This window comes from Capra hircus, chromosome 2 (genome assembly GCF_001704415.2).
Source record: "Capra hircus breed San Clemente chromosome 2, ASM170441v1, whole genome shotgun sequence".
In the NCBI taxonomy this organism is placed as follows: domain Eukaryota; kingdom Metazoa; phylum Chordata; class Mammalia; order Artiodactyla; family Bovidae; genus Capra; species Capra hircus.
Genome location: NC_030809.1, coordinates 109,066,169 through 109,183,281, shown reverse-complemented (window position 1 = coordinate 109,183,281; position 117,113 = coordinate 109,066,169). Strand labels below are relative to the sequence as shown.

Genomic DNA, 117,113 nt, shown 5'->3' with positions numbered 1-117,113 from the left:
TGGCGTGCTGCGATTCATGGGGTCGCAAAGAGTCAGACACGACTGAGTGACTGAACTGAACTGAACTGAACTGAACATGTGCCTGGACAAGTGTCATCGAGAAGCCATGAACTGGTGAATCATGTCTAGATAGCTCATCGTTTTAGAGAAGTGTTTCAAAGCTAAGTTTCCTGTTGTCATAAGGCATTGCCTAGAGTCAGTAAGAATGGAACTGGGGAGCCTTCAACAGTAATTTACAACATAGCAATAAAAATAATGTTCCTGCCTTCACTCTTTCACTGGTAAGAATGCTAGTTTACAACATCCACCTGGATTGAAAAGCTTATATAGAGAACTGTATCTTGGTCATATGAGACTATTGGATTGCTGTCCAAAGGTATGACTGACTGATTTGGTAAGACTGGTTCCTTGTTGCCAAGTTATGCTACCTGAAGAATGAATTTCCTTGCTTTAAGCTAGGAAGTAGTATATAACCACTCACACCTTATTTATAACCACTTGGCATAGATTACTGTGAACTATGACTGATGATTACCCACTGCCCATACCTTACCAACCCCACCCCCTTAGATCCCAGCAAAGGAATGGTTTTCAGGACTGATAGATCACTTTAAGAAGAGAACTGTCCCACGTAAAGTCAAGACAGGAAAAGCCAATTCACCCAAGCTTCAGGCAGTCTTGCCCCTCTCCAGTGAGAAAGGCATTCATTTAACAGTTTAAGTGACTACTTAGCACCAAAGGCACAGCCACTTGTTTAAGATTTTTGTTCTGTAGCAGAAGTCTTTCTGATTTCTTTCTTCTTTATTTTTAAAAAACCCTCTGTTTTCATTTATTTAATGATTATTGAGATTGACCTGCTTGTTTAATGCTTGTTTTTTGTTGTTGTTTTGTTTTTTAAGAATTTTTGGCCACATCTCTTGGCATGTGAGATACTAGTTCCCTAACCAGGGATCAAACTTGTACCTCCTTGGATTGTAAGGCAGAATCTTGACCACTAGACTGCCAGAGAAGTCCCTTTTTCTTTTTTATTAATTTTAGCTATTCTTCTCTCTTTTCAAATTACTGATTTTCCCTTGCAATTTTTATAACTATGTGTGCAATGATGAGCCTTTGGGGAAAGGCAAGAACTACCATACTCAAAAGCATGAAAAAGATGTGCTCATGAATGGAGTCTAAATTTTTTTCTGCCAGCTTTCTTCATTAGAAAGGGAAACAAAAATAGAAATTCTGACCAAGTACTGAGTACTGAAAAGGATAAATATCTGTGGAGTTCAATGAATTTCTTTCAGATAATTGTAAGTTACAACTTGCTTAGACTATGATTAAACAGTCTTGCTTGGTATTGTTGATTCTATAGGGGGAGCATAAAACATCCAGAAATATGTTGAGGTCACTCAACTCACTGCTTTTGGTTCCCATGATCATCTTAAAGGAAGCATGATTTGAAGGCCATCCTGAAGGGTGGTATGTGTCAAGTGTTTTACTCTAGATGACCAAACAGGTAGGGCCTGAAGGAGTTTCAGGAGCCAAGGCCAGATGTGACAGATGGCTGGGACAGGCTGTCCACGGAGCCAAAGGGGATGCCAAGCATTGTTCAGATTAGAGCCAGCTTGTGGGCGAAGTGGGCCCAGGTGAGAGTTCTGGACGGGGTTGGAGCTACCTACAGGTTTAAGACCATTAGGCCATACCACTGAGTAACAGCTTCGGACACCACCACACTGGGCTAGTCTACATAAGGATAAACCAAGATTGTGATGCAGACAAAGACCTAGAATCCACAGAACACTTGCCTGTGATGTCCAGATGAAGGCCCCCATTTTTCTGCAGAGGCTAGAGTCTCTAGGGCAGAGAAGTAAAGACTGAACTGCGACTAGTATCTGGAGAGCACCCAGAGTTTCTGGATATATTTTCAAAACATCATTCTTAGTATACATTTTATTAAACATCCTGTTAGAGATTGCCTCTTGCCATATAGTTTATTCTTTTAATATAATAACTTGCATATTACAAATAGGAAGTTTTTCTCTTATTGTATACAATTCACAAGATACAGAAAAGCACAAGGCAGAATCTAAAACTCACCCATGTTCATATTTTTATAGCTTACAGATAATCACTTTTATATTTTCTTGTATTTTCTTCAGGTCACTTTTATATGTCTATAAATATACTAATTTGAATAGATACAAATTTTACCTCACTGTCTGCCTGGGGGTGAGTCATAGGATAAAAGAAGTGGAAGAGGAAAAATGGATGGATTACTGGTTCACAGTGTTATGCTTTCATGCTGATCTCCAATCATCCCCGCACAGCCATGGATATCTTGACTTCTTGGGAAGGGCTTCTACTTCATGACTATCAATACCATATCCGAGCATCAATCATGGGAACCCTTGACTAGACAAAATAGGATTGAGAAACTTCATTAACATTTTTTCAAACATATATTTTTCACGGCACAGCTAGTTGTAGGATGTGATTAAGGAGGGTGCCTAATTGGTGGCTTGGGGGATGTTGGTGTATACATCCACATGCCAGCCGGATAGATTAACATCTCAGGCTCTACACTAAAATTTCCTAATCTTAAAGTGTAATCTCTAGGAGTCAGATAAACTTGGTGGTACCCATGCTGGAGGAGAAACTGCTCTGCCCCTAGATCCAGAACACTTTCTTTTCAAAGTCCAGCATATTTGCTCAGGATCTATGGCACAGGGAAGTTCAGACAGGCTTTGTCACCTTATGAAGGTGGTATTACCACTCCCATTCTACAGATGAAGAAACTGAGGCTAATAGAGATTAAATAATGTGCACAAAGTCACTCGCCTAGTGTGTGAACTCAAATCATTGTGTTTCTAAAGCCTATGTCTTGAGATTGGTTAGCTTTTAACCAAATCTCCTGTGCCCACAGCTAGACTTCATCTCCCAGTCTCTCTGGCAGGTAGGTATGGTCATGTGATAGGAAGCCCTGGCCAATGAAGTGCGGTGGAAGTGATGGCTGCCTCTTCTAGGCTTGTCCATGGCAACTGCCCACCCATAATGTTCCATATTTTCTCTTCCCTTTGTGTGATGGCTGGATGCCAATGTACAAGGAGACCTTGGAATCCACATGTGGAGGATGGTGGTGCCTTGTCAGCTTGGGACCCTGAATGACTTGTAGAGCAGAGCACCTTCCCCTGCCACCAATTTTCCTTCACTCGAAACCTATTGGACTTCTTATGAGTCCACATATCGTTAGCAGCTGTCATTCAGTTCAGTTCAGTTCAGTTCAGTTCATTCGTTCAGTCGTGTCCGACTCTTTGTGACCCCATGAACCGCAGCATGCCAGGCCTCCCTGTCCATCACCATCTCCCAGAGTCCACCCAAACCCAAGTCCATTGAGTCGGTGATGCCATCCAGCCATCTCATCCTCTGTTGTCCCCTTCTCCTGCCTTCAATCTTTCCCAGCATCAGGGTCTTTTCAAATGAGTCAGCTCTTCATATCAGGGGGCCAAATTTTTGGAGTTTCACCTTCAGCATCAGTCCTTCCAATGAACACCCAGGACTGATTTCCTTTAGGATGGACTGGTTGGATTTCCTTGCAGTCCAAGGGACTCACAAGAGTCTTATCTGGCACCATAGTTCAAAAGCATCAGTTCTTCGGTTCTCAGCTTTCTTTATAACCCAATTCTCACATCCATAGATGACTACTGGAAAAACCATAGCCTTGACTAGATGGACTTTTTTTGACAAAGTAATGTCTCTGCTTTTTAACCTGTCTAGGTTGGTCATAACTTTCCTATCAAGGAGAAGGCATCTTTTAATTTCATGGCTGCAATCACCATCTGCAGTGATTTTGGAGCCCAGAAAAATAGTCAGCCACTGTTTCCACTATTTCACCATCTATTTGCCATCAAGTGATGGGACTGGATGCCATGATCTTAGTTTTCTGAATGTTGAGCTTTAAGCCAACTTTTTCACTCTCCTCTTTCACTTTCATCAAGAGGCTCTTCTTCACTTTCTGCCATAAGGGTGGTGTCATCGGCATATCTGAGGTTATTGAGATTTCTCCCGCCAATCTTGATTCCAGCTTGTGCTTCTTCCAGCCCAGCGTTTCTCATGATGTACTCTGCATATAAGTTAAATAAACAGGGTGACAATATATAGCCTTGACGGACTCCTTTTCCTATTTGGAACCAGTCTGTTGTTCCATGTCCAATTCTAACTGTTGCTTCCTGACCTGCATACAGATTTCTCAAGAGGCAGGTCAGGTGGTCTGGTATTCCCATCTCCTTCAAAATTTTTCACAGTTTATTGTGATCCACCTTAACTAAATCATATAGCAGGTATGTAGCAGAACCAGAACACTAACTTGGGTCTTATGGCTCCAATAACCTGTGCTTTTTTCACAGTACCATTTTGCCTCCTTCTGGAATGAACAAACTACAGAAATTATACCCTTCTGGGGGAATACCCTGGCAGTCCAGTGGTCAGGACTCCATGCTTTCTTTGCAGGCAGCACAGGTTTGATCCCTCGTCAGGGAACCAAGATCATGCAAGCTGCATGATGTGGCCAAAAAAAAAAAAAATAGTATTCTCCCAACAGCTGGCTTTAAGAACACAGAGCTACTCAAGGAAGCTCTAATCTAGCCATTTTTCTCTCTGCTAATCTCTGTGCCACAAAAACACAGCCAATTATGTGTTAACTGATTCAGGTTGTCTTTTTGCAGTTTATATTGGTTTTCAGGGTGGTAATGACCAAGCAAAAGAGTGCGTCATTTGTGTACATGTGCAAGCTCCCCTGGACTGAAATTTCAGTCTTACCTTGGCTGTAACTCAGCCTGTCAGCACTGAAAACCCTTCTTTACCTCTCTTTCCCTACTTAAACTAGATATCACTGTTTGCCAAGAAAACACCATTTTCTAATCTCTTCACTCAGTAGACATCTGGTCCTTCTTAATGCTGCCTGCATGTGCTCTAAGACCTTGAAGAAGTGAAAGTGTTAGTCACTCAATTGTGTTTGACTCTTTGCAACCTCATGGGACTGTAGCCCACCGGGCTCCTCTGTCCGTGTGGATTCTACAGGCAGGAATATGGAGTGGGTTGCCAGGCCCTCCTCCAGAGGATCTTTCTGACCCAGGAATTGAATTCAGGTCTCCCTTGCTCACTCTCTATTTCTGACCTGGTCCTTCCCCTACTTTGAGGCATAACTCGTATTTCCCCTCTTCCAACACTCTTTTTCTGATGATTCCTGTCCTGACTGAGATGTCACATTTTAAATACTTGAGAGATGCACTGAACATTTGACCTTTAACGCTATTTAATTTATATCCCTTAATTGCTTTTTATGTGAAACCTAATCTTCCTTTTAAGATTTAAACATTCTCAGGGACAACTTAATGTTGTCCCTGGATGACCAAGTTAATGTTTACAAGTTGGAAATCAGCAGAACACCCAACATGGTGTCACGTAAATAAATTTTTAAAAATTATTTATTTATTTATTTTTGGCCATGCTGAGTCTTCATTGCTGCGTGCAGACCTTCTCTAGTTGTGGAGGCTGGGGCCCGCCCTTTAGTTGTGGTGGGTTCTCTTGCTGTGGAGCATGGGCTCTAGGCACTCAAGCTTCCATATTTGCTGCCTGTGGGCCCAGTCGTTGTGGCTCGTGGGCTCCAGAGCCCAGGCTCAGTAGTTGTGGTGTACTGGCTTCGTTGCCCTGCAGCATGTGGGATCCTCCTGGACCAGGGATCGAACTGGCGTCTTGCATTGCAAGGCAGATTCTTAACCACTGGACCACCAGGGGATCCCAATAGTTTGTTTTTGAATGGTGTAAGGAAGGAAAGTAATGCAGCTTCTTTTATTTCTTCCATAGTGAGTGCCCATAATGATCTGCAACACAAGTTTTTAAACAATCATTGGCCAAATTCTTCCTTGAGACAGTTTGAGGCATGATTTTGAAATGTCCAAGTTGGTCTACTGTGACTTCTGAGGCTCTGCAATAGGGGTTATCAAGCTTCAGTATGCCAGGGGCCACCCCCAGAATTTCTGACTCAGTAGGCCTGAGTAGAGCCCAGGTTTTCTGTTTCCAACAGATGCTGCTGCTGCTGCTGCTGCTGCTGCTGGTCTAGTCCTCGCAGCTTGAGAAGCTCTGCCGTACTTCCAGCACACTGATGCTGTCTGTTACTGCTTCCCCTGCTCGCTCTACTCCACACGCTCCCCTGCTCCAAGGCTTTTGCGTTTACTGTTTTCCCAGACACTCCTGCCCTTTCTTCCTTATCTCAGGTCATTCCTTATATGTCATCTTTCCATTCACCTGATTTCAAATGACAACACTCTCTGCCCCCTCTCCCACCTGCCACACACACACACATGCACACACACACGTGCACATGCTCACATATACACACTCCTTATCAAATCCCTTTCCTGATGTTTTCCTCCATAGGATTTATCACAACCTGACATATATGTTTTCTTTGTTTACTGTCTATCTCCTGTCCACACCAGACCATAAGATTCCTGAGGACAAGGATTCTCATTCATTCCTGTGTCTCAGAGGAATGAACAGTGTTTGGCACATAGTAAGCACTCAAATAGTAGTTGATGTTTTAACCGGAGGACAGCAGGGACTATAACCCTATTGTCTTCAGACCGTGAACCGTAAAGAAAACACACCTACTGCTGAAACAAAACAGGAATGATTAACATGGCATTCACTCTGCCCGGGCTGACTTAGTCGAGGGGCTAGAGTTGAAAGAGCAAAGGAAGACACCACTAGCCCTCCCAGAGGCCCTGGACAGGTCACTGTCCTGTCCTTACTTCTCATCTGCAGGATGAGCGGGTTGGATGAGGTGTCTGCAATCTTGTTTCCTGCTCTAAAACTCCAGGCTTTATCTTCCTCCAGGTCTACATGCCTCACAAAGGGAAGTTTAGGACAGAGGGACCAGTGAGAAGCTTGCTCAGTTTTCTCCTGAGCATTTTCATCCTTTGGCTTCTGTCAACAATTTCACCAAAACAAAGTTAGCAAAATTCTGCTGAGAATCTTCTCCCAATCAAAAGTATGATCCCACAGCAGTGCTGCCTTACTTTCCTGACTAAGGTCTGTCTAGTCAAGGCTATGGTTTTTCCTGTGGTCATGTATGGATGTGAGAGTTGGACTGTGAAGAAGGCTGAGGGCCGAAGAATTGATGCTTTTGAACTGTGGTGTTGGAGAAGACTCTTGAGAGTCCCTTGGACTGCAAGGAGATCCAACCAGTCCATTCTGAAGGACATCAACCCTGGGATTTCTTTGGAAGGAATGATGCTGAAGCTGAAACTCCAGTACTTTGGCCACCTCATGCGAAGAGTTGACTCATTGGAAAAGACTCTGATGCCGGGAGGGATTGGGGGCAGGAGGAGAAGGGGACGACAGAAGATGAGATGGCTGGATGGCATCACTGACTCGATGGATGTGAATTTGAGTGAACTCTGGGAGTTGGTGATGGACAGGGAGGCCTGGCGTGCTGCAATTCATGGGGTTGCAAAGAGTTGGACATGACTGAGTGACTGAACTAAACTGAATTGATGCCACACCCAACATTATTCTAGCTTCGTTGCCTCAGAAGTCAACCTACTCCTGGGATTCTCAAACCAGTTCAGATAGGGGAACATCAAGAAATCTTTCTCATCTTTGCTGACCTTGATATATTGAGACTTTAACACCTAAATATAATAATCCACAGAATTTGGGGCTAAATCACAAACTGTCTTATATATAAAACCCAGTAGAGACAAACAGTAGTGGAAGCTGAATTACAAAGCAAGCCTTATGGCAGAAAAATTTGTAATGTAAAAATTTTGATATTATTATTTATGTTGACCTTACTTTCTACAAACTGAGAAGCACTGGTTGGCCCACAGCATTTCAGAGGATGGGGTGGAAGAGGGTTAGCTTAGAAGGGTGAGGAACATAGGTTCTGAAGCCACTGGTTATAAGAACTTGTGTGGATTATTCATCCCTCTGAGTTTTAGTTTCCTCCACTATGAAATGGGGATGCCGATGACAGCACCTAACTCCTGTGGTTGTGGAGAAGTCCAAATAAGGTGGTACTCTTCAACTCTTAAACTGAGCCAGGTACTCAGTAAGGGGATGACTAACGTTGGCTGTTACTATTCATTGCTGAGGGTCATAGTGAGACATGTTTAGGAAAGGGTTTGCTCAGGAGAGGGGGAGAGAAGAAATGAGAGCCTTTGAGAAGATGGAAGGACCAACAAGAAGGGAGAGGAACAGATATGGGTGGCCCCACAAAGCTGTTGGAGAAGCTGCATGTATTGATTTGACTTGGTTTTCCATTCGTTTAAAACTTCAAAAAAGAAAGCCTTACGCAGGGCTTCATTTGGCAGGTAGAGCCTGAGGTTATTGACTGTTCAGACCAGGGTGCAAGGGTCATCTGAGCACTCAGAGTTTTGAGCAAAAGTCTGTTTCAGGTGTTCTTTGAGATTATCTGTTTCCATGAAACTCTGGGCTTGGGGGACAGTAATATCAGGGCCCTGCACGGGGATTTTCCAAGGGTGATCTTTCAAATTGAAGAGGAAAAGTTTCAAGGTATTTTTCTTTCTGCCTTGTTACATTTTTAAGTAACTTTTAAAAAATAATGATCTATAAGAGAAGACTTGGACACAGCCAGAATCAGTGCTCTCCCCGGGCACTCCAGCTCCCTTCCTTTGAAGCCAAGTCAACACAGTCCAAAGCCAGTTGACACTGTCAGAGAGCTTCCCAAGAACATTGTGTTTGTGGTTATTATTTTGAATGCATTCAACTTTTCCTCAGGTGTCACTGAACTCTGCTCAGTCTGGCCTTCGGGGCATTGACCCTTAAGCAAATAGATAGTGTTCTCAAAAAAGCTTGAATTCTGTTCAGGGCTTTAAATGAGGGAAACTGGAGCTGAAACAGGTTGGAAAACCTTTTGATTCTCTACAGTGGAGTCCATTGTTTCTTCTGGTTTCTTCAAGTTCATGTTCCCAGGTAAGTGACTTATGCTGTCTAGAGGATTTGAAGATTATGTCTGCAAGTCCATTTCCTTTAAGTCTTACCTTGTGGGGTGTTGTGTTTCTGACTCATAAAGGCTGGCATCTTGTTATACAAGAACAATGCTACAAGGCTTGGATAGGAACTTGCAGAATACATTAATGATTTCATAATATCTATGATATATATGACACAGATGACTATTGTTTTCTATCTCATTTATAGTACTGCTTATAGTAATGCTTTTTATGCATCAATTCTCTTGAGAGAGAGAGAGTGTGTGTGTGTGTGTGTGTGTGTGTGTGTGTGTGTGTGTGTGGTGTTTTGCGGAGTGGTATATAGGAGTATGTGATGGGTGAACAGATAATAATCTGCCCAAAGTATAAATGCTAGCAAACTTTTTAAACTTGGCTTTATGAAAATGCAGTTGTGTTTTTCACTGACCACCACAAAATCTTACCCCAGAAAGCTGCTGCTGCTTTAATACAGAACTATACCAACTCCATTCTCCTAGTTTTCAGTAATTTAGATACTGAGCTCTGGATTCATGGCTAGAAGCAGAAAAGTTGGATTCTAGAATCTAATTTCCATTTTTCAGTTTCCCTAGCCAGTAGAAATCACATGTTGCTGATGATTTGAACACATTGATCAAATATCATTTACTTTAAGACTGAGTATGAAGTGAGGCATTTCTAAACATTTTGAGGGGGGGAACAGCCTTCTAGACATTTTGGGGACAAATTATAGTGATAGTCCTTAGAACTCTTAATATTGGAAACTGATAGTGGTTATTATTAAACTTTTGAAGTAGTGACTTATTTACAGGCTTATGCTTAACAGAAGTTCTTGCTGTGGGCATCCACCCTCATCCCTACCCCCTAAACTCCAGACTTACACTCTGCCCTGTAACACTCCGGTAGTTACCTGTTTTAAGCTTCCATCTCCCTGCCTAGGGGATTACACTCCCCTCCCCACCCCACCCCACTCAGTTATAAGCCCTTGAATAATTAGTGTATCCTACTACTAGAGTGACAGTGACCGATATTTGCTGATGAATGCTGGAAGTGGATTGGAAGCAATTTAGGAAGAAAGCATTGCCCACCTTGTGGTTTTAGAAGACCTTGAAATTGCTAGAAAATGCCAAGCCCCATTTCGGTAACCAAGCATTAGGGTTATGTTGCTTTATGAAGGTGAAAGAACTATGCATGTAGAATGCTGGGAGGAACTCTGGTGTTAAATCCTATTTTCCTCAAGAGCAGTTCATTAGTTCCCCATCTGAACTGTGACTCTGTGAAGCAGGGCTACTGGTATGCACCTCAAGAGTCACTGTGGATTTCTTTCCCTTCTCCATGGGCTGTAGCCTCCAGAGCTGAAGGGCCTCAGTCTCATTATCCCTGGACTGTGTCTTTATTGACACACACGGTCACCCCACAACTTTTTTATCCACAAGGCAGTATTTTTCTATTTTTCTTGATTTTCAGTATAAATCAATATTTCTTTCCTCCTCTGATGATCCTTGGGGAAAGAAATCATTGGCTGGGTTTGATAATAACAAAGGGTGCCCTTCCTACATCACTACGTGTCAGCAGTGAAAGACATTCCAAGGGCTCCTTTAAAAAATGAGAATTTGTGGTTTCTAAAGGGACTTGAAAATTCACCAGGAGCAGGAGCAGCTCTGGTCTCTGAGCAGCTCAGGGCAGGGGAGATCATGGTTCTAGTGGCCTTGAATGGTCTTACAGAAGGGAGGACTTTATAAGAGAAAAGCCAAGGCCCATGTTCATGCTGGGATATGGGGTGAAGGAGGCCACGTCTCACATCTCCTCACTCCCCACCACCCCACGCCTCAGCTCTCCAGTGGCTGCAAGCGTGTTTAGATCTTCCTAACCATTGAAGCCTAAATGTGGAAAAACCTTTGCTTTTTCCTCCTGAGCTCAGTCTAGGCAAAATCAACATGTTTCAAAAATAGTATTCTGAAGAAAATGAACGCAGAACAAATCTCCCTGAAGAAAATTCAAAGCCAAGAATAGTGGCAGAGTTGAGAGGCCATGTCCTAAATTGACAAGAGCCAGGCCCTGTTGGCTCGGCTGTCCCACCACACAGCCTGTTTCCTTTGGCCACCTCAGGCCAGGTTGCCCGGGAGGGAGGTGACCCGTGTATGCTCTTGGCCTGGTAAATGAGGGGGCACCACTGCTGGCTCTGGGGGATTTCTATCCTTCCCAACCTGCTCTCTTACTCTAAGAGTATGGACTTATCAGAGTGTTATGGGTTTTTTTGAAAGTATTAATATGATTATATGCTTTCTTTGCCTAAAAGTCCTTATTAAAGGCCTAAGTCCTCAGCATTACTAAGGAATTTGATGTCCTGAGGAATGAGGCAGCCACGTTCTCCAGAGCTGTTCCATCCACCGTCCTTCAGACTCACTGGACACCCTTGGGTCCTTGTGTATTGTCGCTCAAGTCCGGGCCTTTGCATAAGCCTGGAACTCCTCATCTCCTGTTTCCTTGGCTAACTTGCCCCATTTTCAAGGCCTCATCTTAAAAGCACTGGCTGCAGAGCCTTCCCCAACTCTCCAGGTGGGGACAGGGCCCTGCTTTAGGGTCTTGGAGATGCCTGTACTTCTCCTTTACTCCATGTCATCGGGTTTATTTCTTACATGTCATCTGTCTTCCCTGCACAACGTGAGCTCCATGAGGACAAGTAGGTTGGAGGGCCTGTGCTCCATTAGATTTTTAGGTTGGTTAAATCAGGTTCTCAAAGGTTTCTCCCCAGGCTTCAGGCTATTCTGAACTGACCTAATAATGCAGGGGTCTGCAAATATATCTGTGAAGGGCTAGACAGTGAATATTTTAGGCGTCAGTGGGAAGGTGGGAATCATCTCTGTCACAGTAGCTCTGACCTGCCATTGTAGCCCCAAAGCAGCCAAGGACAAAGCAAAAACAAATGGTCATGACTGAGTTCCAGTAAAACTGTGTGTATAAAAACAGGCAGTGGGTTGAAGGCCTCTATTATTGTCATATCCTTCAGCCTGGAAGGATTCCAGCTCCCAGGAGAACTATTTTTACCTTGACATTTCTTTTCCCTCCCTCCCTCCTTCCTTCCTTGCTCCTTCCCTTTCTTTCTCCCCTTCTCTCTTGCCTTCTTCTCTCCTCCCTCTTCCCTTCTTTCTTTCCCATTTTTCCTACACTGTCAATAGCCAGTTGCTAGTGTTGACCCAGTCTTTGGTGAAGGTCAGCCCACTCATCTGTTGCTCCAGACTGGTGTCTTGAAGTCACACCAGCAGCCTCGTTGGGTACTTAGGATCTTTGATTAGCTCCTGGCATGGCCTGTGGAACCTTGGATCTCCTCCAGTTTTGACAGCCTCAACCCCTGGGTCCACTGCTTCCTTAGCCCTCTCTCTGAGGTCTGTCAATGTCCCAGGTTCCCTCGGGCGACCCATCCAGGTGCTGCTGTCTGCTTACTCTCTCTCCTCCCTGGCAGTGGTCTTCCAGAATGTTGTAAAGTCCTAAGGTAGAAAAATCCTTGATATGTCTACCAAAGGGTTTCCCTTATGGCTCAGGCAGTAGAGAATCCTCCTGCAAGGCAGGAGACCTGGGTTTGATCCCTGGGTTGGGAAGATTCCTTGGAGAAAGGAATGGAAGCCCACTCCAGCACCTTTCCTGGAGAATCCCATGAGCATAGAAGCCAGGCAAGCTATAGTCCATGGGATTGCAAAGAGTCCGACTTGACTGAGCAACTAACACTATGTCTACCAATAAAGATCAGGAGACTGTTCTCTAATGTGGATTTCTGTGTTGATAAGATTACACAGTTTATCAAAGAAAAAGAAACTTCAACCCTGAATAGTTCAACAGAAGCACATTGTAGTATATGAGTCATAGACCATGTGCCATTTGGCAGAGGGGGAAATTTGTGTTGGCATGAGCAATTCAGAATTGTTGGAGGATTCCATGATTAGGTGGCCAAAATCTGCTGACCAGTGCTTAGAAATCTTGCTTTCCCACTTTGAGCATCTAGATTCTCTTATCAGAAGACCATATTTTTTTCTGGAAGACATTAAAAACTCAGTCTGTTTTCAAATAGATTTTTCAGAGATGAGGATAATTTACTACATAAGAAGGTGGAGTAAGGGACCTCCCTGGTGGCCCAGTGGTTAAAACTTTGCCTTCTGGTGCAAGGGGTACTGGTTTGATCCTGTCAGGGAGCTAAGATTCCTCCATATCTTGTGGCCAAAAACCCAAAATTTAAGTAAAAGAAGCTGTATTGTAACAAATTCAATAAAGACTTTTTAAATGGCCCACATCAAAAGAAAAAAAAAATCTTAAAAAAAAAGGTAGTGTGAAAAGGAAATAGCTTGATACCTTTTAACTCTGAGTTCTTTGGTGTGGGTTAAAGTACAATTTTGTTATTACAAACTAAGAAACTCTCATTAAAGCTTCCTGCAATGTATGATACCCAAATACCTTCCCCACACTTCAGGAAGCTCAAGAACCAATTGTTAGCTTAGATGCTATAGATAATAGCTGAGACAGTACAATTAGATTACTTGATATCAGCTTGCACTCTTAAATCATAAATCTTAAATCAGGTGAGGAGGAGGCATATTCTCATTACCCTGTATAAAAAATGTTTGTCACTGAAATCTAGGTTCCTGCTCTTTTCAGGGTTTAGGAGACTGGCAGAGAGGTTCTCCAGCATCAGCTATACGAGTTTCCCAGAATCTAATCTAATAAAAAGGGAATTAATCAGTGGGAAAAAACATGGTCTAATGATACATCAGAGTACACTTACAATGATATGAGGCCATTCATCTAATATCTAATTTTTGAAACATTGTTCCTTTTTTTTCCTGGAAAATACCAGGGGCAAAGCCTTCATTTATTCTTTCTAGTCATTTTGATATCTCCTTGCACTTTCCCAAAAGTAGTGTTAGAAAACTGCCACTGTCTTTGTGGATGCACGCAAGTAATTAATATTTTCAACACAGTGACCTTTAAAAGCCATCATGGCCATTTCAGAGCTGGCTGCAGAGAAGGCAACTAGCTCTCATTTCTGACTGAGCAACTGAGGCTTGTCTTGTAGCACTGGAGAGCGTGTGTCTTTTAAAATACAGGTCCTTAGAGTGGACTACCAAAGTTCAGAGTGATGCACTGAACTCTGAGAAAGAAAACAAACAGAATAGCTCCAGATATTTGGTAGCTGGCCTGGAACTCAGAGCTAAACTGTATTATTCTAGAAATAAATGATCTCTGTATATAATGTATATCAGAATGCTTCTAAAGTTTAACTATATATGTCATACAAGCAAGGTGTACCTTCTTCCTTTTTTCCTCTGTGCCACACAGTATTCTCATTAGCCATCTCTTCCACACAAGCAGTGTATAGACGTCAATCTCAATGTCCCCACTCATCCTTTGGTATGCCCATCCCATGTGCTCCACCTCTGCTTTGCAAGCAGGTTCATCTGTACTATTTCTCTAGATTCCACATATATATATATTAATATACAATATTTGTTTTTCTCTTTCTGACTTATTTCCCTTTGTATGGCAATTCCACCCATGTCTCTGAAAATGGCACACCTTGTTCCTTTTTATGGCTGAATAATATTCTGGCATCACGGACTTGATGGACATGAGTCTGAGTGAACTCCGGGAGATAGTGATGGACAGGGAGGCCTGGCGTGCTGCGATTCATGGGGTCGCGAAGAGTCGGACACGACTGAGCGACTGAACTGAACTGAACTGAACTGAACCACATCTTTATCTGTTCTTTTGTTGAGGTGGAGTTAGTGTTTAATGTGGATAGAGTTTCTGGAGATGGATGATGGTGAGAGTTGCACAAAACTATAAATGTACTTACTGCCTCTGAACTGTACAGTTAATTATGGTTAAAATAGTATGTTTTATATTATGTGACTTTTTACCACACACACACAAAACATTAAAAAACAAAAGCATCAGGACCAAAAAAAGAAATAATTTCGTAGAATACTCACTGTATTACTCAATGTGCTCTAAGGTAACAGAAACAGTAGGATTATATATAGAAAGAGATTCACTGTGTGGAATTGAGTCACATGACTGCAGAGGCTGAGGAATTCCTGATCTGCCGTCTGCAAGATGCAGGCCCAGGGAAGTCGAGGGTATAGTTCCAGTTCAGATCTAAAGGTCTAAGAGCCAAGGGAGCTGTTGGCATAAGTCTCAGTTGGAATCTGAAGGCCCAAGAACCAGGAGAGCGAATATTGGAGCGCAGAAAAAGTCGGATATCCCAGCTAAAGCAAATGGGAAAATTCACCCTTCCTCAGCCTTAAAAGAATTAAGGCTGACATATATTTGTTGGCATATACCATTATGTCAGTTTAAGGCGTATATATAATGACATGTTAATTTGACACATTTATATTTATTATAATATGATTACCACTATACTTTTAGCCAGTAACTTTATCATATCACATAATTATTATTATTTGTTTTGTGGTGAGAACATTTAAAATCTAGGCCCCTAGCAACTTTGAGGTATACAGCAGAGTATTGTTGACTGCCACCACTGTGCTGTACATTAAATCTCCAGATTGTAAAATGGAGATCACAAAAATCACTATATTCAGAAGGAAGTAAAAGGCAAGCAGACCTCATATGAACCCGAATGTATAGAATATCTGGGGAAATAGAGAGGGAGAGGGAGAGACTAGATTGGTTTATTAGCTTCTGCTTAGTAGATGATCTGAGGAGGGCAGGTGGGGCTGGGGTGAGGGAACTTGGTTGCCAAGCCTGAAGGGCAAAGGGAGCTTTCTCTGCCTTCTCCTTTTGGGACAGCTGATGTACAGACTCGGTTTCCTGTCATTTTCATACCTATCCTGCAAGGTGAATTTTACCACCATCACCATCATTGCCTGACTTAAAAGGTGGAGAAGTCAGGGCCCAGAGAAAGGTTAAAAAGCATATCCAACAACACAGAGTGAAGCTGTAGGCAGTAACAGAATCTGAGAAACTCCAAAGTTCACAGGCAAGACACTACACCAATGGCCTCTAAACACTGCCAAATATTTGCACACCATTGGAAAGAAATCTTTCTAAATGAAGCCAGGAAAAACACTGAAGACTGAATTTTTTCATAAAAATCTTATTTTAAAATTAGGAAATGAAATATTATAACCAGTGTTAAAGTTTTGTTATTGTCCCCTTATCAAAGAGTTTCTTAGCCTCTTGAAAAAGTTTTTGGTCAAAATTTCAAAAATGGTGTGACCAGCAAACATTGCAGACTGAATGTATTATTGCTATAGTAAAGAAATTTTGTTGTTGGATAAAAGAATTTTGAATTAGGTATTTTTTTTAGTATTTGTTTTACTGACCTGATAAACTACATAATTAATGTTTTCTCACTCTACTTCTTAATATTGAGTTTATTGAAAATTTTTTTTTAATAAATCATGTTGAAAGGTACTCTTATCTTGATAGTACTTTTGATATGATGTGATGAGAAGCATACTTTACCTCCATGGTCTTCCTCTCCAAAACATACAACTTTTGTCTAATCATGAGAAAAACAGCAGATAAATCCCAATTTAAGGAACATTCTACAAAACAATTCCTCAGTACATTTCAAAACTGTCAAGATCATCAAAAGCAAGATAGCTGTAAGAAATTGTCATGGCTAAGAGAAGCTTACAGAGATTTCACAATTTAATGTAATGTGTTTATAGCTTCCCAATGCTTTGTACTATTGTATATTTAATCTTTGCCAGTATTTCAGTGAGCGTTTTTAGTATTTGTCATCAATCTGTATCCAAATTTATTCATTGGATTACAATACAATGATTTTTTTCTAATTTTATGAGCTTTTAAATTTCAGGAAATTAATTCTGATTAAATATCTTTTTCATCTATCAAAATGATCAAAAATGTTTACATTAGATAATCATTGCATTCCTGGTATCAGCATTTCTCACTATATTTTTTTATAAACTACTAAATTATACTAAATATATTTAGTATTTTAAAATCTATTTTCAAAGTAGTTATAGTTCTGTTTTTTTCCTTATAACATTTTTTTCTTGTTTTGACGTCAAGGTTACACTTGTGTTACAAAATGAATTAGGTAGCAGTTTCCCTGGTCCATGCTGAACTTGCCATATTCTGCATCTACTGGCTGCATTTACAAAGGAGCACTGAACCTACCCACAGTATTTGACAGTATTTGGCTGTCATTGGTCAGCTTCACTGACCCAAGAATGTCACCAGTGGGTTGTGCCTTTCTACTGGTTTTTAGTTTTACTCACTTAAAAAAAATCAATCAAATAAACAAGCAAATGCAGATAAGAAGAAAGAACAAAAAACAGCTGTCCACCTATCAACCAGTGAAACCCATAGTTGATGGTTTGGGATTATTATTTCCTAATAATTAAACTCTTTCATGGGATTATCAACTAACTAAAAAGCCTGCTTTTGTCTGAGATTGTTAGTTAAGGAAATTTCTTGAACCGAATTGTTCTTCTGTTTGGCTACACTGATTAAAGATGAGAAAATAAATAATAGTTGCAATGATTCTTTTTTAAAAAAATTTATTTATTTTTAATTGGAGGATAATTGCTTTACAGTATGGTGTTGGTTTCTGCCGTCTAGCAACATGAATCAGCCATAGGTATACATATGTCCCCTCCCTCTTGAAGTTCCCTCCCATCTTCACCTGATCCCAGCCCTCTAGGTTTTTACAGAGCACTGGTTTGAGCTCCCTGAGTCATACAGCAAATTCACACCAGCTATTTATTTACATATGGCAGTGTATATGTTTCCGTGCTACTCTTTCCATTTGTCCCACCCCCTCCTCCCCCACTGCTATGTCCACAGCTGTTCTCTATGTCTGTGTCTCCATTGCTGCCCTTCAAAGAAGTTCATCAGGACCATCTTTCTAGATTTCGTATACATGCATTAATATATGATATTTGTTTTTCTCTTTCTGACTCACTTCACTCTGTATAATAGACTCTAGGTTCATCTTTTTAGAAATGACTCAAATGCATTCCTTTTCATGGATGAGTAATATTTCATTGTATATATGTACTACAGCTTCTTTATCCCATTCATCTGCTGATGGACACCTAGCTTGCTTCCTTGTTCTAGCTATTGTAAATAGTGCTGCAATGAATATTGGGATACGTGTGTCTTTTTCAGGGTATATTGTGGTTTTCTCAGGGTATATTTCTCAGGGTACTGGTCTTCCAGTGGTGGGACTGTTGGGTCATATGGTAGTTTTATTCCTAGTTTTTTAAAGGAATCTCCATACTGTCCTCCATAGTAGCTGTATCAGTTTACATTCCCTTCAACAGTGTAAGAGAGTTCCCTTTTTTCCATACTCCAGCATTTATTGTTTATAGATTTTTGGATGATGGCCATTCTGACTGGTATGAGGTGATATCTCATTACAGTTTTAATTTGCATTTCTCTAATAATGAGTAATGTTGAGCATCTTTCCATATGTTTGTTAGCCATCTGTATGTCTTCTTCATTGAAATGTATGTTTCGGTCTTCTGCCCCTTTTTTGATTGAGTTGTTTGTTTTTCTGATATTGAGTTGCATGAGCTGCTTGTATATTTTGGAAATTAATCCTTTATCAGTTGTTTCATTTGCTATTATTTTCTCCCATTCTGAGGGTAGTCTTTTCACCTTGTTTATAGTTTCTTTTACTGTACAAAGTTTTAAAGTTTAATTAGGTCCCATTTGTTTATTTTTGTTTTTATTTCCATTACTCTGGAAAGTGGGTCATAGAGGATCTTGCTATGATTTATAGCATAGACTGTTTTCCTCTAAGAGTTTCTGACCTTACATTTAGGTCTGTAATCCGTTTTGAGTTTAGTTTTGTGTCTGGTGTTAGGAAGTGTCTTAATTTCATTCTTTAACATGTAGCTGTCCAGTTTTCCCAGAAGCACTTATTGAAGAGAACATCTTTTCTCCATTGCATATTCTTACCTCCTTTGTCAAAGATAAGGTGTCCATAGATGCATGGGTTTATCTCTGGGCTATCTTATTCCATTGCTCTATATTTCTGCTTTTGTGAAAGTACCATACTGTTTTAATGACTGTAGCTTTGTAGTATAGTCTGAATCAGGCAGGTTGATTCCTCCAGTTTCATTCTTCTTTCTCAAGATTGCTTCAGCTATTCAGGGTCTTTTGTATTTCCATACAAACTGTGAAATTTCTTCTTCTGGTTCTGTGAAAAATGCCATTGGTAATTTGACAGGGATTGCACTGAATCTGTAGATTGCTTTTAGTAGTATAGTCATTTTCACAATACTGATTCTTCCAACACAGGAACATGGACTGTTTCTCCATCTGTTTATGTTGTCTTTGACTTCTTTCATCAGTGCCTTATAGTTTTCTGCACAGTTCTTTTGTCTCCTTAGGTAGGTTTATTCCTAGGTATTTTATTCTTTTTGTTGCAAGAGTAAATGAGATTGATTTCTTAATTTCTCTTACTGATTTTTCATTGTTAGTGTATAGGAATGCAAGTGATTTCTGTATATTGATTTTGTATCCTGCAACTTTACTAAATTGTCTAATTAGCTCTAGTAATTTTCTGATAGTATTTTAAGGGTTTCTATGTATAGTATCATGTCTTCTGCAAACAGTGAGAGTTTCACTTCTTCTTTTCCAATCTGGATTCCTTTTATTTCCTTATAATCTTTCTCTAATTGCCCTGGCTAGGTCTTCAAAAACTATGTTGAATAATAGTGGTGAGGGACGGTAGCCTTGTCTTATTCCTGGTCTTAGAAGAAATGCTTTCAGTTTTTCACTATTGAGAATAATGTTTGCACTGGATTTATCATATACAGCCTTTGTTATGTTGAGGTAGGTTTCTTCTATGCCTATTTTTGGATGAGTTTTTATCATAAATGGGTGCTGAATTTATTCAAAAGCTTTTTCTGCATCTATTGAGATTATCATGATTATAATATAATTTTTATCTTTCAGTTTGTTAATACAGAGTATCACAATGATTCATTTGTGTATATTGAAGAAGCCTTGTATCCCTGGAATAAACCCAACTTGATAATGGTGTATGACCTTTTTAATATGTTGTTGAATTCTGTTTGCTAGAATTTTTTTGAGGATTTTTGCATATATGTTCATCAGTGATATTGGCCTATAATTTTATTTTTTTGTGTGATGTCTTTATCTGGTTTTGGTATCAGGGTAATAGTGGCCTTGTAGAATGAGTTTGGAAGTGTTCTTTCCTCTGCAATTTTTTGGAAGCGTTTGAGAAGGATAGGCATTAGCTCATCTCTAAATGTCTAAGGATTTCACTTGTGGAGCCAATTGGCCCTGTGCTTTTGTTTTTTGAGGGATTTTTTGACCACAGTTTCGATTTCAGTGTTTGCAGTTGGCTTATTCATAGTTTCTATTTCTTCCTGGCTCAGTTTTGGAAGGTTGAACTTTTCTAAGAATCTGTCCATTTCTTCCAGGTTGTCCATTGTATTGGCATATAAAGTTGCTCATAATAGTCTCTTACGATCCTTTGTATGTCTGCATTGTCAATCGTAACTTCTCCTTTTTCATCTCTAATTTTGTTGATTTGATTCTTCTCCCCTTTTTCCTAGCTGAGTCTGGCTAATAGTTTGTCAATTTTGTTTATCTTCTCAAAGAACCAACTTTCAGTTTTATTAGTCTTTACTATTGTTTCATTTATTTCTACTCTGATCTTTATGATTTATTTCCTTCTCTTAACCTTGAGGGTTTTTGTTCTTTTCCAGTTGTTTTAGGTGTAAAATTAGGTTGTCTACTTGATGTTTTTCTTGTTTCTTAAGGTAGGATTGTATTGCTATAAGCTCGCCTCTTAGAACAGCTTTTGCTGTGTCCCATAGATTTTGAGTCATCATGTTTTCATTGCATTTGTTTCTAGGAATTTTTTAATTTCCTTTTTAATTTCTTCAGTAACCTGTTCATTATTTAGAAATGTATTGTTTAATCTCCATGTGTTTATGCTTTTTTACAGTTTTTTTTCCCCTGTAATTGATATCTAGTTTCATAGCATTGTGGTCATAAAAGATGTTTGATACAATTTCATTTTTCTTAAATTTACTGAGGCTTGATTTATGACTCAAGATGTGGTCTATGCTTGAGAATATTCCATGTGCACCTGAGAAGAAAGTGTATTGTTCTGCATTTGGATGAAATGTCCTGAAGATATCAGTTAGGTCCCATCTGGTCTAATGTGTCATTTAACACTGTGTTTCCTTATTAATTTTCTGTTTTGATGATCTCTCCATTGGTGCAAGTGGAATGTCAAGTGCCCTGCTACTAGTGTGTCACTGTCAATTTCCCCTTTTACGTCTGTTAGTGTTTGCTTTATGTATTGTGGTGCTCCTATGTTGGGTGCATAAATACTTACAATTGTTGTGTCTTCTTCTTGGATTGATCCCTTGATCATTATGTAGTGACCTTCATTATTTCTTTTCATTTTCTTTATTTTAAGGTCTATGTTGTCTGATATGAAAATTGCTACTCTGGCTTCTCTTTGATTTCCATTCGCATGGAATATCTTTTTCCATCCTCTCACTTTCAGTCTGTGTGTGCCTCTAGGTCTGAAGTGGGTCTCTTGTAGACAGCATATATGTGGGTCTTGTTTTTGTATCCATTTAGCCTGTCTGTGTGTTTTGGTTGGAGCAGTAATCCCTTTGCATTTAAAGTAATTATTGATTTATACTTTCTTATTGGCATTCTTCAAAATTGTTTTTGTAGGTCTTTTCCTTCTCTTGTGGTTCCTGCCTATAGGTCTCTTTAACATTGTTGTAAACTGGTTTAGGGGGGCTATATTCTCTCATCTTTTGTTTGTCTGTAAAACTTTTGAGTTTTCCATCAACTTTGAATGAGATCCTTGTCAGGTAGAGTAATCTTGGTTGTATATTTTCCCCTTTCAGTACTTTACATACATCCTGCCATTTCCTCTGGTCTTCAGAGTGTCTGCTGAAAGATCAACTGTTAATCTTATGGGGTTCCTTTGGTATGTTACTTGCTGCTTTTCCCTTGCTGTCTTTAATATTCTTTCTCTGTGTTTAATCTTTGTTAGCTTGATTAGTATGTGTCTTGGCATGTTTCTCCTTGGATTTATCCTCTATGGGACTCTGTGCTTCTTGGATCGATTGACTATTGCTTTTCCCATGTTACGGAAGTTTTCAACTATAACCTTTTCAGAAATTTTCTCAGACCCTTTGTTTTTCTCGTCTTCTTCTAGGACTCCTATAATTCAAACGTTAGTACCTTTAATATTATCCCAGAGGTCTCTGAGACTGTCCTCAATTCTTCTCATTCTCCTCTTATCTATTCTTCAGTTATTTCCACTATTCTATCTTCTAGCTCATTTATCTGTTTTTCTGCCTCAGTTATTCTGCTATTGATTTCTTCTAGAATATTTTTAATTTCAGTATTTGTGTTGTTTGTCTCTGTTTATTCTTAATTTCTTCTAGGTCTTTGTTAAATGTGTTAATTGATCCTTGCATTTTCTCCATTCTATTTTTGAGGTTTTGGGTCATCTTTACTGTCATTATTTTGAATTCTTTTTCATGTAGTTTGCATATTTCCCCTTCGTTTATTTGGTCTTGTGAATTTTCACCTTGTTCCTTCATTTGTATAATATTCCTCTGCCTTTTCATTTTTTTCTAACTTACTTTGTCTGAGGTCTTCTTTTCCCAGGCTTTAGGGTCATATACCTTCTTCCTTTTGGACTGCCCTCAGTGGGTGAGGTGGGTCCAGTGGTTTGTGTAGGCTTTGTGTTGGGAGGGACTTGTGTCTGCATTCTGGTAGGAGGAGGTGAGTTTTTTTTTCCTCTGATGGACAGGATTGTGTGAGGTGGTAGGTTTTGGGGTGTCTGTGGCAAGCTTCTCCACTAGTGATTGGTTTTGTATTTTTGTCTTACTTGTTGGCTGGGTGAGGTGTCTTGCACTGGGTGCTGCTGGCAGTTGGGTGATTCCAGGTCCTAGATACAGGTGGAGATCTTCATGGGAGTTCTCAATAATCAATACTCCCTGGAGTCAGTAGGTGTCTGGCAGTCCACTGTCCTGGATTCAGAACTTCCACTCCAAAGGCTCAGGCCAAATCTTTGCCTGGGGAACTGACACTCCACAAGTCATTTGTTATGGCATTAAAGGGGATTAAAACAAAAACACAAAAAATAGCAAAACAAAACAAAATAAGAAACAAAAGAGGAGCCCCAGACAAATGGTAAATACAAAATCAAGCAAATAATAACGAAAACAAAGGAACACACATACACACACACACACAAAACCCTAAATAGTCCAAAGACAAGAAAGTACAAGAGAGTGGCTTGGCAAGCAAAGGAAACCAAAAATGATACCAACCTATTAACAACAGAACTAACTAAAACACAAATTGGTAAACAAGACCAAAGCAGAGTGTCAACTGGAGAATAAGCAAAGAAAACAAACCAAACTAACAAACATGACGAAATAAAGAAAAGGGAGAAAAGAAATAAAAGATTTATATATATTAAAGAATAACTACAGCAGGAAAAGAACAGTAAGAAAACAAACAAACAAAATTTAAAAAAGACAAAAGCCCCACAGAATCACAAAAAAAACAATGAAGCAGTAGAATTATATAAAGGAAATCAAAAGTGTGATTTAAAAAAAGTTCTCAAAAACTTAGAGTTAATAGTAATAATAAAATCAACAACCATAGCAACAAAGAAAAAAAGAAGATAAACTAGGATCAACTGCAGAACAAATTAAAATGTATGAACAATAATTGTTTTTCTTGGATCTCAGCTGCCAGTGTCCTTTCCTTCACTGTGAGTCACCATCCACCTCTGCCTCCCTAGGATGCCCTCCAATACCGGGCTGGTGTCTGGACCTGCTGTGGGAACAGCTCAGACTAATCTGGCCCTATTCCTGTGTGTTCTTGCCTGCAGTGTCCACAGCTACCAGAGCTAGTGTGTTTTCTTTTGTGATAGCTCTCATTGTCCTTTTATATATTCCATAGACACAGTCTTCCTAATTGATCATATGAATTTAATCTGCACCTTGTACAGCTGATGGAAAGGTTTTTGACCCTCTTCCTTAGCCACACTGCCCTTGGAGTTCAGTTGTGGTTTTATCCCCACCTCTGCATGTGGGTCATCCACAGGAGTTTGCTCCTGAGGCTGCCCTGGCAGACTTAGGTCTGCCATAGTGAGGACTGGGAGTGGAGGTGGCACAGTTGCTTGGATCACAGGGACTGTGGTGGTGCCAAGTGTGCAGAGATACTGGTGGCCTCAGGCCCAGGAGCTATGGCACTATCACAGTCTTTTTCTAGCCTCTGGCAGCTGGCATTCAGAAGGCCTCTCTGGCTGGTTGGTGCAGCAGCCACTCAAAGGTCTCCACTGGCTAGAGTCCTTCTCTATTGCTATGTGCATCAGACACTCAAAGGGTAACCCTCTCTGGAGTCTTTCTCTATTGGTCAGTTGCCAGCACTAGCGTGTGTCGGGGGAGAAGCTACAGAGATGGCTCCTCCCCCTGCATCTGACTCAGCAGTATCGCTTTGCTTCAGTGGCTACTCAGCATTGCTCCAAAGGCATTCTCCACCATGATCTCCTCCCTCATGTCCCGCTGGGCTGTCTCCCAGCAGTCAACAGCAACCCTCACCCTGGGATTGCTCTCCAGTCCCTATGCTCCAGCTCCCAGCCGCTGTGTATTTCAGGATACTTGGGTCCCTGACCAGGGTACATACGGCTGCAGCAAGGATTGTCTGGTTCTCACTCCATTCAGACAGTCACAGATCAGCTGCTTCACTCTCCAACAGCCTCAAATACTTTCCCTGTGTCTCAAACGATTACTTCAATCTGGGGATCTGACCCCTGCTTCAGTTCCCCTCACCCCAGGTGCAGGTCCAGTCCTGCTCATTCTCCTCTTTTCCCCTTCCTTCCTTTGTCCTACTGAGTTTTGGATCTATATATTCCTTTCCAGTGGTCAGGGACTCCTGTCTGCTCTCAGGCAGTGTTCTGCGAGATTCTGCATCTGAAGGTGTATTCCTGATGTATCCATGGAGAGAGATGTACTGCACATCTGGCTACTCCGTCGCCATCTTGTCTTCCTCTGCAGTCACTCTTTTGTTTTATTTTCTAGGGTTTTTTTGGTTTTTTTTTGCTGTGAACTGCAACTGTTATGTCTGACTCAGTAATTCTTCGCAGTGTGAAGAAATTTGGAGAGGACAATCATGGTTTTGAGTCAGACAGCTCATGTAAGTGGCCTTTTTATCTTATTGTCTCTTGTACAAAAAAAGGTGAAAACAAAAGTGGAACAAACTAGTGAAGATATTCAAGGAGCAGAGAAAATTCAGCAACAATAAGTAGAACTATTACCTCATATTCTTCTTACACAACCTGGGTATTTCTCCCAAGAATCCATGTAATATAACTGCTGAGAGTGCTAGGTAAGAATGCATAAATCTTGGGAGAGTGAAACATCTCACTATAAATATTTTTTTCCATGGATAGACTGAGGTTGTTTTAGTACTGGCTCAGATGGTAAAGAATCTGCCTGAAATGCAGGAGAGCTGGGTTTGATCCCTGGGTCAAGAAGATCCCCTGGAGAAGGGCATGGCTACCCACTCCAGTATTCTTGCCTGGAGAATTCCATGGACAGAGGAGCCTGTTGGGCTACAGTCCATGGAGGCGCAAAAAGTCAGACATGACTAAGTGACTAACACTTTCAATGCTTTTATTATTATTACCTTTATTTATATATTGCTATAATTGATTATAGTAATATGCATTTAGTGAGCATTGCTCTCTGAGAGGACTGGTACAAAGACACTGCTGGCCAGAGTGAGGTAAAGTGGATGGGGATCCGTAGCACAAGTACCTAGAGTGTGGTAAGGGCAGATGATTTCCAAAAGTCCTATGATTTTACATTTTATAGAAAAGGAAACTGAGACTTAGATACATTGTCTTAAGCTTGACAAAGATTGCGTGACTATTGATTAAAGGAGCGGTAACCCTAACCCAGTTCTGACTCCCAAATATGAGAGGTTAATCTTTATCTACACTATAATGCCTCTTTACTCTGTATGAAATGAAATGAAAATGCCAGGGGAACCAGGATGTGCTGTCCCATGATGATGGCTGACATTAAAATCCTAGGTTCCTTTCACTATGGCTTCCCTATGCCCATGACCCTGAATCCCCGCTTTCATCTCTTCCCTTCCATCTGCTCTGACCTACGCTGGGGAAAGTAATATGTGGCTCAATTCAATGGCTTCTACTGGCACGGGGGTGTCAATGACATCTTATTGTCTGTATTTTATGGTCTGTATTTTAAGTAGATAAATTCTGATGTTTCTAAAAAACCAAACAATAAATAAGTATTCATTTTATTTGGTAGTTCAAAAAAAAAATCAGATTTTTCTGTAACTAATGTACGAATATTGGTCTTTAGTTAGCATTCAGAAGATAAAAAGATTTCATTTTCTGGAGAAAATGTAGTCAAGGCAGCAGTCCTATATGTGAAACAGTGTTTTCTTCTATAATACGGAGGAAGAAAGAGAAAGGTGAAAAAGCAAATAATTATTTTGTGTTGTTCCATGAATAAAATAATCATAGAAATGTTTTTCCAGAGCAAAATTATTAATGATTATGTTTCATTTTGTCATTACGATTAACTGCTTTATGTATTGTTTTTATCCTGACAGATAACAATGATAAAAAATCAAAGTAAGTGACTGCTTCAACAATGCAACACATTTTTAAAATAATTCCCCTAATATTCACATAAAAGGCACAAAGCAGAAGCAATATTTTCATATACATTGCACTGCCTACAAAATGGTATATATAATCCATTCCTTTTCTATTTAAAACAATCCTATAACTTGATTTCAAAAATCTTTGGCAATATTCCTTCCGGATTAGGTTCAAATATCCCCTATATGTCCAGGAACCCCACAGAATTTCTGACTTAAACAAGCAGAGGAAAAGTTGGACATGTAAGGTTTCATGGTTGCAGAGGAGGTTCTTTTTACAGAAGAAAAATCCCAATTCTTCCCAAAAGCAAATTGTAGAAACCTAAAATGTAGTGACTAGATATTTCTCTTTAAGAGTTGAAATTCTCTTATAAACCAAAAATCAGTTTACCCTAATTTGCCATGAGGACAGGATTAATGGATTCTGATTTAGAAGATAAGGAGGTGCCAGCTGCGTTTCTGAAATGGAGGTGGTGGAAGGGTAAAGGCTGAAGACGTGTAAAACGTTTTAAGTGTTAATACTGCACGACAGAGAGAGCTGGTGGTTGCGGCAACACTAGCTTTTCACTTGGAATGGTAGGATCAGTTGAGGACAGAAGAACCACTCTTGTCTCATTGGGTGGGAAACAGATAGAAAAGGGCATGGGTGCAGAGAAATGGAGGATGCAGATAAATGAGCTGCAGTGAGAGGATGAGCAGGAAGGTTGAATGAGTACTCTGGTTTTTAGAGAAAATGAACCTATGTCTGCATAGATGTGGTAATGGGGAGTGAGAAGATCACAGTGAAAGTTTGATAAAGCCACTGAGGGGAGTAGGAACAATCTGTAGAGGAATGAAATATAGTGCCTTGGGTTGAGTTGAGGTTGGAGACCATTTTCATTCATTCATTTCACAAATAATAATTGAGGACTTGCTGGGAATCATCTGCCTGGTAAAGCATCTGCCTGCAATCCAGGAGACCTGGGTTCGATTCCTGGGTTGGGAAGATTCCCTGGAGAAGGAAATGGCAACCCACTACAGTACTCTTGCCTGGAGAATTCCATGAACAGAGGAGCCTGGTGGACTACAGTCCATGGGGTTGCAAAGAGCCAGACACGACTGAGCAACTAACACACATACGCACTGCTGGGTATCAGGTACTGGTTTAGATGCTGAGGATACAGAAAAGAAAAAAAAAATAGGCAGACATCTCTGTCTTGAGGAACTTAACATGCCTTTGAAGAGTTCTCTCCTTTAGTGAGGGAGACATAATAAACACCATAAATAAATAAAATATATAGCATGGTAGATAATGATAGTTTATCATCCCCTTTCTAAGAAAAAACAATAAACATGGAAATGGAGATTTGAAATGATGTGGGGGGAAAGTTGAAATTTTAAAGACTTTGACCATGGATGGCCCCCTTGAAAAGGCAGCTTTTGAGAGAAGGTATAAAGGAGGTGAGGGAGTTCTCCATTTTATTATCTGAAGAAAGAACACTTTGGTGAGAGGAAATAGCAAGTGCAAACACCCAGAGGTGGGAACAGATTTGGTACGAATGAAAGTCAGCAGAGAGGCCAGGCGGCTTGGGTGGAGTGAAGCAGGAGGAAACAGGTAAGAGAGTCAACTGGCCAGATCACAGAGGGCTTTGGACGTATCAGCAAGGGTTTGTGATTCCACCCTGAGCTGGAAGGGAAGCTTAGGGCAGCTGAGCGCTAAGCACAGCAGGTGTCGGTATCTGTTTAGATGGTGGAGAGGTTGTCTTCTGTGGGCCTAACAGCCTGGCTTCAGGAGGAGAAGGAGGAACAGTGGACTGAACGCAGAGATGGAGTTTCCAAAGATGAATCTGCAAGAAAAGGATTGAGGATGATGGTGAGAGCATGGTCCAAATGGCTGGCAATGGGACCTGGAATGGCTGGCAATGGGACCTGGAATGCCTGGAGAAGGAGGAGAATCTTTTTTTTTTTTTTTTAATTTACTTTCTCTTTGGTTGTGGCAGGTCTTTGCTGCTTCACTCTAGCTTTCTCTAGTTGCAGAGAGCGGGGCTTCTCTCCATCTGGGCTTCTCGTTGCAGTGGTTTCCCTTGTTGCAGAGCAAAAGCTCCAGGTGCATGGCCTCAGTAATTGCTGCTTGTGGACTCTCAAGCACGGGCTCAGTGGTTGTGATGCACGGGCTTAGTTGCTCCAAGGCATGCGGAATCTTCCCAGACAGAGATTGAACCCCCCCGCCCCTGCATTGACAGGCAGATGCTTATCCAGTGTATCACCAGGCAAGTCCAAGGAAGGAAAATCTTGATGGTATTTAGTGATTGTAAGTAAATGGAGGGTTTAAAGAACTGGGCTTCCCTGGTGGCTCAGATGATAAAGAATCTGTCTGCAATGCAGGAGACCCAGGTTTGATCCCTGGGTTGAAAAGATCCTCTGGAGGAAGAAATGGCAGCCCACTCCAGTATTCTTGCTGTGGGAAATTCCAGAGATAGAGGAGCCGGGTGGGAGAGTTGGACATGACTGAGCAACTAACACACAAAGAACTGTGGGTCTCAACTGAGATGACAAACTGGTATGGAAGGAGGAAGGAAGTGAGAAAACACGATGCATGGGTATTCCCTAAGAGCCAATGGAGTAGAGCGGTTCCTGGTGGAAATAAGACCTAAGGTGTATTAGTGAATAGATAACTTGGGTGAATTAGACCTCTTTGGCATTAGAAAGTTCAAGAATGGGTTAAGGATAATTTTCTGAGCAGTAAATTGAATAAGAAATAGTAAGTAAATATGGTTTTAAGGGAAGTATGGGAGTTTTTGAATTTTTCATATCAGCACTATTTGATGTAGTTGCAAGCTTTTTAAGAGCTAGACGCAATAAATTAGATAATCCAACCACCTAAATTTACTCACAAGGAAATGAAGGTAGATATGAACTAAGGGTCAATGCTGAGGTTCCACAGTTATTTGTTACTACAACTGGGGGTGCAGAGTACTTTTTGCTTTCTCTCAAAGAGAGAAAAAACCTCTCTGAAAAAACCTCAGTGAATCTCTACTGAACAAGAGACACAGCTATACTGAAATTGCTAGAAGAGGTAAATCTGAAAGTAATAGTTTTTAAGATACCAGTTTTGGAAAGAATTTCACAGCCAGTGGGGACTTTCATTCTTACTAAAGAATGACTCATGAAATCACAATTTAGGGAGAATTTCTCATTGCTTTGGAACGGATGGTCTGTAAATCCTCGTGTTTTTCTCCTCAGGTTACAAGATGAGAAGAAAGGTGGTAGCAGTCAAGTTGGCTTCTTTCGATTGGTAATAAAACTATGCTGATTAATGGCATAGGTTTTGCAACTGTGAGTTGTTCAGATCATGGAGAAAATGTTAATTTTTTAGTCATATTGGCAGGTGCTTAACTATAGTGATCACTTTTTTCAGTCATACACTTTGTCTATGTGACAACATGTGGATTAGTAATTAGAAATATATTGCTGATTAGACACACACATTCTATCTGGTAGATCAGAAAAGTGTTCTAGAAGATAATCTCTAAGTCCTTAATGATCATTTTAGTAAGGAAAATTGTTACAGTAACCATGCTAAGCATATTTATTCTTGTGATGCCTTTAGAAGTTCCATAGTGTAGGTGTTTTCTTCAAATTTGCAAAATGGAGACATTTCTGGGCACAAGCAGATGCTCTTCATTGTCAATATCTGTTCTGGGAGCCGATTTCTACTATTGCTGAATAAGCCATATGGAGAATCTACGTGGCAATAGCATCAGTGTCAGTGATTGTTCCCCTCTAAGTTGGGGATGAAAAGCTAAGAACTAAAGTCAGCTCTTGACATAAGAGAATAAATTAGAGGCTAGGAAGGAAAGAACATGAGTTAACAACGTAAGAGTTTAATGACTTGGATAATTGATGCACCGTTATTTCAGTGTTAGTGAGAACTCTACATTTCAATTAAAACGATTCCCTTAAGACTTGGTGTTGAACACTATTTATCAGACTCTAGTAACTAAAATTAAATAGTCCTCCTACCTCTCCTGCTTTTCACCCATAGATGATCTCTGAATCCTTTGTTTTTCAAGTTTCGATTTTCTTCAAAGACTGACATTTGCCTGATGTGTATGGGGAGTTTATGTGCACTTCTCCATGGAGCAGCCTATCCAGGTGTGCTACTCATTTTTGGCACAATGACAGATGTTTTTATTGAGTATGACATGGAATTACAAGAACTCAGTATCCCCGGAAAAGCATGTGTGAATAACACCATAGTGTGGACCAACGACTCCCTCAACCACAACATGACAAATGGGACACGCTGCGGGTAGGCTGCTATTTGTTTTTACTTTTTTGTTTGCTCATATCTTAGCTTGTAATTCAAAATTTGTAAAGAGAAGCTTACAGGAAGGATCTGGAGTGGTATCTAACATGGAATGAACAGAAACAAATTTACACATATTTCTATAAATTACTCTGCCCTGAAGTTCTTATTCCACTGGGTTTTTTTTTTAATTTTTATTTTTTTTTAAATTTTAAAATCTTTAATTCTTACATGCGTTCCCAAACATGAACCCCCCTCCCACCTCCCTCCCCACAACATCTCTCTGGGTCATCCCCATGCACCAGCCCCAAGCAAGCTGCACCCTACATCAGACATGGACTGGCGATTCAATTCTTACATGACAGTATACATATTAGAATTCCCATTCTCCCAAATCATCCCACCCTCTCCCTCTCCCTCTGAGTCCAAAAGTCTGGTATACACATCTGTGTCTTTTTTCCTGTCTTGCATACAGGGTCGTCATTGCCATCTTCCTAAATTCCATATATATGTGTTAGTATACTGTATTGGTGTTTTTCTTTCTGGCTTACTTCACTCTGTAAAATTCCAACAACAGCAACAAAATACAGAATTGAAAACTACTCATTAAATACGTACCCAAATGTCACACTTTGTAGACTGTAGGCTTGAGAATGACACTATCAATACTTAATATCATTGGAAGGTGACTCATAAATTTTACTTGAGTGCTTGTCATTTCTCATATCTGAGACTCCCTTTTCCCTTCCTTCCTCTTTCTTCTCCCCTTCCCTCTTTCCTTCCTTCCTCTCTTCTCTTTTGTCCCCCAGCTTCTGTGGCTGTGGCTGATGACCCACTTGACCGCCAGTCTTCTCTCTACAACGGGAATTTCATCATTCCTGTGCTCTCGGACTTGGAGTAGGGGTCACTGGCCTCAACTAGCAGTTGAGTTGCTGTGAAAGAATGACGTGGTGCTAGGAACAGAAGATAGCCATGCAGAATTAGCCAGAGCTCACTGTGCTCCTGTTCTGTCTGTGATAAGCCTGACCACGTAATCAGTGAGTCTGCAGTATACGCAGGGTTGACTCACTGTCATAGGACTTTGCAGCCTGCCTCATGCTGCCTCAGGGCCAGAACAAGATCATTTTCACATATAAACTCACTCAGGTTCAAGAATCAAGAGCAGGGCACATCCTGGCTAGAGAGACACTTGGAATGGCTCCCTCAAGTGATTCTCCACCATTTAAAAATTTTTCTATCGGCTTGATTCCAGATTATGACAAATCCTTCTAAATTACTGATGTTCTTCCATAATATTTGTTGTTAGCATCTTTCATTCATCTACCCATTCAACCAAAATTTTTGGAACACCAGTTATATACCAGGAAAATGTGTAAGCATAAAGGCTACACATTTATCTTATGAGTAGTGGTATCTTATGAGTAATGGTCCTTATCTTTATGGAGCTCATGTCTCATTGGTGAGACCATCATGAAATCAATGATCATGAAGATAAGTATGTAGTTACAAACTGGTTAGCACTTGACAGAAAAGTACAGGACAACATACAATATACGGAATTACCCTTAAAAAATAAGCCTACTCATAAGAAATAAATTTCCAACATATAAATGTATATATTTCTCTTCTAAATTTGGAAGTAATATAACAATTTGTATAAAAGAGAGACTGTCTTCAATGACAGTCTTTAAAATATTTTTATGTGTGCTATGTGGCTTGCAAGATCTTAGTTCCCCAACCAGGGATTGAACCTGAGTCCTCTGCAGTGTAGCTGCAGAGTCCTAACCACTGGACACCCAGGGGATTCACAATGACAATCTTTTATTTTCTTTCATTTATGTTGGAGAACAGAAGACTTGAACTGATATTTACAGAGTGATATGACTACAAAATGTGAACTAATCACTTCCCCCTTTGAAAAAAAAATCCATTCAGACTTACATATGTAAAAAGACCCCAGTTGTTAATAACATCAGTCAATCCTAAGGGAAATCAACCCTGAATATTCACTGGAAGGACTGATGTTGAAGCTGAAGCTCCAAAACTTTGGCCATCCTATGAGAAGAGTTGACTCATTGGAAAAGACCCTGATACTAGGAAATATTGAGGGCAGGAAGAGAAGAGGGTGATGAAGGATGAGACAGTTGGATGGCATCATCAACTCAATAGACATGAGTTTGAGCAAGCTCTGGGAGATAGTGAAGGAGAGGGAAGCCTGACATGCTGCAGCCCATGGGGTCGCTAAGAGTCAGACACGACTGAGTGACTGGAAAACAATAAATTAATAACACTCGTGAAAATAAACTCAATAGAAAGATCCTGAAAGTATATCCTATAATGCCTTCAAAATTGGAAATAAATGTTAGAGGGACCAGCATTTGAGACATATTCAAGGTAACAAGTGCTCATAAATATTTATTAGATAAACTGAAGAATGAATGAAGGAAAGGAGGAGCTACCCCACACCCGAGGTCAGTGGTGGCCAAGAGTAGCAAGGAGTGGTGGCTGGAGCCCAATGGATTCCACGGACAGAGGAGCCTGGTGGGCTGCAGTCCATGGGGTCACAAACAGCCGGACATGACTGAGTGACTAACACTTCACATGTGTGAGGGGTCCAGTTTCTTCACACTCACACCAACACTTGTTATTATCTATGTCTTGACTGTAGCTCCATGCATGCATGTGTGCTCACTTGTGTCTGACTCTTTGCCACCCTACGGACCGAGATTTCCAGGCAAGGATGCTGCAGTGGGTTGCCATCTCCTCCTCCAGGGGATCTTCCTGACCTAGGGACTGAATCTGAATCTCCTGTACCTCCTCGCATTGGCAAGTGGCTTCTTTACCACTGAGCCACGTGGGAAGCCCTGACTGTAGCTCCAGTAGGCTGCATAATGGTCCCCAAAGATATCTACGATATTCCTGTGAATGTTACCCTGTATGGGAAGAAGAGTCTATGCAGATATAACTAACTAAAATATCTTGGGGAGATTATACTGGATTACCCAGGTGAGCCCTAACTGCAATCACGAGTAGTTTTACTCGTGATGGTTACTAAAGAGACGGTTACTAAAAAGAGGCAGAAGGAGATCTGACTTTAGAGAGAAAAAGAGACAAAGGTGCCTATAAGGGACTGGAGTGAGGTCCCAAGCTCAGGAACGCCTGTAGCTACCTGAAGCTGGAAGAGGAAGAAACAGATTCTCCTCTAGAGCCTTTGCAGAATGTGCACCCCCCCCCCCCCCAGCACCTTGACTTCAATCCTGTGAAGCTGATCTCAGACTTCTGGTCTCCAGAAATGTGAGAAAGATGGAGATATGTGTAGATATCAAAGAGCGACATAAGGAATCTTTGAATGAAGAAAATATTCTGCTCTTCATTGTATCCAAGTCAACATCCTGGTTGTGATAATGTCCAATAGTTTTACAAGATGTTACCACTGGGGGAAAACTAGATAAAGGGCATGCAGAATCTCTCTGTAATATAGCTCACAATTGCATTAGCCATTCTGGCAATGTGCTAGCGTAGTGTGAGGGTATTCTATAAAGCATCTTCACCTAGTAATAAATCATTTGTCCATAGGTCAATGTCCCACGCATTGAGGAATATGGACCCTTGATATTTTGGAAGTAGGATATGGATGCATTTCTACCAGTTGGGTTGCCGCTGATATTCACTCTAATGCAATGGTCCGCAACCTTCTTGGCACCAGGGACTGATTTTGTGGAAGACGTTTTTTTCCCATGGATAGGGTGTGGGGAGGAAGGTTTCAAGATGATTCAAGTGCATTGCATTTATTATACACTTTGTTTCTAACCTAATGCTGCCACTGAGCTAATGGGAGGTACCCATATGCGACCCAGAGGCTGGGGACCTGCTGTAAGGTGTCAATGCTACTGAGTCCACAGTGCATAAGAACCCCTATGAATTCCTACAGTTCATAAAAACCCTAGTGAAAGGAGAGCTTCTGGTGAGTCAATACATCTTGTCATAAAGACCTCCTAGGTATCTTCAATGCATCTGAAACCTTGGTATACATTGCTGTTGTTCAGTCACTAAGTCGTGTCTGATTTTTTGTGACCCCATGGACTACGTGCACCAGGCTTCCCTATCTTTCACTATTTCCTGGAGTTTGCTCAAACTCATATCATTGAGTGATTCAATTTTATTTATCTTATTTTTCATAAAAAGCAAGGCAAGAATCCTCATATCATCTATTTTACCTTTTCCCTCTAATTGATATTTTTCTCCCCTCTTCTCTCTTTGACAAATGTGTCAGAGCAATCTTAATTCACTCAAGTAGGCATATGTCAGTTTTGCTGTTAAAAAGAAAGACACTCAAATCACCTATAAACTTTATAGAATACTTTCTAAGATTTTATAATCACGATAGTTTTCCACCATGCAGATGATAAAGAGTCTGATGTGCAGTCAAAGGATCCAAGTCAATCTCCTGTTTTCCTTCCAACAGTTTTTCTGATAGGCTTGCCCTGTTGTCCCAGAAATATTCCCAAATAGTCTTTAAAACTCTAATGATTCTTCCCAGAATAAATAAAACTGAGTTAATGATTCATCTCTGGGGTGCCTCGTGAGTGAGAAGAACCACAAACCACACATGTTCCTATCCACACCCCCCAACAGTGATGCAATTTTCCTGAACTTTGCTCCAGTAAATCCCACAGCTAAGTCAATGGGTCCTTCGTCCATGACTGGCAGCTGCATTTTTCATGACAGGCACTCTCTCACCTCTGCTTACATAGTCTATAGAATAAATGCATTCCAAGGAACCTAAGTAAAACTTTTTGACAAATGCTCATAGTTTTCTGTTTCGGGGACACACAAATTTTATTTCACAAACAGAAAACCAAGAGCATGCACTCATTTATACATTAGAAATCTTTACTCATCAGTTCAGTTTAGTTGCTTGGTTGTGTCCGACTCTTTGTGACCCCATGAACTGCAGCACGCCAGGCTTCCCTGTCCATAATCAACACCTGGAGTCCACCCAAACCCATGTCCACTGAGTCAGTGATGCCATCCAACCATCTTATCCTCCGTCATCCCCTTCTCCTCCTGCCCTCAATCTTTCCCAGTGTCAGGGTCTTTTCAAATGAGTCAGCTTTTCACATTAGGTGACCAAAATATTGGAGTTTCAGCTTCAACATCAGTACTTCCAGTGAACACCCAGGACTGATCTCCTTTAGGATGGACTGGTTGGATCTCCTTGCAGTCCAAGGGAGTCTTCTCCAACACCACTGTTCAAAAGCATCAATTCTTTGGCACTCAGTTTTCTTCACAGTCCAACTCTCACATCCATATGTGACCACTGGAAAAACCACAGCCTTGACTAGACGGACCTTTGTTGACAAAGTGATGTCTCTGCTTTTTAATATGTTGTCTGGGTTGGTCATAACTTTCCTTCCCAAGAGTAAATGTCTTTTAATTTCATGACTGTAAGCACCACCTGCAGTGATTTTGGAGCCCGAAAAAATAGAGTCTGACACTGTTCCTACTGTTTCCCCATCTATTTCCCATGAAGTGATGGGACCGGATGCCGTGATCTTCGTTTTCTGAATGTTGACTTTTAACCCAACTTTTTCACTCTCCTCTTTCACTTTCATCAAGAGGCCTTTTAGTTCCTCTTCACTTTCTGTCATAAGGGTGGTGTCATCTGCATATCTGAGGTTATTGATATTTCTCCTGGCAATCTTGATTCCAGCTTGTGCTTCCTTCAGCCCAGCATTTCTCATGATGTACTCTGCATAGAAGTTAAATAAGCAGGGTGACAATATATATAATACTCATAATACTACCGTATACACTCTATCTTTGTAGAAATTTAGGTTTTGAAAAGGCCTCTGATTGCGGATACTTGTATATAAGTTTATGATTTTCTAGATCTTGTTCACTCTAGGGGTCCCCTTAAATCGTCGAGAAAAACTAGGAATGTGGTAAACACAGACATATTAGCTGGTTTGGAGACTGTCAGAAGGGTAGCCTAAGGCAGTTGTTTCCTTCCTCTTTAGTATTTTTCAAGTGAAGGAAAAATCTAGAAACAATTTAGTACCTACTATGTGTAACATATTGTATCAGGCCTCGGCAGTGAAAGCAAGCAGTGTTTGCTCTCAAGTCACTCACAGTTTACTAGCAAGAGAAACAAGAATATACTCGAAATAAATAGATTCAATAAAAATATTGAATAATAGTGCAAAATGGCAATAAAATCTGCCATGGAATAATAGTTTGTTCTGAATTAAATAAATTATAATTAAATACTTGGTCTGAATTCAGTATAGGGAAAGAACAATTCAAACTTGGGTCACAAAAGGAAGGCTGATAGAAGCAGAAAGCTGGTAGAATGAGAACTTCTAGGCTAAAGAGGCTGCTTTCTGATTCTCTAAAGAAATGGATATCTAGCTTGTCTCTGTGACTCAGATGTAACATCAACCAAAGTGTTAATTTTCCAGTGATAAAACTTATTTCCCAAAAGCAATTTCAGAATCATTTTTTTCTTTCCTTCCTGCCCCTGCCAATTCCAAACCCTGTTTCACAATGTGATAGCTTTGATGGAAAAATGCTGTATAGTTTCCTTGCTTCCTCACAAGTTCTTTGACTTCAACCTTAGAGATTGTCCTAGAGAGCAAAGTTTTCTGGGCTGTGGTCAGCAGAAAGACTTGGTGAAGAAATTGTTTTTCTCTCTCTATGGGATGACAGGGGCTTCCCTTGTGGCTCAGCAGTAAAGAATCTGCCTGCCAACGCAGGAGACGTGGGTTCAATCCCTTGGTTAGGAAGATCCCTTGGAGAAGGAAATGGCAACCCATTCCAGTATTCCTGCCTGGAAAATTTCATGGTCAAAGGAACCTGGTGGTCTACAGTCCATGGGGTCACAAAGAGTAGGACACAACTTAACAGCTAAACAACAACAAAACAATGGGAAGGATGACACACACATTTCTCCCACTGTTACTCTGAGAGGAAGGAGTTGAAAAGTTGTTACCTAGAGTAGGTAACATAAGCCTCCTGATTCACAGCACACCTCTCTCTACCAGTGCCTTTGCAGACACTGGTCTGGCTGTTTGAAATCTTTCTCCAGCTGTGACTGTGCTTTCAGTAGTAATGACCACGAGTGAAATGGGCCTCAGTGGACAGAGCTCTTGGCTGCCGTCTAGGGTCCTCTGTCTTCCCTCAACTGCCTATTAATTACTACACAATGCTCACATCTCTACCTGTAAACACGAAGGAGGTAGGCATGTTTGCTATGATGGGTACCGTGAGGTCTGTTTGGGGATTTGGATTGACTGTAATTCTACACAGATAAAATGCTTTATCCATTTTATTTACAATATGTATGTAACATACAATGTGTATATTTTAAATATATAATATGTGTATTTTAAAATCCTCTGTTTGCACAAAGGTAATCTTTGGTACCTGTGAGTCTTACCAGTTTTCCCCCTCTTTTGAAGGTTTCTGGACATTGAATCCGAAATGGTCAACTTTGCCAGTTACTATGCTGGCGTTGCTGTCGGAGTGCTTGTCACGGGATATTTTCAAGTTAGTGACACTTGCATTTTATTTATAGATCAACATCTGGGTTCAAAGACATGACAATGAAATGCCAAATGTGTTCTTTAAAGTTATTCAGAACCCCCAAGGACTACAGTTTTATTTCAGGGGGATGAAGAGGATGGAAAGAATTTTTCCTCTCAGCTGGGGAGGAGGATATGGGCACTTGCATAGCAAGGTAGAGAATAGACATTCTGCTTCAGTGTCTTGTCCTCCCCTGCCCTCCCTGCTTCACTCTCTCTTCTAAACTCATAAATAGTGGTGGATGTTTTCATACGGGAAGACTGGGTCCCTGTGGAAAGCGGATGTGGGGAATTGGAGGAAAGCAAGCTTGACTTTCTTTTTTCTCTTGAATTCCAGCCCAAATTCTGTAAACTGAACCCATATTCTAGATTTCAGTTATGGGAGGGCTTGGTGTTATTTAACTCTTACTAAGGAAGGAAAACATTTTATCTTTTGCCTTCTCATGTAGAGAAAATAATAAATTCCCCCTACTCTCCATTCACTTATGAATTCCAGGAAGTCAGTTTTAGTCATAAAGAGAAATGACTTAATCCTCACGCCCCCCCGCCCCCCCACCATCCTGGCACTAAAGCTTTAATGACAGGCTTCTTTTGCTTGGGAGGGTAACTGTAGGCAAGATTCTCTGCTTACATCATACTTTTTGTCTTACTTTTTTCTGAAAATCATTGTCCAAGAGCTTGAAAGCTGCAGGCATTCATGTTAAGTCATTTCAGGCATGTCTGACTTGTTGTGACCCTTTGGGCCATAGCCCATCAGGCTCCTCTGACCATGGGATTCTCCAGGCAAGAGTACCAGAGTGGATTGCCATGCCCTCCTCCAGGGCTGAAAACTATGTACGCATGCTTATTGGCAGGCCTCTCAGGAGAAAATTTTACTTGGAAGTGGCATGCAAAAGTAGTGATTTAAGAGCAAAAATTTACTTTTGGTGTGATGAGCCTTCTACACATGAGGAGAGTGACAGTTAATAAGGTTAACTCTGGAAGTGGTCAAGCTGGATTCAAACCCAAGTCTCCGGCTTCCCTGTTCACAGGGTTCCACCTGTCTCCACTCTCAGCTGCAGATGTCAGAGCTCACACCTTAGTTCTGAACAAGAGGCATGTTTTGAATTACTTACCTCTTTTTTTCAGTTGTTCTAGTGAAAGTATTTTCTAATGAAAAGAGAAGGAATTAATGCCTGTTCTTATCACAATGCTAAATATTCCTTGCTCCATTTCCAGATATGCTTTTGGGTAATTGCTGCAGCTCGTCAGATACAGAAAATGAGAAAATTTTACTTTAGGAGCATAATGAGGATGGAAATTGGATGGTTTGACTGCAATTCAGTGGGAGAGCTGAATACAAGATTTTCTGAGTAAGTGGCTGGTAGGATTTTTTTTCTTTTTCTTTTTTTGGCCTGCACCACAGGGCATGTGAGCTCCAGTTCCCTGACCAGGGATTGAACCTATGCACCGTGCAGTGGAAGCATGGAGTCTTAACCACTGGACTGCCAGGTAAATCCCTGGTAGGATGTTTTAATGGACGTGTGATTTTTCTCTAATGGAACTTTTGTTTCTACATTAATGACAATTGCAGAAACATTTTCACTTCTTTTTGCTGCATTTTGTCTCTTAAGTTGGGCTTTTATAGGAAGCATGACTTTTTCATAGGTAATGGTTTATCAAATTATTATGTATTATAGAAGACAGTTTTAAAGAAGTAGGGTTATTTGGCCTTGAAAGGAGAAACTGAGGGATGTCACAATCTATGTCCCCATAAGGAAAATGATACAATCAGAATGAATTATTAATATCTTGCTTTGTCTGTTGATGTAATTTCTGCACATAAAAACAAAAGCAAAAAATTCAAAATAATTTGAGACAGATTTAAACTGAAAATTGGATTTAAATCCAGTTTATTTCTAAATACTTTGTTGTAGTTTAGTCACTAAGTCATGTCCGACTCTGTGTAACCCCCATGGACTGCAGCCCGCCAGGCTCCTCTGTCCATGGGATTTCCTAGGTAAAGTACTGGAGTGGGTTACCAAGCCCTTCTCCAGGGGATCTTCCTGATCCAAGGATTGAACCTGTATCTCCTGTATTGGCAGGTGAATTCTTTACCACTAAACTACCCACAAAGCCCATACCTAAATATTAGTTTGAGTCATTAATAGCATCCCCCCCAACCCCATGTAATTTTTGAATGAGCCAAGCCCTGATTAATGAGAACTGTTGAAACTTATTGAAATTTGAGGTCCCATGAAAGACATTTAGCAGTGTAGTGACAATAAAAGAGGACTGAATATTGGGGTCCGTAGTCTCTAGCACTGATTCTGCCTTTACGTATTTTGACTTTGAATAGATACTTATCCTTGTTAGAATACAATTGTCTAATCTCTATGTAATATCTTAGATCCTTTTGCTATTAAGTCCTGACCCTTGTTTGCTCCATCTGGACCTGAGATTATGGAAGGTTTGTAGGAATATGAATTTAATGTAATTATTGTCAACCAATACTCTGGAGCACTTACCCTGTGCAAGGCATTAAGGTATACCACAGAACTCCTGATCTCAAGGAACTTACATAGCAAATAATCAGAGCTAATATATATTGATCGCTTACAATATGCTAGGCACTGTTCTACATACTTGACATATATTAACTAATCCTCATTGCTACCTATTGAGGTAGGTTCTGTTATTTTCCCTATTTTATAGATGAGGAAACTGACACACAGAAAGATTAAGTAACTTGCCTGAGAAGAGCTGTGTTTAAATTCAGAGTCTGGCTCCAGAGTCAGGGCTATTAACCACTCTCCTATACTACCTATAAGCAGGAAGCAATAATTACATGCACATACACGAAGACATGTATATGGATTAATTGGAGGCTTCCCTGATGGCTCATCAGGTAAAGAGTCTGCCTGCAATGCAGGAGACGCAGGAGACACAGGTTAAATCCCTGGGTCAGGAAGATCCCTTGCAGGAGTAAATGGCAACCCAGTCTAGTATTTCTTGCCTGAAAAATCCCATGGACAGAGGAACCTGGCAGGCAATAGTTCAGTGGGTTGCAAAGAGTCAGATATGACTAAACCACTACGCACACACACAGAGATTAATCACATTGCTATGAAAACACCGGGAAGAAGATAATACTTCTCCCTGGAGGATTATATAAATTTTTATGAAATAGGTGGTATGTGAATAGAACTTTGAGACTGAAAAGATTTAGCGTATATAAAGAAAAGAAGGGTTCTTCATGTCAGACTGGGATGTTAGCTTTCAGTTCAGTTCAGTTCAGTCACTCAGTCATGTCCAACTCTTTGCAACCCCATGGACTGTAGCACGCCAGGCTTCCCTGTCCATCACCAACTCCCAGAGCTTGTTCAAACTCATGTCCATTGAGTTGGCGATGCCATCCAACCACCTCATCCTCTGTCGTCCCCTTCTCCTCCTGCCTTCAATCTTTCCCAGTATCAGGGTCTTTTCCAACGAGTCAGTTCTTTGCATGAGGTGCCCAAAATATTGGAGTTTCAGCTTTAGCATCAGTCCTTCCAATGAACATTCAGGACTGATTTCCTTTAGGATTGATTGGTTGGATCTCCTCACACTCCAAGGGACTCTCAAGAGTCTTCTCCAATACCACAGTTCAAAATCATCAATTCTTTGGTGCTCAGCTTTCTTTAAGACTCCAACTCTCACATCCATACATGACTACTGGAAAAACCATAGCTTTGTTGGCAAAGCAATGTCTCTGCTTTTTAATATGCAGTCTAGGTTGGTCATAACTTTTCTTCTAAGGAGCAAGCGTCTTTTAATTTCATGGCTGCAGTCACCATCTGCAGTGATTTTGGAGCTCAAGAAAATAAAGTCTCTCACTGTTTCCATTGTTTCCCCATCTATTTGCCATGAAGTGATAGGACTGGGTGCCATGATCTTAGTGTTTTGAATGTTGAGAAAGAAAAAGAGACAAATAAGATGGTTTCCAAAAGCCTTTGCCTAGGTTGAGTAAACATCAGTTGGTAAAATTGGATTAAAGGCAAACTCCCTTGGCTATGAGGGGAGAGGCTTAATGACCTTCCACACTACAGCAAATTTTCCAAGACATGAGAAGCTACGAAGTTTCCCAAGGGCAATGGGATACAGAAATGGGAGCATTTAGGAAAAAAAAGGTTAAACTTTCTGGGCAAGATATTTGAATTGACCAAATTCAGTTTTAGTGATCACAGCCTCTTTTGTTTCTAGTGATGTTAATAAGGTCAATGATGCCATTGCTGACCAAATGGGTATTTTCATTCAGCGCATGACCACGAGCATCTTTGGGTTCCTGATGGGATTTTACCAGGGTTGGAAACTGACCTTGGTTATTATCTCTGTCAGCCCTCTCATTGGGATTGGAGCAGCCATCATTGGTCTGGTAAGAATGTCTTCTCACTTCTCTCCATGGGAAGACTTTTGCACAGAGAAACAGCCAAAAATGTGAAACTTGTTTCCCTTCTCCTGAGTGTGTTAAGTTAATATCATTATCACTACATTGATTTATTTTGTTTGATTATTACTCAGTATCAAATAACATTCCATTATTAAAGGTGACTGTTTAAATAACACATATATTATTATATTAGTAATATTAAAAATGTGCTTAGTCACTCAGTCATGTCCGACTCTTTGTGACCCCATGGACTGAAGTCTGCCAGGCTCCTCTGTCCATGTGGATTCTCCAGGCAAGAATACTGGAGTAGGTTGCCACGTTCTCCTCCAATAATAACTGTATTAACTGGACATTTACTATTTTGCCAGGCATTATTAGGAGCTTCATGGACATGATCTATAATTTTACAACAAGCTTATAAAGTATTAGTGCCAATTTAAATATAAGAAACGGAGGCTCAGAGAGGTAAAGGGACTTTTACAGAACTGCACAGCCAGCAAGGGACAGAGCGGAAGTCAGATTCAAGGAAGCCTGATTCCAAATCCCCACCCACTGTCTAGTGTACATATGGCTTCCGTGGTCTCCCAAGTTTAGATGCTTCCCTCAGAAAGACCCAGCAAATACACCTGGATCAGTACCAAGCACATACAAGAGATTCCCACAGTCACAGTGTTCTCCATCCCATGTGATCAGTTTCAGAGAGGTATCTGACCCATTCAGAGAAGTATCCTAGTCAGTTTCCATTCCCCAGGTATGCAAATCAGGAAAAAGTGTAGGAGTAGGAACTTGGGGTCATCCCCCCAGAAAACACTTCCAAAGATGGAGAAGTTATTTCATTTTACTTTCAGAGCAATCATATGAGATAACACATCATGGGATCTGGTACACTAATAATTTGCTGTAAATGAGAATAGAGTTTAAGTGAAAAACTGCACACATATTCACATCACTGAGCAACAAGTACCAATCTCCATGACTATATTTTCTAGCAAAATATTCTCTACTCTCCACTGGCTATATTACTCAAACACATCCCAGGTAATACAGAGTGACAATAGCAAAGTGCTCACTCTACTTAAGTAGGTCACCACCTGGCTCTATCACTTGGCTTGAGAATAATATGTTTAACCTGTCAAATGTCAGTTTCCTCCTTGTTAAAATAAAGTTAATACCCCCCAAAGTCATTGTGATGACTCAAGGCATTATCCATGTTATGCACTTAGCACAGCAGTAGGCACAGAATTAAATGCTAAAGAGATATTAGCTTTTATTTTTTTCTCAATCTACTGAATCATGCAAGCTTTACAACAGTTTTTCCTATCAAATGCTTTCCAGTGGCACTCCGGGAAAGCCTCAACTTTTCCAGCGGGTTGTTGGGGACTCTGCAAACATTTGATTCAGCGTTTTTCCCCTCTAAATATATTTAATCTCTTACTTCAAACCTGCCATAGATTAATAATCACCCTTAAATGGCTCATGTGTCACATTTTAACATGTTGGAGACCAATAACATGGCCTGGCTTACTTGGTCTCAAATAGGCTCAAAGCACAGTTTCTCTTGTCATCTCAGTGTCTATATTTCAACTTCTTGTGATGTGTCACCAATTTGGAATGTTGTAGTTCTGCAATGGTTTCTTCTTGGATTCAGGTCTGTGCATGTTTGTGTAAAATGATGTGAGCAATTTTACAAAGCTCAATTCAAAAGCAGAACAGAAAAAGGGGGAGGGGCAATATATGACATATTAGAAATGATTGTGCATCTTGTATGCCTTTTCTGACTTTTATATTTACTGTAGGAAACATGATATTGCCAATATACATCTTTTAAGCTCCTATATCAGTTTAGCTGGGGTATTAAGAGATTCTTTAATGTGATTCCCTGGTGGGTCAGATGGTAAAGAATCTACGTGCAATGCAGGAGACAAGGATTTGATCCCTGGGTTGGGAAGACCTCCTGTAGAAGGGAATGGCCACCCACTCTAGTATTTTTGCCTGGAGAATTCCATGGACAGAGGAACCTGGCAGGCTACAGCCCATGGGGTCGCAAAGAGTTGGACACAACTGAGTGACTAACATTTTCACTTTTCATTTTACAATAAAAACTGATAACATTTGCAACTACTTAATTTTCTCATTACCTATCAGCTTCTCTGGTGGCTCAGTGTTAAAGAATCCACCTACCAATGCAGGAGACACGGGTTCAATACCTGTGTTGGGAAAATCCCCTGGAGAAGGAAATGGAAACCCAATCCATTTTTCTTGCCTGGAAAATCCCATGGCAGGCTACAGTCCATAGGGTCTCAAAAGAGATGGACACAACTTAGCGACTAAACAACAACAACATGCCACCTCTATATATTTCAGAAGCACATTAGAAGAGGATTGTGGTAAAAACTGCAATGGCATCCATACTAACCAAATTCAAATTTTAATGTTGACAAAACGATTCTCACTTTATTGTTGCCTTTTCAATCTTGCGAAATAAATATACTGGAATAAAATACTACTTGTATGCTAAAATTCTAAGATTTTGTTTGATAAGAGTTTTGCTGCTAAAAGTTTGGAAAAACTTGGAATATAAACTCCCTGAGTCTGGGTACTATGTATATTTTTTAGATTTCTGAGTCAGTTAATCTTTCACAACATTTGCTTTCTCCCCTTCCTGTTTCTTAACCTGTGTCAGGGAATTCTTTTGGTGGTTGATTCTAACTAGGACTCAATTCAAGTCCAATTTTAGAAGAAGTAACTTGTGTAATATCAAGTGCAATGTCTTTTTCTTTCCTTTTGTGAAAAGCAAACCTAGTTAGTTGATCCCCTACAGTAGAGTCAAAGTGGTATAATATTCATCTGAAGTTTTCTCCTTTGGAATTGCCTCTGCATATCATATCATGTGTCTGGCTGCTCAGAACCTCTTTCTTATTCTACATTCTAACCAATATGATGCCTGCATAGGCCTTGGTCTTTGTATCTGGTATTTGTAAACTATAACATGGCCTTTGGCCAATAGTAATGAAATGTGACAATTTGACTTGAAAACATCATTAATATGGTGACCAAAGTGCTGTGGTCCCACAAAATGCTCTATCTGGGACTTAATCTGTGAGAGGTTTTTTGATGCTGACTTTTAATGGAATTATTTTGATATGTCAACAAACATCCATGAATGAAGCTTGGTGGTGGCAGTGGTTAGTTGCCAAGCCTTATCTGACTCTTTTGTGATGTGGTGGACTATAGTCTTCCAGGCTTCTCTGTTTCTGGGATTTCCCAGGCAAGAATATGGGGGTGGGTTGCCATTTCCTTCTCCAGAGGATCTTCCCAATACAGGGACTGAACCCCAGTCTCCTACATTCCAAGTGGTCTCTGGCATTGCAGGCGGTCTCTGGCATTGCAGGTGGTCTCTGGCATTGCTGGCGATCTCTGGCATTGCTGGCATTACAGGCGGTCTCTGGCATTGCTGGTGGTCTCTGGCATTACAGGCGGTCTCTGGCATTGCTGGCTATCTCTGGCATTGCAGGCGGAGTCTTTACCGACTAAGCCACCAGGGGAACCCAGATGAAGCTTAACATGGCTCAAACTTGGACCAAATTCTTTCTTTGGTAAACACTGTTCCAGTGGGAATCTAGTTTTGTCTTAAGCCATACCACGTGTTAACTCTGCTAAATGAACCACTGAGTGACAAGGTGACTTACCTAATTATCTGGTCTTCACATTTTATTTTCTTCTTTTGGATTTCAGAGTGTGTCCAGATTTACCGACTATGAATTAAGGGCCTATGCCAAAGCTGGCTCAGTTGCTGATGAAGTTATATCATCTATCCGAACAGTGGCTGCTTTTGGTGGTGAGAAAAAAGAGGTTGAAAGGTTAGTTAATTGAGGGACTTCCTTGGAGAGTCAGTGGTTAAAACTCCGAGCTTCCAATGCTGGGGCTGTGCATTCTATCTATCCCTGGTCAGGGAACTGAGATCCCCCATGACTCGCAGCAAAGCCAAAAAATAAAATAAAAGGGGAGTGAGAAATGAAAGAAAAAAAAAAGTTAGTTAATTGAAATGTCTGACACTTCCTTGGAGTTTGTTGATTTGCACACTACCCTGAATCTTCCCCCGTTTGGTATAAAGTGGCAGATTCACCTTGCTCTGGTACCCAGAGGGAACTTTTGTTCAAGAAATCGCTAAGCAAAATAATGAGATTGGTGAAACGCATACAAAAGACTCCCAAACCTTTAGCTTCATGTTTTTGAAGATGATGTAGTTGGTGGTTTTTAAAAAGCCATTCTAGTTTGGATACTTACATCAAACTCTGATGATGTGTGTGTACACACCCCCCACATACTTCATGCCAGCTTAAACCACTGTCTTCTGCCATTAAGGAAAAGCTTACAAGATTTAAAATGCAATTCTGCACATTTTTATTGAATAGCATTTTATTCAATGTGTTTTCTTAGCTACTGTATGCTCATTTGAAGTCCAAGATTTCCATTCAATCAAACAAAATTTGACATTGATATATTGTAGACCATCATTCTAGGCGATAACTGTTAATGAATATCAAAACCTAAATGGCCAAAACAACACAATTGTTAAAACTTTGATTTTGTTTATTTTTCCATTTTTTTAGTATTTATTGAGTGTTTTTCAGGTTCTAGGTACTGATTCTATAAAATAGCCACCAACTTAATCTCATTTCAAATGTTGTAGATCTGGCATGATCACATTCTCAGTTGCTACCAAATTCACCAAATGAAAAATAAAATAGGATTTACAATATCTAATTATCCTCTTTTCTTTTTTCTCTTTTGCTTCTTCTGGTTGTAGAAAAATAAGTTTACCTTATTTGTCATAAAAAATTTCAATAGCCCATTTCCTCCACTATGAGAGATATTATCTTTCATACCATGTGACTTAATAAAAGAATTCAAACTCAAATAGTGTTGCAGTGAAAAGTAAAGAAAAGGAATGAGTTTTTTTTCTTTTTCTTTCCTGAGGACAAGAAGATAAAGAGAACAGTGAGAAGACCTGAACAATCCTACTTTTTTTTGCTTTAACTGCTCCTACTCTGCTTATCTATAACTAAGTTTGCTTTTCTGCCCCCTTACTCTGCAAGAGTTACATATCACACCTATTACCCTTTGCGTACATTTGCAACAGCTTCTTCCCCTTGTGGTGCAGAGGTTAAAGCGTCTGCATGCAATGTGGGAGACCTGGGTTCCATCCCTGGGTCGGGAAGATCCCCTGGAGAAGGAAATGGCAACCCACTCCAGTACTCTTGCCTGGAGAATCCCATGGACGGAGGAGCTTGGTGGGCTACCGTCCACGGGTCGCAAAGAGTCGGACACGACTGAGCAACTTCACTTTCACTTTCACTTTCACTTCCCCTTGTAGATCTTCTTTCTACATATCAGGAAGAAGGCCACAGAGCCATGGAACTGCCGAACTCAATTACTGGGTTATTGATGCTAGCATATGTTTTTGAATAAGATCCTAACACCTTTGTTTCTCATCACTGGCTCCTGACTGCAAGCCCTCATCTTATATAAGCCGCTAGACTCCTCATGGAGTGGATCACAGTTCTTGAGGCATGAGCCTACTGTGTTTCTCTCTCTGCCGGCTGAGAATTAAAGGCAGCTTTCTATTTCCTCCAAACTCTGTCTCTGTATTTTCTTATTCCGTTCCAGTCAGCAGATAAAGTGACGATTTTGGCCAGCAACAACAGTACTGGACCTCTCACGTCCAAATCTTTTTGTTGAAGGTTTTTTTCTCCTGGGGGCAAAACTCGCCCCATCCTACTCATCCAAGAAGTCATCAACTATGAGACTTTCTTAGGCAACATCTATCGATACATTGTCAATGCCAGCTTGAAACAAATTTTAAGAAACTACACAGATGTGATTGTTGTCTTCTTTCCCTACAGCTGCTCTGTGTTTGGAGTGATTTTATTTTCATTGATTAAAACCACTGCATTGCAGCCTGTTTTAAACATTTTAACTTAAGCTGCTGTTGCTAAAATAGACTCAAATGTTTTCTCTTCACAGGTATGAGAAAAATCTTGTGTTTGCCCAGCGCTGGGGAATTAGGAAAGGGATAGTGATGGGATTCTTTACTGGATTCATGTGGTGTCTCATCTTCTTGTGCTACGCGCTGGCCTTCTGGTATGGCTCCAAACTTGTCCTGGATGACGAAGAATATACACCAGGAGTTCTTGTCCAGGTACTTCCATCTTGATGACCTAGACAGAACATTTCCTGCCTGTATCTAGGAAAAGTCCACAGAGAAGGCATTTTTTTCAATTCCATTAGTGCCTGAGAGAGGACAGCCTCAGTGATCTGATGGAGTCCATCTGCAGATACAAGCAATACTTATGACTTTTATAGTGAAGGGATGTTGAGCATTTGAGTTGATAAGAGTCACAATTCAATGCTTTTCTATCAATGGAAGATTTTATAGCTGTAAAACAATGATTTTTCTAACTAAGTCCAAAAGATTATATGCCATGAAAATGGAAAGACAGGGATCTGTCAGCTAAAAATTAACAGTTTATGTGGTTGAGCTTAATAATAGCATGAGATATGCGCTGGACATAGTTTTGAAATAAAATGAGTTACTAAAATATGAAGCCAATAATACCCTCAACTGAACAGATAATACAGGCATATTTTATTTCTCACTTGAACTGTAGCCAAGCTATAGCCAATGCCTTGGCTACTTTAATTTCTAATATCTTTTCAGTTGTTCTTTCAAGAATTAATTATTGAACATCTACTATATGCCAGATTAATATGAAGTGCAGAGGATTCAATAGTGAGCAAAAGAAGTGTGATCTTTGCCTTGATGGAATTTACAGTTTAGTGGGGGCAGGTGAGCAATAACTAAATAATCACATCACTGTGTAATGAGAATGGTATTATATGCTACAGAGGACAGGGCCCTCAACTGTGAAGAGCAGGGTAACCAGGTGTGGCTGGGGTCAGGGAAAGCTCTTCCTCTTGCTTGCTACCCCCAAATCTGCCCCCGCTGCCACCTTTATAGCTCCTGTCCTTGTTCAAATTCTTAGCTGGATGGCACTTCCCCAGTCGCGTGTCCCATGATCATCCTCTCTTTTTTTTCTCTTCTTGGGGCTTCCATGGTGGCTCCGTGGTAAAGAATCTGCCTGCCAATGCAGGAGACCTGGGTTTGATCCCTGGGTCAGGAAGATCCCCTGGAGAAGGGAATGGCACCCCACTCCAGTACTCTTGCCTGGAAAATCCCACGGATGGAGGAGCCTGGTGGGCTGCAGTCCATGGGGTCGCTAAGAGTCGGACACCACTGAGCGACTTCACTTTCACTTTTCACTTTCATGCATTGGAGAAGGAAATGGCACCCCACTCCAGTGTCCTTGCCTGGAGAATCCCAGGGATGGGGGAGCCTGGTGGGTTGCCATCTCTGGGGTCACACAGAGTCAGACATGACTGAAGCGACTTAGCAGCAGCAGCAGCAGCAGGGAAAGTTGAATAGAAATTTTATTTGCAAATAGAAATGATTATTAGAGGCCAGGCTATAATTATTCTAAGCCACTGGCTTTATTTCATTAAGAACCTGATAATACACTAAGAATGACTTTTAAAAAATGTATTCATGTATTGTCTAGCTGCACTGGGTCTTGGCTGTGGCACAGGGGATCTTTAGTTGTGGTACGTGGACTCTTAGTTGCAGCATGTGGGATCCAGTTCCCTAACCAGGGGTTGAGCCCAGGCCGCCTGCATTGGGAGCTTGGAGGCTTAGCCACTGGACCACCGTGGAAGTGCCATTAAGAATGACTTTATAAATTTTAGTTTTTCTTTTAAAGATAAACAGTTGGCGTCACTTGAACTTTGTTTTAAAAAATTAAATATGATGAATCCTGTTTAAAATGTTTTGTAAACCTGAAAGGGATAGCATAGATGGAAAGTGTTACTATTATTATAATTTAAGCACTTACTTAATAACTTTAATACAGCTTTGCACATTTGAAAAGCCAGTGAAACTACTGCAGGTCTAAAATTTGACTATAAAGTCTTTTTCTTTATTGGCCTAATGACTCTTAAGAACTTCCAACTTTACCAAACCAGAAATACCTGTAGTTGACTTCAGTCTCAGCAGCTTGTATCTTCTCATTCTGCAGAAAGGCATTCATTGAGAAAAGACATTCTTCTTATGATTCCTTGACTTTGAGTAGAGAGAAGTGTTCATAAATAATAGTTTCAGAGGGAATAATGAGAAAATGATAAATTGAAAATACACAATTCTGGTTGGAACCGTTGGATTAAAAAAAAAATCCTTGGTGAATCTCTCTAGGAATGATCCAATTTTATGGTTTTGTTAAAAGGTAAATTCAGGCATATTAAAACTTCTGGGAGTTTATTTGAGCAAAAATAATTCCAGTTGGGCATATCAAACCAGGAGTAGCTAGAGAGGTTCTATTAATAGAAGTTAGAGAAAAGACTTAAACAGAGAAGAGAAGAGGAGGAAGCAAAGCCAGGAAATTATTTGGCTGGCTGTAGCTTAGGTAATTGCCTTATTTTGTTGTTGTTTTAGTTGCTAAGCTATGTCCTACTCTTTGTGACCCCATGGACTGCAGCATACCAGGTGGCTAGATAGCATCACCGGCTCAACGGACGTTAATTTTACCTAACTCCTGGAGGCAGTTGCCTTATTTTGGAAAGCCTCTTTGGCTGTTTGTGATTTAGCTTTGTAGTTAGGTTTTGATTTCTTAGCCTTGAGGCATTCAGGGTTAGGTTTTGGTGGTTTACATAATCTGCTAAGGCATTAAGGCTACCTCAGTCTAATGGCAACCTTGTTTAAATCATTTAACAAGTTTTCACCTTCAAGTTTCCTGCCCAGTGGAATATAGGCTACAGTATACCTTCTATAAAGAATTCCTTCTGTCAAGTGATACTTCTTGAGGACTTACTATGTGCAGACATGATATGTAATATGTCTCTAACTTTCAATCATCAATTACTAACCTCACCTCTTACTCCTTATAAGCCACCATTTATATCTTAAGAAATTTTTCTCTGGGAAGAGGAGAGACATTCTTTACCAGTATAACTGTTGGTAAGCACTCCCTTTCTGGTTCTTTCTCTTTCTTTCTCTTGCGTGTGCATGCACTTTACTGGCCATGCTCTGAGCTGTGAACTATTAAGGCTGAGTTTGCATGAGCTGAGTGTTTTTAATCCACTAAACTAATTAACAATTAGGTTAATCTAACACATTTTGTGATGCACAAAATCATTATTGGCTGCATGGTAATTGGGCCTAAATGGTAAGTAGTTCACATAAATGGCTGTAATTAGTATCACTTGTACATGGACAAAAACCACTCTCTGTGATCTATTAACAAAAAAAGATAAAAGGGAACTAAATGGTGCTGAAGTCTGCTCTTTCATGCCCCTTTCAAGTTTTAGGACTCGGTAATGAAAAAGTAACAGCAGTAATAGAGAGGAGCATCCTTTAGTGTATACAAGGTGTCAAGCACTGAGTAAAGTATTTAATATAATTACCATGTGTAATAGTCACAACTTCATTCTGTAACTGATGCCATTATGCCACCACTTAAAAATGAGATGGAGCCATGAGGTGAGAATTATATGCCAAGTAGCAGAGGGTGGGATTTGAGCCCAGATTTCTGTGATTCTGGGACCCGACTCATTAAGCACTGTTTTCCTGTTCCTGAATCTCTTCCAAAGGGCCACAGATTTCATTTTATTTATTTAATTGAAGTACAGTTGATTTACCATGTGTTAGTTTCAGGTGTATAGGAAAATGATTCAGTTATACATATATATATATTCTTTTTCAGATTCTTTTCCGCTATAGGTTATTATAAGATATTGAATGCATTGATAGTTCCCTGTGTAGGTCCTTGTTGTTTATCATTCTATATATCATAGTTTGCATCTGCTAGTCCCAAACTCCCAATTCATCCCTCCCCTACTCCCCTCTCCTTTGGTAACCACAAGTTTGCTTTCTGTGCACAGATCCCCTCTCCAGCATAGCACACCCACAGGTACACTGTTTCTCAGAGGCTTCCTTCGCCCACCTTCTTCCCACACTGACGTTTACAGGGCTAAAGAGTGTGATATTTGGAATGAGAGATGATGGTCTCCCAGGAGATGTGCTAGCTCCTGCAATGGTATTAGTGCTTGCAATGCAGGAGACCCAGATCAGATCCCTGGGCTGGGAGGATCCCCTGGAGAAGGGAGTGGCAACCCGCTCCAGTATTCTCATCTGGAGAATTCCATGGACAGAGGAGACTGGTGGTGGGCGGAGGGGGCGGGGAGTAAGAGTCAGACACAACTGAGCAACTAACACTTTTTCTTTCTGTCTGTCTCACTCACTCTTCACCTAAGAACCCTAAGAGAGATACTCACTTCAGGTAATGCTTGCAAACACCAGGCTGATCAAGGGTTTGACTTCAAACTTCAGTTTAGGCCACTAGTGAATTGGTCTAGACCAAGGGTCAGCAAACAATGGTCCACAAATCAAATCGAGACTGTGGCCTGTTTTTGTAAATGACATTTTATTGGAAGATAGGCACAGTCACTTTTTTCCTACTGTCTATGATTGCTTTTGTCCTACATAGCTGAGAAATTGAGTTGAATAACTGCTTCAGCCCATATGGCCTGAAAAGCCTAAAATCTTTACTAGGTACCTTATGGAAAATGTTTACCAACTCTTGAACTAGAACATGTGGAAAATTAAACCAAGAACAAGTACTGTTCTGTCTGTTCGTCTTATCACTTCCTATGTGGAATCTCACTTCTTTCATCTCCATCATCACTATTATTTCCATAGCTGTCTTTAATCATCTCTATACACATTATCATTTAATCCCTGTAAAAACTCCTTGATGTATATGCAGTCATTTCCCCCATGTTATCAACAATGAAATTAGGGCTTGAGAGATTAAGTAATCTGCCCATGGGAGGAATACCTGCCATAATTAAGGGAAAGGACAGATGGACAGATGGAGAACAGATGAAGAGAGAATGTTTGTCTCCATGCATAGCCTAGGGGATTCAGGAAGAAGTCAAGAAGCTGGCCCACAGCATCATGATGTATAGAATAGAGAGGATATTGGAGAGAGAGGAGACGGCTGACAGGCTCTGAGAAGCCCCATTGCCTGGCCATAAGGGAAAAAGAGAATGGGGAAGAATTTTGGGGCATTTTGTTCTGATGTGGTATAATCCATGGAAAGAGTCCAGCTATGGAACTACCACAGATTAGGATCACTTTATTACCTGAAAAAGACTACATTCAAGCAGGAGTCAGCCTTTATTTTAGCTCAGGAAATAACTCCAATCCTCAATAGATGGCGACCGAGGAAACAGCCTCCATGTGAGTCACGCGACAAACCATCATTCTTTGGTTGAAAGGGTAGAGAGAAAGAATCCTGTGCTCATCCTAGAGGCCAGCATGAGGAATTGGCTCTTCCTTTACAAAGAGTACTGATGAAAACAGTGCTGTTGGCTAGGAGCAACTGACCGTGATCAGGTAGCCTTCCCCTAACTTAGAGAGATGGCCAGGTTTATGAGTCAAAGGACGTCTTCCCCAGCTCTACGCAGGAAGCTGGCTACTCCACTTGTGTGCAGTAGCAGCAGATGAGCCTGAGAGCTGGACAAAACGTGAATGGAGAAAGTGAAAGTCACTCAGTCATGTCTGACTTTTGTGACCCCATGGACTGTATAGTCCATGGAATTCTCCAGGCCAGAATACTAGAGTCGGTAGCCTTTCCCTTCTCCAGGGAATTTTTCCAACCCAGGAATTGAACTGGGGTCTCCTGCATTGCAGGCAGATTCCTAACCAACTGAACTATCAGGGAAGCCCTTTATTCAAATAGTGCTCTACCACTTAATATACATTGAGACATTAAGAAAGTTAGGCAACCTCTATACACCTCTGTCTTCTTTATTATTTTAAGGATTAAATGAAATATTACAAGTAAAGCACTTAGAAACATACCTTATTATTATTGATATTATTACTGGTGGTAGCGGTATAACTGTGCATGCGTGAGTGCTAAGTAGCTTCAGTCGTGTCCAACCCTTTGCGACCCTATGGACTGCAGTCTGCCAGGATCCTGTGTCCATGGAATTCTCCAGGCAAGAATACTAGAGTCCTCCTCCATGGGATCTTCCCAACCTGGGGATCAAACCCTTGTCTCTTATGTCTACCTGCCTTGGCAGGTGGGTTTTTTACCACTAGTGTTACCTGGGAAACCAGGTATAGCAGTAGTTATCCTAAAAATTAGTTCACTGGTAGCAGGAATATAGCAGTAGCAGGAAGCACACACTGCACGTAACAAACACTAGGATATTCAAGCTAATAATAGTGTCTCTATTGTTTCAGCAACCCTTTCACCAGAAAACCATTGTAAGACTGTTTATATAATGAGTCAAATTCTTGCGCCATGACTCTAACCCACTCAGTGTCTATATGCTGCCTTACTTACACCTCTTCTGACCTAAAAGCATGTTATTCTTTGTAGAATAGTGATGTTCAATAAAAAATAATGTATTCTTTTAAATCATAACAGTAGAAAAATTGGCGATACTTTATAGTACAAAAGATATCCCTAGTGTTTCCAAAGAGTTATTTAGCTTTCAGACTCCCGCAGAAGGAACTTCCCTGGTGGTGAAATGAGTAGGAATCCACCTGCCAATGTAGGGGACATTGTTTCGCTCCCTGGTCCAGAAAGATTCCGCATGTTGAGGAGCAGCTAAGCCCATGCACCACAAATACCAGCCCACGCTCTAGAGCCCAGGAGCTGCAACTACTGAGCCCTCACAGCTAAAGCCTCTGCGCCACAAGAGAAGCCACTGCAACGAGAAGCCTGCATGTCAAATTGAAGAGACGCATCTAGAGAAAGCCTGCATGCAGCAATGAAGACCAAGTGCAACAAGGAACAAATTAATTAAAATAAATAAATTTTTTAAAAAGCTATGTTGTGAGCTGTCCCATGGAGAGGACCAAGTGTTAAGGTCTACATGTCTCTGACCAACAAAGACCTAAGGTGGTCTGTTCACAGCCATAAAAATTAAAAAAAAAAAAAAACTCCCATGAAAGAATATTTCTGAGAAAATTTTGACTTTACATGGATAGCCCAAATGACAATGAACACTATTTACAAACTGATGAAAACTATGTTTCTCTCTTTTTATTTCAGATTTTCCTCAGTGTCATAGTAGGAGCTTTAAATCTTGGCAATGCCTCTTCCTGTTTGGAAGCCTTTGCAGCTGGGCGTGCTGCAGCTGCCAGCATCTTTGAGACAATAGACCGGGTATGTAAAAGCCAAAAGTAGAGGCCTGCCGGGGTGCAGCCCTGGTGGATCCAAGGAATTTGAAGGGGAGATGGCGTCAGTGAGGAGAGATTTATTTATTTAGAAATATAAAGAGAGATTAGGAAAGAATAGTGTAGTAGGAAAATTAGTGGAGAAAAGAGGCTGAATAACTTGGTTTACGTGGAAAACCAATAAAACTCCAAGACAAGGAGTTTGCAACATCTACGTAGGCTACCAACACCCACTTGAATAGCGGAGGGTGTCCTGCCTTGGGCTCCCTCTCGCGTGGGTCTTAGAAGCCAGGGCAAATAAGTAGACACAGTGAGCCTCCACGCTCCAGATGGGAATTCAGCCAGAAAAGGGAGAAAAGAACGACATGGGGGAGCCAAGCATCGGTGCCAGACCCACAACTTTATTTTCAAAAGCAGCTTATATACCCCAAGTTGTACATAAAGAAATAATGGAATATGCAGAGTTATGCAGGGGCAGCAGTCCTGACCCTTATTGAGACCAGGTTTTCTTTTTGCATACCTTCCCATATACAAAAGGTCTTAGGTGGTTTTACATCATCTTCTGACCAGGGGGCCTGTTAGCATTTTTATGGCTCTTTTCCTAGATAAATGTCTATCAACCAGAAAACTCTTTTTCCCTTGAAGTGTTTTTTCTTTAATCTGCATCACCCCCAAAGTCCTAAATAAAGTTATATTCCTGTAGAACAAAGGTGCAGTGGGTTATAACAAAGAAAGTACTTAACTCAAAGATCTAATGTTGCTAATACCAGGGCTACTACCTGTTTTTTCTACATGCCAACTATATCAACAAATGAAAATTTGGCAGCAAGTATTGGCTCAACAAATGAAACCCTTAATCAGTCCTATTCTAATGATTTTGACTCCTCGGAAGCCCCTACATTCCTAGGATGTTTTAAGCTTTCTGTGCCTCTCATGATCAGGAGGCTGCAAACAATCACATGCGCAGCTGTTAAGAGTCTGGCAGGCAGGCTAGAAAGCCATCAGAGGGGTTTTTGGATTGAAACACTCTTATTATGCCCAGGAGACTTATTATCTAAAAGCTCTAAATTAACTTTTTCCAGAAAAAGGTGGTGAGGGGACAGCCCCCTGTTAATGTCAGAAGAGTAGGTGGAAAGCATAATGCAGTAAAGCAGGCAGACTCTGGTTTGGGGGCAGATGCATGAGCAGATCCAGCGAGGCTCCCTTAAGGCCTGACTCGCCTTTGCCTGTTGGGCCCCTTAACCTCATGACCTTTGCTGCAGGCGGGACTCCTCGTGCTGGCTCCCGGCAGAGGCCATTAGCAAGTTGAAGGTGGGGAGAGAAATGAACTCATGAAGAATTTATCCTCAGTGTTAAAAAATATGAGGAACTATCACAACGCCCTTAATTTAGCAATACTTAATAAGTACTGTCATGAGCCAGACCGCAGTATGAGATGGGAGTGCAAGAGTGAAATACAGCAAATAAGGCCCCTCCTCTCATATCATATGGGAAATAGGCATTGGCATATCCAAAGATAGGATAATATTAGACAGTGATAAGTACAATGGTGCCTCAGATGGTAAAGAATCCGCCTGCAATTTGGGAGACCTGGTTCAATCCTGGGTTGGGAAGATCCTCTGTAGGAGGGCATGGCAACCCACTTCAGTATTCTTGCCTGGAGAATTCCATGGATAGAAGAGCCTGGCGGGCAGCAGTCCATGTGGTTGCAAAGAGCTGGACGCAACTGAGCGACTAAGAAGCAGCAGCAAGACAGTAATGGAAATAAAACAGGTCACTGCGATAGCAGTTGGGGTAGGGGAAGGAGACTTTATATTGAGTGACAGTGATGCCACTTATGAACTGAGAACCAAAGCAGGTGAGTCAGCCATGCAAAAAAGTATTTGGGAGAGGAGTGATGCCTGGGAGGTAAGAGCAGGGAGCGTATTCATGGGAGAGACCTCCAGGTTGGAAAAGGGCTTGGTGAGTGCAAGGAACTAAAACAAAGTCAGTGTAACTGAACAGAGTGAGCAAGAAAGAAGATGGAGAGATGGGAAGCAGCCAGATCATACAGGACTTTAAGACCCAGTTCATAAGATCAGATTAACTTCTAAATGTGACAGAAAGTCTGCAGGCTTTGACCCTGGTAGCCTAGCTAAGATTTTCCTGATTAATCTATTGGAGCACAGTGGACGTCAAGATAGAAAGATCAAAATCCAAGCACATCTTCTCTGAGAAGACGCTCAGGACTGAGTCAGAAGCCCTGGAAATCCAGACGTGCATTGTGGGTCCCTACATTGATAGTGTTGGTGAGATTAGAATCTGCTGGAGGAAACTGTCCATCACTTTATCTGTTTTATATTTTGGGGTTTCATTTATTGGGCTATAGAAAGATAGTTGAAAACCTTGTAGAGAGATCCAAATTCTACCTCATTCTTGGCTTTGTTGTATGCTCAAATAAGAGGTGTCTAAAAGCCCCTTGAAAATATTACAAATAATTAAGGCATTTAAAAATTATTAGTTTTACTAGAGAATAAAGAAGGAGAAATAGATGACACTGTAGCCCCAGAAAGAGATAGGATGATGAGTTTGTCTCACGAGGGTAAGAGAAGAAAGAAGTTGACCCTGAGTGTTCTGGTAGCAGGAGATAACCCTCACTCTGGCCTGATTATCCACCATGGTTAAGGTCTGAATTAGGCTCACTACTAGCAGCCATGGAGGTGAAATTCAGCATGTCAGTTAAAAGTTGGTGGCATTTGGAGACACCACTTGAGAACAGTCAGTTAGTGTCAGTCATCATCTACATAGTCAAATGTAGGGTGCTACTGGGTCTTGACCACTTGAGACTCCTCTACTTCCTCAGTGAACAAACGTGTATCATCTGTCAAGTTAGGTAATGGTGACGATCACATAAAAGAAAAAACATTAAAACTCCTGTAGACTGTCTTTTGGGGTATCTCAATATTATAATACTCCATAATAATATCAATATATTACATACCAATATATTAATTAAAGATTAATACCATATATTATATTGTGATATTTTCACTATATAAAATATATCATAGTAATGTAAATACTAATTAAGTTAATGTGATAATGTTTTATACCAATTATATGATCAATGGCAGTTTTAATTATAATTAATTATACGTTATTTATGTAAATTTGGTTATATATAAATCTACATAATATACATAACATATAATATATTTTAATACAGTTATATACGATAGTAATTACACAGTAAACATCTCAACGTTAATTTCCCAATAAGTGTTAGTGAATATTATTACTATTATTAATACAATTTAATGTAGGAGCAGCTTATCTTTGGCAATGTTTAGCCTGATTACTGTTCTGTGTTATGAATAAATTCAAACTGAGATGGACAGTAAATGCATGTTATACATGCTATCGCTCTATCGCTTTTACATTCCACTTCAGAAACCCCTCATTGACTGTATGTCAGAAGATGGTTACAAGCTGGATCGAATTAAGGGTGAAATTGAATTCCATAATGTGACCTTCCACTATCCTTCCAGACCAGAGGTGAAGGTACGTGCCAATCTTTTTCCAGTTTTCTTCTTTGATGATCCATTTCCAGAGCCACAAATTATTTGTTTTTCTGAAGCGTGACTCATTTTCCAGGAAAAAGGCACAGAGGCATGTTTCTCTGGAAGTGTCCTCAGGTCTTGTTCCTTAGGCCACTAACCACATTCCTTGTGCTGATAATAATATACAAATCTCTTTGGTAGGAACAGTTTGGTAGCACATTCAGGTTAAGTCAGCTGAGTGACACTCTGTTGAAATGAGTGGCAGGTCCTGTCACTGTGAGAGCAAGCTAAACAAACTGCAAGGCAATCAGAACAATCCAGGACAGCTGTGCCAAGTATCTCTTTAGAGGCTGCAGAAGGTAGAACCCTGCATGGGTGGGATATGAAGTGGCAAAGGAAAGCTGCTCTCTGAAATATTTTACTTCCTATCCATGTTTACAAGGATCATTAGATCAGCCCTTAGAGGAAAGGTAATTTTGTAATCTTATAATCACTGTCTTGTACTATGCAATTGTTCTGGGCACAAGGTGACAAAAATTTACACTGTTCCCACACCTACTGAGCAAGTGTCTTTAAAGGCAATTTACCCTACAGGAAACTTAGAATCTACTTCTCTAAAAGAACTGGCTTTGGAAGGAAAGGAGACTTATTCCTCATTTTTAACAGAGTATCTTTAGCTAGGCTTTCTTTTCATTTATTTACTTTTAATTGAAAAATAGTTGATGCAAAATATTGTGCTTTCAGCTGTACTACAGAGCAATTAGATATTTGCATACATTATGAAATGATCACTGTGGTAAGTCTAGCTATCATCTGCCCCTATCCAGAATCATTACAATATTATTGACCATATTCCTTATGCTGTATATTATTTATTTACGTGCCTTATTTATTTTATAACTTCAGACTTCTACCTCCTTAACCCCCTCACATATTTCCCCCTCTGGCAATCACTCATTTGTTCTCTGTTTCTCTGAGTCTGTTTTCATTTTGTTTTGCTCGTTTGCTTATTTTATTTTTTAGATTCTACATATAAGTGAGATCATACAGTATTTGTCCTTCTCTGTCTGATATTTCACTTAGCATAATACTTTTTAGATTCATCCATGTTGTCACAAACACCAATATTTAATTTTTTATGTATGAGTAAATTCCTTTGTATGTGAGTATACATATGCATATATATACATGTATATATATTCATCAATAGATAAATGAGTATAGAAGATGTATATATATATATACCACATTTTATTTACTCATTCATCCATTGATCTATTTAGATTGCTTCCATATCTTGGCTATTGTAAATAATACTGCAAGGAACACTGGTATGCATGCATCTCTTCAAATTAATGTTTCTGTTTTTTTTCTGATAAATACACAGAAGTGAAATTTCGAGATCATTTGGCAGTTCCATTTTTAATATTTTGAGGAAACTTTGACTGTTTTCCATAGTTAGCTACCCTTCCTTAATATTTCTATTATCCCCACAGAGGTCATGGAAATGCAACTTAATTTTAATACTACATAGTTGTAACATAAGTAAATTCATATATATACACATGGAAACAAATATACATCATACATACATACTTCAGTTCAGTTCAGTTCAGTCGCTCAGTCGTGTCCGACTCTTTGCGACCCCATGAATCGCAGCACACCAGGCCTCCCTGTCCATCACCAACTCCCGGAGTTCACTCAGACTCACGTCCATCGAGTCCGTGATGCCATCCAGCCATCTCATCCTCTGTCGTCCCCTTCTCCTCCGGCCCCCAATCCCTCCCAGCTTCAGAGTCTTTTCCAATGAGTCAACTCTTCGCATGAGGTGACCAAAGTACTGGAGCTTCAGCTTTAGCATCATTCCTTCTAAAGAACACCCAGGGCTGGTCTCCTTCAGAGTGGACTGGTGGGATCTCCTTACTTATATATGTATATAAGATAGGTACATGTATATTCTGATATTTCTGAAGTATATTCTTGATTACAACACACATACATATATAAACATTAAATGTAAAAGTGCCTAGTGAAATATAAATAACAAGGTAGTACTTACTCAGTAAACATTTTTGAATAAATGGCTAAAAACTTACTTTATAATAATATCTGTTCAAAGACAGCTGTTCAACAAATACCAGTTGAACTGAAATACATTTATTTGATTTCTGTTTTATCCCCTGTTCTCAATGCCAGTAGTTTGCTTTAACAAAGTCTTCTACTGCTAAGTGACTTTCTCTCCTAAGCTAATTGGGACAGTCTCCTTGAGGTAAACTGACATGTCAGAAATGTTTTAAATTGGATTTGGGGACATAGTTTTCGAGGTTGGCCTGGCTTATTTACTTCAACAGTGTTACCACACGTCATTTTATTTGTTGGCTATGGCTATTGGTAGTGTGCTAAATGCTAAAACCACATCCTAGCACTGTTTACTAATTTTTCTGGTTCTTAGTGAAAATCAATGGCTGTTGCTATGAGGGTATAAGTAAACACATACACAGGGTCCTAACAAAGTGTTCTGACTTGTAGCCTAATTGATGATGATCTTTTCTTTTCTCTGCAGATTTTAAATAAACTTAACACAGTCATTAAGTCAGGGGAAGTGACAGCTGTGGTAGGATCCAGCGGAGCTGGGAAAAGCACAGCGCTGCAGCTCATTCAGCGATTCTATGATCCCACTGAAGGCATGGTGTGTATCTTCCAGAAACTTCTTAATACACGGGGATGTGGGCACGGATACTCAGTCGTGTCCAACTCCTTGCAATCTCATGGACTAGCCAGGCTCCTCTGCCCATGGAATTTTCGAGGCAAGAATATTGGAGTGGGGTGCCATTTCCTACTCCAGAGGATCTTTCTGACCCAGGGATGGAACCTGTGTCTTCTGCCTCTCCTGCATTGGCAGACAGATTCTCTATCAGTGAGCCCCCTGGGGATAGGAGATTGAAAATGGTGATATATTGGTCAAATACAAACACCTAGCAAACACTGACAGCACTTTGACATCTGCATAGTTCAGTTAATGATTTGTTTGGTTTGGTTTTTTGGCTGTAACCTGTGGTATGTGGGATCTTCCCAGGGATCAAAATCTGACTTAATAATTTTTTTTTTTTTTTTACTAAACCAAATGGACGATTTCTCTCCATTGTAGTTGTGTTCGATGAATAATCAGTCCATCTGCTCAGTGATGTAACTGAATGTACAGATACATTCAAAATGGTATTGCTGCCTTTTCAGTGAGGGAAAATTTCTATTTCTTTCTTTGTATTATAACAAAGTTGTTATTATTCCCTAAAGTTCTCCAAACACTAAGTATAAGAAAGCTTACATGGCCGGAATTAACAGAGAACAGCTCTTGATTGTTACTCTGAGATGTTAGGTCTAAAAATAATGACATTATTTTTGCAAACTACTTAGTCTCTTTCTCCTTGTGTTTGTCTGATTGTAAATATAGACTGAAATTTAAAAAATATTAATAATTGCTATTTATCACATATTATATGTCAAATACTTTATAGAGATCATTACTTATTTTCACAGCAACTTCCAAAGATAAATATTCCCATTTTACAAATGAGGAAGCAACTCTCAGAGAAATTGAGAGTTGCCCCAGATTTGAACCCAGATCTGTTGAATGTCAAAGACTATGCTCTTTTCACTCTGCCTCGTAATCATTCTTGTTAATATCTCCTTGATGCCTTGAGATAGAATCATTTGACAGTATATTAAATGACTTCTTCCATGCAATGAGCTCTATATAATGCAGGTACTGTCAGAGTGACATGTCAAATGTGATAAGGTTTTCTTCTTTCACAGATGCTTTACTCTCTGATTGGGTATTCTTTGCTACATACCACTATAATTATACTCTGAATATATAGATATCATGTTTTTTATATAAAATGTTTATATTTTTGCTGATAGTAATGTTTATTTACTTATCCCATTTATAGTTTCAATTGCATTTGAACACCTGAGTGTCATTTGATGAATCAGGCCAGAAAGTAAGATTTTGTTTTAAAACATACACATATATGCAAGATAGAGACCACTGGTCATTTTCTTTGTATCTTTTCAAGTTCATTTTGGCTTCAGATCAAAAGATAGAAATATTTAAAATATGATGAATAACTGACTGTACTTTTCATTGAGAAATTAAAACTTTTTTCTATTCTTGGGCCAATCGAGTTAAACTGAGTAACCTTTATATCAATTGTGTTTCTACGATGAATTGTCCTACAGCTATACTTGATTTCAACTTATATTGTCATCCTTATATTAACAAATACATTATCAGAGGAATTGTTTTACACAGTCTTGTGGGTCTCGTTTTTTCTCCTCATAGATCAAGTACAGCACAGTATTAGTATTCAGAATCTTGAAGGATTCCAAGAGGAGTGATGTTGTGGTTTTTGTTCTCTAGGTGACCTTGGATGGCCATGACATTCGCTCTCTTAACATCCAGTGGCTCAGAGCTCAGATTGGGATAGTGGAGCAAGAGCCTGTTCTGTTTTCCACCACCATTGCAGAGAACATTCGCTATGGCAGAAAAGATGCAACGATGGAAGATATAGTCCGAGCAGCCAAGGAAGCCAATGCCTACAACTTCATCATGGACCTACCACAGGTACCCCAGCCTCTCATTCCAGAGGGAAACCCAGAATTCATAGAGGGAAAAAATTACATAGTGATATGCATTGCTTTTCATTCGCATTCTAAATTATCAATGTCACGTTTTCATTTTGTGCCTGGAAATGTACTTTGAATTCCCCTCTTTGTCTGAAAATATGTTGTGGTTAATACATTAAAATCTACCAAATGGCAGCACCTTCTTTTAGAAGCTGGCTTTAACATAGATACAGTTTCCTTATTCCACCTATTTAAACATTTGTCTAAGCAGATGATAAATTTGTCGTGTGGTAGTAACTTTCACAATGCTCTTTTGATGTCTGCAACTGTTACTGTTCTCAAATTTTCTGGTGTTTGGGCTGCTAATACTGTGTCTTCAGTGCTGTGTCTCACATACTCAAAATTTCCTCATTTATCTTCATTTTTTATGATAGCAATGACAAAAACCAACTCAGTATTATACTTGTATGGATTTCTTGGCCAATGGTCTGCTAAATCAAAGAAGAATTATTATTACTATTTACCACATATATAGTGCTCACTACCGGAGAAGGCAATGGCAACCCACTCCAGTACTCTTGCCTGGAAAATCCCATGGAAGGAGGAGCCTGGTGGGCTACAGTCCATGGGGGCACAAAGAGTCGGACACGGCTGAGTGATTTCACTTTCACTTTTTGCGTTCATGCACTGGAGGAGGAAATGGCAACCCACTCCAGTGTTCTTGCCTGGAGAATCCCAGGGACGGAGGAGCCTGGTGGGCTGCCGTCTACGGGGTCGCACAGAGTCGGACACGACTGAAGCGACTTAGCAGCAGCATCAGTGCTTACTACATATCAGGCACTTTTCTAAGCACTTCACATCTATTAGTTCATTTAACTCTCCCAATCATCCTGTCAGGCAGCTATATTATTATCTCCATCTACAGATGGAGAATTGAGGTTCCAAGAGGTCAAATCACTTGCTCAAGGCAAGGTTCTCATCCAAGGTGGTCCTGGTTCCACAGTCTGTGCTCTAGAATATGTCCTTCTCAGCCTTCCAAAATGCTTGCATGAATAGGATTGTAGCTGTGTATATGACATAGTCTAGTGGTTAAACAATATAAAGCTTCAGAATCAGACTGCCTCCGGACAAATCCCACCTTCTGCACTTTTAAGATTTATGAACTTGGACAAGTTACTTTATCCCCTCAGACTACAACATTACTTTATCCATCCATTAAGGAGAATAGCAGTACCTGCCTCATGGCATATTAGTCAGGACTAAATGAGATGATATGTGTAAAGAGTTCAGATCCACGCTTTCTACATGGTAAATTCTCAACTCATTTTGCTAATATAAGTGAGATAAGAGACTGACCACATTGCCCCCTTGTGAGATTTCAGTGTAATACTGGGCATGCAAGATAGTAACTCTTCGCTGTTCATGGTAGTGATTATAAAGCTACTTTGATCTTTCATTCATAATATATAGACAACTTTAGTGTCGTGTTTTTCTGTGTTGTCTGGCTAGAAGAAAGAAGACAAGGAATTGACATATGCTCTAATCCTCTAAGATGGATTTTCAGGATGCTGATTAACTTTTATCGTGGTGGAAACATTTTACTTGAAGTTGAGCTAAAAAGAAACAGTTTTATCATCCAGAATAAAAGAATAAATCAATATCTTTATTTTACACACAAATATTGATTAGATAATAACCTGTTTCAGGAAAGGGTTGTTTTTTTTGTTTTTTTTTTTTAAGTGAAAGATGGATGTGTGAAAACTCCTGCTTGAGGAGGAAGCTAGAAAGGACCTTTGTAATGAATGGATCACTGTCAGGATCCATCAAATTCTTGCTCTTCATCATTGATGTTGCTTTGTAATGAATGGGTCACTGTCAGGATCCATCAAATTCTTGCTCTTCATCACTGATGCTGTTGATGTTGCTTTCTTCCTAGCAATTTGACACTCTTGTTGGAGAAGGAGGAGGCCAGATGAGTGGCGGGCAGAAACAAAGAATAGCCATCGCCAGAGCCCTTGTTCGAAACCCAAAGATCCTGCTTTTGGACATGGCCACCTCGGCTCTGGACAATGAGAGTGAAGCCGTGGTGCAAGAGGCACTGAGTAAGGTTTGTTGAGAGTCTAAGTTCCTTTCATAAGTCTGTGTGGAAATTCTTGTGTTGTAGGAAAGGCCTCTGTGAAGAGAGGAGAAAGAGAGACAGAGAGAGACGGAGAGAAGGACTATATGGGCCATTGTATCTTTTTGGAAAATATTGGCTCACCACAATGTTCCTCAGAGTTGAACAGAAGACATATGATTTGCTTCTAAAGGTGGCACATGTAAAATTTGTTACGTCTAACTCACAATATGTGATTTTAAAAATTTACATTTTGGGTGTAAGATGTCAATTAATAGCAGCACCTGGAGCAACGCGTGATGTGCTTATTAGCCACAAGAAAGTACGCTGATATTTTCTAACGTCTGTTTAGCCTATTTAGGAATCTTCTTAGGGATCGAGCCTCTGCCTTACTTGTGGATTCTGAGACAGTCCAAATGGCACTGTCAGCTTTGTCTTACAGTCTGACTCAGTGCACTGTACATTCTCACAGGTTCAGCATGGGCACACAATCATTTCTGTCGCTCATCGCCTATCTACAATCAGAACTGCCGACGTCATTATCGGTTTTGAACATGGTACAGCAGTGGAAAGAGGCACCCATGAAGAACTGTTGGAAAGGAAAGGCGTTTACTTCACTCTAATAACTCTGCAAAGTCAAGGAGACCAAGCCTTTAATGAAAAAGACATAAAAGGCAAGTGCCCTTTCAGTTATGCTTATACATTATGTTGAATAATTAGCATATATGATGTTTTTGGATTTCTATGCATTTTAATACATAGTGTCTTAGTTGTTCTCCTCAAAGCCCTGGGGGACATTACATAGATGATAAAGGAAAGAACAGACACTCAGGAGGTTTAGTTATTGATAAGTCATAGTGCTAAAACCCAGGTCTCCTGCGGAAGAAACTTCAATTCCATCTCCTTTTTCCCCCTCACACTTTGCAAATAAGAGAGTCTTCCTAGAATGTCCTGCACTCAGCATGAGCTCTCTTCTTATTGGTTGAGTGAATTAAACAATGACTAAAAAGTTTTATGCATATTTTCATTAGTGTAGGTAGATGCTTCAGGTCCTAATGTACTTGCTCCTTTTCAATCTGAATTTTCTTTTTTTTTTTTTGGCCACATCATGTGACATGTAGGATCCAATTATCTGACAAAGGATCAAACCCATGCCCCCTGCAGTGGAAGCATGGAGTCTTAACCTCTGGATTTGGTGGTTTACCTAAACCTATGTTAAGCATCTATTACAAACTTTCTCTCCCATATCAAATCTGGATTTGTTAACACTATTGGGTAAAATGACTGTATACATTGAACATGTGATTTATTCTGAAAAGATTTTTTTTCTTAATTTGGTTCATCTACTTTTTTTTTTTTTTTTTGCCACCTCTAGTGGAAATAGATGGGGAAACAGTGGAAACAGTGTCAGACTTTATTTTTTTGGGCTCCAAATTCACCACAGATGGTGACTGCAGCCATGAAATTAAAAGACGCTTACTCCTTGGAAGAAAAGTTATGACTAACCTAGATAGCATATTCAAAAGCAGAGACATTACTTTGCCCACTAAGGTCCATCTAGCCAAGGCTATGGTTTTTCCTGTGGTCATGCATGGATGTGAGAGTTGGACTGTGAAGAAGGCTGAGAGCCGAAGAGTTGATGCTTTTGAACTGTGGTGTTGGAGGAGACTCTTGAGAGTCCCTTGGACTGCAAGGAGATCCAACCAGTCAATTCTGAAGGAGATCAACCCTGGGATTTCTTTGGAGGGAATGATGCTGAAGCTGAAACTCCAGTATTTTGGCCACCTCATGCGAAGAGTTGACTTATTAGAAAAGACTCTGATGCTGGGAGGGGTTGGGGGCAGTAGGAGAAAGGGACAACAGAGGATGAGATGGCTGGATGGCATCACGGACTCGATGGACATGAGTCTGAGTGAACTCCGGGAGATGATGATGAACAGGGAGGCCTGGTGTGCTGCGATTCATGGGGTCGCAAAGAGTCGGACACGACTGAGCGACTGAACTGAACTGAACTGAGTGGATTTCTCAGACTTCCTTGGTGGCTCAGACAGCAAAGAACCTGCCTGCAATGCAAGAGGCCTGGGTTTGATCCCTAGGTTCGGAAGATCTCCTGAAGAAGGGAATGGCAACCCACTCCAGTATTCTTGCTGGAGAATTCCATGGCTACAGTCCATGGTGTCAAAAAGAGCTGGACACAATTGAGCAACTAATGCTCTCACTTTTTCTTTTCAGTAGGTTTCCCACAAGATTTTTCTGTCGTTCATATCAGCTATAGCTATAGGTATCTATTTCTGTGGTGATAACACATAGGCTGCCATATAATTCAAAAGATTCAATCCTGCTGAGTATTTTTAATTTTTTTATTGTTAGGATGTGCTGGACAAATGTTAGCTTTTAGTTATTGCAATAAAGTTAACAGGTTGTTTGAGATCAGACACAGTAACGATATGCTATGCAAATATAGTAAATAATCTTATTTTGCTTTGATTCTGCTTATTGTATACACTAAGGGATCACTCATGTTGTATTGAATAGGAAAAGATGAAACCGAAGATGCCTTACTTGAGAGAAAACAGACCTTTAGCAGAGGGAGCTACCAGGCTAGCTTAAGGTAAGCTCAGGCATCGGGGCAGATTTTAAAGTTTTCAGATGCTTTCAGGAACCCTCTGCAGCTAAGATCTTCTGGCAATATCTCAGGTACACTTGGAAAGCCCTTACACACAGCCCCAGGTCCTGTGTAATATGAACATGCAAATGAATCGTAGGTTGCCATACTGACATTTCTGTCTCCAACCCATAGAGGTTTTCAAAATTTGGCTTCTCATTTTATTGAGGGTAGGGGGTCATGATAAAGACACTCTGTAGTTTAAATGTTGTTTATTGAGCTTAGAAAGGGGATTTTTAAAAATCTGTGTTTAGACTTGTCTCCCAGAGTTAACTGTGGTATGAAGCACTGTCTTAAATGGAAGTCAAATTCATGCCTTTAGCTCCATTCTTTAACCTACTGAGCTGCAATTGAATTACAAATATTTCTGTTCCCAGAGTTCCCCATCCAAGGTCAAATCATTCTTTAACTAGATGAAATATGAGATGTGTCACCTAACACTTAAAGCATATTTTCCTAAACATGAACTTTTTTTTTCTGGGTCAATCTGTGGGTGTTGACTTCCAAAGAATATTTTTGGAGCATGCTGTAGCAAGACTGTAAATTTAATCTTTCATTCTGGTTTAAAAGTTTAAAAAAAAATAGTTCCATTAAATGTTAAAGGTCTGTATATTAAGAAAAATTCTGCCCAGGGGTATTTGCGTGTATTTATGAAAATGTTACTCAAGATCTTTTTTCCTTAAGTTCGGAGACTATTTGTAGGCAGTAGACTGACATTTCTCTACCTTGTCCCTTATCATTTCTAGGATATTTGATTCAAGGCTGTGCTCTAAACAAAGGCTCAATTTATGACTTGCTCATTCAAGATAGCTAATTGTTTATTGAAAAATGGTTAAACAGGCTTAAAATATAATATTCAAGAAACAACTCCAAGTAGTTCAAACACAGATTTGTTTACTTTTAATATTAAAAAACTAGTTAACTGGGTTTTATGCTTAGGGGTTTTATTTTTCCTTTTAAGAACAGGTCTATTCAGAAAATTTCAAGAAATGCTAGTTTCATTGAATTTTTTCAGGTAATAAACAATAGTTCAAATGTAAAAGCTATAAAAATTTCCAAAATTGTTGGGTAATTTTTAAGGACATCTGGCATGAATTATTTCACCATTTTTTTTCTGATTGGAAGGAAAAAAATTATAAAGGTCATCAGAATCACAGTTTGAAGATATCAACTAACTTCTTAAACCCAGAAAATGACTAGGCATCTCTTTTGATCACTAAGTTAAAGGTTGCAAAGAGGAATGTATCTCATGGTGAGGTCAAAAGAAAATAAATAGTTTCTTAATTTTTCAGATGAACAGAATTTTTCCCATTCTAAGTAGTTTACTTAACAGTTTGCTATTAGGCCCAGATAACTGTTTTAATATAAACATTTCTTATTTGGCTATTAGTTCTTACAAATTCTTCATTTTGGTGACTAGGGAGAAAAGCCGAGAAATACAACCTGTACACAGAAAGTAGCTATTAACCTCCTCCAGAGAAAGATTTATAGGTCTGAGTAAGAAAGTCTGTTAAAAATATCTTATTGTGTATGCTGACAGATTTTTTTTTTTTAAGAGGACTAATTGAAATGTTAATTTGTGTCTTATTTCCTCGGTCTGATTCCTAAGTCTCTCTTTGGTAATATATTTTAGATTCAAGAACAGTTTCCATGGATGAGAATAATTTCCTAAATAATAATGTTGAGAGAGTGAGAACATATATTCCCAAATTAGCTGTTTTTGTTTCCCATGAGAAGTGGTACACAGCTTCTGAGGAAGGGAGGGGCAGCCGTTGCAGGTTCTACAAAGGGGAGTGACAGAATTCTAATGCTGGTGTTCATGGTAGACCAGAGCGGGCGGGTCGGGCCCCTGCCTCGCACCCTTACTGTTCATGGTCTCCTTGGGGCAGCTTATGCTAGACAGGTAGAATGCTGGATGAATGGGCAACAGGGAACGAGAGAAAGAGAGATTTAAGAAACATAAGATTAAAGTAGTAGAGGGGATAAGGATTGATGTCTTCCCTGCTCAGAACTGGGAGGTAGTCAACTATATTGTGATGCCCTCTTCTTCTCCACATACTGCTTGTCTGCCAATGCTCTGAGTGTCTTTTTTAGGCCCATAACCTTCAGTCTCAGCCCTCTCTTGCACTCAGCTCTCTCTAGCTGACACACAGCTATCCCTCACACCTTTAGGAGTTGAGCTCTTGACCTCAGTTACCTAACTTAAAGAAATGACTCTATTGCTGCAGAGTTTCAGGCCACATGGGATGGGCTTGGGTGTCCCAGAAGCCAGTTTGGTAGCAGGAAGTCTGAGTGGGGTGTGGTTTCATGCCTGATCACAATGAGAGTTTGAGCAAGAGCGAGAGGGAGGGCTTGACAGAAATGCACCTGTTGAACCTGGTGACTAAGAGGATCAAGATGCCATCAAATGAACGTGGGAATAAGTGAGGGTCATGAAGTTGATGCACGGCTGTCTTCTCAGGGATAGGCGAGCATCTGTAATAGGCAGGTGCCACCTTGGTGTTCTAGTCTAGCTTAACCTGAATACCAGAGAAGGCAATGGCAAGCCATTCCAGTACTGTTGCCTAGAAAATCTCATGGACGGAGGAGCCTGGTAGGCTGCAGTCCATGGGGTCGCCACTAGTCAGACACAACTGAGCAACTTCACTTTCACTTTTCACTTTCACGCGTTGGAGAAGGAAATGCAACCTACTCCAGTGTTCTTGCCTGGAGAATCCCAGGGATGGCAGATCCTGGTCGGCTGCCGCCTATGGGGTCGCACAGAGTCGGACACGACTGAAGCGACTTAGCAGCAGCAGCAACCTGAATACAGATGATAGGAGACTTATGAATAACACCATCCGGATCGCACTACCACAGCTGATGCAGATCTCCTGGTCACTACAATCTCCCTCTTTACACGGTATTTCTTCGAGCTAAGTGCTTTGAGAATGTAACTTCCATCCTTTCAAGTCTTCAGGATTACCTTTACCACTTAGCAGTCTATTTGCAAATGGCTAAAAACCTCAGCCAACCTGGTTTAACCTTTAAAGGGGAAGAATAACAACATAACTAAATAGTTCAAAGAGGCTTTGGCTTCAGGCAAGACTGGGGCTTCAGTGACTTGGTCAAGATACATACAATTTCTTTTTCTTCCCTTCTCAGCTCTACTTTTTTTTTTCAGTATTCTTTTTTTAGGAAGCTTCTTTTCTTGACATAATTGCCAACAGCTTCCAGTGTCACATACTTTCAAATTTAACCTAGAAGAGAGTAGAAATCTCCTTCCCAGAAATCTCAGGGAAAAACAAAATGACTTGAATCACTTCCTATGTCTGCTCTATACTAAGTTTTTGTAACTAGTAACCCTATCTCCATACTTCTTTTTATATATCATTCTGTCAATCAGCAATGCTCTTTCCTCTAGCCTACAGATACCCACAGCCTACCTTAGCCACCTCCTGCATGAAGCCTGACATATGGTCTTTTATCCTTTAAATTTCCATACTGTTTATTTAAACCTGCTTTATAGCACTTATTACAGTCTTCCTTATATTAGGGTTGCTTACATGCATTGTTCTTCTATGAAACTTTAAGCGCCTTAAGGGAGAAGTCTGGAATTGTCCAGTCTTTGTGTCCCCTCAGGGCACCTCACTTTGATTTGTACGTTGTAGGTGCACAATCATCTTCTGTTGAATGAATCAGTGAACGCTTCAAGCTAAATTATATTTCAATAATATTTTTGTTAATTAAATCCATCCCTGAAGGCAGTATGTAGCCTGGAGAAATTTCCACTAGGGTCCCTGTTTCCTCCTACTAGTCTATTTGTGTCCAGGAAAATCCCATGGATGGAGGAGCCTGGTGGGCCGCAGTCCATGGGGTGGCTAAGAGTCGGACACGACTGAGTGACTTCCCTTTCACTTTTCACTTTCCTGCATTGGAGAAGGAAATGGCAACCCACTCCAGTGTTCTTGCCTGGAGAATCCCTGGGACAGGGGAGCCTGGTGGGCTGCCATCTATGGGGTAGCACAGAGTCGGACACGACTGAAGTGACTTGGCAGCAGCAGAATTATGCTAAAGCAAACATCAGGGAGAGAGAGAAAGAGAGAGATCAAAACTCATCCTGCAGTCCTACGGGAGGTAACAGTGATGGGCCATTGCCATTGCAGCAATAGCAGAACCATGTGGGTTTGGGATAGATTTGAGTCTTGGATGCTTTTTTTTTTTTGGTGGACTAGTGAAACAGCTTTGTCCCTTCTCTTCCTCCCTCTGTGTGTGTGCTCTGAATCAGGGTTTAGCTTGGCGCCGTAGCAACCCGACTGATAGTTCTGTCAAACCCACTCAGGAAGCTCCTGCATCTGACACAGGTGATGTAAACTTGGAGCCAGTTGAGTCCTGTTCCAACAAGCCACAGACTGATTCATTTTCTTTTTACTTACAGAGCTTCCATCCGACAACGGTCCAAGTCTCAGCTTTCTTACCTGGGACATGAATCGTCATTAGCACTTGTAGACCATAATAAGTCTACGCATGAACAAGACAGAAAGGTCAGACACCAATGGTTCATGGGGGGATGGAAGAAGTCTCTCCTGGGGACGATCGTATGCCCTTTAAGCTTAGAATCTGAGTTTTCAAGGCCTTTATTTAGTAATGTTTCACTGCTGCTACTGCTGCTGCTAAGTCGCTTCAGTCATGTCCGACTCTGTGCGACCCCATAGACGGCAGCCCACCAGGTTCCACCGTCCCTGGGATTCTCCAGACAAGAACACTGGAGTGGGTTGCCATTTCCTTCTCCAATGTGTGAAAGTGGAAAGTGAAAGTGAAATTGCTCAGTCACGACCCCATGGACTGCAGCCCACCAGGCTCCTCCGTCCATGGGATTTCCCAGGCAAGAGCACTAGAGCGGGGTGCCATTGCCTTCTCCTATGTTTCACTAAGTCAAACTAAATGGGAGGCTCCATTAAGACCTGAATGAAGCTCTAAATTTTATATCATGTTTTACATAATATTTTAAGAGAAGCATAAATAATAAAACATTTTTAAGAATACATGGTAACTAAGATGAAGTATTAAAAGTTCACTGATAATTCTTATGCGAGCCATTCTAATAAACATAATTACATGTACTTAACAGACTATTTGATTATGTAGGAATCCCTTTCAAGTTCTTAAGACTATCTGAAAACTTTCCTTTGTAAAACTTTAAATCTCCTTCTTAAATAATTATAATAATTATAAAGTATTTGATACAAGTTACTGCAAATTTTAAATTAATGGGGACTGATTAGGTTTTACAGACATTTGTTTACTTAATACAATTTTATAATAATTGTTTCAGGATACATTTTAAATTAACACTATTAATTTTAACACTATTCAAAGCAACATAAAAATGAAATAGATAGGAGAAGAATCAACACATATAATGGCGCCCCACTCCAGTGTTCTTGCCTAGAAAATCCCATGGGCGAAGGAACCTGGTGGGCTGCAGTCCATGGGGTCGCTGAGGGTTGGGCACTACTGAGCGACTTCACTATCACTTTTCACTTTCATGCATGGGAGAAGGAAATGGCAACCCACTCCAGTGTTCTTGCCTGGAGAATCTCAGGGACGGGGGAGCCTGGTGGGCTGCTGTCTCTGGGGTCGCACAGAGTCAGACACGACTGAAGCAACTTAGCAGCAGCAGCAGCAATATTCAACTTTGTTCATCAGGATGTCCACTGCTGCAGTGGACACAGTCTAACCTTCATATAAGGTGACCATCCCTCCTACTCAGAGCCTTTCTTAGTCACTGAACTTTATTCTTCAGCCCTGATCCTCTCATTTTCAATCCCCCATTACCCTTCATATCAGTCTTTTCATGGCAATTTTCTTATTGAGGCTTATTTCAGATCATGTTGTCTTATCCCATTACTAAATTACAAGCTTCTTAAAGTTAGTAACTGTTATTTGTGTTTGTATCAACTTGGGCATCTTGCTTTGCCTGGAAACTCCTTTATCTGGTTACCATTAGCCTACCAGGCTCCTCGGTCCATGGGATTTTCCAGGCAAGGGTAAGGAGTGGGTTGCCATTTCCTTCTCCAGGGGATCTTCCCGACCCAGGGATTGAACCCGGCTGTCCTACATTGTAGGCAGACGTTTTACTGTCTGAGCTACCAGGGAAGTTCTGGTTACCATGAGACCTAGCAAACATTTCTGTTTATTTGCCACATATAAACCTAGAACCAACTGAGTGCTGTCCCAACCTTCTCATAATCTACAGACTCTTTCATCTTTCTGTTTAGTTACAGAGCTGCACATGGTAGGACATCAAGCGATTTTTAAAACTAGGATGAAAAATTAACTTTTTATAGTAAAATAAAGTCCAAACCACAAGAGTTATCAAAGAAAATGAGTCAGAGAATATTTTAATTACAAGCACATCCATTATGCATGATGTAATTTCAAATTATCTTTAAAACATTTCAGTATGAGAATCCTTTTGGGGAGTAATTATAAACGCTGATTCACAATGCCCAATTTGGAACAAAGTACTACATACGATTTTATGACTATGATGGAAGGATTATTAAGGCTCTCTTTTGCTTTTAAGATATTAATAATAAATAGCATTCTTAATTATCTAATGTTGTTATTATTGTCGTTGTTCAGTCACTAAGTGGTGTTTGCCTCTGAATAGTTGTTCAGTCGCTAATTGGTATTCGACTCTGAATAGATCGTGTTCTCAGTATCTAATACAGCTGGTTTAAATAAACTTCATAGAGGAACACTTTGTCTCAGGAACAGCAGGGTGGATCCAAGGAGAGAAAATGTTTAGCAAGCGTGGTTGCTTACTGCATCTTGCCATTAAGGACTCAGCACCTCTTCTCATTCTAGAAATAGTTTTTTCATTTATATCTGTGGTACTGCCACCCATAAGTATAAGGGTGGCATTATACAAGGAGTTTAATAAGCTTCAAGGGAGAAAGAACCAAACACTACATTGACATTTCAAACATAACAGCACCAATTGTATTCAATTTTTTGCATTTTTATTTTTTCCCCTAGTTTCTGGGAAAATATTTGACAACAAATACAAGAGAATTAGGAAGAAAAAGAAAATCCAGTTTTATTATTGTTGAAGCTGGTAGATGGCTCAGCACTGTTGCAGAGAACAATCAGATCGCCTGAAGATCTGACGATCAGGTTCCCAGACTTCTGATGCAGGGAAAACTCAGAAGGGAGTTATTTAAATAAAAGGAAATCTAAATCAAATATAGAGAGTAGTTCCAGAGAAAACAAAACTACTCCCTAAGTATTCTACTCATCAGCATTGCCAATTAGAATATAATAAATAACTCTATTAAATGGAAACCAAGAATCTGCCTGCAATGGAGACCCAGGTTCAGTTCCTGGGTCGGGGAATGATCTCTTGGAGAAGGGAATGGCAACCCACTCCAATACTCTGCCTAGAAAATCCATGGACAGAGGAGCCTGGTGGGCTACAGTCCATGGGGCAGCAAAGAGTTGGTTGTGATGGAACATCTGAGCAGAGAGAGTGTGATTTTAAAAGGATGACACTTTGATTTCTTTCTTTAGTTAAGGGAGGAAAAGGGAAAAAATGAGAGAGCCAATGTGATTCTGCTAAAGGCAGAAGTGAAACAGGCCTTGTGCTTATATTAAAACTGCTCATTTGTATGAAAATTATCTTAGAACTTTTTTGACTTAAAAATTAAATATTTTAAAAAAGGAAACAGCAGAATCAGCATTGATAGAATTTAATATAAGGACTTCCTATTCAGAGTAAATTTTAAAGTATGTTAGATATTTAGGTTATTTTAATCCCAAGTAAATTTTAAAGTATTTTGATAGTTAACTAAATTCTTTAAGATCAAACACTGGTAAAAAAATTTTTTTTCATATTTTGATGAAGAAGCTCTAACCTGACTGTTGTTTGGGAATTGTTCTATTTTGTGTAGCAAGGCAAAAAGGTTTACTTATATAAAGGCGTTATCTCCACCTTGTGGTTTCTTTGGGTTTTGACTCTGAAAACTTGAGATGGTTTCAAAAGTCTGTACTTCCAAAGTATAAGTGGGGTGTCTGACCCAACGTTTCATAGCTAGCTGGTGACAGAGCCAAGACTATAGCCTGTTTTCTCTTGGTCTCCAAGCTATACTCTTCGCTTTCATAAATCACATCACAGTTATAATGCTAATAAAATTGAGGTTAGGATTAGGGGAAAACTGCAGGCTAAAGCTTCCAGTCTCTGATATCTAGGCACCTCTTTCAGAGGAACTAAAAGATAGAATATGTATGAGATTGTGTCAAGGTCAAATATTAAAAACCCATCACTTCATCACAGCTAACTTATAGTAGGGTTTAGGCATTGGTTAGGAGCTAGGACAGGGTTTCCCAGGTGGCTCAGTGGTAAAGAATCCACCTGCCAACACAGGAGATGTGAGTTCAGTCCCTGGGTTGGGAAGATCCCCAGGAGGAGTAAATGACAACCTACTCAAAAAATCTGGAAAATCTCATGGGCAGAGGAGTCTGGAGGCAAGGCCCATTGGGTTGCAAAGAGGCGGACACGACTGAGTGACTGAGGACGCACACACATAGGAGATAGGACAGGAGATCTATAAAAGTGACTACTAGTATTTGATCATTTGGAAAGTCCCTGTTTCTTGGTCATAGTTACCATTTCCTATCATCATATCTTAAAGTTGTCATCAAGGCAGGAGACCGCCTATAGGTTGGCATGAAGAAATCGATGTAACAAAATATAGAAATCTGGACATGAGATTTAAGTAGGAAGTTATATTTTTACCTGAGCTACACAGGATATGGATGGGAGGAAGCTGGGAAAAGCCCTTTGTTAAGCATTGAACCATCTACCTTGTAAGTAAGTGATCAGTATTTTTTTAAATAAATGTGGTTTTTTTTGCATTTATACGCCACGAGCATAAAAGCTTCGTTCATTCTTTCATCCAATGAACACTGATTGCACACCTAACAAGTGCCAGATATTGTCTTAGGGATGCAAAGATGAGCAAGAGCACTGGCCTTCTTCCTTCACTGGAGCTGCTGGCAGGATACTTCGTACGTGTGATAAATAAGTGAGCACTGTGCAACTTATCATTGACACAATAGAGGAAGGGACTGCAGTGAGGAAGCGGACATAAACTTTCATAATTTTGTCTGTCTGTGAGTTACTGGTTTGCTGTGAATTTACTATATCTATGTATATATACTTATCTATGTGTATATATATACACACATATATATATTTTGGGGCTTCCCTGATAGTTCATCTGGTAAAGAATCTGCCTGCAATGCAGGAGACCCCAGTTTGATTCTTGGGTTGGGAAGATCTGCTGGAGAAGGGATAGGCTACCCACTTCAGTATTCTTGGGTTTCCCTTGTGGCTCAGCTGGTAAAGAATCCGCCTGTAGTGCAGGAGACCTGGGTTTGATCCCTGGGTTGGGAAGATTCCCTGGAGAAGAGAATAGCTACCCACTATAGTATTCTGGCCTGGAGAATTCCATTGACTGTGTAGTCCATGGAGCTGCAAAGAGTCAGACACCACTGAGCAACTTTCACTTTAATACATATCTTTAGCCTTTTAGCTTTTTTTAGATGAGTTAATTTGTCTTTAGCTTTGCAAAATCCCAGAGGAAAAAACCCTTCTGTATATAATGACTTCCGTTTTTTTTTGTTCTTATACTACTTTTAGTTCAGTTGCTCAGTCGTGTTCAACTCTTTGCAAGCCCATGGACTGCAGCACACCAGGCCTCCCTGTCCATCACCAACTGCCAGAGTTTACTCAGACTCATGTCCATTGAGTCAGTGATGCTATCCAACCACCCCCTTCTCCTCCTGCCCTCAATCTTTCCCAGCATCAGGGTCTTTTCAAATGAGTCAGCTCTTCACATCAGGTGGCCAAAGTATTGGAGTTTCAGCTTCAACATCAGTCTTTCTAGTGAATATTCAGAGTTGATTTCCTTTAGGATTGGCTGGTTTATTCTCCTTACTGTCCAAAGGACTTTCGAGAGTCTTCTCCAACACCACAGTTCAAAAGCATCGATTTTTCGGTGTTTAGCCTTCTTTACGGCCCAACTCTCACATCCATACAGGGCAAAGGCTAACAGAGTTTTGCCAAGAGAATGCACTGGTCATAGCAAACACCCTCTTCCAAGAAGCTATCAAGTTAGCCTGATGCAATTTTATGGATGCTGGAGAGTACATAAGAGCTGTGTCAGAGATGAAAGACTTTACTCAGAGCGGGAGCGGGAGCCAGTGCACAGCATTTCCACTGACTCCCCAGCCTACCCTGACTTCTCAGCTGATGAAAGAGAAGTAGGTGACACCAGCAAAGGAGGGGGAAGAGGAATCCTAGGCTTGAGAAACCTGGTGTTTTTATAAAGGACGATAAGCCCTTGTCTTAGGATGGAAGCACTATCCCCCTCCTCCAAGGCTGTTTGCTATACCAACATTCTTGAGAAATTCTTGAGAAAACAGCCTCAACAAAGGTGGTCAGTGCCTCTTTTCACCAGATGTGCAGAAACACGAGAGAGCCATAGAGAATTTTGTCTATTTCTTTCCTTCTGAGGAGGAGAAGGAAACTGAGCCCCAGAGAGCCGAAGTGCTCAGTGATATATTCCACTAGTGGCCATGCTGGACTCATCCAAGAACCACATTCTTTCCACATGCCCGTTTCCCCCATGCTTTCGCAGGCACCTTTCTTCCTCTCTGCATTGATTTCCTAGAGTTGAGTAAGACATCAGAGATGAAATTATCGAAGGATTTGCTGCATGAATGAGCAGCAACTATTGAGGGCAGACCAAGAGAGAACCTGAAATGGAGGCATTGACAGATCCATCACCAAGCCAGCTCTCCCTCCATCCTATTTGGCTTGCAACTAGAATATGGACACCAGGCTTTTATTTCAATTGAACTGGTAATGAAATCTTGGACTTTGGAAGTAAAAGGATAGTATCTGAAGTTCCTTACTGTTGTCTGTTCCTGATGGTCAGCTCCTTAAGGGGTAAATAACTGTGTGTTAATGAAATAGAACACTAACAGTTCTGTAGTCAATTTGCTGTAGACATTTTTAGTATATTTTAATAGAAAAAAAATTTTTTTAATCAACACAGATCTATATAAGCCACCTAAAATCTTTTCTCAAACAAAGCAAATAATAAATTTAGTAAATGGGCCTAACGACCAAGTACTGAAGAATATCATTAGCAAGGAAAACTGATGGTAAAGATGATGAAGTTCTGAATATAATTTTTGCCTTCAAGAGGCTAAAAATTAGCTAGCTCTGATGCCTTAATGGCAATTAAAGAAATTGGAATGGGGAAATTTTAAAATAATTTGTATTCCTTGTAAAGAACATGCACAATTTAGAAATCCAAATTGATTACCATTTACTTCTGGGCACTAATTAAAGAAAACCTTCACAGAAATACACAACTGATACCCATTGTCCCCAGTTAATACATTTTAAAAATTATTTTGCGTTGTTTAGATACACTGGCCTGCCTTAGGGCTTGAGGCAGTCACTAAACTTTGACATTTATGAAGGACATATCTTAAAAATTTCACAAATCCTAGAATATGTAAATACCACTCACTATAGCACAAAGGGTTGCAAAGAGTCAGACACAACGGAAGCGACATAGCACTCACGTACTCACTATAGCACAAAAATGTTTTTAAATTGGGAGTTATTTTTCTTATAGATCCAGCTTATTTACTACTCCCCAAGTGTTAATATCTATGCCATTGTGAAACGAGAACTACCAGCTCACCTTCAGATGAGCAGACAAATAAAATCAATCCCATCCAAGGCATAGCACGTTGTTGCTGTTTAGTCCCTAAATCATGTCTGACTCTTCTGTGACCCATGGACTGTAGCAGCTCACAAGGCTCCTCTGTCCATGGGACCAGCCTAGCAAGAATACTGGAGCGGGTTGCCATTTCCTACTCCAGGGGTTCTTCTTGACCCAGGGGTTGAACCTGCGTCTCCTGCACTGGCAGACGGATTCTTTACCACTGAGCCACCAGGGAACCCCAAGTCATGGCATGGCGGCAAGCAGTTCAGAGCCCTCTCTCACAAAATATCGTATCACCGTGTCCTACAGGTCTTCGAGGTCACTCATAACCAATCAAACCATGACTCAACTCTATGAATGCCAAAAGGACCACTGTATAATAAAAGAGTACATGCAAACATTTAAATGATTAATGTAACCTCCTCTCCCCTCAAGGACAAGAACATTCCTGTGGAAGAAGAAATTGAACCAGCCCCAGTGAGGAGGATTCTGAAACTCAATGCTCGAGAATGGCCCTACATGCTGGTAGGGTCTGTGGGTGCAGCTGTCAATGGGACAGTCACACCCATGTATGCCTTTTTATTCAGCCAGATTCTTGGGGTAAGCAAGCAGCTGGACCAGCTTTATTCTCCTTCTACCTTGTGTCTATCAGTGGATGCTGTCACTTTTGATAGGTTGGTTCTTTGTTGTAATGTATCTAACTTTTTTAAAGTTTTTTTTGTTGTTGTTGTTCTTTTAGTTCTTTCTCCCCTCCTCTCATCTCTAAAGAATTAAAAATGTCTCAAGTCTCCATCAAACAGGAGGTGAGAAGACAAAGGGGAGACTCTCATTTGGACTGGCAGTACACTCTGATAGTCATTGTGTCTGTTAAAAAAAAAAAAAAGAAAAAAAAGACTATGGCTGCAAACTTAGTGTCAAAAGAGGGCAGTTTACCCATATGCAAACCAAATAAGAATGCAAAGCAAGTTCATTAAATGATATAAAAGGATTTGGGAGCCATTTCGATCTTGCTGATCAGCTGAGGTACAAAGCTTGATTTGTAATAACAAGTGTTCCTGCACGTTGCATAGCACTCTGCTCTTCTGCTCATTGCACCATTGAAATGGGCAGTTGGGGGAGAAAACAGGAAAAGGAAGAGAGAAGTGAAATAAGGCATGTACAAAGAATAAACTTATTTCAGTTTTTCATCTCCTAAGAGTTTTGATATTCTCCATCTGATATTATTGCTGTAAAATAATAATAATAATATTGATGATAATAAGTACAAACATTAATTATGCACTATCTAAGGAATTTATATATAATAGTTCACTAAACTTTCCTAATAACCAGCTATGGTAGGTATTCTTATTGTTCCTATTTGACAAAGGAGCAAACTAAAGAACTTACAGGAGTAAGTGACGGATCTGGGATTCAAATCCAGGCAATGTGACTGCAGAGCTGAGTGCCAATTAAATCTTATCATTGAGAAGTCAGTTCTCGAAACGTTGTCATATTTTCTCAGTTGAAATTCACACACACACACACACGAATCCTATGAGATCAACAAGGAGGAAAACCTAGACTGCTAGAGAACTTATGAACTTGTTCAAGGTCACACAGGGTCACAGAAGGTGGTGGGACCAGCCCTATAACCAGCTTTTCCGAAGCCTAGCCTGAAGGATGTGTAAGAGTCCCAAGTTTCAGTTTCCCCCTCTACTTTTCTTTCACTTTTATGGTCTGTCTGGCAGAGATCCTGACCAGAAAATTGTCCCAGCAGGCATGAGTTATATAGAAAGACCGGTAGAGTCCACAAACCAAACCAAATCAGTCCTAAAGGGAGCGCCCCAGCCCTTGCTTCAGTTTTCACACTGCCCCCTTGTGGTAAGTGCGGAAATCACCATAAAGGTAGGAAATGGAAAACACAGAGATCAGCTCTGGTAGATTAAATTTCTGGTTATGCTGAAAACATCTTGATAACTAATTTATATTCCTTAATATGTAGGAAGTACATAATATAATAGCAATGTCCTTTTATTCATTTAACAGATATTTGTTGATTATCTCCCCTGGCCTAGGGACTGGCATGTTAGTGAGGGTGCCTTCCCTAATGGAGTTTCCAGTCTATGAGGAAGACAGACGTTAAACTGAAAAATCCACTCACATTCACAAAATAGTTACTGATCACTCACTGTTTCCCAGACAATGTTGCTGGTGTTAAGAGTACAGTGAGGAACAAGAAAACCAGAGGCCTCCCTGCTCTCAGAAAGCTAACATTCTACTAGATAAGAGGCTCCGGAAATGCATTCACTCAGCAGTGATGTAGACGCAGAGCGTGTAGGGGATGGCGTTGAATCTGTTAAGACCCAAGGCCCTAGACGTTTGCTTTTAAATTAAAGCCAGGATTCAGCTCCTTCGCTTTTCATCTCTTTTTCTCATGAATGCAGAGTAAGGAATGTGCTCACTCAACTTCAAACCCTGTGTATGAGCTGCTCTGCAAAGAGTCCTGGATTACCCACCAGGAGGCTCCTTTACTGCCCTGGAGTCACACCAGGCTACTTCTTTCATGCTATCTCAGTTTCCTTAACTATAAAAGGAAGGATTGACAAGGAGGCTCTGTAAGATACCCTCCAGCTCCTGTGGGCTGTCGAGTGGCCACGTCAGAAAAAATTTGATGATTCAAATGATAACACCTGCCCTCCAACAGCACCCACTTGGTTACTGATGGTGAGACTATTCTCTGTGACTCTTCAGGTCACAACCAGAAAATCCTAGCCTAAGCAACTGAGGTTTTTACCTAAGGACCAAAGGATCGGAGTAGCAGGATGAAATCCAAAATCTGTTCATCACTGATGTTCTCACAGGGTTAAGTTTGCTAGGAGAATAAAGCTTTATTCTTTTTCTTCTTTGATAAACAAGGTTGTTTTTGTCTCTTAGCATAATTATCACAGATTCATCAGTGGGTTCATGATGGTTTCATCTCATAGGGTATAATCATGAGTCAGATAATAGTCTGGTTTTAATTGTGCTGTTGTCATTCTGACATATCTAAAGGGCACGATATTCGCATTTGGTATTGAGACCATAGTTTGTAACAAGGGCACAGCAAAAAAGTTGGGCATTAGGAGCCTGGTTGCTAATGAAGGTTCTAGTGAAGCCTCAATGTACACGTAAGGCTTACTTTCTCTGGCTCACTTTCACTGGGTCTGTTTGGCTTGGAACAGTCGTTTGGATGTAGCATGCTGGGGAAAGGGATTCCCAGATGGCGCTAATGGTAAAGAATCTCCCTGCCAATGTAGGAGATGTAAGAGATGGGAGTTTGATCCCTGGGTTGGGAAGAACCCCTGGGAGGGCATGGCAACCCACTCCAGTATTCTTGCCTAGAGACTCCGATGGACAGAGGAGCCTGACAGGCTGCATAGGGTCACAGAGGGTCAGACACGACTGAAGCAACTTAGCGCGCAGCGCACACCCATGCTGGGGAAAAGCTTGAATGTTGGAGTCAGCCAGCCTTGGATTTGCTGCATTCTCTGTCCTGTACTGTTTGTGTGTGTTTAGGCAAGTGGCTTCTTCTTGATGAGTCTTCGTTTCCTTATCTGTAATATGGGACAAGAAAAGCTACCTCACTGGGTTGTTTTAAGAATCTCAATTTTAAGGAAATCCTCATTTAAATTAAAGTAGATTAAGTAATACATTTGTATCTAGTAAATAGCAGGAATCTAATGAAATTTCATTTTCTCCCTCAACTCACCTTTACAAGATGGTGTAGATGTGTGTGCAAACTATAGCTGGTCTAAAAACAGAGAAACCTATGGATGGGCAGCCCTTGGGGGTGCCTTTCAGGAAGAATGTACAAAGGACTCACGCAGTAGAGTTTAGGGGTAAAGGTTACAGATAGATGATGCACAATCTTGAATTTAATATTAGCCAAACATTCTTTTTTTTAATACTGAGAAGATGGGTATTACCCAGAAGCAACGGAGTTGTGCCCAGAAAAAAAAAAACAACATTGCACTAGAATCTGGAAAACAGGCATTTCCTTCAGAGTGCCTTGAAGAATTATGAATGGACGTTCGTAACATTGTACAGGAGCTGGTGATCAAGACTATCCCCAAGATAAAGAAATGCAAAAAGACAAAGTGGTTATCTGAGCAGACCTTACAAATAGCTGAAAAAAGAAGAGAAGTGAAAGGCAAAGGAGAAAAAGAAAGATATACCCATGTGAATGCAGATTTCCAAAGAATAGCAAGGAGAAATAAGAAAGTCTTCTTCAGTGATCAATGCAAAGAAATAGAGGAAAACAACAGAATGGGAAAGACTAGAGATCTCTTCAAGAAAATTAGAGATACCAAGGGAATATTTCATGTAAAGATGGGCACAATAAAGGAAAGAAATGGTATGGACCTAACAGAAGCAGAAGATATTAAGTAGAGGTGGCAAGAATACACAGAAGAGCTATACAAAAAGAGCGTCATGACCGAGATAACCATGATGGTGTGATCACTCACCAAGAGTCAGACATACTAGAATGCGAAGTCAAGTGGGTCTTAGGAATCATCACTACAAACAAAGCTAGTGGAGGTGATGAAATTCCAGTTGAGCTATTTCAAATCTTAAAAGATGATGCTGTGAAAGTGCTGCACTCAATATGCCAACAAATTTGGAAAACTCAGCAGTGGCCACAGGACTGGAAAAGGTCAGTTTTCATTCCAATCCCAAAGAAAGGCAATGCCAAAGAATGTCTAAACTACCACATAATGGTACTCATCTCACATGCTAGCAAAGTAATGCTCAAAATTCTCCAAGCCAGGCTACAACAGTATGTGAACCATGAACTTCCAGATGGTCAAGCTGGATTTAGAAAAGGTAGAGAAACCAGAGATCAAACTGCCAACATCTGCTGGATCATCGGAAAAGCAAGAGAGTTCCAGAAAAACATCTATTTCTGCTTTATTGACTATGCCAAAGCCTTTGACTGTGTGGATCACAATAAACTGTGGAAAATTCTGAGAGATGGGAATACCAGACCACCTGACCTGCTTCTTGAGAAATCTGTATGCAGGTCAAGAAGCAACAGTTAGAACCAGATATGGAACAATGGACTGGTTCCAAATTGGGAAAGGAGTACGTCAAGGCTGTATATTGTCACCCTGCTTATTTAACTTCTATGCAGAGTACATCATGAGAAACGCTGGGCTGGAAGAAGCACAAGCTGGAATCAAGATTGCAAGAAGTATCAATACCTCAGATATGCAGATAACACCACCCTTATGGCAGACAGTGAAGAAGAACTAAAGAGCCTCTTGATGAAAGTGAAAGAGGAGAGTGAAAAGCTGGTTTAAAACTCAACATTCAAAAATCTAAAAGCATGGCATCCGGTCCCATCACTTCATGGCAAATAGATGGGGAAACAATGGAAACAGTGAGAGACTATTTTGGGGGGGCTCCAAAATCACTGCAGATGGTGACTGCAGCCGTGAAATTAAAAGACACTTGCTCCTTGGAAGTAAAGTTATGACCAACCTACACAGCATATTGAAAAGCAGAGACATTACTTTGCCAACAAAGGTCCATCTAGTCAAAGCTATACTTTTTCCAGTGGTCATGTATGGATGTGAGAGTTGGACTATAAAGAAGCCTGAGCACTGAAGAATTGATGCTTTTGAACTATGGTGCTGGAGAAGACTCTTGAGAGTCTCTTGGACAACAAAGAGATTCAACCAGTCCATCCTAAAGGAGATTAGTCCTAAATATTCATTGGAGGGACTGATGCCAAAGCTGAAACTCCAATACTTCGAGGCTGACCCATTTGAAAAGACCCTGATGCTGGGAAAGATTGAAGGTGGGAGGAGAAGGGGACGACAGAGGATGAGATGGTTGGATGGCATCACTGACTCGATTGACATGAGTTTGAACGAGCTCCGGGAGTTGGTGATAGACTGGGAAGTCTGGTGTGCTGCAGTCCATGGGGTTGCAAAAAGTTGAATACAACTGAGCGACTGAACAGAACAGAACAGAGCGATAATCACCAGCTAAACAAACCTGGCGGAGAAGGCAAAGGCACCCCACTCCAGTACTCTTGCCTGGAAAATCCCATGGACGGAGGAGCCTGGTAGGCTTCAGTCCATGGGGTTGCTGTGACTCGGACACGACTGAGCGACTTCACTTTCACTTTTCACTTTCATGCATTGGAGAAGGAAATGGCAACCCACTCCAGTGTTCTTGCCTAGAGAATCCCAGGGACAGAGGAGCCTGGTGGGCTGCCGTCTATGGGGTCGCACAGAATCGGACACAACTGAAGCGACTTAGCAGCAGCAGCAGTAGCAAACAAACCTGGACAGAGGACTTGAGCTTGTGGGCTTTAGTGTCCCATCTGTAAAATAAAATGGTTAATCTGTAGTGCCATAGTCCATGATTATAATAAAGAACCATAGGGAAGAATGAGAATTATGGCATCACAGTCTGGGGTTTGGGGGGATTTGTATAATATTTTTTAAAACCAAACCGAAATATAAGTTCTTTTATTTATAAACTATAAAATAAACTTACATGAGTTATTCCATGCTGGGATGAATGACTGTGGCATCTTGTGAACCCACTTCATTCATTAAGAATGAATATATCTTTTATTACTAAGAGCTATAAAGGCCCCAGAAACTCTGTCCTGGAAACAATACATCTCATTAATTTAGAACACCTCCTCCCATTTCGAAATTTGTGATGATTTCAATGGGTTACTTCTGCTTCACAAAAAAGGGCTTGTTAATGGAGAAGTAAACATTGCTTTCAGGAGATTTATTTGGCATACAGCAGGCACTCGAATATTTACTGAATAAATGGTTTGCTTTGAGCAACTGCTTGCTGGCATTGTTCTAGTTATTCAAATTAATGCAGATCAATCAATAAAGATTTATTGTGCAGTTCTCTAATGAATAGTCTTTCTGAACTCTCACAGCTCCCTCATGTAGTCTGAATTAAGAAGGTTTTGTTGTACCGAAAACCCATTGTAAGGCGATGTTATTAAGAGTATGCAGCTGTTCTTCACATTTTCTTGTTGCAACAGCTTGGGCTATTGTTAGTTACTTGAACATGTGCCTCTACGTTCAGAATATACCTATGAATATAGTTTGCCACTTATTATAGACTGGAAAAAACCCCACTCATAATTTCCATAGTATTTTTTTGAGGGGGATGTTTTCAACTCCGGATGATTTAGAGGCAGCAACTTCAGCCTCTGATGGATGAAAGCTTTTCTGTCCTACCCAATCCCAGTCAATGCCTTGATAGCTAGTTGCTTTGGTGTGGGTGCATGCCAGCTGCTTTTTTAAATGATGCTATTATTTGTATATATATATATATATAAACACTATAAAACTAATACTAGGAGAGAATATTCTTAGATTCTCAAGTAACTTCCCCACTTCTTTCCTTTCTTCTTTTCTTTTTCCCTTACCTTATTATGTAAAGAATTTGAAGCATTCATCATATTTTTCATCTGTATCAAAGAAAAGTCAATAAAATTGCCTACAGCAGGCAAAGAAGCAAGGTAAAAATTCTTTAAATCACAACTAGTGGTTTCCATTCACCAGCCTTCCTTCTCCACAGATAAAGTACACATATTCAGAGTTAACTTTGGTTTAATACTAGTATGTTTATAGTGAACTTGTTTTTAACCCAATGCCTAAGAGAAATTTCTTTTAAACATATTTGAATTTATTTCTTTTGCTGTTGTTTGTAATAATAAAGTGACCTCCTTGCTTACTGTCTTGCAAAGACTTTCTCGATTCCTGATAAAGAAGAACAAAGATCGCAGATCCATGGTGTGTGCCTGCTCTTTGTAGCAATAGGCTGTCTCTCTCTTTGCACTCAGTTTTTGCAGGTAAGGAATTTTATTTTTCAGCAAGCAATTTAGCTGTTTTCTGCCATTTCAAGTTAAAATATCACTAAAGATTCCTTTATGTTTTAGGGATATGCTTTTGCCAAATCTGGGGAACTTCTGACAAAAAGGCTACGTAAATTGGGTTTCAGAGCAATGTTAGGGCAAGACATTGGCTGGTTCGATGACCTCAGAAATAGCCCCGGAGCCCTGACAACAAGGCTTGCTACAGATGCTTCCCAAGTTCAAGGGGTAAGCCACGGGGAAACCAGGGATGTTGCAACTGGAGGAGACTTTCTTTCCTTTGCGTATTCTGATAATTACATAAGTTGTAATTGTTGTTCAGTCACTCAGTCAAGTCTGAACTGTTTGCGACCCCATGGACAGCAGCACACCAGGCTTCCCTGTCCTTCACCATCTCCCAGACCTTGCTCAAACTCATGTCCATTGAGTTGGTGATGCCATTCAACCATCTCATCCTCTGTGGTCTCCTCCTCCTCCCACCTTCAATCTTTCCCAGCATCAGGGTCTTTTCTAATGAGTCAGCTGTTTGCATCACATGGCTGAAGTATTGGAGTTTCAGCTTCAGCATCAGTCCTTCCAATGAATATTCAGGACTGATTCCCCTTAGGATTGACTGGTTTGATCTTCTTGCGGTCCAAGGGACTTTGAAGAGTCTTCTCCAACACCACTGCTCAAAAGCATCAATTCTTCAATGCTCAGCCTTCTATATGGTCCAACTCTCACATCCATATATGACTACTGGAAAAACCGTAGCTTTGACTATACGAACCTTTGCTGGCAAAGTAATGTCTCTGTTTTTTTTTTTTTTTTTTAATACACTGTCAAGATTTGTCATAGCTTTTCTTCCAAGGAGCAAGCATCTTTTAATTTCATGGCTGTAGTCACCATCTACAGTGATTTTGGAGCCCAAGAAAATAAAGTCTGTCACTGTTTCCATCATTTCCCCATCTATTTGCCAAGAAGTGATGGGACTGAATGCTATGATTTTAGTTTTTTGAATGTTGAGTTTTAAGCCAGCTTTTCCCCTCTCTTTCACTTTCAAGAGGTTCTTTTAGAATTACATAGGTATTTCATATGAAATGGGAACTCGTGGGACTAGGGTACCCCAAAGCCACATTTTCTCTCATTTCCAAAGCTGACAAACAGCAGTGAAAGCAAACTGTCTCCTCAGCAGTGCCAAGAATCAGTGTTATAGCATGAATCGAAATCTGTCAGGGTTTCGGATTTCCTGCAAGTTTAGTAACTAAGAACTTTTCCAAGTCTCCTTTCTCAGATTATTTTTAGGCCCAGAGGCTCGGATTCCATGGGACTTAATAGCGCCCCCAAGAGGGCATATAGGTAAAAGCCTTCTTCCATAGGTACTTGGGGTTATAAATTAGTTTTAGGAAAAGAGAAGTTGTTCTGGGCAGCTCAGGAAATCAAGGGAAAGATGGAAATGATCGCTGTCTAGAATCTTGACACATTCCAAAGCCTGTGTATCTGAATAATGGAGACTCAGCTGTGGTTTCTTAACCCCAGAACCTGTTGCCTTGTTCAGGAGACGTACCCACATGTACAAGGTGAGGCTACACCTTTATAAAATCAAGCATTTGGATTAAAGTGATGAGAGCTCACCTTGCCTCCCAACACTTCTACTCGCTTTCCATTATAAAAAGGCAAAGAGGAAAAAAGAAAGGGTTTGCCTGTGAGGCTCTTTCTGGAAGAAAAAACTTGCTGGATTGCCGGTGCCTTACTGTATGTATATCTCAGCTCCTACCAGTTCAACCAACAATATGGACAATGACATGGAGATTTGCAAAGGAATATAGAATCCTTTTACTGAGAGGAAAGTCCCTGTAAATTTTTCGTGTTGATCCTTCTAGGCCTTTTCTCTGGGACTTCCCTGGTGGCTCAGACAGTAAAGAATCTGTCTGAAATGCAGGAAACCCAGGTTTGATCCCTGGGTTAGGAAGATTCCCTGGAGAAGGGAATGGCTACCCAGTGCAGTATCCTTGCTTGGAAAATTTCATAGACAGAGGAGACTGGCAGGCTACAGGCCATGGGATTGCAAACAGCTGAACATGACTGAGCAACTAACACATGTTTACATAGGTTTTTTCTGTGGAAATGTGTTTCTCACAGTCTTTGGGTTACACTCTGTGTATTATTTTGTAATCTTTCTTTTTTTTCTGTCAAGCAACCTAATGTGAGCATATTTTTGCCCTTATATATTCTTCTATGGGAGAAGGAAATGGCAACCCACTCCAGTGTCCTTGCCTGGAGAATCCCAGGGACGGGGGAGCCTGGTGGGCTGCTCTCTATGGGGTCGCACAGAGTCGGACACGACTGAAATGACTTAGCAGCAGTAGCATTCTTCTATGATGAATTTTTAATGACTATATAATTCATTATTTTTATATATCACAATTTCTTAAAGTTTCCCATATAAGTCTCCTCCTTGTAAGTAATTTATATCATTTTACATCAGGCTTGGCATATTCTTGATTATTTTTTTAGTTCTTAAAATATAATCATTGGATCAAAATGTATAATCATTTTGAAAGGTTTTAATATGCATTATCTAGCTGCTTAAAGAGTTTATACCAATTTTACTCCTACCATCTGAGTTTTCTGGTATCTAGTTCACCTTATTCTTGACCTTAGACTAAATAAATAAGCCATAAGCTCATTTCTACTATTTTTGCAACCTTCAATCTTCAAGGAGTTTTATAGGTTATTCATTATCACTAGAATTAATCTCTCACTGACTGCTCTAGCTCTGATACCCATGAAATGAGATTAGTCAATAGATGAGCTCCCAAGAAGCTGTGAATAAGATGTAATACTTTTATTAATCCGGCGTTCAAATGCTCTACGGGGGTATCATTATGTAGAAGATTCTCCCTTTTTTAAACATAGAACTACTACTATATGATCAGTGATTTCATTCCTAAGTATATATAATGAAAGAATTGAAAGCAGGGACACAAACAAATACTTATACACCCATGTTCATATCACCATTATTCATTATGGTCAAAAGCTGAAAGCAACTCAAGTGTTTATCAACAGCAATGGATAAACAAAATATGGTATATACTCACTATGGAATATTGTTCAACTTCATAATAAATAAAATTCTGATACCTGGTCTAACATGGATGAACCTTGAAAATATTATGCTTAGTAAAATCAGCTAGACATAGAGGGATAAATGTTGATGGTTTCGCTTGTATGTGGTACCTAGAATTGACAAAGTCACAGAGACAGAAAATAGGATAAAGGTTAACAGGAGCTAGAGAGAGGGAGGAAGGGGTGTTAATATTGATTGGGTATAGAGTTTTTGTTAGGGATAATGAAAAAGCTTTGGGAATAAATATGGTGATGGTTACATGACATTGTGAAGGTATTTAATACCACTGGTTTATACTTTTAGGAATGGCTAAAATGATAAATGTTATGTTTTATATATATTATATATTACAATTTTATCATAATAATTTAAACAATCTATCTTTTTGCTATAAAACAACCTTCTCTTAATGTTTAATCAGAGACTGCATATCTGAGATTGTTTGATTGCTTTTGGTTTGCAGGCTACAGGCTCTCAGATCGGGATGATGGTCAATGCCTTCACTAACATCGCTGTGGCTATGATCATTGCCTTCTTCTTTAGCTGGAAGCTAAGCCTGGTTATAGTGTGCTTCTTCCCTTTCTTGGCTTTATCGGGAGCCATACAGACCAGAATGTTGATGGGATTTGCCACTCATGACAAGGAGTCCCTGGAAGTAGCGGGACAGGTAATCTCCTACACCCACTGTTCAGACTGCTTATGGCTGCGTGGCTATCAAACTGCTAAGGAATAGTACAAATAGGCCTAAGGAAGCTGTTAGCCTGCAATCACTCATGGTTAGAAACTTCCCATTAGCCTTTATCATATATGCCTCTGAGGCTATGAGATTGAGCAGATGTGGAGAAATAGTGGGGCAAACACAGAGGTTACATGTTCAGTTTACTCCCATACAGTTATCTTTTCCCACATCCCAATTTGGCATAGTATCCTCCTTTGCAGGAGTGGATGGTTACCTTTATTGTCTGTTCTTTTTTTTTTTTTTTTCGCTTAATGGTTTCTCCAGGTAATACTACCAACATAGAAAGGAATTACCATCTTTTTGGCACATACTTTTAACTTTCACACTTCAGTGTCTGCTAGACTTGTGGCAAATATCTTTCCCAAAGAGAACCATGAGATACATACAGCTTAGATCCTGAATACACTTAGGCTGCAGCTATGCACTTTTAAGACTGTTCTAATTAAATCTGGTTATCAGAGATAAGTGAAGAGATGATGGCATAGACATTTATCAGGGACAAGAAATCATCCACAGACACATAAATACACCCTCCCCTTTTAATAAATTTACTATCAACTAAGGTTTGTCTCTTTGAAGAGGAAAAGTTAACATAGCCCAAGTAGGCAGAAGCCAAAAGAATTTTATATGCCAGTGATAGAAGGTAGCCCACTTTTGTACCTTTTTTGGGATAGGACCCTAATTCAGAAATAGTAATTATTTACCCTAGAGTTTTCATTCCAATCCTAAAGAAAGGCAATGCCAAAGAATGTTCAAACTACCACACAATTGCACTCATCTCACATGCTAGTAAAGTAATGCTCAAAATTCTCCAAGCCAGGCTTCAGCAATACGTGAACTGTGAACTTCCTGATGTTCAAGCTGGTTTTAGAAAAGGCAGAGGAAACACAGATCAAATTGCCAACATCTGCTGGATCAATGAAAAAGCAAGAGAGTTCCAGAAAAACAGCTATTTCTGCTTCATTGACTATGCCAAGGCTTTGACTGTGTGGATCACATTAAACTGTGGAAAATTCTGAAAGAGATGGGAATACCAAACCACCTGACCTGCCTCTTGAGAAACCTATATGCAGGTCAGGAAGCAACAGTTAGAACTGGACATGGAACAACAGACTGGTTCCAAATAGCAAAAGGAGTATGTCACCCTGCTTATTTAACTTCTATGCAGAGTACATCATGAGAAACGCTGGGCTGGAAGAAGCACAAGCTGGAATCAAGATTGCCGGGAGAAAAATCAATAACCTCAGATATGCAGATGACACCATCCTTATGGCAGAAAGTGAAGAGGAACTAAAAAGCCTCTTGATGAAAGTGAAAGAGGAGAGTGAAAAAGTTGGCTTAAAGCTCAACATTCAGAAAACGAAGATCATGGCATCCGGTCCCATCACTTCATGGGAAATAGATGGGGAAACAGTGGAAACAGAGTCAGACTTTATTTTGGGGGGCTCCAAAATCACTGCAGATGGTGACTGCAGCCATGAAATTAAAAGATGCTTACTCCTTAGAAAGAAAGTTATGACCAACCTAGATGGCATATTCAAAAGCAGAGACATTACTTTGCCAACAAAGGTCCGTGTAGTCAAGGCTATGGTTTTTCCTGTGGTCATGTATGGATGTGAGAGTTGGACTGTGAAGAAAGCTGAGAATCAAAGAATTGATGCTTTTGAACTGTGGTGTTGGAGAAGACTCTTGAGAGTCCCTTGGACTGCAAGGAGATCCAACCAGTCCATTCTGAAGGAGATCAGCCCTGGGTGTTCTTTGGAAGGAATGATGCTAAAGCTGAAACTCCAGTACTTTGGCCACCTCATGCGAAGAGTTGACTCATTGGACAAGACTCTGATGCTGGGAGGGATTGAGGGCAGGAGGAGAAGGGTACGACAGAGGATGAGATGGCTGGATGGCATCACCAACTCGATGGACATGAGTTTGAGTGAACTCTAGGAGATGGTGATGGACAGGGAGGCCTGGCGTGCTGTGATTCCTGGGGTCGCAAAGAGTTGGAGACGACTGAGCAACTGAACTGAACTGATGGACTGAAACAAATACAAATTCATAGTATAGACTGAAAAATAAGCTTTATACTTAACTTTTCTTACATAATATTTTGTCAGGATAATTTTAAGAAATAAAATCTAATATTTTAAATTTATATTATGTAAACAATCTTCTGTCTCAGACACATCTAAAGAAACCATTTTGGACATTTCAAATGAATTCATAAAGAGAGCCTTCTATACCATTTTCCTCCCTCTCCTCTCTTCCTCAACAGTTAGAGGCAATGAAGCCATGTTCTCTTCAGTTCAGTTCAGTCACTCAGTCATGTCTGACTCTTTGTGACCCCGTGAACCACAGCCCACCAGGCCTCCCTGTCCATCACCAACTGCTGGAGTCTACCCAAACCCATGTCCATTGAGTCGGTGATGCCATCCAACCACCCTATTTTCTGTCGTCCTCTTCTCCTCCTGCACTCAATCTGTCCCAGCATCAGGGTCTTTCCAATGAGTCAGCTCTTCGCATCAAGTGGCCAAAATGCTGGAGTTTCAGCTTCCGCATCAGTCCTTCCAATGAACACCCAGGACTGATCTGCTTTAGGATGGACTGGTTGGATCTCCTTGCAGTCCAAGGGACTCTCAAGAGTCTTCTCCAACACCACAGTTCAAAAGCATCAGTTCTTCGGCACTCAGCTTTCTTCACAGTCCAACTGGCACATTCATACATGACTACTGAAAAAACCATAGCCTTGACTAGACGGACCTTTGTTAGTAGTGAGTAGAACTTGAACTGATAGGATGTCTCAGGGTCTAGTCAAGTTGATTTCCAGCAACTTCTTTGTGTTCCCAGAAGATGTGATGTGTATCACCTTCTGCCATTTGCACTGGATCTAATCCATGTAACTACTGAAAATGTCATGAAAGTAGTTACCTCTGCTCTTTTATTTCTAAAGCTCTTTTTCCTTCTTCAGATTACAAACGAAGCCCTCAGTAATATCCGTACTGTGGCTGGGATTGGAAAGGAGAGGCAGTTTATAGAAGCGTTTGAGGCAGAACTGGAGAAGCCATACAAGACAGCCCTCCGAAAAGCGAATATTTACGGACTCTGCTTTGGTTTTTCCCAGTGCATCGTGTTTGTTGCTAATTCTGCTTCCTACAGATATGGAGGTTACTTAATTCCCAATGAAGGGCTCCATTTCAGCTATGTGTTCAGGTGAGGAATGTCTGGCTAAAATCATAAAAGATCAGCATTCAAGGGAGGAATAGTCTGGTCCGATTTGTTAGTGGCTGCCATTTAAACCATCCCAAACTTGGTGTCTTAAACAGCTGAGATTTATTATTTCTGAAAGATTCTGTGGGTTTTCAGGGTGGTAATAGTTCTGGACTGTGCTGATTCAGTTAGGCTCCCGAGCGGCCTTCTGTCTCCACGTGGCCTGTTAGCAGCCTGTTTTCTTCGCTTTGTGCTCTTGGAAGACAGAAGGTTGCCAGCCGCAGTGTGCACGTGCTTGCCAAGTCTCTGCATGCATCACATTTTCTAACATCTCTTTAGCCAAAGAAAGTTCTATATGACAAAGCCCAGATTCAAAGGAAAGAGGAATGCAACCCATCTTTTGATGACAGGGTCTGATAAATGTCTCTCCTTTCTGCCCATGCTGCTATCACACAGCTCTGACACTGGGTGGACGTCCTACAGTTCAGTTTATACTGGCACTGTTTACCTGGAGGTAGCATGGGATCCTCTCACAGGTTAAGGACTTGGTGCTACAGGACTGCCTCTCCCTCAGTCCTCTATACCAATGCAAGCCTAGGTCACCACCTGTGCTTCTCACCAACCAGCTAGAGACCCAGGGTTCCCATGACATCCTCTTCAGCTTTGATTTATATGCTAGAGTGTTTCTTAGAACTCAGAGGAACACTTTACTTCCTAGGTTACCAGTTCACTGGGCTTCCCGGGTGGCGTAGTCATAAAGAATCTGCCTGCTGATGCAGGAAGATGCAAGAGATGTGGGTTCAATACCTAGGGGGGAAGATCCCCTGGAGTAGGAAATGGCACGCAACTCCAGTACTTTTGCCTGGAAAGTTCCACGGACAGAGGAGCCTGGCAGGCTCACAGGGCCGCAGAGTCCGACATGACTGAACACGCACAGGACACAGCTCAGAAACAGCCAGATGGAAGAGACCCAGAGGGTGTGCTGTGTGGGAAGGGCTTGGAGCTTTCATACTCTCTCCAGGAACGCCACTCTCCCCAGATCTCCACATCTTCTCCAAACCAGAGGCTCTATGAACTCTGTCTTTGGAGTTTTTTATGGAGGCTCCACCTTGTTAGACCTGATTAGTTAAATCATTGACCATCAGTCACAGTCAATATCCAGCCTCTTCCCTTCCCTGAGGTCTGAGAAGGGACTGAAGTTCCATCTCTCTGATCACATGGTTGACTCTCCTGGCAACCAGGCCCCATCCTTAGGTTGTGTGTGTGTGCTTAGTCACTCGGTCGTGTCTGACTCTTTGGGACCCCATGGGCTGTATCCTGTCACGTGCCTCTGTCCATGGAATTTTCCTGGAAAGAATACTGGAATGTACTGCCATTTCCTCCTCTGAGGGATTTTCCCGACCCAGGGATCGAACCTGAATCTCTTGTCCACGTCTTTTGCATCTCCTGCATTGGCGGGTGGATTCTTTTCCCCGGTGCCACCTGGGAAGCCCATCCTTAGGTTATCCAGAGTTTTTAGAAAAGCCAGTTCCTTAACATAAAAAAAGACACATTGATCCTCTCAAAATTGGGGAAATTCTACAGGTTTAGGAGCTCCAAGATAGAAACTGACAGAAGACCAAATATATATTTCTTACTAGAAGTCCCAATATCAGAGGAGTAAAAAGTCATATTGCAAAGGGATGTGTATAGAGTAATAAGATTAACTGAGCATTTTCACAGCCTACCATATTGGTTAATGCTGAGAAAGCCTAGAAGCCTAAAGTAAGATGGTTCATAGATCTACTTTATTTGAACTCTACTTCTTGCTAAGAAGGCAAGTCTCCAGCTGACTCTTCCTAGGTGGAGAGAGCAAAGACCCAGTCAGGGGAATCCGGTTCCTTTCTTATAGCTGGGGTCTGCTCTTCTAAGAAGATTAGCTTTGAGTCCAGTTTCTCACATTTCCAGAGCCTGAGGGTGTCAGGGTACCAAGGAACTGGGTGTACATGCATATGAGTGCGATGTGATGGGGTGGGGGACCTCGGAAGAATGAGGGGGAGATGGTCTGAGAAAACCCTGGAGGACATTAAGAAAATCAGCCCTAGTAAAAGTCTGCTCTCGAGTCATGAACCAGTTCTGTCTTCTTGCCTTCTATCTTCTCCTAGAAATAAAAGAAAAATTTTCTCCAGCCCCACTACACCCCCCACCCACCAGAAAGTATCTTTTCTAAATTTTTGTGTATTTAGAGCTACTAACCCCAAATTGGAAATCACAAACTGTTGACTTATTTAGTTTAGATAAGATTTTTGAAGACTTATTTGCCAACATGTAAAAATCAGAGACTATAGAAAACTCCCGATTTCTGCCTTCGCTTTAAAAACTGAAAGATGACCTCCTATCACTTCCTGTTTGATTTCAGGTGCTTGTCATTGCTTTAAGCTTTGAACTGAGATTCTAGAGATGTTTGGGTTTGCAGATCTGCCCTGAAACCGTTTCTGCTTATAAACTGAGCAGTAAAACATACAAAGAGTGTGACGCAATTGAGCGACTAAGCGACTAAGCACAAGCACACACACGTGCATAAGCTGGGATGAGCAGAAGGATTCAGGCAATCACATCTTTCTCATGCTGTCTGAAGAATGAATTACATGCTTGCTTGGCACAGAATTGATGCTTATATCACCAATCATTTTCTTTCACACACTGATCATAGATTCATAGAATGTTAACATTGTATTGGATTGACCAAAATGTTCATTTTGGTTTTTCCATAACAACTTTGAAAAAGTTCCAATGAACTTTTTCATTGCCCCTAATAGAAAAGTCCAAGGCAATCTGGTGATCTTTCAACTACTCTTCTTTTTCCCCCAAGAAGTCTTTTTCTCAAACAACTTTTTTTTAAAGGCTGCTCTACTTGAAGCTGGGTTTAGAGGTTTGAACTCCCTTGTGCAATCCTCCCCTCACCCTTTCTTGTTAGAACACAACTTAAACACCATTCATCTCCCCATCTTCCCATTCCCAGATAAGTCTAAAGAGACCTGTTCAAGGCTGCTTAGTCCTTTCCAAGGCTAGACCCCCCCAAACTCTAGCCTCTTAGGCCACCACACCAACCACACTGCCCCCTTTCTAGCTGGGTGTCTGTCTGATTGCAGGGTGATCTCTTCAGTTGTACTGAGTGCGACAGCTCTTGGGAGAGCCTCCTCTTACACACCAAGTTATGCCAAAGCTAAAATCTCAGCTGCACGCTTTTTCCAACTGCTGGACCGACGACCCGCAATCAATGTGTATAGCAGTGCAGGTGAAAGATGGGTAAGTACTGGAGGTGGGGGTAAGGAGTGCAGTGTGTGTCTGCTGGACAGCATCGGGGCTGCTTATTTAAGACCACTTAGCTTTGAAATTGTGTAGTAGATGGGTGCATTCATATGCACTCAGAATGAGCAGATAGTAGATTTATTAATGTAAAGGAATGAAGTACATTAGCATTAAAATTATTCATAAAGCTGGCATTTGAATAAGGCAATTCTATCCAGTGAATACTTGTTTTATAATACACAGTCACTATAAAACACACTTAATTCCAGAATAAATGAAGCTATAAGTCTTTGAGACTTGCACAATCACTGTGATTTTACTGATGTTCTGCTATGGAATGTAGAAAAACCAGTTTCTCCTGTCCTGTAATACTGACTTATTTCATGTTTATCTCAGTTCCACATACCTTCATGTGGACGCTCAGAAAATCAATTTGATCTCAATGAAATATCACTTTTTCTAATTAATAGTTCCTACAGGTGTCTTTTTAGGTCTTCCTTGCTTGATTTTTAATATCCCAGTATGTTCAAGAGAGCAAAACAACCTAAACTCTAGTAAAGTTAACTAAATTCAGAAATCTTAAAATTGGTCAAATGCCCCATTTCTCCTTTAGTTCAGTAAAAGGCAAGTCTCTGTGTGGTTTATTAAATGTTTATCCCTTTCTAGAGTTCGCATGTCAGATAGTACAACTAAAGGTTTTCACCTTTGCAATTCAGAGTTCAAGTAACTTTCTGTGGAGGTCATTTCAAGTGTAAAGTTTTTATTTTAAATATTTGGGGAAACAAAACTGTAGGAGTTTGCATAGGTACTGGCTTCTGTGATGTAATCATCTCTTTTCTTCTCTTCCATGCGGAATGACTGACGAGGAAGTCCCCTTAGGTTATAATGGGAATATTTGAGCTTTTGATCAAATATCTTTAAACTCAATGCCCCACCCTCCGTTTATTCTACATCTGTTAAAATAGGGAATAGAATGCTGTTTCATTAAGTTGCTGTCCTTATACTTTGCATTTTGGCAGCTTGTTGTTAAAGGTATCTTAAGCAAGGATTTAAAACTCAGGTGCATTCTCAACAGTCTAGATACTAGCAGGAGAATATATAATTCTAATCTTTCCATCCACAGGACAACTTCCGGGGACAGATTGACTTTGTTGACTGTAAATTTACATATCCTTCCCGCCCTGATGTACAAGTTCTGAATGGTCTTTCAGTGTCTGTCGGTCCAGGGAAAACCCTGGCATTTGTTGGGAGCAGTGGATGTGGTAAAAGCACCAGCGTTCAGCTGTTGGAACGTTTCTATGATCCTGACCAAGGGAAGGTGGTAAGCAATGCAAATGCCTTTGAGAATTTAGCTTTCTGCAGAGGATCTCCAACTTCTTAAAGGGGGTCTTCAAGGTTGTGCCTTACCAGACTCATTCTGAAGCGCTTGCCTCCGGCAATATTCTCCAGTTCCAGTCATTTGCTGCTTGACCTGATTCTACCTCACAATTTCTAATGTTAGATTCATTCTTCCCAGTTCCAGATGGCCTCCTGACCAGATAGGCAAAGAAAACTGCAAAGCTGGAGATGAATGCATTTAATAGAAGCATTCACTTACCTGTAAATGGGGCAGAAAGTGCAGACTAGTCAAGAAACTAATGACTGGGAACAGAAAAACTGGGGGATGATGAGAAACACAATGATAAATGAGTAAGAAAGGGAATTTAACACGAAAAATCTGAGACAATCCTGGTTCAAGAAGCTAAAGTCTAAATAATATAAGGGTCTCAAATTGGTAGTCATGTGCCTTAAATCTTTGGTAAAGATATTTGAAAAATTGTGGCTTGCTTTGTTGCTTATTTTCTACAGAATTTCTTTCTCTTCTTTTCTTTTTCCTTTCTATCTTTCCAAATTATATCTGCAGAGGAGTACAAAGTAAAATAAGAAATATTTGTAAAAACAAAGCAAAACAAAACAAAACCAATCTTTTATTCCACCATTTCCACCCCACCCCCCTTTTTCTGCTCAAAGGCAACTATTTTTAATCACTTGATGTTTTTAGATCTCCCAACAATTACCTCAGTGTCCCTAAATAATATGCTCATGTTGCTATTTCTTGATTTAACAAATTTAGACCCTCTGTTGATTTATTTGCAAGAGATGGAAATTTAGCTTCCCTTCCTCCTCTCCCCTCCTTTGACCCACCTCCTCCCAATATGGTTATACTACTTTTAAAAGCTCTTCTTTTTGGAAATTTAATTAATACAGTTTTGTTTCTTTCCCATCACCTGCAGGTAACATTTCTTGAATCCTCATTTTCTAAGATGAGATTAGCAATTCTACCTCTATTTTCACTTTTTCCTCCCCCTCCTTTTTTTTCTTTTTGCCTCTCAATCCCTAATAGCTACACTTTTATTTTATCAAGAATATAAAATGCTTGCATTTTATTTATACTATTTACAGCTTTTCCTCTAGGCTGATTCTGAAAGTTGAAAATCTATTAACTTTTCTTATGGCTATGGAAATATTGTTCATCTCACAGTTAAGGAGTGAGGTACATTAGCATCACAGTTTCTTTTCTTGCTTTCCTGAAAGACTTTCTTTCTTTCTTGTATTCTCTGCCTTTATGAAATCTTTAGGTTCTTCCCATGTTCTACATGGACACTTATTCTGAGGAGCCTGCTTCTTTCCTTTATTTCTGCCACAACCTGGACTAATTGCATCCTATATCTGTTCAGCAATTGTCAGTCTGTGAGTTTCCCACAGTATCTTTTGGATTCGGTCCATTATTTCCTAGTTCATGTATTTTCCTCTTTCTTTGGTTTCCCCTCTTATTTTGTTGGAGTGCATCTGTAAGTAGTTTTCTAAGAAATGATTCAGAGGTGTGGGTTTGATTGAATCCACATATTTTGAAAAAGGACTTTCTGATACCCCTGAATAATGTAATTGTCATTACAATGAGGATAGATAAAATGATGAGGAGAAATGCTGAGGGAAATTTGAAAGAGGTAGCTAAAGTTTCCTTTGCATAAAGCAAAACAGGGAAACAAGCAAACCGATAGTGGTAAAATCCAGGAAATTATGAAAATAAGGAGTAAGAGTTGATTATCTGAAGATTATAGTCACTTCTTTTATTAATTTTAGGTATAGGGATTTTATTTGTTTGAAATTATTTGGTGATTGATGACTCTAGGAAGTCCATGGCACTGGGGGTCTGATCTCTGCAAAGGAGAGGATCCAGTTTAACCAAATGTCAGATCTTTCATGACTGTCACCTGGGTAGACTGTGAACTAACTACATGACAGGCAGGAATTCGAATCCTTCATGTTCAACTTCTTTAACATTAACATGCATATTAAGCATATTTCTCTGAATGTACTCAGCGAATGTTCTGGTCACAGATAGAAAGCAATGCCCATGAAAAATATCAATATGTTTCCTTGCATTTCATAGACACGATATATTTTATTACATCATTGTAAAACTTTTTTACAGACATTTTTCATTTAGAAAAATACCACCTTTAATGCAATTTTAAAAAATTCTCTTTGCTCTTAAGGAAGCTAACAAATGCAGGCATTCAACATTTTTAGCATTTAATTGGGTGCCTATGTCAGATTTGTTGGAGAAGGAAATGGCAATCCACTCCAGTGTTCTTGCCTGCAGAATCCCAGGGATGGGGGAGCCTGGTGGGCTGCCATCTATGTGGTCGCACAGAGTCGGACACGACTGCAGTGACTTAGCAGCATGTCAGACTTTATTTTTGGGGGCTCCAAAATCACTGCAGATGGTGACTGCAGCCATGAAATTAAAAGACACTTACTCCTTGGAAGGAAAGTTATGACCAACCTAGATAGCATATTGAAAAGCAGAGACATTACTTTGCCAACAAAGGTCTGTCTAGTCAAGGCTGTGGTTTTTCCAGTGGTCATGTATGGATGTGAGAGTTGGACTGTGAAGAAAGCTGAGCGCTGAAGAATTAATGCTTTTGAACTGTGGTGTTGGAGAAGACTCTTGAGAGTCCCTTGGACTCCAAGGAGATCCAACCAGTCCATTCTAAAGGAGGTCAGCCCTGGGTGTTCTTGGGAAGGAATGATGCTACAGCTGAAACTCCAGTACTTTGGCCACCTCATGCAAAGAGTTGACTCATTGGAAAGGACTCTGATGCTAGGAGGGATTGGGAGCAGGAGGAGAAGGGGACGACAGAGGATGAGATGGCTGGATGGTATCACCGACTCGATGGACGTGAGTTTGCCTGAACTCCGGGAGTTGGTGATGGACAGGGAGGCCTGGTGTGCTGCAATTCATGGGGTCGCAAAGAGTCAGACACGACTGAGCGACTGAACTGAACTGAACTGATGATGTGCCCAGATTAGTTCCTGTGGGAAATTCTAAGGAACATGAACCATGTCTTCTGTCTTCTGGGAGCTTACTCTCAGAATACTCTCATATAGACAACAATCAGCAAACAGTTCCAGTACTTAATTAAGTATTAGTGCTTTGCAGTGTGTAAGTACTATGGAAAATGCATAAAGGAAGAGGAGCAAGGGCTAATTATTGGGGAATGCCATATACTTTTTCTAGTAGTGTTTGTGTTTTATGCTGCCAACATATTATCTAAAATATAGTATATCCATACTACTTAACATAATCTTTTTCTGAAATCATGCGGCTAAATACTTTATAGTAGTATGTTAGACATACTATCCTTTTGCTGTCCTAGGTCTTTTAAGTGGAAGAGCTCGAATGGTGGATATTTGAATTCCTGTGCTCAACTGCCTAAATAAATCGTGTTGTTGTCGTTGTTGTTCAGTCACTAGGTTGTGTCCTACTCTTTGCAACCACGTGAACTGCAGCTCACCAGGCCTCCCTGCCCCTCATTATCTCCTGGAGTTTGCCCAAGTTTATGTCCATTGAGTCCATGATGCTATTCAATCATAAAAATAGATCATGAGTTCCTAGAAAATAAAGATTTTTTTTTTCTATATTATACCAAAGACTGCCTAGCATGGTACCTTTGTGGCAGGTTATTCTGTATATATCTGTTGGTTGACCAAGTGAATAAATATACTTCTTTCTTACTGGGATTCATTATCTTCAATCATTCAGAGGTTAGTATCATTGAAATCAATGGGTTTGATTCTTATATTGTCCAATAGCTTTACATAGGAAACCCCATTTCATAACCCATGGAGTCTCAAAATTGAGCAATTATGTGTACTTGGAGAGGATGTGCTACACCAGAAGATTAGGGAAGTTTCTGTTTTCTAAACTAGATAATGTGCCTTTCTTGTTTGATACCACCTGTAGAGCTAGAGTTTGGGAAATGAACAAACAAAACCGTGTCTGATCACAACTTTGACACCGCTTCTGGCAGACACCACCTCCAGAGGTCAAAGGCAACATAATTTATTTCCAAGAATCCTGAGCTTGTTGTCTCTTAAGCAAAGCACGCATCTTGCATAACACTAACTCTAGGGCATGAACTTTCCTCACTGCTGGAATTCTAAAATTCAGTGCTCTGGTTGTCATTTCTGTTGGCAGATGATAGATGGGCATGACAGCAAAAACGTAAACATCCAGTTCCTCCGCTCAAACATTGGAATCGTTTCCCAGGAACCAGTGTTGTTTGCCTGTAGCATAATGGACAACATCAAGTATGGAGACAACACCAAAGAAATCCCTATGGAAAAGGTTATAGAAGCTGCGAAGCAGGCTCAGCTGCATGACTTTGTAATGTCCCTCCCAGAGGTAGGTGCACAGTCAGAGTCATTCCTGATGGGAGACAGGGAGGGAGAGCAGTAGGACAACCAGAAAGTCATTATGACTGTAGCTCAAGGAGAAGGTCAAAGGCAACACAACTTATTCCCCAGCGCCCTGGGATGGTCTCAGCCTTTTAAGCAAAATAAATGTCCTTCATCAACATAATCTTTAGGGCTTTATAAAATTTTTTTTGATGTGGACCATTTTTAAAGTCTTTATTGAATTTGTTACAATATTGCTTCTGTTGTTTGTGTTCTGGCTTTTTTACCTTGACTGAACCCACAATCCCTGTATTGCAAAATGAAGTCTTAACCACTGAATTGCCAGGAAAGTCCCTAATCGTTAGTTTTGAACAGTATTATATTATCCAATGCAAGGAATGTTATAGAACTTGCTGTACAAAAAGTAATACCACATCGAGCATCAGCTTGCCTGTGTGTGCTTAGTCACTCGGTTGTGTCCAGCTCTTTGTGACTCCATGGACTGTAGACTTCCAGGCTCTGTTCATGGGATTCCTCAGGCAAGAATACTGGAGTGAGTGGCTGTTCCCTTCTCCAGGGGATCTTTCTGACCCAGGGATTGAACCCAGATCTCCTGCATTGCAGACAGATTCTTTACAGTCTGAACCACTAGGGAAGCCCTGAGTATCAGCTTAGCATAATGGAAAAAAAAAAAATCCTGAGATTTGGAGCAGACGTTGATTTGAATCCAAGTGAGGTCACTTTCTAGTGTAAAGTTACTTCTGTAACTTTGGGACAACTACTTTTCTTTTGAGACTACAAAAAGGTAAAAGATAACTTAGAATGAAAGAGTATACAAAATAGCCACAAAAAAAGAAAGCTGCTTCTGTTATTACTGTCATTGTCATTCCATTACTCGGCAGCAACTATTACACATGTAGAGTAAGCTGCACTTGGTTTGGGGTAAGTCTCACTTTCCCAGAGCCAAGTCTGAATGCAGTGTAACATTGACCCTAAATTTTTCCATCCACCAATGCTCTTTCTTGGTGTTCAATCACAAAGAAAATGAAAACATGGAAACTGAAAAATTTTCAAAAAAGAAACTGAAAAATAGGTAATAAGGAGGAAATTATTTCTGTGAACATTAAATGATAATCTGGCTAGAGTAGTTAGTACCATACCTGATGCACAGTAAATACTCTGTGAATGTAACTTATTTTACACAAGCCTTCATCAAGGGATTCTCTTCCATAATTTCATAAAAATGACAAATATGTGAACTAGTTATTAATATCTGAATTTTCAGATGAGTTTTCAGCTCACAAAAATTTAAATAATTTGTTCATGATCACAGAGCTAGGATATAGCAAGAGTGAAATTCAAAGCAAGGCTTGCCTTCCAGAACAATGCCACCTCAACAAGGAAATGGATGAGAAGATCTCCCAAAGGTCCTGACATTCTAGGACCATTCTGTCTTAGAAAGATCTTCCAGACAGGAGATTGGAAATCAGGGTATCTTACGTCAGGGAAGATCTCATACTAAGGAGAAAGAGATGAAAAAATAAATACAGAGAAAAGGATACAAAGTCCCCTTGTTTTCCAGCATGAAAGGTCACACATGCCATATTTTTTTTAGATCCTAGATGGATTTGAAGTCCTTTATAGAAATGATTCACAATTTCATAAAACAACAAATTGTTTAAATCCTGAGGAGTCATTGATGGGGGCTCCATAAAGCACAGGGGCATGCTTCTGGTTCTGAAATTTACCATATGTTTTCCAGAAATATGAAACTAATGTTGGGTCCCAGGGGTCTCAACTGTCTCGAGGAGAGAAACAACGCATTGCTATTGCTCGGGCTATCGTACGGGATCCGAAAATCTTGCTGCTAGATGAAGCTACTTCTGCCTTAGACACAGAAAGTGAAAAGGTAGGTATTGATTTTCTAAGCCTTAGACCATCGTAAATGAGTCTCTTGCTGTAATATTTGTCCGTATAAAATGGTAGTATTGTTAATTTTCTGATTCACAGTAGAAATGGCTACTCCTTTGCAGAACCAAGAGACAATAGTTTAGAGAAAGGATTTAAAATAGGATTGCTTCAAATAAAAAAATTTTTTAACTTTAAGAATTGTTTTTAAAATTGTTTAGGTTAGGTGACATTTTTTTCAAGGGCAAATGATTAGCTATCTTAAGTAAAATAAAATAATCCTGGCCATCTGTTAGGCATTTCATATTTTACAGTTCTAAAGTTCTGTGGCAGAGAAGATGGGAAGCATGCAAAACAAAGAGGTGGTTTCTGACATGCATTTTGCATAAAAGTAAATGCAATTGGGCAAAACATAATCATGAAATTTACCATTTATAATTAACTCCTTAAAAATTAGGATTCTGTTTTGGAGACAGCTAAATTGTCCTCAATGAAGAATGGTAGGGAATGACCACCTAACGGCTACCTTACATTGTTTTCCTGGTTTTATTTTATTAATATTGAACTAGACCATTGAGTAATGTAAAATTACTTCATGGTCTCAGTTTGGTTCATTACAGGTTCAGTGAAATTTTTCAGCCTGTGGACTGCCATTTAAATCATTGATGCATTGCATTCAGCAAGTATTTTTTTAGACCTCTCTCTCATATCAAGCCCTGAATATCTTGATGTTACTCAGGTGGCATGAAGCAGAACTCAGGCAATAGCAGACTAGGGAACAAACATATGTCTTTGCACCAACTTTCCATCTTCTCTTTGTAGACAGTGCAAGTGGCCCTGGACAAAGCCAGAGAAGGTCGAACCTGCATTGTCATTGCCCATCGTTTGTCCACCATCCGGAACTCAGATATCATTGCCGTCATGTCACAGGGGACAGTGATTGAAAAGGGGACCCATGAAGAACTGATGGCTCAGAAAGGGGCCTATTACAAACTTGTTACCACAGGCGCCCCCATCAGTTGACCTGGCTTGTGAGATTCATGCACAGATGGTACACCAACTACAGGAGTGCCACGGACTGTTTTTTGTTTTTTGTTTTTTCTTTAAGCAGAAATAATGATATTTTACTTTTACAGACATACATTGGACCTGAGCTAGTTGACCTTCAATAATAATTTAGTTTTAAATGTCTGTATATAGAAAATGAAAGAAACCAGGGTCATTGGCAGTAAGAATCCAGTGTCAAGCAGCCATCATCCAGTGCTTTCACCAGCCCCAGTTATTCCATGGGAATTAGTGAGACATCGTGATGTGGAGGAAATAGACTTGCAATTCGCCAGGGGCAGAGAACCATCCCTTGCATTTTGAACACTTGAGGCACACAGAGCCTGGTCTAGACTAGACACTCGACAAATATCTACTGAGCTGGACCAAGGTCATATGGAGAAGAACAGAAGGACTGAAGACTGGCTGTTTTTTGATTGAAGTTTTCTTGCATGTGAAAGCAGATTCATCCATCTCTAAGGATGAGGAGAGAAAGGAGGACTTACACTTCGGACACTCTCAGACTGAAAGGGGCAGAAAAAGACGGGTATTGAAAAGGGTTTACCAGCCAGGAATGTTGATTTATAGATTCAAGGTGTAGTACGTGGGTGGTGAAGTCCTCATTCACTGGACTAGGTTCTGCCACGTGGCTGGAGCAGGGGGCTCTCTCCTAGGTCCTGTACTCCTCTTCACCCCTGTTCACATTGGTTGCTGTCCTTTGTTTCCCCAAGGCCCAGCATGAAGTGAAAATAGTGGACTTTACCTTGTGTAAGTGTTTTCTTCCCATGGCCAACAAATGAAATTCTGCCTACAAAGGAAGCCTGAACTATTATATCGAGGTATATTATTTATGTCTCGGGTCTAGTGTTTCCTGGTGAATAACCACGCAGGTGGTTTAGCAGTTACAACAGAAGAACGGATGGTTGTGAAGTCAGAAACGGAGAGGGTAGAGGGCAGCATTCTGCTTATGACAAACGGCAGTGTTAAGTTGCAGAATAAAGATGCCTTCAAGAAGGAATTAAGCTTTGTAGGAAGCACGTGCTTATCCTGTAATACTGAAGAAGAAAGACCAACAGCCATTTGTTTTAAGTTTTTGTTTCAGAAGAAGAACATAAGCTATGTGCTAGGAGGCTGCCAGTTTCCTGGAATAGACTGGGTGATTAAACTATTTTTAAATAAGATACTTCTAAGTTTTTGATGAGAGGGAAGAACTTGACTGGAGAGGATTTGAAATGATTTGGGAAAACATTTCAATTACAACTTCAAAAATACAGAAGTAAATAAAGTTACAAGTTTATTTTACAATGTCAGGGACTGCCAATGTCTTCATTTTTGTCTTATATCCTGTACCACTCGTGAAGATTTGGTTTCTACAATTTTGCATTATTGTGTCCAGGTGATGGAAAGACTTGCTTAATCTGTTGTGACTGACATTATCTCAAGTCTTTTTGTAATTTCCAACGGTTTCAGGGTGGGTTCTGTTGTGTTCAAACTCTTTCCATAACCCCAGTTAATAAAACTTTATGGAAGAAAAAAATACAAGATTGGAAGATAAAGTTGGGAAAATTTTTCTGAGGGTAGGACAAAAAGACCTGAAAAGTAGAAAAAGACTTAGAGGAACAATTCAGGAGATGCAATAATTAGCTAACAGCAGTTCTGGAAAGAAAATTCAGAGAAAACTGAGGGGAAACAGGATTAAATAGTCCAAGAATATGTCCTATAGTTGAAGGATATGAATTTCCAACTTGAAAGAGTTCACAAATTGTCAAATATAATAAATAAAGATCTTACCTGGGCACACCATTATGCAGTTTTGGAAAACTGAGGCAAAGGAGAAGATACTAAAAGCTTCCAAGAGAAGGGGAATGTATAATAAAGAAGCATAATGACATAGGACCTCTTGGCTGTGACACTGAAAGTCAGAAGACCTAAAGATTTGCCTTCAGAATTCTGAGGGAAAAATTATTTCTGTTCTGGAATTTTATTCCCAGCAAACTATTCTCAAGAATGAGAGATGCCTAAAGAAATTCTGCTGTGTAAGAGTTTCAGAATTGTATGGAAGCAGGTGCCTATAAACCAGAAATGTTACTATTTGAGAAAAAAAATAGAAGAATTGACCTCCAACTTTTTGTCTAGAAACACTTTTTCATGTAGTTACTCTAGGTCTATTCTGCCTGTGCTCTTGGGAAATTATTTCAATAAAAAGACACTTAGAATTTAATGATGCAGTCATGCATACAATTTTTGGCAACTGTACACTCGTTTAAAACTGTAAATCCAGTAATATTTTGATGTTATGTCCTTAAAGAGGAAAATACATAGGATCATAATTAGATATAGTTCACTACACATTTTTTTAATGCGTTAAAGGTAAGTTTCCTATCCTAAGAAAATATCAGAATTTTCTCATCAGTCTGTTTTAGGATCCCACATTATATTTCCAACTAATGAGTTGAATTTATTAATATGTCTTATGCATGTAGAATCTCTCTGCAATCAGATCAATAAGGATATTAGTGGGGATAAAAAATTGCAAATTTGGCTGCTCTTTCCAAACATATTTTGAGATAAATTTACATATGCATGTGTACCATTATAAAAGAAGCATTATGTCCATTTGTATTGCTTAAATTTCCAGGTCAAGTGAACAGTCTCACCTGCCTACGAGAGATGGCAGGTGAAATTAACTGAAATCCAATTCCAATTTCTTTCACACTGTGTTCAGTTAAATACCCAATTAATTTAAATGGATAGACTGTAAATAAAGCAATGCACATGATTATCATCTAATTAGCACTGGCCAGCATTATAATGTGCTCATTAGTGAGTTGTATGGGATCCTAAGGCTCATAATGAGTAATCAGGGTACACGTGACTGGCATGTAGCTGTCTGAATGCAGCTACTAAACTCAATAAACCATCACTAAGACAGAATGCACGGTAGGAAACGGAAGAATACACAGCCAGACAGTGAGTTGACAATTTCTTTCTTCCTATAATACAAGGATAGCTCCTACTCTCAGAGACAAAGAGAGAAATGTGAGGGCAACAGAGCAGCTGGGAATAGAAAGGGAACTGTTCACTCGAGGTGACCCAAAATGACTATCTGCAATAATCAAGAATGATTATAGACAAGAAAGAAAATTGTGCTATCTTATTGGCTAAGAGTATATATTTCTTTTCTTCTTATAAAACTTATTTATTTTTTAACTGAAGGATAATTGCTTTATGTAATTTTGTTGATTTCTGCCAGACATCAACATGAATCAGGCATAGGTATGAGAGTATATATTTCTGATAGATCAAGTATGAAATCAAAGTAACAGATGAACAATGTTTTCATAAAATTCCTTAGAAGTTGAAAATTCAGTGGATCATTTAAATATACCCTGTAGTAACATTCACAAAGCATTTCATAATTTAGAAGCCACTTTGCCGTCACAATTTTTGTTATTGTGAAACCATTTCGTAGTTTGCAGAGGAGGAAGGCAGCTCTAAGTTGCATTCATTGTTATATACATAAGGAGTTAAGTTGACACCCAATCCTACACCCTCTCCCCTTGCATGCTTCCGTTTCAGAGGTCGGAAAGTAAAATACTTACCTTCCCAGACTCTTGCAGCTAGAGGAGGTCATGTGACTACTGTGATCAATGAAATACAGGCACAAGTCTCTGTGGAGGCTTTCCCTTCTGGAATAAAGCCTGGGTTGAAGAAAACACATTTGCTTTCCCCCTTTCTTCTTTCCTGGATGCACAGTGACCATGCTGTGGCCACTTGGACAGAAGCCATCCACTGTGGATGGCAGAGCAGGAAGGCAGACTGAGCCTGATTCTTGGACACCGTTGAGCAGCTATTGCAGCCTGGACTGCCTACCCCCAGCCATCCTGTTAAACACATACCAAACACCTTTCACTTGTTTAAGCACTGAAGTGGTTTGTTACAGTTGTAATTGTTGTTGTTAATTATAGATTAACACACTCAGTAGATAAAGATTTTTATTAATAAAAAATGTTGAAACATAAAGATAATAAAACAATGTTGAAATATTGATGTATTCACAGATGACCTCAAAATATGACCTTTAAATCCAGAGGTATTCCACAAACATTAAGTGAAAGAAAGAATTAATATGTCTTTTTGCAAATGTCACTGCTATGAGAAGGAAATGTCACTGGATGGATGTCCTTTGCAGCTCATTCTAGTTGTTTTTTAGAAACATTTCACGTACCCTGCTTCATTATGCTTTAAGCAAAGGAGACATTTACTTAAACGCTTGGTGCTTTGTGACTATGCTTTCTCATCCTCTCACATTATTAATATAAAATTGGTGCCAGACTGGGAATGGCCTGGCTTCCACGGGCGGGTTATAGACAGGCTTGAAAAGAAAGTGATTCAAGAAGAGGATGAATTTGAAACAGAATGGACTAGAATAAATGGGGAATCAAGTCACCAGCTAATTTGCAGCTAGAGACAGTCTCAACCCAATTCTTCCAACCCCACAGGCTGGAGATAATCCAGGCTATCCAGAGCCTGGACCAAAGGGATATATTGAACTCAACCTTGTATCTCTATCACCAAAAGGAATTTAATAAGTGTTTCTCAGGTGTTTGGGGAGGGTGGAGAAGTTAGAGAGGAAAAAAAGAAAAAAAGACAGAAGGGACCCTGTTTGAGCCTGAGAAGATTTTTGGAGCTATGGGGAACTGAACCTCTAATTTAATTTAGCGTGGTCATCCTCAAAAGTCTTGGCATCATATAATTTGATGTTAGAATTGTGTTGTAGTCAAGAAGTACATTTCAACAGCCATAAGAATTATAAAGTAAACATTATCGTTATGTCTTCATGCTGTGCTTAGTCGCTCAGTACTCTGACTCTTAGTTGCTCAGTCATCGGTCTCAGGCTATGGACTGGAGCCCACCAGGCTCCTCTGTCCGTGGGGATTCTCCAGGCAAGAATACTGGGGTAAGTTGCCATGCCCTCCTCCAGGGGATCTTCCCAACCCAGGGTTCGAACCCAGGCCTCCTCTATTGCAGGTGGATTCTTTTTTTTTTTTTTTGCAGGTGGATTCTTTACCATCTGAGCCACCAGGGAATCCCAAGAATACTGGAGTGGTTAGCCTATCCCTTCTTCAGGGAAACTTTCTGACCCAGGAATCAAACCAGGGTCTCCTGCACTACAGGTGGATTTTTCACCAGCTGAGTCACCAGGGAAGCCCCTTATGTCTTTGAGAGATCCATAATTAGTTCACAACAAACTTACTAAAATCCTATTTCAAAGTTCTAATCACTTCCCTCATATAGCAGGGTTGGTTAAGTACCTCCAAGCCTTCTTCACACAAAGAAAACTTTTGTCCTTCCCCTTCTTCTCAGTCAGCCTGTTACCATATATATCCCATTAGTATTTCTTCCAGCAAGAAGAATATCCTCTTTAGGATGTTAAGGAAAGGGAAATGGACTGGTGATTTAGTTACAGAATCTCTTTTGTAAGACAGGGGCTTTCTTTCTTTTTTTTTCTTTTTTGTTAATTAACTATTTTTTTATTTAAGGATAATTGCTTTGCAGAATTTTGTTGTTTTCTGTCAAACCTCAAGATGAATCAGCCATAGGTGTACATATATCCCCTCCCTTTTGCCCTCCCTCCCATCTCTCTCCCCATCCTACCCCACTAGGTTGATACAGAGAGACAGGGGCTTTCCTGGTGGTTCAGATGGTAACAAATCTGCCTACAATGAAGGAGACCCAGGTTTGATCCCTGGGTTGGGAAGATCCCCTGGAGAAGGGAATGGCTACCCATTCCAGTATTCATGCCTGGAGAATTCCATGGACAGAGGAGCCTGGTGGGTTACAGTCCATGGGGTCACAGAGAGTCAGACAGGACTGAGAGACTAATACTTTCTTCCTTATGTAAGATAAGCAAGTAGGAAGTCTGTGAATATTTTCATGTGACTATTTTTGGCCTCAAAAATCAGTTACATTATTGCATATCTCCATGAATCAAGGCAAATTGGAAGTGGTCAAACAGGATATGGCAAGAGTGAACATCAATATTGTAGGAATCAGCGAACTAAAATGGACTGGAATGGGTGAATTTAACTCAGATGACCATTACATCTACTACTGTGGCATGAATCCCTTAAAAGAAATGGAGTCGCCATCATGGTCAACAAAAGAGTCCGAAATGCAGGACTTGGATGCAATCTCAAAAATGACAGGATGATCTCTGTTCGTCTCCAAGGCAGACCATTCAATATCACAGTTATCCAAGTCTATGCCCCAACCAGTAACACTGAAGAAGCTGAAGTTGAATGGTTCTATGAACACCTACAAGATCTTTTAGAACTAACACCCAAAAAAGATGTCCTTTTCATTGTAGGGGACTGGAATGCAAAAGTAGGAAGTCAAGAAACACCTGGAGTAACAGGAAAATTTGGCCTTGGAATATGGAATGAAGCAGGGAAAAGACTAATAGAATTTTGCCAAGAGAACGCACTGGTCATAGCAAACACCCTCTTCCAACAACACAAGAGAAGACTCTACACATGGACATCACCAGACGGTCAACACTGAAATCAGATTGATTACATTCTTTGCAGCCAAAGATGGAGAAGCTCTATACAGTCAGCAAAAACAAGACCGGGAGCTAACTGTGGCTTAGATCATGAACTCCTTATTGCCAAATTCAGACTCAAATTGAAGAAAGTAGGGAAAACCACTAGACCATTCAGGTATGACCTAAATCAAATCCCTTATGGTTATACAGTGCAAGTGAGAAATAGATTTAAGGGACTCTGATAGATAGAGTCCCTGATGAACTATGGACTGAGGTTTGTGACATTGTACAGGAGACAGGGATCAAGACCATCTTCATAGAAAAGAAATGCAAAAACACACACACAAAATGGCTGTCTGGGGAGGCCTTACAAATAGCTGTGAAAAGAAGAGAAGCAAAAAGCAAAGGAGAAAAGGAAAGATATAAGCATCTGAATGTAGAGTTCCAAAGAATAGCAACGAGAGATAAGAAAGCCTTCCTCAGCGATCAATGCAAAGAAATAGAGGCCAACAACAGAATGGGAAAGACTAGAGATCTCTTCAAGAAAATTAGAGATACCAAGGGAACATTTCATGCAAAGATGGGCTCGATAAAGGACAGAAATGGTATGGACCTAACAGAAGCAGAAGATACTAAGAAGAGGTATACAAGAATACACAGAAGAACTGTACAAAAAAGATCTTCATGACCAAGATAATCATGATGGTGTGATCACTCACCTACAGCCAGACATCCTGGAATGTGAAGTCAAGTGGGCCTTAGAAAGCATCACTACGAACAAAGCTAGCGGAGGTGATGGAATTCAAGTGGAGCTATTTCAGATCCTGAAAGATAATGCTGTGAAAGTGCTGCACTCAATATGCCAGCAAATCTGGAAAACTCAGCAGTGGCCACAGGACTAGAAAAGGTCAGCTTTCATTCCAATCCCAAAGAAAGGCAATGCCAAAGAATGCTCAAACTACCGCACAATTGCACTCATCTCAGACACTAGTAAAGTAATGCTCAAAATTCTCCAAGCCAGGCTTCAGCAATATGTGAACTGTGAACTTCCAGATGTTCAAGACGGTTTTAGAAAAGGCAGAGGAACCAGAGATCAAATTGCCAACATCCACTGGATCATGGAAAAAGCAAGAGAGTTCCAGAAAAACATCTATTTCTGCTTTATTGACTATGCCAAAGCCTTTGACTGTGTGGATCACAATGCTGCTGCTGCTGCTGCTAAGTCGCTTCAGTCGTGTCTGACTCTGTGCAACCCCATAGACGGCAGCCCGCCAGGCTCCCCTGTCCCTGGGATTCTCCAGGCAAGAACACTGGAGTGGGTTGCCATTTCCTTCTCCAATGCATGAAAGTAAAAAGTGAAAGTGAAGTCACTCAGTCGTGTCTGACTCTTCGCAACCCCGTGGACTGCAGCCCACCAGGCTCCTCTGTCCATGGGATTTTCCAGGCAAGAGTACTGGAGTGGGGTGCCATCGTCTTCTCCGTGGATCACAATAAACTGTGGAAAATTCTGAAAGAGATGGGAATACCAGACCACCTGACCTGCCTCTTGAGAAACCTATATGCAGGTCAGGAAGCAACAGTTAGAACTGGACATGGAACAACAGACTGGTTCCAAATAGCAAAAGGAGTATGTCAAGGCTGTATATTGTCACCCTGTTTATTTAACTTATATGCAGAGTACATCATGAGAAACACTGGGCTGGAAGAAGCACAAGCTGGAATCAAGATTGCTGGGAGAAATATCAATCACCTCACATATGCAGATGACACCACCCTTATGGCAGAAAGTGAAGAGGAACTTAAAAGCTCTTGATGAAAGTGAAAGAGGAGAGTGAAAAAGTTCGCTTAAAGCTCAATATTCAGAAAATGAAGATCATGGCATCTGGTCCCATCACTTCATGGCAAATAGATGGGGAAACAGTGAAAACAGTGTCAGACTTTATCTTTTGGGGCTCCAAAATCACTGCAGATGGTGACTGCAGCCATGAAATTAAAAGACTCTTACTCCTTGGAAGGAAAGTTATGACCAACCTAGATAGTATATTCAAAAGCAGAGACATTACTTTGCCAACAAAGGTCCGTTTAGTGAAGGCTATGGTTTTTCCTGTGGTCATGTATGGATGTGAGAGTTGGACTGTGGAGAAGGCTGAATGCCAAAGAATTGATGCTTTTGAACTGTGGTGTTGGAGAAGACTCTTGAGAGTCCCTTGGACTGCAAGGAAATCCAGCCAGTCCATTCTGAAGGAGGTCAGCCCTGGGATTTCTTTGGAAGGAATGATGCTAAAGCTGAAACTCCAGTACTTTGGCCACCTCATGTGAAGAGTTGACTCATTGGAAAAGACTCTGATGCTGGGAGGGATTTGGGGCAGGAGGAGAAGGGGATGACAGAGGATGAGATGGCTGGATGGCATCACTGACTCGATGGACATGAGTTTGAGTGAACTCCGGGAGTTGGTGATGGACAGGGAGGCCTGGCGTGCTGCGATTCCTTTGGGTTGTAAAGAGTTGGACAGGACTGGGCGACTGAACTGAACTGATGCATCTCTTTTCATAGTGATACAATTCAGATTCTAATTGGAATAGGATGTTTTAAAGAACCAAATGTATTATATAAATCTAAACCTCTTTATTAAAGTA

The 117,113-nt window shown here is 40.3% G+C and overlaps 1 protein-coding gene across 7 annotated transcripts; it reads left to right on the top strand.

The window, feature by feature from the left end:
- On the top strand, positions 8,893–110,150 carry ABCB11 (ATP binding cassette subfamily B member 11). 7 transcript variants are annotated; one of them, XM_013969127.2, is made up of 29 exons: positions 8,893–8,979; positions 25,165–25,214; positions 26,664–26,685; positions 28,441–28,566; positions 29,937–29,988; positions 30,767–31,005; positions 38,463–38,550; positions 39,804–39,937; positions 42,807–42,978; positions 46,729–46,853; positions 49,021–49,195; positions 56,172–56,285; positions 59,726–59,836; positions 62,399–62,524; positions 64,256–64,459; positions 66,398–66,568; positions 67,050–67,251; positions 69,113–69,188; positions 73,660–73,765; positions 81,467–81,631; positions 88,785–88,889; positions 88,977–89,138; positions 92,486–92,689; positions 95,724–95,965; positions 99,094–99,250; positions 100,377–100,574; positions 104,778–104,984; positions 106,740–106,886; positions 107,708–110,150. In XM_013969127.2, the coding sequence occupies exons 6-29, from the start codon at positions 30,800–30,802 to the stop codon at positions 107,906–107,908; spliced, it is 3,798 nt and encodes a 1,265-aa protein (XP_013824581.2). In that variant the 5' UTR covers positions 8,893–8,979; positions 25,165–25,214; positions 26,664–26,685; positions 28,441–28,566; positions 29,937–29,988; positions 30,767–30,799; the 3' UTR covers positions 107,909–110,150. The 7 variants fall into 7 exon arrangements, with proteins under 7 accessions (XP_013824581.2, XP_013824584.2, XP_005676064.2 ...); XM_013969130.2 differs by having other exon boundaries at positions 30,739–31,005; XM_005676007.3 differs by lacking the exon at positions 28,441–28,566 and having other exon boundaries at positions 25,100–25,214.

Excerpts from the sequence above, each read along its gene's own strand:
- ABCB11 (XM_005676007.3), top strand. The coding sequence starts at position 25,139 with ATGTCTGACTCAGTAATTCTTCGCAGTGTGAAGAAATTTGGAGAGGAC. Across the intron at positions 31,006-38,462 it reads ACAAATGGGACACGCTGCGG|GTTTCTGGACATTGAATCCG; the intron begins GTAGGCTGCTAT and ends CCTCTTTTGAAG. Across the intron at positions 92,690-95,723 it reads CCCTGGAAGTAGCGGGACAG|ATTACAAACGAAGCCCTCAG; the intron begins GTAATCTCCTAC and ends TTCCTTCTTCAG.